Source organism: Trachurus japonicus, chromosome 11 (assembly GCF_045865225.1).
Source record: "Trachurus japonicus isolate A0001 chromosome 11, Traja_1.0".
Taxonomy (NCBI): domain Eukaryota; kingdom Metazoa; phylum Chordata; class Actinopteri; order Carangiformes; family Carangidae; genus Trachurus; species Trachurus japonicus.
The window spans coordinates 15,109,703-15,237,989 of NC_140917.1; the positions used below are offsets into that span (position 1 = coordinate 15,109,703).

At 41.5% G+C, this 128,287-nt stretch overlaps 6 protein-coding genes across 9 annotated transcripts; 4 read left to right on the forward strand and 2 right to left on the reverse strand.

The window, feature by feature from the left end:
* The first annotated feature begins 1,403 nt into the window (after window positions 1-1,403).
* Window positions 1,404-6,181, forward strand: anxa14 (annexin A14). Of its 2 annotated transcripts, XM_085791216.1 has the most exons (13): window positions 1,404-1,442; window positions 1,715-1,754; window positions 2,490-2,586; window positions 2,751-2,839; window positions 3,564-3,677; window positions 3,789-3,879; window positions 3,989-4,068; window positions 4,222-4,260; window positions 4,834-4,924; window positions 5,023-5,118; window positions 5,210-5,265; window positions 5,755-5,862; window positions 5,974-6,181. In XM_085791216.1, the coding sequence occupies exons 2-13, from the start codon at window positions 1,728-1,730 to the stop codon at window positions 6,031-6,033; spliced, it is 948 nt and encodes a 315-aa protein (XP_085647342.1). In that variant the 5' UTR covers window positions 1,404-1,442; window positions 1,715-1,727; the 3' UTR covers window positions 6,034-6,181. The 2 variants fall into 2 exon arrangements, with proteins under 2 accessions (XP_085647342.1, XP_085647341.1); XM_085791215.1 differs by lacking the exon at window positions 5,974-6,181 and having other exon boundaries at window positions 5,755-5,937.
* Window positions 6,182-10,481: 4,300 nt separating this feature from the next.
* Window positions 10,482-15,558, reverse strand: LOC146978493 (uncharacterized). The gene is made up of 3 exons (XM_085790224.1): window positions 15,365-15,558; window positions 12,954-13,445; window positions 10,482-11,190 (listed from the first exon to the last, which is right to left on the reverse strand). The coding sequence occupies exons 1-3, from the start codon at window positions 15,428-15,430 to the stop codon at window positions 10,882-10,884; spliced, it is 867 nt and encodes a 288-aa protein (XP_085646350.1). The 5' UTR covers window positions 15,431-15,558; the 3' UTR covers window positions 10,482-10,881.
* Window positions 15,559-21,476: 5,918 nt separating this feature from the next.
* Window positions 21,477-25,912, forward strand: LOC146978494 (mediator of RNA polymerase II transcription subunit 30). The gene is made up of 5 exons (XM_085791217.1): window positions 21,477-21,658; window positions 22,301-22,537; window positions 23,886-24,044; window positions 24,158-24,247; window positions 24,895-25,912. The coding sequence occupies exons 2-5, from the start codon at window positions 22,310-22,312 to the stop codon at window positions 24,988-24,990; spliced, it is 573 nt and encodes a 190-aa protein (XP_085647343.1). The 5' UTR covers window positions 21,477-21,658; window positions 22,301-22,309; the 3' UTR covers window positions 24,991-25,912.
* Window positions 25,913-26,978: 1,066 nt separating this feature from the next.
* On the reverse strand, window positions 26,979-110,167 carry ext1c (exostoses (multiple) 1c). 2 transcript variants are annotated; one of them, XM_085791219.1, is made up of 12 exons: window positions 108,887-110,167; window positions 98,020-99,456; window positions 42,204-42,297; window positions 38,727-38,834; window positions 36,662-36,781; window positions 32,683-32,815; window positions 32,100-32,218; window positions 30,545-30,640; window positions 30,066-30,152; window positions 29,791-29,951; window positions 27,778-27,949; window positions 26,979-27,667 (listed from the first exon to the last, which is right to left on the reverse strand). In XM_085791219.1, exons 2-12 carry the CDS (start codon window positions 98,964-98,966, stop codon window positions 27,482-27,484), a joined length of 2,223 nt encoding a protein of 740 aa, XP_085647345.1. In that variant the 5' UTR covers window positions 98,967-99,456; window positions 108,887-110,167; the 3' UTR covers window positions 26,979-27,481. The 2 variants fall into 2 exon arrangements, with proteins under 2 accessions (XP_085647345.1, XP_085647344.1); XM_085791218.1 differs by having other exon boundaries at window positions 109,941-110,148.
* Window positions 110,168-113,771: 3,604 nt separating this feature from the next.
* On the forward strand, window positions 113,772-115,473 carry LOC146978496 (putative thiopurine S-methyltransferase). The gene is made up of 8 exons (XM_085791222.1): window positions 113,772-113,890; window positions 114,069-114,161; window positions 114,255-114,387; window positions 114,537-114,589; window positions 114,667-114,741; window positions 114,861-114,946; window positions 115,119-115,163; window positions 115,334-115,473. The coding sequence occupies exons 1-8, from the start codon at window positions 113,793-113,795 to the stop codon at window positions 115,471-115,473; spliced, it is 723 nt and encodes a 240-aa protein (XP_085647348.1). The 5' UTR covers window positions 113,772-113,792.
* A 1,437-nt stretch (window positions 115,474-116,910) lies between these two features.
* LOC146978497 (putative thiopurine S-methyltransferase) lies at window positions 116,911-119,770 on the forward strand. 2 transcript variants are annotated; one of them, XM_085791221.1, is made up of 9 exons: window positions 116,911-117,109; window positions 117,887-118,012; window positions 118,238-118,330; window positions 118,424-118,556; window positions 118,707-118,759; window positions 118,842-118,916; window positions 119,029-119,114; window positions 119,211-119,255; window positions 119,426-119,770. In XM_085791221.1, exons 2-9 carry the CDS (start codon window positions 117,915-117,917, stop codon window positions 119,542-119,544), a joined length of 702 nt encoding a protein of 233 aa, XP_085647347.1. In that variant the 5' UTR covers window positions 116,911-117,109; window positions 117,887-117,914; the 3' UTR covers window positions 119,545-119,770. The 2 variants fall into 2 exon arrangements, with proteins under 2 accessions (XP_085647347.1, XP_085647346.1); XM_085791220.1 differs by having other exon boundaries at window positions 116,924-117,195.
* Window positions 119,771-128,287: the final 8,517 nt, after the last annotated feature.

Below are 128,287 nucleotides of genomic sequence, written 5' to 3' on the forward strand. Positions count from 1 at the left end.
TATCCTTTCAGTATTTGTCAGATTCTCATGTCCATGTGTACTGTGCTGCTGTATTTGGATGTTCAGGCTCAGAGTGGGCGACACCATCACTCACTGAAATTCATCTGCCTCATTAACTTCCACTCCCGATGAAATCACAGCTGCTTTCATCACTTACACTTTTATTTTAGGCACTTTCACCTCTGACATTATCAGCTGACACTTGACTTTTATTCCTCTTTTATTTTGTCACCACCACACTCTGGACTTCCCATCATCCCATGCTTCTCTTAGTTAAAGAATATTTAAATCATCTTAACTGTTTTTTCTGCAGTCTTTGCTGCTTCACAACTTCATTTCTCACTCTACACTGATGCTTACCTGACACCACACACCACTTCCTCTTTTTATCCTCATTCATTTAAAGCTACACTTTTAGCACTTTTACGGCTGCTTGCTTATTTTTGCATTTGTGATTTGGCTGCAACACGCATGTTGTTTCCTTTTCTGGTTAAAAATGATTTTGTTGAGCCCACCTTTGGTTAATATGACCATGAGCTAAAAGCCGCAGATCAACTTTGTTTGTATTAACAACACAAGTGTCATATTTCTCTGAGCTCTGCAGGTGAATGGCAGGTAGCAGCTGAGCAGGAACGTATTTGTTCAGTGGTTTTGTCATGCTCAGTTAGTTCTGTCTTTTCTGTCCAAAATCATTTTATAAACAGATGTTTTGCGCTGCGTAGACTTTTCTCTCCTCTCTGTCTATGCTTTTAAGAGTATCAGTCGCAAATTTTCAAGCTGACAAGGGCCTTTTGTTCACGCAGACAGAAACTTGTCGGGGCCTAAAGACCATCAGGTTATACAGGAGCACACAACAAGATGCTTCAGTGGCATCCCCAAAACCAAAATCTCCGCCCTCCCTTAGTGACAAAGGTGGCTGGCATGTTGCCTGGTGGGTTTGTTTATCAGATATCTGCCCCATGCTGATGTAAAGCTGTGAAATGACAAAGCTGTAACATAAGAACCTCAGCACTGAGCAATCCTAATGATTAGAGGATACATTTTCAGACCTCAGACCTGAGAGAGCAGCAACTCCCCACACATCTTTTATTCCTTTGACTAAATCAGCCTCTGAATCTGCAGCCTGTGGTCACTTCACAGCAAAGGTCACCTGTAAACAAACCCGACTGTCTGGATTCCTGCTCTGTGAGGAATGTCAGTATTTTACAAGTGGGCTGTTGTAGATGGGACATAGACCAATGGCTGTGAGGAGGCCGGCCACTGATTGGTCAGGAGTTTGACAGACAGTCAGGTGTGTGTAGTGGGAGCAGGTGTGGCGCATTGTGGGTGGGACTGAGATACAGTGTTGATTATAGGAAGTTGTAAAAGAGAAGGAAAAACTCTACACTACACTACCTGTACAGTGCACACCTTACTACAGCTGCCACAGCTTTCTGTTACAGGTAAGAAAAAGAAGCATTCATTTAAAAAGAAAGTAAGGAAATGTTTCACTGTCATGTCATTTTGTCATGTGTTTTCTTTGTGTTACAACATGAAACCAGCAGATATCATATTATAACTGCTGGTTTCATGTCATTGAATGATTCATTGAACAGAAATCCAAGTTGACTTCTTTTTTTCATACTGTCTACACCACCTAATTCACAATACATCTGTGCTAATAGAAATGAATAGTACAAACCATTTTTCTGTGTTTCTTCATTCTTTATTGCAGGTAAAACAAAACCATGGACCCTGATTACTTCACCTCTTATGTGAGTAGACCTCCTCCACCCTGTCCTCCCTCTGCCGTTCTGTTATTGCTCTGTTTACTAAGACTCCATGTTTGAAGATAACAAAAACAGATATCCTGCACTGTGATTATCTGAATGCCTCCTAACCTTTATCTGTAAACCTGAAGCCTTCAGACCTGCACTGTGATGCCATGCTTTCTTTATGAGTTTAATGCAATCAACTAAACACTCCTCAGTCCTGTTCTGCCTGATGGTTCAGTTCAATTTTATTTGTATAGCACCAATAATTGGTTTTGGGGAGCAGAAACCTCAGGGTGGGGCGGGGGTGGTGGTGGGGGGCAGCTGAATATACTATTGACTGTTACAATGAGAAGAATTACAGTAATACCCAGTGGTGTAATGGTTATTTAACAATAATAACATCAGTAATGATTACGTTTCTCCTCCTGGTGAAAATATTCCGTCCTTTTCTTTCTCAACCTGCATTCCCAACTAACCTCACCCACCACCTCCCATCTTGTCTGTGCAGAAGTAGGGGATATTTCACATTCTTTAAATTCAAGCATGGTGAAAACTGACTTGTATCTTTGCTCATCTTCTGTTGTCACATTCGTGGTATGTCTGTTGGTGCATTATCAAGTCTCTTTTTCCCCTGTTACACATTCCACTTGTTTCTTGCTACTCATTTATCATACTTTTGATACAATCAGACAGGACCTGAGTTTGCCTTTGTTTTATTTATTGGTTTGTCTGTAGGACATGTGCTGGGGTACACTCGGGACAGTGCGACCCTTCTCTAATTTCCACCCTGACAGAGACGCAATGGAGATCCAGGCAGCACTGGATAAGAAAGGTACCTAACCTGCTGCATGTTTAGTAAAGCTGGTTTGGAGTGTTTGACATCAGACAAATGTGTTGAATGTGTGCACAGTTTCACATCTTACCTTTCCTGGCCCCATCCTCAAGTGCTCTGCATTATGTCATAATTGAAATGCAAACATTGTGTCCCCGGTTCAGATACTGTGACCCTGGTGACAATCCTGACCAATCGCAGCAACGATCAGAGACAAGTGATCGCCAGCACCTTTGAAGAGCTAACACACAAGGTAAAGAAACAGGAGTAATTTGAAGAATTTATAAAGATACGCAAAGTTATGCAATACAACAAAAATGCAGAGTTGACATCTGTCTGTTTGCTCATACAGACCTTCCAAGTGTTTACTGATCAAATATGTAAAAAGGGTTTGAACACACCTTTGTGTAGAGAGGGAGTCTAACACTTTTATAACGCAACAGCGACTCAGTTAAATTGGCCACGCCCACTGAGTTTTTCTCACACATTGTTTTAGATATTGTTTCATTGAAATCAATTCCATTTCAATACAATGCCTTTGTAGCGACTTAGCAGATGTTTAAATAGCCATTGTTGATGTGGATGTTTACAAAGCTTAAGTGTTTAATATGAATATTGTGAATCTCCCCAAGGGGGATAAATAAAGTGTCTATGATGACAAAGTAAAAAAAAAAAAGAAAAAAGTGATTAAACCCAAACTACGGGCAAATGACACAACTCCAAAAGTCTATATAGCTTGAATGTTATTGTTGACATTAGTTAGCACGTAGCATCTGTACTGTAATGTTACCTGCAGGTTTAGCACTGATTCACAGTAGTACTGTGTTTGAGTTGTCTTCTATCCTGGTTGATAGAGACATATTGTTGATGCATGAAGTAGCTACAGTATGTTTTAAATCAGACAGAGGTTTTTGTCTGAAGCTGCTTTATCTGTGTAAAGACACAATATCAAAACCTCTGACTGTGTGTTATCCCAGGACCTGGCAGGTTCTTTGAAGAAAGCTCTGTCTGGAGATCTGGAGGCTCTGCTGCTGGATCTGCTGATGCCTCCTGTGCAGTATGAGGCTCAACGCCTGCAGCAGGCCATGGCAGTGAGTGACTGTTTGTGTGTTTGTTTACATTACCCCACCTGTCAATCACATCCCATGACACAGTATGTACTGTATGTGTGTGTGTGTGCTTGTGTGTTTGTGTGTGTGCAGGGTTTAGGCACTGATGAAGAAACTCTACTGGAGATCCTGTGCACACGAGCCGGAAAGCAGCTTCAAGAAATCTGTGCTGCATATAAACAATGTAAATCACAGAGCTTTATTTGACTCTCCTCAAACTGATTACGTAATCATGTAGACATTTTAAATCAATTATCTCTTGTGTCCTGAAATTTGTGTTTGTACCTTTACAGTGTACAAGAAGGACCTGGAGAAGGAAATGAAAGGAGAAACCAGTGGAGACTTTGCTAAGCTTGTTGTGGCATTGCTAAATGTAACTGGAGTATTTCCTTCCTCTATCCATTATACTTTACCTTTGATATGTTTCGTGACCCTTGTAACACAGACTGAATAATTTTTCATGCTTTGTGTTGATATGACCTTGAAATATGCAGTGATGTTTATTTTCTCTCTTCTCTCCAAACAGAAAGAAAATGTAACTAGCGGGGTTCAAAGAGATATTGAGGTATTACCTTCTGCTTTATAGATGTATGGACTTCAATCACTATTGCAAAGCAATACAATCACTGTGTGCTAACAAGGCATTATGGATACAATCACTTGTTGGAGAAGCAATGTAACTTTGAAAAAAACATTATTTCCAATTATTCATTTATTCATTCATTCATTCATTCATTCTTTCATTCATTCATTCATTCATTCATTACCATGTCCCATTTATTATGCATTGTCAATATCAGAATGATAAATGTGGGATATAATATGGGGATCTGTTTTCTAAAATTTAGAATATAAGGGCACTGTAGGAAAAAAAAAGTGGGAACGCTGCTATTACATTTCTAAAGAGGATATACTGTAATTTGCGTCACATTAGCTCTTTGCTCTCTGTGATTATTGTGTGATTCCCAAAATTGGACTCTTCCCAAGGAAACCTCTTTGTACAAATTTGTCCTACGGAGGGAGAAATTTGGCAGAATAGACATGCAGCCTTTGCTTGGAGCATGTGCAGCAGGTGTGATGCAGAGCTGAATGAAATTGAACCCCTGCATGACTGTGTTTTCTTGTTTTGCTCTTCTAGAGTCTCTTGGTGTCACTAAAAGGGAAAAAAGCCGAAGCAGGACCATGGATCGATATACTGACCTCCAGAGACTCAAACCATCTCGACAAAGGTTGGGCTGAATATACTATATATTTTTCTTGCATAGTTATTTCGTATGCTTAAATCTGACTAAACCCATGCTCCTCTGGTCTTACATGTCACTGACAGTGCTGATGGGAGTGGAGCTGGAGAGCGGACAGATGGTGGAAGAGATTGTGGAGGAGAGATTCTCAGGAGACATCCGACTGGGTTTGAAAGTCTTAGGTAAATGATGTTATAGTATTGATAGAGCGAACACAGTGATGAGCACACACACTATAAACGTTGACGTTTGTTCATGTGTATGCCCCGACAGTGCAGTGCATTCAAAGCCCGGATGTTTACCTTGCTAAAAGAATAGCTACCATGAAGGTAAGATGCTGTCATCATCAGTTGTGTTTTTTTATCTGTTGATTGATCATTAAAGTATGACACGGTCATGAATGGATCAATTTATTGATTGACATTCTTTTCTTTCTTTTAGTTTATACATCATCTATGCAGGTTAACAAACAATGAGTGACAATTATGGTGCAATAGAAGAGTCAGATATGAAATACAAAAATGTAAAAATGAAAAACAAAATGTATGAAAAATAAATATGAAGTAAGTAAGTAGGGTAATCTGAATAAAATATAACAGTATATAATAGTTTGTTTCCAATAATAATAATGATAATAATAATGGTAAATAATAGTTTTAACAAATCATCTTTGTCTCTGGGTGCTACAATTTTGTCTTTACAATGTACAGTATCATGTGTCATTTAAGAACTGGCAGAAGGCAGCTCCCACTGGGACCTTCTCATCTCAGAGCTTGTTTAATGAATCACTGTTCACACACAACATTTCACCCTTACAGACACCATTAGTGCAGGGGATTATGGTGTCTCACTCTGAAGAAGATCTGCTGTGTATCCGAGCTGCCTTCATTAAGTTAACAGGCACTTCTCTCTACACTACTCTACAGGTGGGTCAACCGCATAATGCTGTCATAACTACAACATCCACATATTGTTTTCATTCTTTCAAAGGAAAAGCATAGACACTCTCCCATGTAAACCTAATCTTTTTCCAACAGAAACACTTCAAAGGAGATCATTTACAGGCTCTGCTGGCTGTCTGTCGATCTGAAGATTAAACACGACAGATTTACATCGTCAAAAATAAACTCTATTGCTACGTTTCATATTTTGTGGAATCTCATTTAATTGCTCTGTTTATGCGTTTTAAAGACTTGTACAAATACATGCAACTGAATTTAACAAAAGTAGTTATTTAGGATATTTTATGAGTGCAATTTATGTATCTCTTGGTTTATTAATTTTAATATTTACAGACAATATTTCTCCATCCTGATGTTATATATAATGGTGCATTTATACTGAAAACAATAGTGCCCCTTCTGTTAATAATTTTACGTTAAATTATATTACAATATCAATAGTCCTTTTCATTTATGTTTTAAGTCAAAATATAATGTTTATACAAAGACTATTACAACTACAATTAAAAAATGTACATTTTAGTCTGAGCTGACTCAGGCTAGCTTAAATCACACTTTTCCAATTATTTCTAATGCCACATTTAAGACCCATCAGATTACACAGTAATGTGTTTCTTTCTACCTGAAGATTTTTACAAAGATTTATGTTTATCACAAAGACTTATCATTGATTAGATGTATTATTTGTGTTTTATACTTACAGCTCAGCAGCAGAGCTTGTAGAACAACAGTGGCACTAAAGAAAACTGCAGCGAAGCACTGACCCCTGAGCCTCTGTTGTGCGTGGTGCTTGTGGTGATTGTAGTGATTGGAGCTACGGTTGTTGTAGTGGTTGGAGTCACAGTTGTAGTAGTGGTTCCCTCAGTAGTGGTTGTTGTGGTTGGAGTCACAGTTGTTGTTGTGGTTGGAGTCACAGTTGTTGTTGTGGTTGGAGTCACAGTTATTGTTGTGGTTGGAATCACAGTTGTAGTAGTTCCCTCAACGGTTGTTGTTGTGGTTGGAGTCACAGTTATTGTTGTGGTTGGAATCACAGTTGTAGTAGTTCCCTCAACGGTTGTTGTTGTGGTTGGAGTCACAGTTGTAATGGATGGAGTCACCGTATTGGTTGAATTCACAGTTGTAGTGGATGGAGTCACCGTTGTTGTATTTGTTGAACTCACAGTTGTAGTGGATGGAGTCACCGTTGTTGTATTGGTTGAACTCACAGTTGTAGTGGATGGAGTCACCGTTGTTGTATTGGTTGGAGTCACAGTTGTTGTATTGGTTGAAGTCACCGTTGTTGTATTGGTTGGAGTCACAGTTGTTGTATTGGTTGGAGTCACAGTTGTTGTATTGGTTGAAGTCACCGTTGTTGTATTGGTTGGAGTCACAGTTGTTGTATTGGTTGGAGTCACAGGTGTCCTGATGGTTGTTGCATCAGGTGTTGGAGTAGATGTATTTGTTGTCACATTGGTGGTCGTACCAGTTGTCGTGGAGCTTGGGGCAGTGGTTGTTGCTATAGTGGCATTACTTTCTGTAGTAGTTGCTCCATGTATCTGCTTAGGAATAGTGAAAATCATTCCAGTCAGTGCACAAAGTAGTACAAAATGTCCCTGTGGACATTTTCATGTATCAGAATTTAGAACATCAGAGCACAAAATACAAAATGATGAAATTCAACATTTTTCAGTAGGTATTTGGCATCACACTCAACACTATGCACTTATAAATGGCAAAACCAAACATCGAATGGTGTGACCAAAAAATGTTGTTACATACATGTACATCACAGAGACCATGTTTAAAAACCAAGCCTTTGTTGTTATTTATTCATTTGCTGAAAAACTTTAACAATGTATGCAAAAGTTGCAATAAACATGTTTTCTATTGATCCATTACAACAGAATTATAGTCAGCAGGCTAACTCAACCACAGTGACATTGCCGTCTACAGTATGGTCATTTAAAAGGTGACAAGTGGGCTAGTTACCTGCGCTAATGTCAGCAGAGCCAGTGTGCAAAACCCTAGAGCCAGAATCTTCATGGTGGGCGGTTTGGAGGAGGCAGAGATGTTACTGAAAATGTCCTGGACAGAAGCACAGCTGATGTGGAAATCCCACTGTTATAGTCCAGTCCACTTTCCTGTATGTGTGAATGAGCAGGAACAGTTTTTCTTTTATATGAAACTATAAGCACAGGGGGAGGGGGAGGTGTTCATTTATGACATGATAAAAAACAATGGATGTATGAAGGCATCTTGCTATCTGACGTTTTCCAAAACTTTCACCTTTGTACTTGCAATTGCTCACGCTTCACACTTCCTGTTCCTGAAATAGATAATTAAAGTTAACAAATACACAAGTACCTTCAAAGTGTCTATGTCACTGGTGAGTCATGAGTGCAAGAAAAAATCATTCTTAAATCATAACAACTGAACTCTCTCCTTAACAAACCCCTCAGTGACTGCTCACCTTTCACAAAGTACCTCTTGTGCATTTCAGAACACCTTCAATTACAAAAAAAAAAAAGAAAAAAAATCACATTTTTACAGCTGAAACAATAATGGAAAATATATTCTGCCTAACCATGGTGTTGAGGTTTAATTAATTTTTAACCTCAATAAATGTATTTGGCCTTGTCTCAAACTTCCTGGAGCTAAATTAAAAAATGAGTGATCTATTAGTGAGGGACAACTGCCAATAGTACAGTTATGAACTGAGGCAGTTAGATTAATCATATGGAGAAACTTATATTTAACCTTGTTCCTCCAGTTTGATAATTAAACTGGAAAAAGAGAAAAAATCCGCACACCATGAGCTCCCTTCAGAAAAATTTAATAGCAGTTTGAAAAAGAGCATTGTTTTGCTCGAAACGTCACGCTATTAAATTTTTGCATTCACTCCTCGTTGATCCAGCACCCATCCCAATTGGGCCTACGATGTGCGTGTCTTTCTCTCTTTAATTTGATAATTAAACTGGTACAGAAATAAGATGTTATTTCCTCATAAGGTTATTTTAAACTCAACTGATAATTCACTGGCTCACTATTACCTGTTATTAATCTGATAAAGCCAATAAAATCTAATCAACACCCCACAGTGGGTGAATGTTCAAAAGTTCAAAGGAAGAATGACCTTGGTTTGTCTCATTGGCTTCCTCATGACCGTCTTTGTTTTGGACCATGTGAGGCTCCAGAGGGCAGCGGTGACAAGGAAGTGACAGATGTCGGGGTTTTCTTCTTGATTGTTTTTCTTAATGTTCAACTCAAAGGTCATTTTGTTTATCATTTTCCTTCCACTTCCTTTTTTGTCACCTAATTAGTCCCCTGACATTTGTTTTAGAAACTTAGAGTCAATGTCAAATGAAAAAACTGTGTTCACTTTGCATAACATAGATTTCCAACAAAAGTTTTGGTTAACAAATATTATAACAAAACCTAACTAACAAAACCTAACTACAATACTTAAATCAATAGATATTCAATATTTTATTTTAAAAATAACATTCTGTACATAGTTAAGCTCATTTGAGTTGTTGCTCTGCAGTGTTATGAAATGGGTAAAAAAATATCTACTCAGTTTAATGTTTATTTGATCATTATCCCTGTGTTGATCAATGAAATTTAAAAAATGTGTTAATTTTACAAACAAAAGCATAAACTTAACAAAATTAAGTTAAAAAAGAAAATAAAACTGTTACAACTATTTCTAAGTGTGCAGTAACACTGGACTTTCTCATTCATCTTTTTTCTTTCCTTCCAACTACTGTTTTCCCATTGTGAGCATCGTTTTTGTAATAATCAAACAGAAAACTGACCCAGTTGATTATCAACCTCCCGTACTTCAATTCTTTCTTTCTTTTTAAAAATTCAAGCAGCATAGTGTTACGTCAGCTTACCGTCAGCTTGTGCAGAATTCTGCTATCTGTTCAAGAAATTACATTTTCTAGTTTATGTAATGTTTTAAAAAAAAAAAAAAAAAATTTAAATCTCCACATCATCCTATCACATGAAGGGCACTTTTTAGAGTTAGTCATATTATCTGTCTCACTGCACCTGCTGACTCACTGAAAGGTCATTGTGCTTGTTTACTTTTTTTTTTATCCTTGTTCTATTGTGGTCATTCTACCGTGCAGTGTGTGGTTATGCTATTTAAATCTGTTATATGAGCTGATAATGAAATTTTTCATGTCATGAGCTGAAGAATATGAGTCAAAGTTCACATTTTAAAGGAAGTATGAGAAAAGTTGTCATGTTAAAGATATAGTCCACCATTTGGGTGTTGGCTCAGTATTAATGTCAAATCTACCTCATACTGAGGCACAACAAAAGCTTCCCTCTTGAATAAGCACTATCTCTCTGCCCTCGTTCTTCAACCATTATTTCACCACACAATACCACACTGTGACTAAGCCCTGTCCGTAGTGTGTCGTGCCAATAAATGAAACCTGTGTGAGCATATCCGTCATTCTTATTGTCTGTTTGAGCTAATCTCTATTTTGGATTGTGTCTCCTCAGCGTAGTTTTTCATTTTGATGGATAGATATGGTCAAAAACAAATATTATGTTTTGATAATAGAGAAAAGATTATATATATATTATATATTATATACCAATATAAAGCAGATACATGTTTTTATGAAACAGATTATCATACTAACACACATACACACAAAAAGATTTATTGCATCAAAAGTCAACATAACTACTATACAGTGCACCACTTCTAAAGATAAAAAGCAGTCTGTTCATAAAATATTTGATTAAATAAATAATTCCTCATTAGAAAATTAACAGGCTCAGTGTCTGAACAGAGTGTTGATAAAGTGTAGGACATGTCATCCTCAACTAAACTCATTATGATTCATTTCATAAACTCACAGTTTTGTTTAACAGGAAACTGGGAATATATTTTTTCTACAGCAAACGCTCTACAGTGACATCAGATTTGCATAGCAGGGCAGTGTAGTGACAGACTCACTCCAGCTCTGAGCCTCCAGAGGGCACTCACTGCCACAGTGCTAGAAGAACAAGAGAACCCAGCAGTAGGCTGACAGAGGTGAATATGTGGCCCTGTCCGCCCTTCGATGCCTCCGGCTTCAGGCCGCCCGTCATCACTGTGGGTTTGGGCCCAAGCGTGGTGTTGGTCATGTTGGTGTTGACTGCTGGGCTGGAACTAGGGGAGTCGCTGTTGGCATTGCCATTGCCATTGCCATTGCCATTGCCACTGTTGCTGTCTTCGGTCTCCCTGGTGGTCCTGGTCTTGGTCCTGGGATTATCAACGGCAGCAGTGGTCGAGGACTCCTCTGAGACATTCTGTGAGATAGGGATGCAGAGGAAGAGTGAGAGGAGACAGAAAAATACATTGACTACATGATATAACTTGATGATTCAGAGAGCGTAAGATCTCAGAATACAATTTAGAAAATACTGTTAAGTCAACATCACTGATGAATAATATAAGTGCAAAAATATTAAAATATGTTTAAATACATTTTACTGTGATTAATGTGTTTTGAGTAATTTTATACATTCATTTAAGATATCAGAACAAGTTTAAAGGTTCCTATTTTGCCTCATTGGCCTTTACACCACAGTATGACTATAAATAATCCTAACCGTAAAATCAGACATAGACAAAGATCTTTTAGTGCTCTGACTTTATGGTTATGACTCCCTCTATAACTACAGAGCATGAGCTTTACCTGTGCGCAGACAAATCCCAGCAGAGCCAGTGAAAACAGCCCCAGGACACTGGATTTCATATTAGATGAAAAATGATTTCCTCTTCAGGAAAAAACAGAGAGCAAGAGATTATTTTTTGGAGCTTGTTAAAATCTCTTTAAGGCTCAGGATGGTGACATACACCTGTGAGTCCCAGTTTTGCAAAATATGTGTTTTTTTCCACAGGCTGGCCTTTTATAAGGTACTGAGATTATTCACCCGATACCTGTTTTCTTTCAGGAAGTCTTGCCTCAGTCTCCACCCCAGTGATGAATCACAAATGCAAAACCCTTAACTAAGCCAAGTGAAATCAATCCAGCAATGAGATGTAAGAGATACCCCGTCCCTGCAGTCTTTCAGCAAAGGCTCCTCCAACTGCTTACTGTAACTGCAGCTATTTTTATCATTTCATGAAAGTAAGATTAAGATCATTCCTCAATACCTCATCTTATTGAGTGAGGTGTGCTAAAAACAAACAAACAACAGTATTCCTTGGCTTTTCTTGAAGCAGCCTCGTCTTCGATTTCAGGATTACTCAGTTAAATCAGATGGAAATACAGTCAAATGTGGGTCCTGAAACTGTGCTCTGATTTATCCTTCTGTCTCTAACCACACCTTTCTACTTCCAGCACTGCGATTCCCCTGTTGTTTGAAATCCAATAATTCCAAATTCCAATCGTATAACTAACACAACCAGCTGAAAACCACATTTTTACCTAAACAATTTCCTTATTCTAGTTATAACCCACATACAGTACAAGTAATACAAATATATTTAAGTCAGGTGTGAAATGCCCCCGAGGCAACAGAGCCATAAAAGAAACTCAAACCAAACTTCAGAAAAACACACTGCTAGATGCTCCAGGACATGAAATAAAAAAAAAACAAAATGCAAATGAGGGGGCAGCTTTGATTCAACCATTTACCATCAGTTTTAGTAAAGTTTCGGATGAATCCAGTTCTATTGATATTCTCAGTCAGTATGTTTTTTTAAGTTGAAGAATATTAGACTCCAATACCAGTTAAATTACCATTTTATTTCCCACAAAAAATGTTCACATTCAGCATTTAATGAAATATAGTTAACATACAACTTTTATTTATAGGACCATGTAGAAAAGAATGAGGGGGGAAGCTCAGTGCAAACAAAAGCACTTCATAACACTAGTATACTAAATGGGTGACAGTCATAGCATGAGCCGTTAGATAAGAGGCTCCAAGAGTCAAAAATCAAACATTTATATTGAGGAGAGGTGAATCTGTGACCTTTTCCTTTAACATATAAGATGATTTATGGGTTTAATATAAAGGAGAAAAGTCCCTCAGGTGGAGGTTGTACACTCTCAGCCCTCTACACTGTAGACCAGGATGGAGATGGCAGGCACCAGCAGATGAATGTAGCACACGGACAGAGCAGCAGACCCAGCTGCTGTTCCAGCTGTTGTTGCAGTGCCACTGCTCCCAGCCGACCCAGTCCCAGTGTGCTGTGTGGTGGCTGCTGGGGTTGTGGTGCCTTGTCCAGGTGACGTTGCGGCCTGCGTTGATTCCACAGTGGAGGCTGGGGAGTTGGAGGTGACGGCTGAGGTGGTAGTGCTGGAGGAGGCGGAGGCAGAGGAGGAGGAGGAGGCGGGGTGGGTGGTGGATAAGGAGGTGGTGGTGGTGGTGGAGGTGGAGCTGGGGTGAGAGGTGGTGGTGGAGCTGGAGGTGGTGGTGGGAGGGGCCGCAGTAGTACCGCTGGAGGTCACCGAAGCAGTGGTGGTGCTGTCGGACGTTGTGGAAGATTGGGTGGTAGCTGTTGTCGTGGCTGTGGTAGTGGTTGATGGTGGTGGTACAGTTGTGGTCTGTCCCTGCATTGAAGATGAGATGTGATAGAAGTTCATAACCACAAAACATACAAACAGATAATGGTTTTAATACCGGTCCCTCTCTCAGCAAGAGAAAAACATGTATAAGAATATAGATACAACAACATGTTTTTTCAGCTGCAATATCTCAATATCCAGCTCCTCTGGGTGATCCAAGCAGAAACCAGTTCCAACTCACTGTATGTTAAAGGACAACTAGATATTTCAGCTTGTAGATTGAAGGCTGGGGTGAAACAGCCACATTCTGTCTCCAAAGTTTGTAACAAGCGAAACCTTCTCATGCATGATTTTTTTCCAAATAGCATGAACGAAAATGTGAAAAGATAGGTTTTTATGATTTCAAAGATGGTTACAGTACACGATAGAGCTATTTCTTCATGAATAACAAGTTGCCACACCTGTCAATGTTCACCTGTCTAGCATGCCGTTTACTTTACACCCTCTGTCTACGGATGAGTTAAATAAACAGGACATAATGTGTGTGTGGGCTATTTTAATCTAGCTATTATCCTGGTTTTCAGTCTTTGGATAACATGTAGTTTCATCCTCACAAGGCAAGTGGATCCTATGTAAAACTATTCCTTTAACTATAGGTTTCTTGATATGAGCTCACAAAATGAGGGCAGCATAAATCACAGATATATACTTCACCCAGAATTATGTTGTGGACCCTTTAAAAGACAAAAATAAAGTAGTAAATGATGTAAAAGTCTAAGAAACAGGTGATCACTAACTATACTAATATCATAACAGTAAAAAGAAGATACAATTGCACTCAAAACAGACTACAATTATATTTTTCTGTAATACTTATCACATTGCTCTGTTCTCTCCCTCACTCAACACCTGCTTATACTGTCCGCATTTCCTCCCTGTATCACACTTTCAATCTATGCCACCGATAAAGCCTTCCTGCAGCACAGTGTGTCTCTGACTAATCATGCAAAGGTCAGGTGCTGAATACAAGGCTTATGAGGTCATTAACCCAAATTTGCATATTGGTGTTTTTGATAGAGGCCTGCTTTACCTGTTTGCCACTGACAATCTGTGCTGCAATTAGAAATAGAATTGACCTCCTGCACAGTGTCCGCATCTGTGTCTTTGCTGTATTTCATCTGGCCGGTCAGTCTAAGCCTGAGAAGGGAACGGTTCCATGGCCGACACAGTGCGGCTCCCACTGGCATAAGAAACTATTAGTGACAGCTAACGAAATAAAGTAGGTCTAATATAATCACATTCACTGGATTGTGGCAGTGCGGGAACTATAAATAAATTTCCTGATCATTGAAATGTGCATATGAGACAGCACAAAAAATAATGATCGTTAATGATTGACAAGTTCAGAGAAAATGGTCCAAAATGGTCCAAAATGAAAACTAATGACTGATTACTTTAACATGTTTAAATTACTTGCAGTGAACCAATTTCTATATTTAATTTGTCATTACTGAAGTCGAGAGTGAAAGGAAAGATGATGAGATATAAAATCAAGTGGACCTTGTGGTCACTATACTGTTTTTAAAAGAACAACTTCATTAATAACATAATTTTGTGCTCCTTCATGATTTAACTCTTAGGAACTCTTCACAACAGCTAGAGCAAGCTCAGTCCAAATGTAAAAAAAAAAAAAAAAAATTGCATTTGCCTACACTTGGAGAAGTATTTAAATGCTGTGTTTACCTGTGTGGATAATTTGAATGCAACCAACATTTAAAAGTGAAAAACAAATGGCAGCCGAGATTTGTGTTCAAAATCGTGTAGCTTTCCACCGAGCTCAGAGAGGATGAACTGTTTTGGCCGTCAGTGTCCCATCACAGTCCTCTGAATGTGGACACAAACTCGGGTCTTTTGTCCTATAGCCTCCTCTGTTTTCCCACCAGGTTTCTAAAAGTGTCTCTTACCTCAATGCTGCCCGGTAACATGAAGGCCAAACACACACAGAGGGCAAACATCCCTGTTTTCTTCATCTTGGTTTTCAGTTATTCCCCTCGAGCTTTATGGCTGCCCCCACCTCTCTGCTGGTGCTTTTATACCTGCTGGCTCGCCATAACACTGATGCTGATAATGATGTGAGTCGTCACACAGAGCTGGAAAAAAAAAACATACCACACACTGTCCTGTGGATCACATCCAAAAAGACCTGTGTTTACAATGCTGAAAGACAATATTTAAAATACAAGTGTACTTATGTCAAACTGAATGTCTGAGCTAATCCTAAAAACTTTGTTTTTCTTATCATGATAAACGAGCATATATATGCTCAAGGATTTTGACATTCTTGACCAGATCCAAATCCTGTTTCTCACAGAGTGGTGAGTGGTGTCATATTACAGGATACAGGTTGTTATATTACCACACCTATTTTATTTATCCCTGATTGTTTGAGTTCACATTAACAGGGTTATAATTCTATGGAAAATAAGAGACTTAGTTAAAACAAGATCAAACCCAACATTTATTAAAAACAAGGCAGCAACAACTTCATTATCAATACATACATACATACATACATACATCATCCCTTCAAACAGGGCTGGGTGAAGGCAAATGTTTTTAAATTAACTTAAACAGGTAGCTATGCTATCCCTAACGTAAAGTAAAGGTACTGAGTCCTCTGATCAGGGATCTGTCCAGATTCTGCTGAATGTAGGCTACAGTAAACTCGAAACACAGTAGCCTAATCTTAAAAGGTTAATCTAGCACTCCAGTCCTGGGACAAGATAACATATACCCTTCTTGTGTACATAATCAGCACTTGGTAACACTTTATTTTAAGGGGTCCTTGTTCCTGTGTATCTACCTAATTAATTACAGTGTAATTACCTATGTAACCGTATGTAATAACATGTACTTACATTGTAAATACATAGTGTATTTTGGTGTACTTACAGGTCCTTGTTACACTTGTAATAGAAGGCTTGTGCAAAGAGAGAGGCCACTTTGGCATTTCTTATTACAAGTGTAACAAGGACCTGTAAGTACACCAAAATACACTATGTATTTACAATGTAAGTACATGTTATTACATACGGTTACATATGTAATTACACTGTAATTAATTAGGTAGATACACAGGAACAAGGACCCCTTAAAATAAAGTGTTACCCAGCACGTTTTCTGCAGTGCTCTACCCACATGTTTGAAGTTGAATATAGCAGGTTTAGCAAACAGGATAACAAGAACAGAATACATAATTTGCATGAAAGTGAAAGTTCTACTGATAAGTTAAAATTTGCAACTTACCTAACTGTGATTCTCACAAAATGCAGGATTCAGATGGATAATCCTCAAAAAGAAAGTCCACTTCAGCATCAACAGCCTCACCGCCCTTTATTCAAACATCACTCCCAGAATGCAATGCTGTTGACAGCATATTGCAGTATTTTATTGGAAACAGCAAAGATTATGTTGCCTTTTTATATTGCCCAGAATGCATTGTCTTCTACAGTATAGTATTATGTTACTGTCAGAATCTGGCTATTTTTCTTACAGCATTTTGTTACAATGAAATACAATGCAACTTTGACTAAAAATATGTAACCTGACCTGAACATTATGCTAAAATATTGTTGCTCATACAATGAATCACTGACTAGGGGTGTATGAACCCATAGAGAATTATCACGGAGCTGCTTCTCCACATGATATAACATCTCAGTGAGTCTAATTGGTTTGTTTTCCAGCAGTGACTTTTCTTTTTTTTTCATTGACCGTTAAACTGCCTTGTTGTCTTTTTTGTTCTTATACATTTTTGCCTTACACTAAATGCCCACATTCCACCAAACATCAGGGGCAATGTAAGCGACTAACATTAGTGAAGCATTTACTTGCATTTACTTATTTGCCAGATGTTTTTCTCCACCAAAACAGGACTAGGAGGAGACTGAATATTGCATTTTCATTTTCCAGGAAACATGACTCGAAATAACTTTTTATGTTGCTTAGGCCTTGCTGAATGTGTAAACAGGCAAATAGGCAAATATTTAATTACAGCCTTGCCATATCACCTGAAAAGATGATGATATGCCAGTGGTGTTCGCAGCTTAGTTCCAGTGCACTGTGATTTGACCTCTATTAGTCAAACTTGAGCCATGGTGTGTGATTATAACTGCCTCTAACCTACAGTATTAGAATCTGGCAGTTAATTATCACCATTATTATCATTTTTCAATATTGCTCATTTAAATTTCCCTGATCTAACAACTTGAAATCCGTATTTTTTCCAAAGTATCCGTGCTGATGTTTGCCCACAGCATTTTAATGGAAACAGGAAGTTAATTTGTATCTTCTTTATATTCAGCTTTTCACTTTCGACCGAGCGCAGATATAGAAGTAGGAAACACAGCAGAGAGTCAGCTGAAGGAAAACTGATGTGACTTGATAATAAAATTTGCCGAAAAATGGAACGTAACCACAGGAACACATCATTAGAGACTTCCAGGGGTTATTTTGATAACACAAGAATCCTGCTGTATTTACTTTCATATTTTTCCAACTCAGATGAGGATTAACTGTGGTGAACATTTTGGTGAATGAGCCACATTTGATTTCAGCTTGTCTGTTGACTTGCAGCCGTTAGTGCAACTGAGGCAAGCAGAAAGGAATGTGCACTTTTGATATTTAACTTTTGATACCAAGTTTAAATACCAGAATCTTATCACTTTCTATGAAAATGTCACCTTTCTGGTGCCGCCATAAATAAATACTTTTGGATAAGTGTACAAGACATTTCTTGTGTTTTCTAGTTTTAAACCTGGCAGTGTTTCACTTTTGAAAGAAATATATTGCAGCTTGTACCTTTATTAGGTTCAGTTCATTTCCACATAAAACTCTAACTTGTGTGTTTTTAAGTAACAGTAAACAGACTCTCCTCATTTTCATTTTATTAGCTTGAAGACGACGGAGGGAAGGGTGTGTCAGGACGCCTTAAGTGAAACGTTGCACAACTCTGACCACACCACAGAGTTAAAACTGATATTGCAGTTGACAAATGCAACCCATAAAATACACAGTAAGAAGTGTGTATTTTTTAGATGAAATGATTCAGTTACATTACACATTACACAGATGCGTTCAGTTTACTCTCATCATCATCAGCCAAGCTCAAGGACAGAGAGGGAAGCAAACTTGTTCCTGTTCCTTTAACAGGTTGCACAGGTTGCTGCAAGATCACAGCCAGTCCTTTGTGGTGCTTTATCAGCAGTGTTATCACAGAGCTGAATATTTCCTGGTATCTGGCATTTTAATGTCTCTTTTAGATAACCCAGCCAGCGCTCTGTGTCATCAGTGCTACTGTATTAGATGCAGGCTTACTGTGCCCGTTGATTAATACCTGAAAGTCAATAATTAAAGCTTAAACATGTTGCTCTCTTCCTTGTGTTGTGGTGCCTTTTTGTTTGACATATTTCACCCGATGGGACTCACTGATTGCATTAAGTAATGTTTTACGGCCTTGGGCAGATGCGTGTAAATTCATCTATAAAGACGAGAGAATGCTGTAAGAAGAGGGAGGGAGGAGCTTATAAACATTTCATTTGATGCTCAGAAGATAATCATGGTCCAAAATTAGTTAACTTTGGAGTCAATGATTACAACACTGAGCACACAATGACGCATGAAAGATGTAAATTAAAGCATAAAATACTCAAGTCATGAGCGATTTACCATTGTGTGTGTGCTGCTTATGAGAACAAGTTTTTTTTATTCTGCAGTATAAAACATAACAGGACTAAATAGTCTTTTAGTATTGGCAGGTTGTGTGTAATACTAACAATGAAAGTGTTTAGCATATAGTCCCCATCTTCACAACCATAGTTAGCTCTGGCATAGGTTGATGGGGATGTCATTGGTTGCATAGGAACATGGTCAAAAATCAAATTCATATTTTGCCCGGATAAAGGTGTGCATTGTTAAGGTCGACAAAGAGCCTTTTAAACGCTAAAGCACACCACATAAAAAAACAAAACAAAAAACGATCTTATGTAAACGACAGACAAAGCCAACTACATTGATTTAACAAATAAAAAAAAGCAGCTGAACACATAACTGACGAATCATTTTCCATCAGCAGATCTAATTGGTCTGGCTTGGCCGAAAGTCAAACAAGTCTCACTCATTCTTACTCATACAACCCTCATTTAACTCCAAGAGCTCTATTATATCAGTTCGGAAGCTCTGTGTGAAATGCCACAATAGAGCAGTTGTTTTTGAACTGTTTGCTTAATGCAAATCTGCACTGTCTGCTTGTGTGTCACAGGCTTGCACCGACCCAATACACTGAACAAACAGAATTACATCACTCTCATGACCAATTGTTGCCATGTTCAATGTTGCTTGTACATTATAATACTGACATTAACTTAAACTTTAGTGGCACATCTTGATTGCTGAGAATATTAGTCTACAGGTATTGTTGCCCCTTAATCCCAAATTTTTCCCAGACATGAAAATACCCAAATCATGTGCCATTAGCAATCCTTTGAAATAATCAATCATTATTATTTTTTTAAATTTTATGGAAAAATAGGTGAAAAAGTGTGTTTTATAGTCGGCCACAATTGTGACCGGTGGGATAAGGCCTATAGGCTATACTAATTTTACTCATCCATTATAGCTATCAAATTTCTTATATTCCAGCCCAATTTTAACTGGGCTGCAATACAGAACCTTTTTTTTAAAAATTTTTTTACTGTTACCAATGCACTGTCTGCTTGTGTGTCACAGTCTTGCACCCAATACACTGAACAAACAGAATTACATCACTCTCATGACCAATTGTTGCCATGTTCAGTGTTGCTTTGTATGTACACTATAATACTGACATTAATTTAAACTTTAGGGGCACATCTTGATTGCTGAGAATATTAGTCTACAGGTATTGTTGCCCCTTAATCCCAAATTTTTCCCAGACATGAAAATATTCAAATCATGTGCCATTAGCAATCCTTTGAAATAATCAATCTTTTTTTTTTTAAATTTTATGGAAAAATAGGTGAAAAAGTGTGTTTTATAGTCAGCCACAATTGTGACCGGTGGGATAATATGTATAGGCTTTACTAATTCTACTTATAATTTTTTATATTCCAGCCCAATTTTAACTGGGCTGCAATACAGAACTTTTTATTTTTATTTTTTACTGTTACCAGTGCCAGCATACACAAAAGATAGTTGTGTGCTTGATCACATAAGTAAAATAGTCACACGTTAGTGTGACTATTTTACATAGGCTATCAAACATGTAGAACAAAGCAAAGCAAAAACAAAAAGACGCCTATCAACATTTGACCTTTAAGACATGTATATTGTAAGTTTGTTGTTGGATTTGCATTTTAGTGCAATATTGCTTTAGTGTACTTTTCATTTGTAAATGTAAATTTTTAGTGCAATATTGACTTAGTTTGCTAAACTTAGGGGTTACTCAAGGTAACCTGCATAACCTCAGTCTTTTGTTCAGGTTCAAATGTAATTTCAAAAGACATAAAACCAACATGACTACAAAATGTACATTTTATTAACAAATTTGATGCAAGCTTTTAAAACATTTTTTAAAGAAAATTCATGAATTGCTCATCTTGCCAACCCCTTTGTCATTGAGCCATGTAGCCTATGTATGAGACTTCCTTCCTACAACATGATGGCTGCTTATGAGTGCATTGTTCAGGGACCATAAGATGCCCCCCCCCCACCACTTCTTGGACCTGATTGAGATATGGTACTTTGAAACCTGAAAATTGTTTGAATGTTTAGATTTAATTTTTGACCACCTGTAACTTGTTCCTTGGCTTATCTGTCTGGACTCTCTGGTGGAGGCATGGGAAAACTCTTCCACAAACGGTTGGGTGGCTGCAGGTTTTTGTTCCAATATGTAATATTTAGCTACACCTTAGGTTCATGGGTAATATTAATAAAACAATCTTGAAATATCCTATATTTAAGTACACTATATTGAACATTGAATCTATGAGTCACAAAAACACTGTCATCTCCCCCTGGTGGTGAGAAATGGGACTCTAGCCAGGAAGTGACGTCATGACGACAACAATGGCGCGCGCGGTGCTCAATGAAACACATTAGTTGAAAAGATCCTATTATGTCTAATTTAAAATAATAGATAAGGAAACGTTATTCATCCCCACCATTCAAACACACCGGAGACATCAGGAGAGTATCCAGTCGAAGGACGTTGCTAAAATTAGGTAAGCGGTTTTCGGCGCTCGTCGTCGCCACTGAGTTAGTTAGCTAGTGGCTAACTAGCTAGCTTGCGTCCCCATTGTTTACGCTAGCCTGGTTAGCTTCGAGGATTAGCTCCCGTCTCTCAGTCATTCAAAGGGCTGTACCTAAAGTTTAGTGTGTGCAGCCGTGCACGAATGAAAGTTTTGGACTTATTCGGATTGTTTACAGGTACAGTTTTAATGACGTATATATATGTGAAAGGGTATATGTTATGGCTTGTAACTTGAGTGGCTATCAGTTGCTGAATGTACGTTAACGTTAAGTTACTTCATGTATCCCACCACATTTCAGAGAGAAACATTTTGAACCCACTACAGTTTGACTCATTTGTTACAATATACCCAGTTTCTTGAATTTGAATATTTTCCCTAAAATGTATCAAAATTAAATAGATTTCTTTTTTCGTAGCGCTGATTGTAAAGATGCCACTTTGGGAGAAGTGATGGGGAATTTAATGGGATGCGAATCGATCTATTTATTAGAAAATACTGTATCTTAGAAGTTGCTGTCTTGTACGTTTGTATTTTCTTTAGTGTTGTTAAGTTAACAGATTGTCTGTGTCTCTATCAACATGTCACATACTCATTCACATCCCTCTCCCACAGATTTGAGTAATGATGGCAGCCTCCTTGCCTCAGAAGCCGGGTATGGCAGGGATGCCTCCACAGCAGCAGATTCACCTGCCCCCCGGCGCTGCTTCAGCCCAGGGTCAGCAGCCCATGCCCCCCCAGGGAGCCCTGAGAGAGATCTCGCCGGTGTTCCTCTGTAGGATTGGACAGGAGACCGTCCAGGACATTGTTACTCGCACCATGGAGATCTTCCAGATCACACGAGCCACGCAAGTAATGGACATTGCCATCTATCTTCCATTGTCAGATACCTGTAGATACTTAATGTGCTGGTCTGAAGCTTTCTCTCTGTAACATGATACTCACTGATCACTGAGTTCACTTGGAAATATTCATGTTCAAACAACTTTTTTCTAGATTGAAGTTTTTTTTTTTTGTTTTAATTGTATTCTATTTAATTGCATCTAAGTTGCAAGAGAAACTGGAGCCTTATTTGACTGACTAGTTTACACTCGTTTTGTCCATGTCTTTCTACTCAGATGAGCAGGCAAGAGTATAAAGATTTCATACAAGTTCTTCACCCTCATGATGGATCAGTTTTTGTTTACAAAATGTCTGAATTTGTTTTCTGACATCTCGTCTCTTGTCGGGTGTGTGTGTGGACATGAACTGAATAGCTGATGCTTTTAGAGCTTATAGGGCTCCTCTACCCTGCATTTGTCTTTCCTTCCTGTATCTGCTTGGCACACTCGCCAGTCTTACTCATCCTTCCACTTTCACCTGACTCGTGTCTCTAATTGTCTCATATTGTGTTTCTCAGTTCATCACTGACCTCCTCCAGCTCGTCCTTGTCCATAGTTTTTTTTTCCTGAGTTAAAAACTCAGAGAAATGAGCTGCATCAGGACTGTGGTCTTGTTGAATGACCTTTTACTCATTATGGATAGGCATCATCACCTACATGCTTAAATCTAAAATGCTGCAAAAAAACAAGAAGTGAATCCTAGACAGTGTTTAGTATCAATTTTTTTTACACTAGAGTGTACATGAGAGGAAACATGTGCAGTGTGTTTTTGGATTTTCTGTTCATATGAGGGCAAACCAACACAATGAGAGACATAACTAAGTTGTATAGATGCTCATTTGTGCATACAATTTTGAGTCTTCTCATTAGGTGTGGCTAACTGTAGCTTTCAGTTTGCATTCATCTAGTTTCCGTCTTTTAACCAAAAGATGTATCTCCAAACTGCATTTTTAAAGAACTGCTCTGAGTGGTGAAGTGGAAGTCTCTCTCTCTCTCTGCGGTGAACTCTGTCATCCTCACCAGACGGTTGATCAATTATTCGCTTGTTTCAGCTTGACCTACATTTCATTTTCAATCAATGAAAGTGACGTTGTGTGACTCCTTTGGCACGTGATTGTGCTGCCCCCACATCCGGCATGTTTTTTCTACATTACACATGTTGAATTTAATTAAAACTACTCAGTGACAGAATTAATCTTATCTTCATATTAAGAATATTTCACTAACAACTTCTCTGCTTTATTGCACAACCATCTGAACCAAAAATGTAATCTACGCTTTAACTGATGAGAGGCATCGTGTGTGTGTCTTCGGTGTAGCTTCCTAACGGCGTGACTCAGAGCCAGGCCATGTACCAGGACCGCTTCGGGAAACTCCAGGAACACCTACGGCAGCTCGCCCTGCTCTTCCGAAAGCTTCGGCTCCTGTACGAACGCTGTGTGGAGATGACCTCAGACCTACAGGAAGGGCCTGCAGAGGTAGGGACGAAGCTCTGAACTCCTGCTGAGAAACCTGCTGCATTCTTGCAAAGGGAGAAGAGAGTAGCCTTTTAAAACCTCTGTGTGTCCTCTCTCTCTCTCTCTCCCTCTAGATTGTGCCATACGTAGGAGAGGAGCTGGTTTCTGTCAGAGTGGAGCCCTGCAGCTCTGCTGTCGTCCAGGAGAGAAAAGAGGTTCTGGAGGTGAGTTTCTATTTGCTTTCTGTCTGAAGTTACAATTGGAGGCAGAGGAACACTTATTTGCGCTTGTCAGATTAATTTAGATTAAGACCAGGTTTTTTTTAGCTGTTTTGATATTACATTGTAAAATGAGTTTTGCGGAAAAAAACAAGACTGAAAATGGATAAGGGAGCAGTGATAGTAAACAGAACTGATGAGCAAGAAAAACAATCTCCTGCAGAGGCCTCTAGGTGGCAGTACTGAGATAGGAATGAGTGGCTGCTCTGTGTTGTGAGAGAAATACAAACATCCTACTTTATTTGCAGGTTAAGTAAATTTTCCAGAGCAGGATGTCGTTCGCTTGCTTTTCTCCTTTTGTCTGTGTAAACATCAGACTCAGTATTCTGCAAGGACCAAGGTTTCAGGCAAGTTTGGAAGGTGTTAGAAGGCACCTTCAACCTGAGGCGTGTTTGTTTTACCAACATCATCAGAAAGTCAAGCAGACATAATACTTATATTGAGTAGGTCAGGAAAAACTTTGTTCCCAGTGAGTAAAGTAGATTCTGTCCTGACTGATTATGATTGCATTGATGGTAAATTGGTAAAACTACGGCTCTGCGTTCTGGAGAGTTTGACTAATCAGAGTCTCCCGTCTTGTGGTTCTCCTACAGAAGGTGCGTCAGAAGAACCAGGAGATGAAGGTTCTGATGGATCAGATGAGGAACCTGCTGTGGGACGTCAACGCCATGCTGACGCTCAGGAAATGACCACATCATTGGATTCACTGCACTTGTTTTTTTTTTTTTAAAGAGACAAATCCCTCCACAGGCCTGCAGACTGCATAACAGCAACCACCAAGTGAAATAAGGGAATATTTTTTGTTGGATTTTCAATGTGGGACTTTCCACTTTGGAGCAACCCTCCGTCACTGAAACTTGACACATCACTCACAACTTGATCCAGCATCTTCTTTGGCTGATCTTCTGTTCCACTGAAGCTGTTGAAGGGGAAACTATTCATGAGATAGGGCGAGGCTTAAATGAATGCTACAAAATTGATCGGCTTGTTGCAACGTGTTATAAACTCCCAACATTTCTTTTTTTTTGTTATTGAACAAGGCAGCTAACAGCAGATTTGTGATTTCCAAGTGCTCCGTAACTGTTAGTTTGTCATGTCGTGTCTATTGTAATAATTTATGGACCTTTGTTTTCATACTTTTTTAAATAATGAGCTGAAACCTGTATCGCCTCAGGTAAAAACAACAAAAAAAAAGTTCCCTTAAAACACTACATTTGATGGTGTTTCGCCCCCGGGTGCTAACTCGACACCAGACAGACTTGAATTCACTGCAGGTAATTCTCACAGAAAGCACAGAAGCTGATCTGACAACTGTGTTTACAATAGGAACAATTGCCCCTATTATACTCTGCCAGTTGTAAAGACACTATGGTTCAGAATTCAAATTAGCCTCTTGGCAGCTATTGTATCTCAGGTGCTTTGTACATAAGTGTGTGTATGTGTGTGCGCGCGCATGTGCTTAATGAGATTAGCTTCTTGAGTGTGAGACAGCACACCTGTTTACCCCGAGGGTGTTGAGGCTTGCTTGCCTGTGAATTTATTTTTGTAAACTGTGGGACAAGAGGGAGGCCTACCGGGTCCGTGTTGTTTTGTATAAAATAAACTTTTTTTATGCTACATTTCTGAATATACAGTGTATATAAATATATACTATATGTACTTTAAAAACTCCTGCTTCTAGATGCAGGGCTGTCATACAGGATGTGCTTCATTGTGGTAATTCCAACCCTGAGGGCTGATGTGGGAATGCATGTTCTCCCTCACAATTGAGATGATGCATAAGTACATCAAGGCGTATCCACCTACACATAATGATGCATATTCTGACCCTGACCCTTTGTATTCATCTTTCTTTTCACACCAGCAGCTTATCTGTGTAGTGCTCCTACACTACAACAAAGCATCAAAAACCGAGAGAATCCCAGAGTCACAAAAACACAGCTTACATGTAATCGAGCACTTTGGATCGCTGTAATTATAGTTAGTATATTCATTCTGCCCAGGAAGGTTTCTGCATTTAAATTGCTGCTGGGGAAAAAAAAAGAGTATTTTAAAATAAGTGCAAGTAAGGTTAGGCTCCATGGTTCAAATTATCAGTGTACCCATCGGATAGGAAAATGTGCTTGTCTCAGCTGCATGTGTTACTGTTTACACTATATGAACCGGGCTCGGGTTAATTGCTGATGAACTGTGGAAATATGAAGCAGTAGAGCACTCGGCTGAGTAAAATTGAAACTATTATTCTTGTTGTTTAAGTCAGTTTTTGAACAAATTGCTTAAAAATCCAGAATTGAGAAACCAGACTTGTTTCTCAGATGTGACTTTTGGTGGTTTGCTGTGGTGGTGGTGATGGCCATTTTTCACCATTTGCTGACATGTCATAGAATAATAATTGATTGAATAATGAGGATGGAAATTAATTGAGCTGTAGTACTATTCTTTTTTTCTTCATCTCATTCTGAGCAGTGTAACCAGGATGACGTGCTCCTCTCATAGGAACAGGTTTGAGACTATTCCCTGCTGCCTTCCTTTTATATGTGGTGTTTACAAATATGGCTAATAACTGTTGGCCTCACTGGTGTGTTTACCTTGTTTCCCCCGTGTCTGCTGATATTTCTGCTGTTATGTGCCAAGTAAAGGGGGGACAACTTAAATGGTGTGCAGCAACATGCCAGAGTTTGCATTTACAAATCATTTTATTGGTTTTACAGTTAGCATTTTGATGTGAAATGATCTGTTTCCTTGGCAACAGTCCCTGCGCGTTGACACATATTGTCAGCCCGGAGTGCATGGCACTGATACCAGTCCCTTGGGTGCTTCTGGCATGAAATGGCTATTCTCGTCTTTTTCCCACGACAATAGCACTGACATCAGAGGTGTTCACACGCGCCCCTTTGTTTGCTGTCCCACAGAGATTGTCCTTCCTCGGTGCGAGGCCCAACTGCAGGGACTCGTTCAAGGCCCCTGAATTTCCTCCTCCGTTGTCCTGCCAGACTTGTGGAGGTGGGAGAATCATTTAAAGCTCCCTTTAAACTTTTCTCTCCATATTTATATGTATATTGTCCAGAACAGTCCACCAGGGTCTGTCTGATGATTGTACTTTGTCCATAAAGCAAACTGACTTTGTCCAGCAGTGATTGGTCCAGTTGTCTGTCCAAAAAGGCCACTAGACCTTCAAGTTCACGCCCTCTCCAGGTCTTTGTACTTCTTGCGGAGGACGGACACTTGATCTTTGAAGAGCACCGGGTCCAAGCGGAACTGAGAGTGAACCAGAGGCATGTAGCCAAACCAGCTGGTGAAGGTGTTGACGCACTCCTGCCGCTGGTTGAAGTGCTCGGGGTTGGCCCAGGGGACGCTCTTCGTGCCCTGGGAGTGGGAAAACAAAGACGCCTTAATTAAACATCCGGTCGTGTCCTCACCTCTCTGTAAACAGCTCCCACACGGGCTGAAGTGAAGAAGACAAACAAGCGTCCTACCTGTGGACTGGGCAGCTCTTTGTACTGCTTCCTCTGAGCCACTTTGATTGGCGGCAGGTGGGTTACGGCGGAGACCAGGAAGTTCATCAGGATGTCCTCGCAGTTGGAGGTGCGGTCCACCAGAGTCCGCAGAGACTGGGGCAGGTAGTGTGAGAACAGGTAGTGGTAGTACCTGTTGGATGAAACAAAAAACGAGATGACAGGTTCAGTTCCCACAGTGCTGATGTCAAAGGCAACAGTGAAATTATAGGTAAAATTGAAAGTTTGCCGCCGGCCTGATGAATGCTTATTATACACAACAAACAGACTTTTCTGTTGAATGGAGGTTCATTGATTTTTTTGCAGCAGACATTTACCAACCTTTTAATACATTTTCCTGTGCAACGGCAGGAGAAGAAAAACCAACCGATAAAAGAAAATCCAAGCACTTACTATGAAGGTTTGCCAGTGACATCAAGACCCTGAAACTTTCAGCTTTCTCAGACACAAAAGATGCTTTTTAAAACCATGTCGACTGTCAAAGGTTAAACTGTTGTCCATTATATACCCGTGCTCTAGCCCCCTTTAAAGCTGATACACTTTTTAAAAAAGGTGGCACACTGGCATCTAAAATCAATACATGTTATCAGTCACATTTAATTTAGAAAAGGTTTCTTGGCACCGATTTAAAAATCAATGACCCACAGCGTCACAGGAGAGTTCAGCCAACAATCCTCTGTCTTATCAGCCCATCCTTATGTCAATATTAAACAGAGTGATAACTAAAAATGTGTAAAACAAAAAAACAGCCTTGATAAATTCATAAGCTGCTGTTTTCTCACCTTGCCGCCCATTTTCTCCCCATGACACATGATGCTATTATTTCTTTTGCAGGATTATTTTGTCACATCTGCCGCGTGTGAGCAAAACCCGATGTTCTGTCTGACTATTATTAGAGTTTAATTGCAAATTAAGGTTCGTGCACTTGTGCTGACAGTAAAATAAATCACTTCAGACAAGCACATCTGTTATAACACCTAAAAATAAAAACACCTCTCATGGAGAATAAAGGGACCTGGACATAATTCATCACAGGTGGAGGTCAGGTACCCAGCACCTTCATGGCAACAGGCATGCTAACGTCTCCAGGAAGTAGAGTAGATGGTGTGATGTATGTTGATGATATGTATCTGGGACATTTTAACCATTTCACTGCCAGTGGGATTTGGTATTTATAGTGCAGAGGAAATCAGACCTCTGTGGTACGATGCATAGGTTTCTATTCTGTCAGTTTTTTAAGACTTGGAGGTTTTAGTGCAGTGCTTTCTATTAAGCTGGTGATTTTGTAATATTTTCTCCTGCAAAGTAGCCCCACTGGGGAAAAAAGCCATTTGGTGAGCTGTCACATGACATTGTTAATTTTGCGTGGAAAGGACCAAATTGAGGTTCCTGCAATGAGCGAGGTCCATTTTAATTCGCTCGACTGCTCATTGTTATTTCTCGGCTTAAGTGGTGAAAATGGGCATTTGAGGTAATGCAGAATGAGTCCTAAAAAAATATATGATTGGGCCTGACCAATGAGCTGTGCAGATTCAAATTAGCATGGAAGAAATGTGTTTTGGTTCAAAGTGCTGAACAGAAAATGACCACATTGTCTTGAAATGCCACAGCTTTTAAAGCGCCCTGTCTGCGTAACTAAAGTTATTCACCACCTGCTTTTCTCTCTCATATAATTATCATCAAACCTATTTATTTCTGATTCCTTATTGCTCCTCAGGTTGATATCCATGTCATTACGCGCCCCGCAAAGCTCTCTGAAAGCCAATCTGTTTTGATCTGAGGTGTTTAATCAGCGGAGAACCCCTGCGTCTAAATTTAGGCGCACAGTACAGTGTATGCATGCGCTTGTTAGAAGTAAATAATCAAAGTGTATGAGAGGCAGAATATGAAACCATACAGTCCACTGTTTGTTAAGTGTGAACATTTGTGAAAGATCTTAAAAGGGTGGAAATGACTTCATGGGTGTTGGTGTACCTGTGGTAGAAGGCAGCTCCAGTCAGGACGATGGAGTAGTCGTTGGTCCATTTAGAGGTGTAGCCCCAGGCTCGCTTCAGGGGATCCCAGAAGTGGCTCCTGGGAGGGTAGCCCACGATCCGCTCAGGGAAGCTCCTCCACACCAAGAAGGCAAAGTTCACCTACGAGCACAAGACGTCAAACACTTGGAGTATTGATCTTTCTTACGCATGTCTGTGTGTGAGAGAGAGAGCAGGTCTGCTGTATTTTTACTACTTAAAAACGGTGACGCATACCTCGCTGGTCAGCAGGACCGTATCCTCGTCCAGACTCAGCACTGCTTCTGTCTCTATGGCAACGTGAGGTAGGAACCGACTGGTCGTCTGGAGAGAGAGAAACAGGGCGATGGATCTTATTTCTTGTGTGTTGTTGCCATGTTTTGTGAAATGATGAGAATGAGTGAGGGATGATCATATGACGGTAAATCACACTGAGGGACTGAGATGAGTGACGATCAGGACAGATTTCTTTTTAGGGGTGGAGGGGTCACTGATAGTTAAAGGATGTAAAGAAACGGTAAGAAGTCACATTTATCAAATGGAAGGGGTGGACATGTCTGATACGGGTGCAGGAGGAGGAGACGGAAAGAAACAGACAACAAGGAGAGGGAGCAGTGAAAGGCTAACAGAGATATGGAGGGAAAGGGAGAGACATAAACAACATGAAGCTCTGACAGTTTGCCATGCTGTCACTCAGACGTCAGCGGCAGCCTCACCTTCCTCCTGCCGTCTGTCACAGTGAGGGGGACGGGCATGGGAGGCCATTTGCTCCGACTGGGTGGCGGTTTCTCGCTGTTCCAGAGAATGATGATCTGCAGCCACGGGGAGGAGGAGGAGAGAGTTTTACATAACACACACACACAAAGATAGACACGTTCGATCGATCAGAAAATAACCGCTGACATCAATCAGCCAGACAGGGCTGGCAGAGGTCTGCTTCATCAAAACACCATGTCGAGCTCATTGCTACAGTAAGGCTTCCATGTTGACGGTGCTGAAACCGTTTATAACACGCTGCTCCGCCTGTGGATGGCTTTGGCCTTGGTGGTCAGACGTCAGCTGGGGGTTTCATCTTTACTGGACTCAGTTCTTGTTCAAATTATACACTTTTTTATAAAGTCTCCCAATTCTAGTTCAAAAGGGCCTTGTTTTTTTTTATATGGTAACAATATTTTTTATTATAATATCATCAATTAAAGCAGAAGTAAGTGGTCCGGTCGTTTTCACTAATGCTGCGTTCCAGGCAGGCTTTTGAAATCGTAAATTACAGCTTCAAGTCACAACTTACGACTTTGTAGCGTTTCAGGCAACCCACTCGTGTTTTTCCGACCTGTTTTACCGGTGAAAGTCACTATAACGGCCACTCGTAACTTCCGACCGGTGAACTCGTACCAGATCGAACTGGTACCACTTCACGGTCGGAAAAATACGAGTTTCCTTGAACGCACCATAACAGTTCTCGTCCCTACGTCGCCACATTCACGGCGTTCCTTGGCTGCACACACAGCTCTGCATGCCGTTCTCTCTCCTCATTGGATAAAAACTGTAGGATACGATAAATGTTTTCTCTTCGGCTCAGAGCAGAGCAGAGGGACTGACAGACCCGTGTTTCAGACCAAACACTCTATGTAAGTGATTGCTGTCGGAAGATATAACTATTTAAGACTTATATTAACACAAATATATCACTTACTTCTGCTTTAATGTTATATTTACCCACGGTTTTTGTTTTTTTAAGTGACAGAAAGAAAAAAGACAACAAATAGAGATGATAAATAAATAAATACATTTAAAAAAAGTGGTCAGTGAGGTAGTTCACCAATAACCTGCATAGTGTTTTAAAAAAAAAAGATATACAGTATATATTCTAATATAACAACATTACATGATGATATTTAAATGTACATCAGATGTATGTGTGCCACTCCCTTTTAATAAACATGGTTTACAAGGGCCTTATGTTGTAACTCTTTTATCAGAGTTCCCTGTCAAAAGAGGTAAGCGTAAACAAAAAGGTACATTGTCTATGGATATTCTCTTTCATCCAGGTCATCGTTATCTCTGGGCAGCAAATTGAATCAAAGGCAACTGGACTTGTATTTGTTTAGGAAGATGTTTCGCATCTTATCCAAGGGGCTTCAACAAATACAAGTCCAGTTTCCTTGTTGCCCAGAGAAAAATGTACATTATTTTCAGGATTGTTGGAAAAAATGTTAACCACAGTTACCCTGTGTTGTTATGTTATATTTTGTAATGTAATAAACTCTTTACCTGTGAGCAGTACTTGGACTTGGAGACCACCTGAAGCAGCTTCATAATGGGTTGAGACTGGGAAACCAACGGGGAGACTGCTTGTATGACAGCGGTGAACTCCTGACCTGGACTGACCCCTGAGTGAGGTCACAGAGGAAATGTATTTTGTTAAACAATCAAGGATGGTCAGTACAAGTTAAACCAACTAGGTGTAAATTTGTATTTCTGGCTCCCTCTGGTGCTGGTGTGAAAAAAAGACACAGTGGTAGAGAGCAAGATATTGACTGCAGCACATCTTATCAGCATTGTCCCAATTTCCTAAAAACATCTATCCCATCACAATATGACAGGGGATGTTACTTTATATAATCTAAAATCCACACACAGTGGCTTTTGATAGTTAGAAATAATAAAACAAACCCTATTTTGTACTGCACCACATTACGCAATTAAATTCAAGGACTTGAGATAAATACTTGATTATGATTTGTTGATTATGTCGGCCGCAACAGCTCCGACATAAGAGTCTCATCACTGTTCTAAATGTGCAATCAAAGATTTGCATGCTGAGCAGACTCATTTAAATCAAGTGTCTGTTTACCTAAACCCAGGTAGTAGAAAGGGAAATGTGCGAGGTGGGTGGAGTACTCCGGCAGCACCAGCAGACCTCCTGGCAGCGAGTTCCACATGTACTTGTTCCTCGATATGTGAGAAAACACACGATCCTTAATGATCTGAGAAGAGACGGGAAGCAGGAACAGATAGATGAGTTTGGAGGTTGGTTTCAATGTGAGAAGCAGAGATGAAGACGGTAAAGAAGCTGTTGTGTAAGCCTGCACTACACACTACACACACACACACACACACACACACACACACACACACACACACACACACACACACACACACACACACACACACACACACACACACACCACACACACACACACACACACACACACACACACACACACACACACACACACACACACACACACACACACACACACACACCCTGCCTCTAAGCCGGTGGATGAGTCTCAGAGCTTAATGTAAACGCCACTGCAATTCAAGTCCAGACACACTTGTGTTTGCACATTACAACAATCCCTAATGATATCCTCAGTGCACTTCCCATCTTACACCAACAGGAGGTGTCCATGCAGCAGCAGCAGCGACGCCGGCCTCCACTCTGAAGCCCTGCGCCTCGCTGACCTCAGGCTGACTGCACAGCTGGCTCCCGTGGGGAGAGGTTCCCCTCTACATGCTGTATGTATATAAGCAGCTTATCACCAACCTCCAGAACCTCTTCTTTATTATCTCTAGCACAAATCCCCAACAGCAAATACACTAGGGGCTGCCAGACTTGCATTTATAAACATCAGAGTGCAAAGCCTACCACTCGCTGTGTGATTTCTTCAGATTGCACTGGGGTTAAATCTGTTGTTTCCTCACATTTTTCTCCATGCGCTAAAACTGACATTGGCAGCTTGCGCAAAAATTGCTCTCATAAGGAGGTTATTTTCTTTTTATGCGCCGTCTAACCCTTGGGCTAACCTTCAAATGACTTTCTATTAACTGGAGAAGATAACTTTGGAGTGCATTTCTCTCCAGCAAAGAAAAGAAATGAAAGGTAAAACAAAAGATGAGCAGAGGAGCAGATGGGATGTGCTAAACTAATGGAAAATCAATCCAAGCGCTTCTGTTTCTCCTGTATATTGCAACAAACGAAAGATGAAAGTTGACCTGTAACGTTGGAAAAGAAACATTTTCTCACAGCCTGATAACAGTGAGCAGCAGTGAGGCAGAAACTGGCAGGTCCAGGCTTATGTTCTCAACGTAATGATAGATCATTTCTATACATCAGGGGATTTCTCCTGAGACTTGAGGCAGATCGGATGTAGACTGCTTTTGAAAATGTTCACTAGACCTACAGTGCAGCACACAGCAGCGGCAGTAAAAGAGTAGAAAGGTAGAGCGCAGGCGAGGATCCAACCCCATAATCATAATGATAGGAGGTTGGTTTGACTCAAATGTGAAATCGCTGCTGGAGAGACTTTGTGAAAAGGGGGACTGATGATAGCACACGGGGAGGTAAACTGCAGAGAGGTAGCAACTACGGCTGTGTGCTCGACACAAAACCTGTGTTTACAGCAGAGGCTTCTTTTCATTGGAGAGGGGAGGCTGCTGTACATTCCTCTACAGATTGTACAGTAGCAGAAAGGCCGAGGATCCAGTGTTATAAAACATTTCAATCACCGAAAGCAAGCATTACCTCTAAGTGCTGCGGTGGCACGAAGAGGTCAAAAGAAATCAAATTCATTCATTCAATTAATTTTTTTTTCCTCCATTGAATTCAGCTTCTATGAACAACCAAATCTTTGACCAATAGCAAGCCGCCATTAAAGGTTCTGACCTTGGTGGGAACGTAGAGCCAGAAGGTCTGAAATGAAAGAAGCTATTGTAGTGCGTCGACTATCCCTGCTATTGTCAGAGCACAAACTGCTCCACAACAGAGGAATGGTATTTTAGACCATTATGAGACAGGACCCAATGGTACAAATACGTCTTTTGAGCTTTTGAGCAGACTGTGAATATCTGAACTGTACAGTTACTTCAGGCTCGGAGCTTCAGCAGATTAAATTTGAAATAAAGTTGCAGAATGAAAATAAAGTACGGAGTGTCTGCTTTAATTTGAGCAGGGTTACATCAATATTAAAAGAATCGTGTGGAAGATAAAGTAATTTGAGCTCAAAGCGGTCAGGGCTTCAAAAGTAATTGGACAGATACACATGAAGTCAAACAAAATCAACGGATTTAATGATTTTGTAGAAAATCCTTCACTCCCTAAGACTCGGTGTTGTGCATTCTCTTGTACAGTAAGGGTAGGATGTCCCAAGGGGAAGTGCTTTTCAACCCTTAAAACCGCCCCTTAAATCGGAGAGAGGCCAGGTGCAGAACATAGTGCAAGATGAAAGGCGACAAAGGCGTCTTCTGTTTTCTTTGAAGAAAGATCATCAAAGCTCACGCAACAGGTAACGCAACAATCCTCGGCTACGCTAAGTGGTGTCCCATTTCATCAGGTAAGATCTCTACTTCTAACACTTCTCACTTCCTAGCAAGGGGTATCTCCCTTTGGAGGCCACTTGAAACCAAGTGAAAATGGAAATGGGCCTTAGACATAAGGAGAAGTTTTCTATCTTCTCTGGTGAGGCAGCGAGTTTTGGATATTTATCCTCCTCACCCTTTGATTGCTTTGTTTGGACATATGTTTTAGATGATTGCTCTACTCAATGGCAGAACACTGTTCAGTTTTGATGCATTGAAGTGAATCTGAAAACACTAAATGCTACTGTGAACCTCTGCATTCATCTTAAATGTACCAGATCCACTGGAGCCGTATACGTCCAAGCCATGTTTGACATATAGGGTGGTGGCTTTGGCTCTTCCTTCATTCCTCCACACTTGAATGATTTTCGTTTCATCAGTCCATAGAAATTTGTTCCAGAGCACCACTGTTTTTTTTGGTGTGTCTTTTTGTGAACTCCAGCCTGACGTCTATGTCTTTCGAGTCGTACCAGGAGTTTGCATCTTGTGGTGGATCCTCTGAGGTCATGGTCAGGAAGTCTACTGATTGTTGACAAGGAAACATGTCCGCCTACATCCTGGAGAGCATTCTTCACTTGCTGAGCAATCATAAAGAGTTTTTTTTTTATCTTCACCATCATTTTCTGCTCATCCACAAGACTCATGACCTCATCTGTCTAGCAGCTCGTAGATTTTGATTTTGGCAAACCAACCACCATTAGTCTCTCTGATAGATTCATCCTCATAATCTTTACTCACAGAGTCAACTCTGAATCACATAGGAGCTCTTCACACAGAACTGCCAAATAGCATTTAGCAGCAGGTGTGTGTTTACTTTTACATCAAAGATAATTTGAGCACTTTATAGTAAAAGGAGCATATCTTCCAAACAGTTCTTTGAATACTGATGTAAATCAACTCAAATTAAAGCTGAGATTTGTATCTTTATCATAGCATCATTTCAAATTCAATGTGCGGAAGCTGAGAGATTGGAGAACAGATAAAATGTGTATCCGTCTTTATACCTATGACCCTGACTGTTAGCAACTGAGCTAACAAATGCCTTTAACTTCTTTTTCAATGTTCAATAAATCTTTATTGAACAACAGGCTGTCCACTGCCAAGATGAAAATGAGAGTGGAGTTTGGAGAGCTGCTGCCACTACATGACTGCACTACCATGTCCCCATGTTAGCATCTTGATGGCCTAGTTGGATTTCAAACAACTAAAGTATCCTCAGTTAGAGACAGAAGGAGAGCAAGTGAAAACAGATACAAAGACAAAATCCTTTTAAAAGAACTAAACAAACTGTATCATTAAGATTTTAACTTATATAACTGTCAGAAATGGATTTTCAGAGTTACAAAGTCTTCATTAGAGTCTAAACTGCTGTATATGAACACACACACGCTGGTGGGATCTGTGCAGCAAATGAATTTCATGCCGTGTCACTCCCTGGTGTCTTTATTCCTAGCGTGCTGAAGCTGACTGACCTCCAGCGTGGTGAGGACTATCTTGTCCACAGAGGAAAAGTAGGCTTCCCACAACATCTGGGTCCTTTGCCGGAGGGCCAGGACTCTCTCATTCCCCACCGCTCTCACTGTGGACGGCACCTGAGGAGGTTCAAACAGTGAAATGTGAGAGAAGACGAAAAGGACGGACACAGCATAAAAGGAAAAACAGAAAGCCTTTTACTTTTTCCACTTGGGTTGTTTTTTAACCGAATTTTGTCTCTTAAAATAGACAAGAAAAGAGTGAGAGAGGAGGAAATGGAGTTGAAGTGATCAAAACTGTGTAAATCATATTGAGTGGTTGCTTAATCTGGCCCCTAAAAGAAAAGCTGTTTGATACAGAGCTGATTGGAGGCCTGTTGTTCAGATAATTAGACATTAATTAGAAAGGACTAAATTGGGGGGTTTGAGTGAATCACCAAGATTGATTTAATCACTTAGAGAGTTAAGCTCGGCGGCTCCATCAAAGTGGAAGAAAGCCATGTTGAACGGAGAGAAGCAGGAGCAGTTGACTCCTTTTAGCTGTTTAGTCTTCAAACACAGCTTACACTTTCTTTAAATCTCTCTCTCTCTCAGTTGTTTTGGGTCTTGTGTAAATTGCCTTGTTCTTTCAACCTCTCACTTTCTCTTCACAGACACTTTGCTTCCTCCTCTACATTTCACTACCTCGACCACCTCTCTCGCTTTGCCCGTCCTGCCTCTTTTCTCCTCTTTTCTTTTCTTCAGCCTACATCTGAAGGACGGCTTCACTATGAAGTCGCCCTTAGTTTGTCTCAAGTGTCTGCCCACCCTTTGCCTTTTCTCTCACTCCTTCACATGAATATTTGTGTGTGTGTGTGAGAGAGAGTTTTTGCAGGTATGCTGATGAGGCCAGTTTACTCAATCCAATTCTGGCCTAATTTGAAAATGTCTCCCCGAGCCTGAGCTCACTAGGCTTGTCCCTGTTCATTAGCCGAATGCCAATTCATGTCCTCTATTGATCGAGATCGAAGCGCATTGATGCCGGAACGAGACATGATGTAATTTGTGCGCGGGTGAGAAAGAGAAAGAGAGAGAGAGAGAGCAAACTGCTGTAGCTCAGAGTGAGCCGGCTTTGCTTGCTCATTGTGTTTATTTGTGTGAATGTGTACATCTGTGCGAGGAGAGAGACAGACACAGAGGATGAGTGCTTTTCAACTCAAGCTGGATTAAGGCCTCTCAACAGGGGCTTAATCTCAAAGTGCCCCAACCTGTAACCACACTGTTTGATACAGGTAATGCCTTCTTTATAGCCCTGCATGGTCAAGTGATCTCTTGATATAAAGAGGATATTATCAGCCTTGGTGCTGCATAAAATAACACTGTTAAGTGCAGGTCATTATTTTTGTTTGTCTATAGAAGCAATTCATCTGTGTCTTCTTCAAAAATTAAGAGATAAATCAAGATCAGATTTTTAAGATAGAGAGATAATACATTTTAACTGCAGCATCCAGTGTGGGACCTTTGTTGCATGTCATACCTGTGTCTCTCTCCCCATGCGCCCTCTCTGCAGCTCTACTGTATCACTGTCACAGCTAAAATAATAAATAAAGCTTCAGTCTCTCCTTCTGTTCCTGAGTTACAGCGTCACACAGAACTTGACCTTTGACCAAAAACAACCAAATCATTTTGTCCTATTTGACATTTGTATTAAATTGCACATTCATTTTTAAGTTATGACCAAAAATGTGCTCTGTGAATTTACAGTGACCTTTGACCACTATCAGCTCATCCCTAGAATCCAAGAGTTTAGAAAATTTGAAGAAACGGGACAGACGTAAATGAGGGGCCACATTTTTAAACTTTGTCCAGTGGAGGAAGAACCTAAACTGGAGAACGGGTTCTTCTCACAACAGTCTTGTCAGGAGATACTGAGTCGTCCAGGTCGAGTCGTATATATTGATCAGAAGTGAGGAAATCTTTTGAATGAGTCCAGCTGCCTATAGTTTAATCCTTATAGATAAATCTCAGGTTTCCAGGTTGTTTAAATTGATTTGTGTAAGTGCATGAATGAGTGTGTTTGTGTTACCTGCAGCAGCAATCTCTCGTCTCCCTCGATGACCGCCTGGTTCCACTGTATGATGTCAGAAAACGGCAGCTCCCATCCGTTACTCAGCAGCACAGGAATACACGCTGCCTGGATACACACACACACACACACAAATGCAAACATACACATAGGAATTTAGAGAGATAGTGACAGTGATGTTGTGTAGAACTTATAAAATCCCATATGCAAAAATGAAGCTGTGACCAGCTGCGGCCTGGCTTCTCCTTCCGCTCCTCTTTGGCAGTAAACTACATAACATGACATACTACAGCTGCAAGAATATAATACAAGCTGTATGAGTTCAGCCCCAGATGCTTGGCACTGTGATATCACCAGCTGAGCAGATAATGTGATCAATGCTCCTGTGTGTAAATGTATGTGCAGCTGAGTGTGTATGTGTGTTTGTGTGCACGTGAAAGATCCCTATAGGCTTGTTGGAATGAGTAGAAACTCCTATCTCCTGTTTCCCAGGAAGCCCTGGAGGTTCGTGGAAGACAGTAACTCATATACATGCAAACACAGAAGTGTCTGACAGGGGCTGAGTGTGTGTATTAATTAGGTACAACAACTGAGGGACGGGAGCAGGGAAGCAGGTAAAGTGGAGGAAAAGAGAGAGGGATGCAGGGATGGGAGGAGAATGAGAAGGAACCGGTTGATATGTGGAGACATCATGCTTTATTGAAGTTGATTTTTGATGTTGCCTTATCCCCTCATTCACTGACAGGTTTTTTGATGTTGTTCCACTTTTTTGCTCTCCGAGCCCTCCTTTAGTCTCCCCCCTCCTCTCCTCGCGCGTCTATCGGTTTCCCTCTCTGTACTCCTTTTTCCACCTCTCTCCGCTGCATTCTCATCCCTTCCCGCTCTCTTCCTCCTCTCTCTCTCTCTGTCTACTCAGTGTGGTCTTGAGAGTTGATGGGTCTGGGTGTTATCTTTTTTTTCCTCCACTTTTTTTTTTCTAATTAAACCACCAGAGAACAGCAGCAGCAGCAGCCAAAATGGTGGAGATCAAACGTTCTCCCCGGCCCACGGGGGGCTTCCACGCTCCTGCATTTCATCTGAGAACAGACCTGCTGAAGGACACTCCAGCAAATAGGAGGACTTGTGTGTGTGTGTGTGTGTGTGTGTGTGTGTGTGTGTGCCTGTTCGACTTAGCCACAGGTTACAACGAGGTCACACCAAGAGTCCCAGAGTGATAATCCAAGGCCTCTATATTTGAAATGCAGCCCAGGGCCTGCCTGAGTCTCCTTCCCGAGAGATGAGGAGCTGTGAGGGCGAGTTTCAAACATTTCGAGCGCCTCACTGCCTGGAGGAAGGGTAACATGAAAGCCCATGTGCTGTATAGTTGTTTTTAGTTTGTTTGCATTGGGAGGTGAAGAGGGGAGGTTTGGGGCGAGCGTGTATGTGGAGCAGAGAGCAAATGTGCGTCTGTGTGTATACTGGAAAGCTGGCAGTAAGTTTGCCACCACACTGGTAATTGCCAGTTCTTTTGTGGGCTCGGCTGGCAGAGGAGAAAAAAAAAAGAAGATAAAAACCCAAAACATACACAACCAAAAAAAATAAAAAAAAATCAACTTGAATGGAAAAGAGTGAGGGTGAAAGCAGTGGAGGGAAAGAGTGAGGGAGGAAAAGAAAGGACAAAGAGAGAAGACAGGAGGAGAAAGGGACCATGACTGCTGTCTGCTGCCAAGCCAAGTGGGTTGTGTGTGGATTTGTCCATTCAGCAGACATCAGCGGTGGGGCAGGCTGCCACTCCTATGGATGCTTCCGGACCATTCATGCACACGCATACATACGACTTGAAAACACACAGTTACACACAGTTACACACACACACACACACACACACACGTAGCCCCAGAGAGCAGTGTGGCCAGGGAAGACTGTAGCAGCCAGAGAGTTCAGTGTTCGGCAAATCTAAAAACAGCCACTACAGCTTCCTGCACTGGTGTGAGACTGTCGACTTGGGTGGCAGAGAGAGAGAGAGAGAGAGAGAGAGAGAGAGAGAGAGAGAGAGAGAGAGAGAGAGAGAGGTAGAGCTGCAGCAGACTGACTGGTTTAAACGGTTCTCTCTCTCCTCTGCCTGTGGTTTTTCTCCATTGTTTGTGTACTCGCACATCTCACTGATGGGCTCAAATGAACGATTCCAGAGTTTGACTTTTAGTGTGTGTGTGTGGCTCCCCGTGTGTTAATGGACCCATTTTACTTTAAAAGGCAGAGCAAATAGCAAATTAAGCCTTTATGGTTAGATTTGCACTCGACACAAAACAATGGTCGAGGGAAAACACTCGCAGATGTGACCATTAAGGTGTCAATAAGCAAAAGACTACATAAACCAACGGCTCTGGAACATAAACATTCTGCATCCTGTGCACTTCCATGTTGACTTAACTGTATATGAGCTGGATCTGGTTCAACCAGGGCCGTTTCCTGGAGGAGTGTAATTTGGCCGCTCTAAGTGTTGCTGTAGAGGGAAATGCTGCAGCTAATGTCTTAATGATTGTCGTGTTGGCATGGTGCACCTTGAGCTTAGCTGTTTGTTACGTTGTCCTGAAGTACTCAGGCAGGACAAACACAGGATGTACAATATACAGTATAAGAGCTGTATTTACTGTACTGAATGTGTATGAGTAAGGGAATCATTTAAACCTACAATTAGTGATAATGTACAACACGCTGTAGATTATATGATGGGTTGGTTTGTGTTGTCCGCCTTCAAACCATACAGAATATACTTTTTAAGGTAAATGGTAACATTAGCATTAGTTAAGCTAATACTTTATTCATCATTTATTGAGTATTCTTGCTACACTGTTACGAATTAGTGTGTAATTTACAAACATTGCCTGATGGGTTGAAATTATATATATGTGTGCATAGATTTTCATACACAATGTGGCGACAGAGAAACATGCAAAACATATGAGAGTTTCCTCACAGGAACAACAACAAGCCGGAGGGCGACGGACGATCACCTTGAACCGCAGGAAGACTGCAAATGTTGGCAGGTACACTGAAAACTTAAAGTTAGCTTCACTATTTAATATTAATGTCTAAATGAGAAATGGTTCAGTTTTTAAAAAAGAAAAAAACCTAATATCAAGAGTTTATATGTGTGCGTGCGTGGTTTGATCAGACTTGACTGACATGGCTTGAATCGGACTTGCTAAATCCTAATTGGTGCTTCAAAGCTGACTGTGCTCCACCCACTTTGAATCAGTGTGACGAGAAACAGACAAAAACACAATTAAATCAACGTCTCAAGTGAGAATATACTATTTTGTATTCGTGTTGGAGCCCCACCACTCATAATAAGACCTTGATTGGGAAAATAGGGTTTCAGGGCCTTTTAATATTGCGGAATGCAGTCGTAAGGAATGTTAATATGGCTAATTATATGATGATGATGATGATGAATATTGTAGATGGTGCGCAGTCTACAGAATAATATAGATTTACCTGTAGTGACTCTAGGAAGCGGAAGGAGCCCAGCCGTCGACCTCGAGGCACCAAGCAGAAGGTTGAGTTGTGAAGCAGCTCCTGGTAATCAAACCTAACAAAGAGAAGAGCAAGTACAACACATTAATAAACTGAACATGTTTGTGTGTTCTGTGTTATTTTATGTTCACTTCATTCTACAGAGAGGCAGCAAAGCACTTGAAAAATGATGTAAACAGACTCCCGCGGGCTGATGTGACAGTCTGGATGTTGAAATGATCTGTTAATTATTACAATTTTGATTTTGAAGAGGGAAACATTTTCATAAATCTTTTTTTTTTTCCTGCTCTGGTTAATGACCCAGTTCTGCAGAGTGACGATGGGAGAAAGTTATATGATGAGTTCAAACGAATATTTCAAATTCTAAAGTCTCACGCTTGGTTGAATAAGTGCCGTGGAGGTACGAGACTGAATTAGGGTGTGTTTATAAAGTATAAGTGCATGAAGATACTCGAGTCCAGGATGTAACCTGAACAGACTGTAAATATACCGTTTGTTTGTTTTTTCTACTCGGCCCTGAAAATGATGAAATATGAAAAATGCCTAGAGAAAATTGGAGCTCTTATTGACTGAAATAACCAAATGATAGCAAAGAAATCTAATAATCAGCCCGCCAGTGCGACAGCACACGCTCCCTCTGATATATGATATTTAACATCTGTCACACATAAAACAAGATTTTTGTGGCTTTTCATTTCTGATGTTCAGTCATAATGGCTTTAGATTACGTGAAGTCATAAATCTAGTTTTTTTTCCTCCTCTCCCTCCATAGACACCTTGGCACCACAACAGATAGCTACTGTATGTTGGAAAGTATATCCATCACCGAGTTCATAAATAAATATGCCTTAATCTCTGTTCTCTATTGATTTGTGTTGTGGACAAGATGGCCTGAACTTGTGCCAGAGTAAGAAATTTTGAGTGCTACTCCCACTGCCTCCTGCTCTACATCAACCGGGTGAGCTCCTCCACTTTATGCTCATATTTCATACTTGTGCCTTGTAAAAAAAAAAAAGAAAAAAAAGAAAGCTGAAGCCTAATGGAAACCTCTGCATCAATGCTCTCCTTCATCCGCTGAGTGGAACAGCAACGGACGAGTGGTGTAACGGCCTCGTGGTAAAGAACCGCACAGATTAGGAAACAAACGGGCTCTTCTGAGGGAGTTCAACTTTTTCCCCCCGCTCTGTTCATACTCCTCTCATCTCTCCTCCCCACCTCTTCCTGGAGGTCTAACCCCACACTCTTCTCTCCATCCAACCGCCCCCTCCCTCCTCCTCTTGGTTCCTGCATCCAGTTTTCTGCTTGTTTATTTGCCAGTGTGAAATATGGCTGCTATTAATCTTCCCCAACGGTCGCCTGAGTCATTTATTTAACCCTCCGCGAGTGACGAGACGCAGGCCTCCTGGGTGAGAAAACTGGAATTTCACTGCTGACGTTGGCATCAATTAACAACACTGCTGCAGCGGGTCCAGATACGTGGAGTGGATGTCACTGTGAGAGCTGCGCTGTGTATTCAAAGACCAATGTGTCAAAACACACGCACGCACACACACACACACACACAAATACTGGCATCAGCTTACTGAAAGGCAGCCTTGTTTGGCGTCAGTGATGAGTTCTGCTCTGATAGCCCCCACCCACCCCCACCTGTTGATAGAGCTTTGCCATTGCCACTGCTTTGCATGTACATGCGTGTGTGTATGCGTGTTCGTGCGTGGGCGTTGCGATGGATCTTTGTGCATCTGTGGCGGTGTAAATCTCTGGCGTGGATCAGGCTGATGTACATTTGGAGATGAATCTCTCCAGGCATCACAACGGTTTAAAGAGATTTACACAATGTATTTTCTGATTCACATCTCATCCCGAGCCACGGATTTAGGTACAGTAAACACATGTGTTGAGCGATGCAATGAGTAAATGAATCTGTTGATAGCGTGTGTGCAGACGTGGAACTCCTCTGTGTGGCGGTGTGTTCAAAAGGCAGTCAATGAATGTGGGAGTGACTGTGTGTGCGAGTGTGTTGCTTCTAAAGTAAATATATTTGCTTTTCTGAGAGTAAATAAATTATGCTCTGAAATACCAGAGTGAGAATACATTAATATGTTCCTGGTTTTGTGTGTGTGTGTGTGTGTGTGTGTGTGTGTGGGGGGGGGCTCCATATGCTTATGTGTATATCTGCATGTGAAACAGTAGGGCTCCTTGTATGTTGCAAATGTGGTGAGACTGAGCTGTCTGGTCTGACCCACTTCTTTCTGTGGGCCTGCTGTTTGTGTGTGTGTTTGATAAAGCATAACTGCAAGTCAACTTGTGCATGAAGTTGTGTGAGTTGTGTGTATGTGTATGTGTGTGTGTGTGTGTCTTCATGCAAGAGAGTCTAAGAACCCAGCAGTCTGGCTGTCCAGTCTGCCGGCTGCTGCTCTTTAATGAGGGAATGTACTTAAATGCAGGGAACAAGTAAATCATTTAACAGCACTTTGTTTCCAACAACAAACGACTGGGACCGCTGTGTCTCTCTTCTTCCTCTTCTTCTTCTTCTTCTTCATCCTTTCTCCTAATCTGCCCTTTGTCTCATCCTTTTTGCTTTGAGCATGCAGGTTTTTGTTTGTTTGCTATGCTGTCCAGTCCAGAATCCAAAGGAAAACAAAGCTGCAGTGTAGGTTTGTGTACGTACATAGATATGACAGATTATTACACTTTGGACAACAGACTAATCATTGGATGTGTCTGTGTGTCTGTGTGTGTGTGTAAAATGTTGGTTCACCAATTCATAGTGCTAAAAACATTTCTCATTTAATTTATTCCAAAGAAATCGATGGACAAACTATTTTGGTAATTGATTAATTTTTCAAAATTACCTAAGGGTACAGTGGCTCTGAGAGGTCAACACACTGCAACTTAAAGGTGTACAGAAAAGAAAATTGAATTTGAGCCCACTCTGGATCATAAAATTAATGTAATAACTCATATTTCAGACGATGTAGGCCAAACTTTGTGCAAAATTCTATTTTTGAGTAAATCCGGGATGAAAGTGTGTATTTTCTTTTTCGCATTGGATAATGCAGGCGCACGGATTATACGTCAGCCTGTACACGATTCATCAGCCACTGATATTGGATCTGTCATCCGTCATTCAAATGAGACACACACACACACACACGGAGCTCGGGCTCGCCCCTAGCTTTGAATATCCCGCCCGCTCGATAACGACCAATCAAATTCGTTTTCCTTACTCGGGTAAACTCGTGTTGCAGCTCGTGACAACTCGGCGGGACAAACAGGACAAACGGCCATTTCTGTACACCTTTAAGAAGACACATACAAATACACCCTCATGAATTTGACTGTGTCCAACAAATTCACTCAGCACAACGGACATGTTTCTAGGGGACAATAAAAAGTGATGCACCTGCTGGGACTTGTTGTTTAATGTCCAACTGTGTCCTTTAAGTTAAAATATTAAATAACATGTTGATCCTGTCAGGTTCATCCCTTTCATTTACATTTTTAGTGTAAGAGCGACGCAGGAAACTAAGGAAGAAAGAGGAAACACTCCTGTCGTGTTCATCTGTATGTGTTGTCAAACTAATGAACATGTTTTATGAATTTGCGGTGCGTTTGTGTACATGCATGTGGTTTCTTGAGTTGAGCTTTCGAGGCCAACGTCGTGCACACAATGCTGGTTCAGTTTGTCAAAGTTTTGAGGCGTCTTTTTTTCTGCTTTTATTTGTGGTGGTGCTCACAGCTTTCCAGAGCAGTTTTACAGACCCAGCTGCGAACAGCTGGCTTCAGGGAAATCTCACCCAAAGTGGCATCCAACCCGAGCCACAGGAGATCAGAGAGAGAGAGAGGACACTGAGGAAAAAGTTGCCACGCACTGAAGTAAAGCAGCAGGAAAAAAAGACCAGAAATTACCCCACTGATGAAAAACCATATAAAAATCTGCATTTCTGCTCATTTACTTGTGACTAACATGAGCCTCATACAACCGCAGATATTACAGAACGTCATCTTCATCCTGTCACTCAAATCTTTTTGTTCAGTCAATACAGTAAAGCAGCCTTTTAAATAGCTCTTCTGCAGCATTTGCATGTGCATGACCAATGTAACCAATAACTGAGTCAGTGTGGTGTGTGTGTGTGTGTCTGGGATTGGGGGGTGGTGGTGGTGGTGGTGTCGGCTGGTAGGTAGACCACGCTAAATAACAATGACTCACTGTGTATTCATGTGTGTGTGTGAATGCATGCATGTCATTTGATATTGTGCGTGGCAAGTATTGTACCGCTAAGCCGCCTGCATTGTTAATGTGGGTAAGCATGCATACAGTATGTGCAACGTACACGTATGGACCTGCACTGGCACTGTGATACAAAGGGGATTCAAACGACTGCTGTGTGTGCAGGGTGGCAGTTTGTGTGATTGTTATCGTGAAGCCCTCATTTGTGAACGGGCTCTGATCTGTGTGTGCATGTGGATTACATTAGATTACATTACAAAGTTGATATAGCGCTAGATTATAGTTTTGTCAGTGTGCTATGTATCTGCACGAATATCTTAGATTTATGGGCTCAACATACAACTAAGAGTGATACACAATGTATATAGGGATAAAACTAACAACTATTCCCTATTGTTCTCTTTGATATTATTTGTGGTGATGTGAAAAACCATCATCAGTTTTCACAGAGCTAAAAACACTGTCTTTGAAATGGTTACAGTTAAAGCTGCAATACTCTTTTATATTCATATAGGCAAAGACCCAATGGTAATGTAATAAGAAAGAAGGACTGTGGCCGAATTGCTTTGGTTTTGGGGCCTTAAAGTTTATAAGTTAATGTTACAGCCATGATAAACCCACTATATCGCAATTTTAACAACCTGGTGAACACAATGGAACATTTAGCAGCTAAGGAGAAAAGATATAGAGCAAAACAGAGCTGTTCAATATACTGTGTAAACACAGAGACCCGGCTTGGCATTTTCTTTTTTCAAGTGGTAAATTCTATTACTTAAGTCTGCTATTAATCAACTAATTGTTTAGGCACTGTTGTTGTCATGTTTGTGCGTGTGTACAGTCTGCAGAAACACTGTGTACTTAACATTTTGACACAAGGTGTTGTCTGAATACATTTTCATCTCATTTGTATGCTGCTGATTGCACATTGTGTGTTTGAGTTTTCTGATGAAAGAATCTGATTGTGTGTACACTTGTGTCTGAGGAGCTGAGCACTTCCCTGTATGTATGTGTGTGTGTCTGTCTGTGTGTCTGTGTGTATTCATACATACGCATTGCTTCCTCCCACCTTTTTTCCAAATCTCCCAGTCTCCCAGGAGAACAGGTATAGTTAAATATTAAACATCCAATATGGAGCCAATCTATGTAAGAGGATAAGAGAAGACGTTTGTCACAGCGCACACACACACACACACACATTCTCTCTCAGACACACACACACACTTACACAGATTCAGGCCTGATGTCTTCATACTGCTATCACTTTTCGTATTTTTGTCTCAGATAACCACAGTCTCATACAGAGACATAAATAGAGACACGGGCCAAAGTCTTTCTCACACCCACCCAGGGTCTCCAACACACACACACGCACGCACGCACGCACGCACGCACGCACACACGCGCACACGCGCACACGCGCACACGCGCACACACACGCACACACACGCACACACACGCACACACACGCACACACACACACACACACACACACACACACACACACACACACACACACACACACACACACACACACACACACACACACACACACACACACACACACACACACACACACACACACACACACACACACACACACACACACACACACACACACACAATGCGCAGCGGGCTGTCTCTCCTCATGTCAAGGCATTGGACTCAGTGTGATACCACTATCATCAAAGCTGTGTTTTCTAAGATGGCACCACTCTGTGTCGCTGACAATATGTGCATGTGTGTTGGTGTGAGTGAGAGTGTGTGTATGTGTGTGTGTTTTGCCTTGTCTGATAAGCAAATCTGCTTTTCCTCAGCATCCTCCCCTGCTCCATCTCTCTCTCTTGCTCACACACCCAGCAGCTTCGCCCTCCCTGACTCGTTTCTCTCTCCTCTCTCACCCTCCATTTTGTCTAATGCTGATTTTCTGTTTTACTACAATAAACACAACGGTCGCTCCCTCTTTCCCTCTGCGCCTCATCCCTCATGTGTACTAAACATCGACTATTTAATGAATATTGACCGAGTGAAAGCGGAGAGGTGAGGGAGGGATGGAGGGGAAATAAGGAGGAGGAGGGGAGGGGTCGAGGCGACTTGATTGACAGCAGCTTCTGGTCAGTTGATCTCCGCTCCGCTTCCTGTAAAGGTCAGGTGTCAATAGAGCACGAGTGTGTTCCAGTATCTGTGTGTATGAGTGTGCGTCGTCTCCGTGCACCAACACCAGAGTGTGGTTGACCGAGGTTATGGATTAGCCGCCGCAGCGCTAACAGGCCATTGTCAATACTATTCATCCTCATGCACACCTCAGTGAGCGCAATACGACCTGAATGACAGAAGTGGCTGTCTTGATAATGTCAACACACACACACAAACACACACACACACATACCAGACATTACTGCCAAAGGAAAAAAACCTAAAGACCAACACACTGCTGCTCCGTGCTTTCATTTCTTTCATATCTGATAAAAGAGAAGAAGAAGGGAGTGAAGCAGTTTGCATTAGCTGATGGTAATCAGCTGCTTCATTCATGCTTCACAGTGGTGGGTCATTCATTTGCTGTTTGCCTACTGTGCATTACCTCACCTTCAAATCTGCTGACTCTAGTGTTAAGTATTGTTGTTTTAACTAAGATTTAATATTCATGAGTGGTTATTATGGAGAGATAAGTGAAGACTTTCTTGTGTATGTTTGTTTGCTGTTAAAGTATATAAAAGTATAAACGTTGCTGATTGGAATATCATACAGTGAAAAATAAAGCACCAGAAAATAAACATAAACATTTTACATGTCGATATTGCAGATGAGCTGGAGTTATTGGGAGTCCATATTTAGCACTTCTCTGATGATTTATTCAAAGTGTTGATCCATGAGAGGAACCTTAAACCATCTCAATGTTTGACAGGTTGGGGTCAGCCAATCAGAGGGGAGGAGGCTCTGACTCTCTCTTCTGATTGGCTGCCTGTTGAGACAGAGTGATTGCACGGATATATCAGATTTCAGGTAAACCAAATCTTGCCAGGTTGGATGTTAGGTCCGGTTCGATTGGGTTTGGGTAATTACTGAGAGTGGTGGCTGCTTTGTTGTGACATCACAAAGTTACTTAAGTTGTGATGCCTCGTTTTAAGGCTCAGTATCTGAATACAGTTTGTGTGCATTTCACCGAGGACTGAGCACTTCGATACTTTCACTGGATAAACATAGTCCTGCTTCATCATCAAGGAAAATATAAAAAATCTCACTTTATACAACATGGGTCCTTTAAAGAAAATACAGGCTCCTCACGTCATCTCTCCATTGGCCATTTTTTCAGAAAGGGCAAAAATGCTCTTAAAATATACAGTAACAGAACAACTTATCCAGAGCCAGTACTTCCACACTGAAGTATAGTGAGGTATAGTCTAGGGAGAAGAATAAAATCTTTATACTTCCCCCTGAGCTGTACAATAAAATAACCGCACTGTGCTGTGAATGTACACAATGTGTCACTGGACAAACAGTGGGAGGGAGTCATGGTACGTGACAGAGTGAGATATTTCCCAGCAGAAAACGTTGAGGTGGCTGAAAGATGGAGGGAGAAGAATAATGTGAAAAAAAGGGAGGGAAGAGAAACACATACAGTAGATGAGGAAAAGATGTGTATGCAGCCAGCTGCTCTCTAGCCTCTGGGACTCAGGAGGAGAGAAAGTCACAAAACTACAGCTCTGTCTGCAGGCAGTGGGTCAGGGGCTGGGCAACAACCTACATAAATATGCCACCAGACAGGCGCAGGAGCAGAGGCAGAGGCAGAGGGCTAATAGAAAGAAATGGATGCTGTAATGTGTAATTATTTTTTTTATTCATTTGGCAACAATGAAAAAATATTATTCGACATGGACTTTAGAGGAATGTCAACGATGAATGGGGGAGAAAAGATGCTGGGAGATGAGAAGGGAAGAACGACAGACTGAATAGCAGGAGGCTGAAGACAGTTCAGATTTCAGTGTGCAGAGGAGTGAGCTCTTCACGTATCCACTTACATTAAACACAGACCATGTCGGTGCTCATCTTTGTGTGGAAGAGGTTTGGTTTGGAGATGTCTTACAGGAGCAAAGCAGAGCCTATAATCTTCACATTTTCTCGTCTTTTTTTTCGTCCCCTCATCTTTTTTTTACCCCCACATATCAGAGTCAAATAAAGTATTAACTTAACATAATCTCCACTGCGAGGAGGGGAAAAAATGGACTAGTGTTTGCGTGTGAGACAAGTCAGCAGGAGAAAGCAAAGGGAGAAGGTGAATTCGGATGTTAAATCCTATCCTGCAGCTGTTGTATGCACACGTTAGGGACTGTCTGTCCCTCACACACACACACACACAGACACAGTTACCCCCCAGCCGGTAGTGGCAGCAGATGGACAGATAAGCCATCTCTTCTTCAATCACTCCGTCTTATCTATCTCCTATTCTCTAACTCTCTCTCACTCTGCCTCCACTTCCTCCATCACCTTGATGGAGAGTTATCGCAAAAAATGAAATTTAACTGCCCTTCAAATTTACTGTGAAACTCTGTTCTCTTTCCACGCAGCTAAAATGACACCTAAACATGGTGCAACACACTTTGTTGGCGACAAATTCTTAATAAACTTAAAGAGGGAGAAATGCAGAGCGAGCTGCAGTCTGGCTTTTGCAGCAGCCGGCATGAAATTCGGAAAACGCTCAGCCGGCTCGCCACATCTTGAATTGAATCTAGTGCACCTAAACTGGCAAATGGGGTTTATATTTAGAAAAGGCACATGGAGCTATGCTGCTTTACAGATGCAGCAGAGATTTGAAAGAGCGTATCACAGGAAAACCTCAGCTGGATTGTCCACAGTGCGTTGACATGGTACCAAACGTCGAACTGTGTCCGTCCTCACGCACGGATTGACGCATGAATCTCGCCGTCAGTCGTCCTACGAGTCCTCATGAGAAGGTTGCAACCCCTTCTTTGTGTGTTGCTATGGAGATGTGAGCAACCTGCGCTCCTCGGGTTTGGTTGCGTCCCGCTCTACTCAAGTAAAAACAGAGGTTATACAGATGTCACGGTTGCTCCTGACTGGTGTTGCCTGTGTGGTTTATTGACTCCGATGTAAATACTGATATCTCTGACTTTTGCAGGTGGAACATATTGCAACATGTTTATATATCAATCAAAATTCTTGATCATGGGGCACATTAGTTACTCAGAGGTCAAAATTTACTATTATACAAGCTATAGGCCTACTAAAAAAATACATAATCAGCACTTAAAAGCTGTCCTTACATCTGCTTACAACAACATTAAAGTGTGATGAAACCCTCAAAACTTAAAAATGTTTTCCTAACTTTGATTATTGCTTATTTACTCATTCATATTTTATCTTACATCTACCGAATGCATTAAATGCCTCTTAACATTATTTATTTAAGTAAAAATCATTGACAGCCAATGATGACATCGGATGTCTCCACATATTTGGATAGCCCTGCTTATCTTATGAATAAGATGCAACATGTTTATATTTGAACCTACAAGCTGCTTTTACATGGTGGTTCCACTTAAGTGGTGCAAATATTTCTGGCCAGAAACTGATGCTTGCCAGGATTATTATTTTTTTTTTAGCAGTCAAGGCTCTGGTGTTTGTGACAGGCGGCTCTGCTGAAATCCCCAATTTCTATTCAGCTGTGTGTCTTCGCCCTCTTCTTCCCTCTGTCCCTCGGCCCCCCTCCCTCGTCCTGCCTTGACCCGCACACCCGCACACACACACCTTTTGGCTCCACAGCAGTGTTTCAGATATTAGTCATCCACCAGGGTTCAGACACACGGGCTAACTTCTGCCAGCCTTCTCAGGCTCTCTCAGAAAAAAAAAAAAAAAAGACAAGGCAGTTATTTCTGATGCCTCCGGTGCAGCCGGCCTCGCTGTATCAAAAGGCACCATTCCTCCGTGTTGCTTCACTATCAAGCAGCAGACTCGCTAATGGATTTTCTGCCACGCAGCTTTGTCTTCTTCAGTTACCAAGAGTCATTACTGTTGAAGGCTCGAGTGCTGGGCTAAAAAGGAGTGACTTTTTTTCCTCTGTTTGCATTCGGGTGAAATTGTTTTTTCCGTGTGACAGTGCACTGAGAGAGAGCCATTGTTTACTCAGGAGCGACAATCAAACTCCCATGTTACGTTGAGAAATCTGTTTATATTTGCTTTTGCTTTTCATAACCTGCTTTGAAATACGACATCCAGACTCACAAAGTTGCTTGACCTATTTATCCTTAACTCATGTTAAAACACTAATGTACATGTCTATTAATGAGGGAACCGTACATTATTCATTATGCGAAGAACACGCAATTTGCTCATCACACGTGGCTTTTAACAAGCAGATGGAGTGACATAAATGCAGCCGAGCTCCTGCGGCCGCCTGGTGTAGTATTAAGCAGCAGACAGTGTCATTCACGCCGCAATCAACTCACATTTTCACCTTTTAAATTAACACTAATTACATTAACAGTCTGACAGACGGCACAAACAACACTAGAATCATCCGATCTGCACCTGTTACCAGAGGAGAGGCTCATCCTTTGTCACAGTAAACTTGAATTATTTTTCTCACAGTTTATACCAGTCAAATCGACATGCTGTGTTAATCATCTAAAATACAGTAGCAGACTCACAGGGGTGGGGTGGGTGGGATAAATCTCAGGGTGGGGGGGCAAACATTTGAGCTGCACAAACTGAGGTTTAAATCTTTGCTTTTTTGTTTTGACTCAGGTAGTTAGTCTTTGCTCTGTAACTTTCTGCTCTATATTCTATTTTATTTTCCTCTTTTAAATTCTAATAATTGTGTCTTTTCATGAGGTTTCGTGTTCATTTATCTTGTCTTTCATGCCTTTTATGCCTCATGCACGTTGGTGGTGTTATACGGATAAACCTGGCTTTTTTGTTGCTCCATTTAATTCTTGTTGCAACATCATATCATTTTATCTTGTTACATCATGATTTTCTTTTTTCCTTACTACACAAAACCAGCATATTTCATAAGAGCCGGAGACATGTTAAGACAGTTAAAATGTGTGATAATGTCATGATGTAATGCTGCAGTAATGTGTTAAGATCAGGAAAAAAACCTGAATATTCATAAAATTACAGTATATTTTTAAGTGTAGCTGTGGTATCCATATTAAAGTCAGCGGGGTTTTTTTTTGTGAGGTTTTGAACACAAGACTGTGGTACGCAGCTCAGAGGCCTGAAGACTGGGCGCCACTGATCTAAAAGAACAGCTGCTACTGAATTAACTGGACCTGTCATCTTAAAACCATCGACTCTACGGAAATGTTACAAACGCGTGTGTTTGCGTACATGCAGATCTCTGTTTTTGCTGCATTTAAGGCTTCATACCACTGCATTCCTGCCATATCCTCGAGTTATTATCCCTGTTGACATTACAGAGGTCCTGAACTCTGGTAGACGAACCACATATCCACACCAACCCTCTTATATCCGATCTGCTGTTGGTTCTGGACTTGCTGCTCCGCTGCGTGTACACTCGTCATGTACACAAATACACTGACCATCGGGCACCCTGTCATTACTCACAATCCCTCCTGTGCTGAGTGTGTTCCTGTGTGTATGCTGCTTTCTTTTAAAACCACTCTCCGCTTTGCCTCTTTGTCTTTATCTCCTTCTTCCCCCCCATCTCTTGTTAATTACACAAAGACGGGAGGAGTAAGCTCTCTAATCTGCACGGACATGACCCCACCACCGGCTGATCCCTTAACACTGTTACTTATACCTCAATCCTGCACTCTCACATATACACACATGCACGGACATGCAAGTTCACACACATACAGTACTGAGCTACAGACGTATGCATGTAAACATTAAAAATAAATAAAAGGAGCATTTGTATAGTGGCAGAGAGAGTGAAGGTGCCATAGCAGGGTTCAGATTGTGTGTTTCTTAACTTTCAAGGCCTGCTGTATACACTGAACTCAAGGATGCTGTAAAGTGGTTCAGAGAAGAAAGAACTATGTCACCATTTTCTGCTGTTTTTTTCCTTGAACAATCTGCTGAAACTAAACTGCTGAGGCAGAAAAAGCTTTTTATTTTTACCTCAAATTTGTCCCGCATTCATTTAATAACAGAATTGTGGTTTTATGCAGATTAAGGCTACATTAAATACTGTATTTAAGTAGTTCCAGCTAGGGCTTATCAAAAGTGCTTTTCACTAAATCTATTTAAGGTAGCTTTAATTTTACATAAATCCACGTTTTTCATGTTTAGCTGAAAACGATTAAATAAAAAGCAGCAGCAAAAAAAAAAAAAATGCAGGTTTGTAGCAAAAAGCCTGAGTACAAAAAGACCACAGATTAAAATGTGGGTATTTAGGCCTTATCGCAAAACACACACACATACACACACACACATGCACACATGCAGTTTCCAAAATACAGTTTTCCTTGGGTATTAACATGGTGGTCAGCAGCATGTTGTAACCAGAGATAGGGTGTGACAAACTTCATCATATGGGGTTGTTGGTTATATATAGACATGGAAGCACAGCTGTCTGTCCATTAGGCTAAAAGCACAGCAGCACAGGAACATTAGTGTGAAGTCAGTGGCCGACTTGCCTCTGTATGACTAAGGAGACGGGGAGGAGAAAGAGAGATCTCAACTCTGGGAGAAATTCAGACATGGGAGAGAGGGAGGGAGGGAGGGAGGATAGAGGAAAGATGCAATTTGAGGACAGCGGACTGAAACGGGTTTGATTTCAAGGATTGTGGGCATCTGTGTAACACGGTAAAGATTAGACAGAACGTAAAGGATCAAAGCAGAAGTAGAACAAAAGAGCGAAATACAAGTTGAATCTTCATCAAGTGTTGTTGGCAAAGCTGGTAAACGATCTTCTCATGTGTGCGAACACGGTGCTGTGAAACTAACTCGAGCTGATGCTCTGCAAAAACCCTCTGTCTCATCGACAGGACTGAATTAACACTCCGGCAAAGTGGAGACAACGGAGTTCACTGCTTGTTGCTAATTTGATTCAACTGCTAATTTCTGGGAGAAACTGCACTGTTAAAGTAGAATATCTGCAGGGAACAGTGCTGCATCATGATTTAATCCTGTTTTTTAGAGGAGCACTTGTTTTAAATCTAGTTTTAAAAGCAGCAATTTGGGAAATAGCCTACACTTATTTGTTTTCTTGATGAAAGTTAGATGAGAAAACCAATGCTGCCCCATTGATTCCACCAGTGCAGTAGCTGTACAGTCAGCAGCAGGTTAGCTTAGCTTAGTTCAGCGCTTACTCTGTTTATGGAGCCAACTTGCTGCATCCCGTCTTTGTGCTAAACTACGCTAACAAACTATCGGCTCTAGCAAAACTGAAAGGGAATAAGCATATTACCCAAAATGTGAAAGGATTCTTTGAGGACTTTTATTACTTCATCTGGTTAGCAGCTAACCCAGCCCAACTGGGCCTCCGTGACAGGACGAGCCACCCATACTTATGGAGAGATTTATTTCTATTCGATAAAACTCTGTTGGTGCAGCAACTTTTTAAAAACAAATAGAAATCTGTGTTTCAAGAATTGTAAAGGGGTGAGTGTCAGTGTCTTGAAAAATGACAGGATAAAGAAAAAGTCTGAGGAAGAAAAACGGCAGCAGAAATTTCTTGAAAAGAGTTGTTTTTTCGTTAAATTTTAAGATTTTTTCCCCCTCTTATTTAAAGAATATAAGGCTTAGAACTTAAAATAACTGACTAGGAGATTTGTGCAGTGTGGGGAGAGTGTACTGATGAGGAACATGAGAAGAGAAGGAGGCATGTAAGGACAGAAACAGGGAGAAAAAAGGCAAAGATATACAAGGACAGAAAATAAAACAGCATGCGCTCCTTGCGAGAGTGGATGGAAAGAAAGAAAGAACCAGAAAAAGCTCACTGTCTGTCTGCCTTCCCACCTCCCCCGGCATGTAGAAGGTGTCTGCTGCAAGTCTAGCGTGACTGATCTGAAATCAGGTTTTCTGCCTATAAATATAGACCCGAGCAAGCCGAGGACGCTTCCACTTTCCCTGTTTTTTCACACTGCGCGAGTGCGTAGGCCACAACCCTGCTTTCATTTCCCATTACGGCCCGGATACTTTATCCAATGTGCCCGTCGCAGAGCAAGTGAGGAGAGGAGGGGAGGGAGGGAGGACGGATGACGGAGGGTCTCGGAAAACACTGGAAATGAGAGTCTTTCATTACTTCATAAGTAATGATGTTGGGAGTGATGGATACAGGAGGGAGGGAAAGAGAGATAGGCGTTAGCTAGAAGCAGGAGCCATTGAACATGCGTCAAGACGGGTCTTTTGGGCGAGACGAGAGAGGAATTATTTATAGTGAATTTACACATCAATGACAGTTTTTTCCCCCTTGTGATTTCCCTGCTGCATGCTGAAAAGAAAATGTGTTGGGGAGCTCGTAGGAATGGTAAGAAATGCTGCGCTTGAGCTTGCACATGTGTATGTATGAGAGAGAGAGAGAGAGAGAGAGAGAAGAGAGAGAGGGGAAGAGACAAACCGTTTGTGTGTTGATGTGTCATTGTGTGTCTTTAATTGTTTAACTGCAGAAAAGTGCCAACAAATGTTCTGTTTGTTTCCAGCCTGCCGGCGAATTACCAGACTTTGGTTCCTATTGACGAGACAAACCAACTGCCGGCTCACCGGGTTGTCTATTCACAAGAAAACACAACACACAGACACACACATACACACAACACAAATGCATGTATATAGACACACAGAGAAGCAGACAAATCCCATCAGCTGCACTACCTATGGTCCTTTAAGCCAAACAGACAACAACAGACATTACATCAGGGGGGACAATAGCTGCTTTTGGAAAACACGGTGTCAAATACAGTCATTAAAGCTATTTTAGCTCTGAGCAAATACTGCCACATATAGACGAGCAGCTGTACCAATAGCTATGGCTGAAACGCCCATATACACAGGTGGAGCTACAATAGGTATGGCTGTCATGTGGTGGCTCCCTTTGAAGTCAAATGAGAGGGAAAGTGCATGTGCAGCGACTGTGTGTTGATGTGTGTGTGCGTGCGTGCAGTCATCAGTCACATATATAAACCCACTTTTCAAGCCCGCACAAAGCCCCAAATAACTCGTCTGTTCACATAAATGAAAGGCCATGACACACATGTTCTCTGACTTATAGTACATGTACATGTATAATGTTAAAACGCAACCCGACCACACAAGTTTCCAGACTCAGGTTAAACACTGATCCCACTTTTTTCTACCTGAATGGACATTATGCCACAAGAGATTAACTGTCGCCCTGTAAAAATGGAGAACGAATCTCATTTTGGACTTCAAATGGCACTGACTTCAGGTTTTATGACGAAACATAAAACAGAGGGCGGCTGCTTGGTTTATGGAGCCATCTCTAAATAGAGCCTCTATTCATAAAGTCTGTCCATTTATCATAAAACTTCATGGTCAAATAAGTGGGATTGACTCTCAGCTGGCATGGCTAAACTTGATGATTGAGTGTCTCTCTGCTGGTAGGTGTCCGGCAAAGAAGTTTTTGTTTTCCAGTTAAAAACTTTTCTCCTACAAACTAAAGATGTTAAAGGATTATTTGGCCACTGGATTCTAAATCCAGCCCCCAAAAATAGTTTAAAGCTGCACCAATCAATATTCCTGTTATGTGAAAAGAGGGTGGGTTTAAATGCTTAGCTCATATAGAGTTCTTCCAGCTCTCTGGTTTCCCACAGTTAGATGGATCTTTAAGTTCATTGTTTTGGTTTTACGGCCCACAGCTGCACACTGCACTATTGACATGTCACTTTTTTTCCCAGCTTCACGTTTATTGGGCGAGATTAAACAAGCACACATTCCATTACATTTGTCCTTTTAAACTGTATCTGTAAATCTACTTTTCTCTCATTTCCTCATCGAATAATCCACTCAATCCTTTCAACACCTATTATATTGACAAGTTGCCTTTACTTCATCTCATGCTTATTCAAACACGCACCCCAACACACACACATCTGCATCTCTACCCTCATACATATATTGTCACCTTGATACAAGGAACTCATGAGCACACAGTTGCCAAGTTGCAAATTAACCCAGTGCCAAGCAGCATGAATTAATGTGCTGAAAGTCTTAGTACACTGTGAATAACACCTTTTACATCCAAGTACTTATAATCCAATTTTATTATAAAAATACTGATTAGTCTACTATTTTTGTTCACTGTTGAATAGTTTTTCCATGTATTTATTTCACATTAAAACTTAAAAAACATAATGTTTTGGATTTGGTTGTACGTAGTAGCTAACATGGATGAGTACCTTTGCTGCACATCTTTTAAATATTCATCCTCAGTGATCCTCTAATTCCAAAACACCAAAATGAAACATATGCACTGTAATTGCATGATATTAACCCAGATTGTTGTTGGGGGGAGGGGGTTGTTATGCATTGTTGAGTGTGACTGCTAAAGATCGTTGAGGAAAATTCTCTGCTGAGACTCCCTGGTGTGAACATAATCTGTCTCCATGATATTTCATCTTCTATTAATAGTCGCAGGGTTTAGGGGGGTTTTGCATATTTCAGCGAGCTGCATCCTGTACCCAATAACATAAAAAAAAAAAAAAAAACTGAGTCATGATCAGGCCTGGCTTAACACCGATCTGTTATTTATATGCAATCTGGCTGACTAATGCATAAGTGTGAAGTTTGGATAAAAAAAAGTGTGAAATAACAACACAATGAAGAAATCCGTGACAGTGAAAACTTTAAATGACCTCCCCCCGAGCAAGAAACATTTCACTGTCGAAAATTCACGTTATCCTTCACTTGTAAGTCGCTGTGGACAAAAGCATCCGCCAAATGAGGAAGCGTAACGTCAATGTAAATGATACAGCACACACTAACCTGACTGTTTTCTGCTCGGCAGTTTTTCATCTGTGAAAGAAATTGGCGAGATACACACAAAGCCCCTATTTTAGAAAGGGTTTAAAGGATATTGGAGCTGCTGGTGACCCTTTCTCCTGTGAAGGATATTGAATGGACAAAAGACAAGAGTGAGGTGGGGTCGCTGCAGACGTGTGCAGACAAGTGGAGCAGAGACAAGACGACTCACAACAGTGACACAGACAGTGAGGGCTGGGCAGGGAACAGATGTGTTCCTTCGTAAGGGTCATAAACATGAGTCATTCAACTTTGGATATGGCTGAAGGGCACGGGGAATCGTATATATATAGAGAGAGGTATGGGGGGGGGAGTGGGGGGCAAATGCAAAAGACAAATAAAATGCACTGCAATAGTAGGAGAAGGAGAGGAAGAAGGTAGAAGTGGGAGAATTAAGAGAGCAGGAAGGGAAGAAGAAAAGAGCGGTAGGGAGACTAAATGGTCTGTTTTCAGCAGCAAATGTGCCAGCGGAGAAATCCATCACAGGAGGTACGGCTGGCAGCTCATCTACACTGCAGCCTTTGTTTTATGGCGTTGACACCGGCACCGCTGCTGTGTTTTCATCAGTCAGGGCCCTGACACCACCCTGGGGAGTCACACATGAACAGGCATATGTGTGGGCGAGGAGATCTGCATATGTGTGTGTGTGTGTGTGTGTGTGAGCTCCCACTTGTTTGTCTCCACCTGTATATCCCGGCGTAGTGAGTGATGCAGTGTGTGTCGAGATCATACAGATTAGTGCGCTAGACACTACTGTGAAGAAAAAAGCGAGACACCGGAGCATTGTCGGCCCCTGATTAAATCCTTAAAGTACTCAAGTAATCTACATAAGAACCTCAATGTGAGGCAACTCTGGGTCTTTTTTTTTTTTTTTTTTCCTTCTCCAGTGTGGCAGATTATATTTTTCTTTGTGCTGCACGCCTTGCAGGCTCCTGGCAGTTTGTATTTCAAACGCTAATTCTTCATGCTCGAAGGACAGCAGCAATATTCCCCAAAGAAAACTCCCATGGGTGTTTATTTAGGCCGCAAATACAAGTGGTAGGATCAGCAGTTACAAAACTGTGGAGCTAGAGTTTAGAAGAAAACGCCTCTCTAACATGCATCCAAAGACCAAATACAACTTTTAATTGTTTGTAACAGCAGTGGTGATAAATCCTGCAGCAGCCACAAAACAATCTGTCATGTTTTTCATTTTGTTTTTTCGTTTCGTTTACTATCAGAAGACTGTCACGCTTTCTCCCTATCTTATGCATTCCAGATACTTTGCAGCATGAAGGAGAAACATCATGAAATATAGATCTAAAAATGGCCTCCTCTATAAGTTGTGGTACATGTGCTCTAAATCCATAGAAACAACCACACAACAGATTCAATTTATATGAAGGCCACTGTCACGGTCTATATTCAGCCTCTGACTACATCTTTCAGCTTTATGAAACTCTCCAGATCAGTACATACATTATGTATCATCTGGTATATATAGGCTACTATTTATCCAGTTACTACAGTATATCTATAAAATCTCCTCACATCACAGTTTGTCATCGAAGGAAATGATATGTTTCTTAGCAGTGATGCCAATTAAAGTGAAATGTTTTAAACAGCAGTAAGACTCTTTTCCTATGTTCGCACACATCCACAATTTATTCAAGCATTTCACACCTTACTGTTGCTCCTTCATTACTTGGTGCATTGTGAGATGGTGACATACATCAGCCACACACTTGTCACATAAGAGGGATGGTTGGATGCCGCTGTGCTGTTGGAAACCTGTGCATACGATATATAGCTCTACCACTGTGTGTGTTATATTGTTATGCTTAATGACAGTAAATGTGTTGCATTTGTTTGTTTTTCAGGCATTTTGTGTTACTAAGCACCAAGCACTCTCATAAAACCCCTGAGTGAACGCAAATTATAAGTCAGAAACTGGTAATTATGAAAGCTCTGATTTGACACCTGTGTACTGGAGTGTGTACCTGCAGTTTTCCTACTCTCACTGGCCAGTGTTGCCATAGTGTTCACCTGCGTCCCTGTTCTCACCCCGTGGAATTACCCTCCTAATTCTGCCCCCACCATTAACCTCAGATTCCAGTAAATTAAAGCCTATACGTGAACCTGCTCTCCCCAGATATCCTCCGCTTGGATCTTGTTGCCCTTCACTATGTGCCTAATTTGTCTCTTCTTCTTCTTTGCTTCCAATCCAATTATGTTTAGTGTATTTGACACTCATGCAACGGTAAGCAGAGTTGCACAAAACTACATAATTCAAGAGCTCAAGTGTGCGTGATCACTGGTCCGTGTGTGAATGTGTGTGCCCCACTGGGTGCGTGTGCTTTCAGACGCAAACAGCAGGTTGTGAGGTGATTACATGTGGTCTTCAGGGGATGAGAGAGGCCACGGCCTCTAAAGGAGCGGCTCAGTGTGAGGTGAAGAGGGCTCGCTGACCAGCAGGATTTTCAATAACTCCGACTGGTACTGTGGACCCTGTGTGTGTGTGTGTGTGTGTGTGTGTGTGTATGGGGGGGGTTATAAGCCTGTGGTTCGCACAGTTTTGAAGCCATGCAACGATGCGCACCACTCTGGCATTGCATGCATTTTTCGATAAAATAGATTTTCCGCAAAAAATTACAGCATTCATCTGAAAATCTATGTACATATATTTTGCAGCATTATATTTTACTGCATTCCTATCCTAGTATGAGTGTGACCCTGTTGGTTTATCTTGTGACCCCTGCTGGGGGTCTGGACCACAGGCTGCAAACCACTCAACTATTTGATTATCAGTAAGAGCAGTGATGCAGTTCATCTGGAAATGCAGCAGTTTATCTTCAGGCGCATTTGTCTCTATGAAATGTGGGCGTTGTCGGGGAGCGGGTGAGAAGAGCTGAAGTCCTTAAAGGGATAGTTCAACATTTTGGCAAATTGGCCCATTGCCATAATTGCTATAGTCATAGCAGTAGGTTCGTTACCTTTAATTGTCGGTGTAAGCTGTTTTTAGAACGGAGGTGCGGAGCGGCAGGCTGCTCAGAGCTACGCTATGGAGGCTAATGGAATTTCTTGGTTTTCCTCATCAAACTCATCAAATACACAACCCAACAACTCCAAAAGGCTGTCGTGGACAAGTTGTGACCTGCACAATCACCACGCTATGAGATAATAATGGAACGTTACGAGATGGAGCTGTTTTAGAGGTAAATTCATGCAAAACCGCTGATGCGCGTTGCGTTCAGGGACAGTTTTTCAGCAAGCAGACTCTGTATTTACCTCGAAAACGGCTCTGTTTCGTAACGTTACATTATTATCTCATAGTGTGGTGATTGTGCAGGTCACAACTTGTCCACGAAAGTGTTTTGGAGTTTTGGGATTGTGTATTTGATGAGTTTGATGAGGGAAACCAAGAAATTCCCTTAGCCTCCATAGCATAGCTCCGAGCAGCCTGACGCTCCGCTCCTCCGTTCTAAAAATAGCTTACACTGACAAATAAAGGTAACGAACCTACTGCTATGACTATAGCGATTATGGCAGTGGGCCAATTTGCCAAAATGTTGAACTATCCCTTTAAGCGTGTGTGTGTGTGTGTTTGTAAGAGAGAGTTTATATGTCTGTGTGTACCATGTGTATATGAGCATGTGGCGTCTCTGTGAGTATGTGTGCGACACCTGCATAAACACAGATTCCTGTGATGAATAGCAGACACAAAAGGTCATGTCAACGGAGCCGGTTGCATTTTGTGTGTGTGTGGGTGTGCGTGTTTGTGTTTGTGTGTTGCTTGAGGGGAACAGTGACAGGTATGTGCATGTGTCTACTGGCACTCAGACTGCTTTACTGCTTCCAGGCACAAAAACCACCAACTACTGACTCTTACGGCGTCACCAGCTTATCTACACCACAACAAAACACACAAACTAACACACACACGCACACACATACACATACACATCATGAAGTTAACTGCGAAGCATATGACCTCAATTGAGCTAGACACACAGTCCGACTCAGTGACCTTACTTGTTTTGAAATGACCCAACAATACATCACCAACCTCACACACACGCAAACATGTCCCCACCCACCCACACACACACACACACACACACACACACACACACCTCGGTGGGAGGCATTTAGGGAATGCTGGGCATTTTTGCCTGCAGTCTGCATTCCTCTGGAATTCCCATCAAATCTCTGTGAATGTGTGTGTGTGACACTAATAATTGATCGATTGATCGATTGATTGATTTATAAAAAAATATTTTGAACACGAGAAGATACAATTAAATAAAACAACACAACAGAAAAGCAATAACCAAAAAAAGAAAGAAAAAGAAAAAAAAAAGCTCAACACATGTTCAAAAAGGTGTAGGAAGAAGTCTAAGCATATCTAGCCCCACCCCTTCTCCCTGTACAATAACTTAAACAGTTCCCTGAATTGACTACTTTTAGTAACTACATTCATATACTACTACTACTAATAATGATAGTAGTAGTATACAACTGCATTTATAGAAAGGAAAATGACAATCTAACTAAACCAAAGGATTATATAAACAGAAAAGGACACAGTGACACTGAACATAAAAAGATGAAGAAAAAAAAGAACACTTGTTATGGGAGTTAGATGAGACGATCGATATCACCCATACATACTACGATATATTTGATTTTAGAGCCTGGAGCTTGTCGGCTTATCTTAATTTAGCTTAAATAAAGAGGACCCCCTGTTGCCAAAAGGATTCACAAGACCGATGTGATACAAGAGCAGTACCACCTCTGCCTCCACCCATCTCCACTAATAATTTCCATGCAGCCTCTAATCTGTCCACACATATAACACAAGGACATTCCTGATGTTTCTGCTCTTTCCAGTCACATCTCTTTCAGCTTCAGGCCACCTTCTGCCACCTGACTGAACCTCCTCTCCACAGGGTCCATCTACAACCTCCTGTGTGACCACGCACAGACAGAAATCTCCCCTGCACGCCCGCGAAAACGAGCCATCTGTGATCACAGGACTAATGCAAATTTGTTTTTTTTGACGATTGGGCTCCAGAACCAGCGTCAGCTTTGGTGAGAAACATGCGACAAAGGTTACAGCTTGTGTCGACTCCCTGGTGCCACACAATCGCTCTGTCTTTGAAGTGTCGTACGAGCATGTTGTCTCCTCGAGGAGAGCAGAAGGTCAGCTCCCTGGACATAGTGCGAGCCTGGTGGCAGCACAACCATATGCTCTCGTTTTAACCTAAGGACCTCTGAGGACAAGCAGCATTGGTTCCTATTACACTTGCTACCTTCGGAAATGATTTACACAGTCTGTCGCACACAAAAATCAGTACTACCATTTTTATTCTCCCGTGTGACAGTCGTACAGTCTGTGCTCCCGGACAGCAGGCCGCTGCTTCCACCTGCACTCAGAGTTTGTCTTCATACAGAACATCTGCAGGCTTTGCAGTCAGGTTGCCAAACACAGTCTCTCTACACATCTAGTTACCTCGAACAAGTATTTTCTCATTACACATTTTGGCACGTGCAGCCAGACAGAAGCGACATTACCCAAACAGCTGTGTCATCATTCCAATGGTTTAAATATAATGTGTTGGCACGGTTAAGTGTGGGCATGTACATAAATTACAAAAATGGATCGTCGAGCCTTGAAATCTAATTTAAAACTGATTCATTTCCTCATATCTCTCTTAAATCACAGTTCTGTGACTCTATAGAGGTTCAGTACAGCTTCAAGGGGCCACTTTCCTGCATTGACGAATTTCACTTTTGATACTTTAAGTACGTTTTCCTTCTTCCAACTCGACGAGCAACTTCAATGCAAGTGCTTTTACAGTGGAGCCTTTACTACACGCTGGCAAGGTAGCACACACACAGTCTTACAGTATGACCAGTGGTTTTTATAAGAGCAACAGTTAAGCAAGCATGGACACTTCAGGGGTCCTACACACACACACATGCACTGTCTCTCCCTCTCAGGCTTCCTTATTGGCCGTGCCATCCACAGCTTGAGTAGCTCTCGGTGCAGCGAGATGGGAGACAGTGGGCGCAGTGTGGAGGAACTGGCCCCGCTCCAGAGACTCTCCAGAACATTCCATTGAGAGACTGCTGGCTCGCAGGCTGGATGGTTGCTGGTAAACAAGCTAAACAACAAACAACAACACCGGCTCTATGTAATTCCTACAGAGAGGGAGAAAAAAAATCCATTCTGAAAGCGGATTAACCCATGTCATATTATTCCTGTGATCTCTGACAATTCTGCATCAATTTGCAAATACAAAAAAAAAAAAAAGAGGCTCGATTATACTGTAAGTGGCTCTGCTGATTCTATTACAGTGTTTGGGATCATTTTATAGGCCTCAATGCTTTTTTTTTTTTACAGTCCCCCAAAGAAAAAAAATGCATTGTAATGAATGTTATGCTTGTTTTGATACTGAAACTCTATCTTGTGGTAGATTGTCAGTGTGGCGGCGCAATGTTTGGAAATGCAGAACTTGTCCGACAGCTGTATTCCTGTCAGAAAAAGGGTGTTAAACGCAGCCACCAACAAAATAAATTATCAGTGTTTCCTGCAGCCGCCAGCTGTCGACCAGTCAGCATCTGATTTCTCTCCAGTCGGTTTCATCCTTGATAGAACGTTTTTTTTTTTTTTTCTTTTAACACAAGCAATTTTATTCTTTTTTGATAACTTGATGACACAGCAGCAGGGGTTAAATGAGAAATGAGGGTCTGACTACAGGGCTCATAGGAGTCTGTGACTGTGGCGGCAGTGACAGCTTTGGAGACAAATGCAGATTCACGCAGCATTAAGAAGATCTAATGAGCACAACAGCGCACGAAGACAATTCATTTTCTTCAAGATATGACTTGCCTGGAGTAATTAATGGGCCGTTATTTGCTGTGTAGTCAGCAGATTTGCTCAAATCCTCAACAGATTAAAACTAATCAGTAAACCAAACCCTAACAGGCCGAGACTCGCCCCTTTCATCTCTGGTTTAGCTGACCTCCGCACGGCTGACAGCGCCTGACTGACGGGAGCTGCACAACAACTGCTGCTGGTCCACACACATCAATCACATCATTATGTGCTGAAGGAGCACAGAGTGGGTGGAGAGTTGCTGACTCTCATTTCAACCTGAGAAAAGTAATGTGGCTAAAGATCTGTGTAGTTTAGTAATAAGCGTGAGAGAGACGGAAAATCAAGTGGTATGTGTTAACTTGTGGTATATAGCGGCCATATGGAGACACCGTATGGGAAGACACGGTTGTGTAAGACTGATTTAGTGATTTAATTAAAAGAAATTTCAGGACATTCACTCGATTTCTTTAGCTGCTTCCTCCTGGTTCCCGGTCTTTGTGATAAGATAAGATAAGCTAATCTCTTTACTCTTTACTTTACTTAGTTGGCATTCAGACCTGGGACTGGTATCAATCAACTCTCAACGAATGTGCAAATAAGTTAATTTTGCAATATTATTTAACACTTCTCGCAAGTTTATTTGGGGTTTTGAAGACCACCCAAGAATATATGTATGTTGTTTTAAGTACCAAAACACTTGTGTAGTTTTAAATCTTTCTCTTGACCTTTAGCAAGCAACTGCACCTCTGAGCCTCTCTTCTGATTGGCTGACTGTTTTCTGATTGATTGAATACAAATAGCAGAATTCAGGCGAATAAAAATCCTGCGTGGGCTGGGCCTGGGGCGTGGTTGTGACATCACATACAGAAGTTAAAGAAGGCCTCACTGCTGGTTTTAAGGCTCAGCTTCTGAATACAGGCTGTGAGCATTTCTCTATGGTCTGAGGCTTTGATACTTCCACAATATTAATATAGTACTTAGACCTGCTTTGTTATCAAAAAAAGACATGAAAATTCTACTTAATACAATATAGGACCTTTAAGCAAATAAAGGACATATTGTCATCATTTTTGCAGAATCAATTTATCTATGTAAAGCATTTGTTGTTTTCAGAAATGTATCTAATCCCACTAAAACTGCTGTGTATTAATCACCATAATACAGAAAAAATGTGTAGGTGGACAAGCATACACGCAGCTATAATTGACTGTGTCTTAATGTATTATTTCCGTGGCGGCGTGACGTCAGCGTACAGCCAGTGTGTTGGGCACAGCTGCCGCAGCAACAGACATCTACTGCAGAAAACACGGAGAGATTAAACATCGACTGAAAGTTAAGAGCAACTGAATCTTACTTTTATTGATTCCCCAGCCCTTCAGCAAGAGGAGGAGGAGTGCGGTGCATGTGAATGTGCAGTTCTCTGGGTGTGAGTCCACGGGTTTGTCAATATGTGCTTATATCTGTTAGTGTTTTTTCTTTTTTAGATATGTGGGTTTTTAAAGCTTGTGTGTGTGTATATGTAGTGCATAAGTCCAAGTATCTTTAAGTCTGAGCTAAGTGACTATACTTGTTTTTATTTCTCTGTTTGTCTTTATGAATGCAAATGTGAGACTGTGTTTATCTATGCTTATCCTCCTCTGTGTTTTTTTTGCTTGTGTGTCCATGTGTGTGTGCGCATGCTATGAGGAGGGGTAGTATCTGTATTCCCCAGCGTTGTGTTGTGTTGTGTTATATAGACACATGGTTTGAGCTGAATTCATAATGGACACGTGATTAATGAGTAAATAGAGCGGTGACAACAGGAGGCCGTTCAGAATGACTGAGCCCCACTGAGTTAGCTGTTGGTAATGTATGGCACCTGTGTGTGTATCTCAGTAAGTAATACTGTGGAGATAATCCCACTCAGTGTGATCCTGCCATCCACGCATACTAACAGACACACACACTCACTCTAATTAACACATTAACACTGCCTTTTTGTTACTGCAGTTGCCACCAAAACATCTGTTGCTGTCTGATGCTGGACGGTTTAGCTGTAATTCTTCATGCACATTTGACATACACACACACACGCACACGCTCAGAGTCAGGCGTGTCTTGTTTTTGTAGTTTATCCACTGACTGACTCGACTGTACTCAGTAAATTAGTCAGGAAACATGAGCAGTTGTTACGATCAGACAGGTTTAGCCAGATAATCTACACCGATTACCGATCAGATTTGTCATCATAGCATAAAAGGTGGCTAATCTGAAGGTTTATTTAACATCCATTTGGTAGGTCTTGGTCCGTCTGACTTTATTTGGACAGTCACGCACGCCGCTATAATAGAGTTAACAGTTGCAAACACACAGCCTTCATCTGGAACTCACAGTATTCTTCTTCAGTGAGTGAAACTGGCTCTGGTGTCATTGCAGTCATTCAATTCCCCCCCCAGAGGAGTTATTGATTGTACATGAGTGAAAGAGTAACAACAACGAAAAAAAAAGCACAAGGCACATGAACAGACTATTAAAAATAAAAAGTGGGGTCCACACAGGACCGTAACCTTTTCAACCGGGCTCAGACTCATCTCTGAGTCACTCCTCCTGACAATCAGAGGAGAAATCTGGTCTAGCGCCTTGCTCAGTAATGATGTTCAAGCTGTGTGATGGGTTCACAGATCCAGTCTTAAAGCTCCTAAATTGCTTGCAAACTCATAAGATCAAAGTTAACACCCACATGATTAATGATCAGTACTTATGTTCGTAAAAAAGTAAACATTTCAGCCTCTGTGGCTAACATTAGCTGGCATATTACTGTGGACTGATGGTTAAAATCTCACCTTAAGCTCTCTCCTAATAATATCCTCTAGAGTGTGACGTGCCATTATTTTCAAATCTTGCAGTGTGTGTGTGTGTTTGAGATTAGAGATAAGAACATCTGTGAAGTCTTTTTCTTATGAGCATGATGCAACTCAATTTCAAAACGGGCTGGGACCTCAAATCTCCTATAGTCTGAGAGCGGCTTTAAAGTGATGACTTCTGGGCAGGTTCAATTCACTGAAGATGGCCGGGGGGATGCGGTTGAAAGCTTAGACAGTTTAAAATATTTTACCACAGATAGGAGTTCCCGAAGTCGAGAGTGAATCTGCGCTCTCAGCAGCCGACAGTCACAAGACACAGGAAGGCCTCTAAAGCCTCTAACTGGCTCCACTCAGCAGCACGGGAACAATGGCGCCCTTCACTTCCATGCATCTTCAGTTGATGAAATTGTTATCGTTAGCCTCAGTCCTTTGGCATGATGTCATGTATGTAAGCAGTGTATTAAAGAGGAACTATGCAAGTCTGGTTGCTTTTCCGTTGTTTTGCTAACCCTCCTCCTGGCCATGTGCATTTGTTTACAACAAAGCCGCAAGAAATCAATCAATAGAGTGATAGATAATATTATATAATCACATATTACAATGTTACAATGTGTATATTTATGTAGTTTAATCTGTCATGAACAAGAGATTAGGGGTTATGGGGTGCGTTTGTGTCACGGTGCGCAGAGATGAGAGCTAGGACACCGGGGCGGCGGCCCTGATCTTACAAGGTTGGTTTTCAGCCCAGAGACGCAATAAGTGACATGCACGTGGAAGCCTTCATTGTCTCTCTTAACAAGTTAAGCCATTTATTAAACCATCACAATTACTCCAAAGCTGTTTAATTGAGGAAAAAATGTAGCATAGTTAAGCTACAAATCCTGCCTAGTTCCTCATTAAGACTATTTCCCTGCTGAGATAAATCAGCAGGAAGTTGTAGGCAGGATTTGCAACCAACTCATGTAACACAAGCATAAACATGAACTTATATCAAGTAGCTGTGACTGATAAAAAATACCAGTGCTAGCCATCACTTCAGCTGACAAAATCCACCTTGAAATCTTTTTTAAAAGTTAGTAAAAATGTTGAGGAATAAAAAACTGCCACCCTCATGCATATGCGACGTGGGAGAAGGGAATGGTTGACATGCGTTGCCGCAGTCACTAAAGGGGGTTTCATCGGTGCGACGTTATTACTACTGCTACTAAAACGAGACCCAACCGGATGTATCCTTTAGCAAACGGTACACGCATCTGTGAAGCCAAGGAAAAGAGATACACACTCACGCAGAGAGTGACAACAGCTGTCGCCGCTGACTCTCTGCACCGTCACTTTGAGATTCACATCGGCATCCCACCAAAATAACAACTCCTCAATTCCCCTCTCTCCCTCTCTGAACCCAGAGGATCACACAGTCGTCACAGCTCTCTTGCTCCTTTTTTTCCCCCCTTCCCGCCGAATCCTCCGCCTCCCACCTTCTGCGGCAACACCAGGCCAATATTTCAGTCTTCTCTTTAAATATTTCACATTCATTTTAAATAATTCGCTCTCATTTTTAGCGTTGGCAAAAGTCACAATGCGCAGCCGAGCCCACACGCGCGCACGACACAAACACACACAAAAATGAGCCGTAAAGTTAATTAGACACGGAGCTGAGAGAGAGAGTGTCTTCCTGCTGTGACACAATCATCTACACTGCACCTCAAGGCGAGAGAGGGGCTGGAGTGTATATGTGTTTCTACATTAATATACACACACATACGCCCACACTCGGGCTTATATGCATCTAAACACACACATAAATGCATGCAGAAGCAGGAAGTATAAATCAGTATACACTCAGACAGATAGACAAACACAAACAGAGCAAACAACGAGCCACTGCTGGGGAAACTACCTAAATTACAGCGACACACAGAGTCGCATCATTATGTGACTTCATAAACCGCTCTCAGACGATACACAATACAGTGTGGATAATGCCTTTTTTTTTTTTTAGTCTTGGTAAAGTGGCAACAAAATCAGCACTATCCAACAAATTCCTGCTTCTATCCACGCATGAGGACAAACAGCTCCACAGAAATGTTGGCTATAGTCATCTTCCTCTGTTTACCCGGCTCTCTGCTGCTGGGCGCTGGCTCAGCTCAGCCATGCCTTGAATTCATAGCATCGTCTTTACCTCCACATATCCCACAAGCCCTTTGTAAGTTCATATATGTTTGTCTACTGTATATTCTCACAGTCAAAGAGAGAGGCAGAGAGACGGCGGCTTAAGGTTCTTCTCAGAGATTTTTGCCTCCGCCCACAATAAGATGGAGATGAATGGACTTTCATGCAAAGCACTGAAAAATTACATTTTAAAAATTCAACAGCAATATATCTTAGTATAAACAATGTTTCTGTACTCAGAATAACCTAAAGTCGTCAACGCAATTGGTTTTCATTGGAAATACTTTTGTATAGTCCCTGAGCAGTGCTTTAGTTCTTTAAAAAAATAATAATAATGAAAGATAAGACACTTTTTTCATAAAGCACTCATGCAAAGAAGAGTGACAAAGTGGTTCACAAGGACACACAAAGCCAAGACATGTAAAGCAGGCTAAGGTTAAAAAAAACTATTTATCACAGCCTTAGGAACACAGTTTGCATTTCACTACAGCTATTACTTATGTATGTGACTTACACATACACTCACAGGCTGCTGTAAACACTCAGTGAATTAATCCACAACTGAAAACAGTCCCCAACAAATATACTACTTATTCTTCTTTGACTAACACAGTGCACAGCTGTTTTAACAAATTGCTTAGCCCTTTTTTTTTTTAAAGTGAAATTATACATTTCTGACCTATTTTTTCTTCAGTGAGGGTGAAAAGGCTTCAGGCTGAATTACCACAGACAGGCTGGGGAGGTTAAATGCTGAGCAACGGACTTGACAAACGCATGGTTGGTTTTGGTCTTTTTTTCTTTTTCTTTGTGGGATTTGCTGACAATAAGAAAAATGTAGAATAACACCAGCCTCATAGTTTACAATTTATAGAAGTCTGGCAGTAAAGTGGCATACATTAGAATGATGCATTTCTACAAAAGTAAGCAAAAAAAACTCACTTGTACTTCACATACGTATACACTTGTTAGAGTTTCCTCACTGAAGACAACAGATGTTTTTTTTATATTTTATATATATAACTGCAATGTATAAAATATTTCAGACAAATCATAAAAGAAGAAAAAAACAACTTCAAACACATCGGTTGCCATCTGCTTCTGAGACAAAGTTACTGCTGATGAATCCCTCTCTCCCCCTTTAATCTCTCCATCTCCTGCTCACCCCTCCTTCCTCGAGCTCTCCACCTATGTTATTTTGTCCTTTTTAACTACATTTATTTCTTTACTTATCATCTTACGTTCAGACGGCGAGGGTCACCGAGAACATTGATTTTAATGGAGGGAGGCAGCAGCGCCTGTGTCGTCCTCGTGCGAAAAGAACAAGGGAGAGTATAAAGCAGCAAGGAGGAGGGGGCACAGGAGGGAGATGTCCAAATGTTTGTTTATGCCTAATTGGGCCACAGATGAGCCAGTGGCCATGTCAGAAAGCAGGCTGTCCGGGAGGAAGGAGGAGGAAGGCATAAAGGAAGGGGAGGAGATAGGGGATGGAGGATACCGCAGAGGAGAAACGAGGAGCGGCGGTGGGGTTTAAAAGGAGAATAGAGAGAGGATGCAAAGACAGGAGGAAGCAAATGAGGGTGTTTGGCTGTGAGGAGAGAATATCAAGGACAGGACAGAGGAAGAGGGGTGAAAGAAGCAGTGTGAGGAATTAAAGGAGCGGCAGTGGAAAGCTCAGGGGAAGTGATATCCAGTAATTAAACAACAAGACTTGCACAGCGTGTGTGGCCGTATTACAAAAGTCCTTATACTGCTCCCCGCTGTGCACATTCAAAACTACACATTGCATCTAATTAGAACAACATATTGGAGCTACCATTCTCCCTGAACCTGCCCAGAGGGCTCATAGAGGTGTAGAAGTAATGTACAAGCATACATAAAAGGGCATATCCAACAAATATGCAAATATGTTTTAGTGCAATGCTGGTGAATCGCCTGCAGCAAGAAAGACTGAATGCTAAGATCAAAGTTGGTGATGAAATGGACAAAAAAAAAAAAAGCCGACTGAGGAATTTTAAAAAGGAAGCAGCAGCATGAAATGAATGCATTTATACCCACCCACTGCAGATAAAGACTGTAATGGAAACACAAAGAGTCAGCGGCGACTGCTGTATACAGTAAATAAAAGTTATGGGAATTGATTTTTCACCTTTAATGTGACCTCTGAGTGAATCTGTCCCAGTGACATCTCACTTTGAACCAGGTCATATAGGCAAATTATTAGTTTCTAAGACTTTTCTTCAACTTTTCTATCATGTGAGAATGGAGCGATAAAATAAAACTATTTTCCTCCGGGCATAATAATTGAAATATTTCTGATTCTGACAAAGCAATTAGCTTGTTGGAGCATTTAGCTGCTAAGTGATATTTCCCTCAGTTAGAGTTAGTGGAGACTGAAACAGAGCTAAAAGGGAGAGTGGATGTTGGAGGTATAACCCCCACATCAGATTTCTTTTAAAAGCAGTTAATTTCTCCATTTAGGGTCAATCTGCAGGCTCATTTTTGCTTAACTCAATATCAATAAGTCGTACTGCAGCACCATCATTTAGCTATGAAAAACAAACTCCATCTTCCAGTAAGTGGGGAAAAAACTCAAAAAGAAACAGAAACTAACTTTTTATGGGAAAAGAAACGCATCAATTACACTTATCTAGTGCAAGAGTTTTGGAAAGCAGCACAAAGTGGAGAGACAGGAAAGTCAAGTGGGTGTCAGGTGACTTGTAGACTAACTTTCCTCTGTAACCTTAAGTAGAGGGTAAAGAGAGACTGGGTCAGGAGTTTATAAAGACACAACCGCTGACATCAGTTTCCCTCCTCCTCATTCTATCGGAGAGAAATTCATTACATTCCTCCCCGGCTGTCCGTCAACCACTCCCTTCTGGCAGGGGTGACTTGTCTTGCTTTTTTCTTTCTTTTTTTTTTTTTACACGTTAGCGAAAATTTTTCAATTTCCTGTGGGCGGTTCGCGTCTGCTGGCTGTCGAAGCAGGATGACGCTGGGTATTTGATGTCGGCATTGTCTGGTTCGAGTGGGGCGGACGGGGACCCTACAGCTCTTGGGGGGAAAAAAATAAAACACAGAGAAGAAGCGGGAGATTGAAGTCACTCCAGCTCCCGCCTCAGAAGCTGACAGCTGAGAGATTAGTGGTTAATTAAGTCAGACGAGTTGACTGGCGTGCGGGGAACAGCCCCCGAGCCAATCAAAGTTTCTTTTGGTTGGAAAACAAGAGCAGAACTACCGCAGCCTCTGGGGAGAGCTCACTGGAAGAAACTAGACTGGAGCAAAAAGCAGCGTGAATACTTCCTTACTCCCTAGTTTCTCATCCCTCTCACACATCTGGAGAGGCTAGATAAGGAACATGTAATGAAAACAAAATGGTGATTGACACCTAGCTCGCTATGTGCATATTTAAAGGCATGCAATTTTACATTTTCAGGTGCAAGAGGATGCAAAAAAAAAGAAAAAAGAAAGAAAGAAAAAAGAAGATGAGGAGAGAGGGGAGGAAAGGGAGATACAGTATGTGACACTAAAGAATCCTGAATGACAGAGGAGACCAAAGACAGACAGAGAGGAAAAGAGATTTGCATGGAGCATTTTTAAAATGTCACGCCTCAGTAGGACCATAAACACCATTCTCTGACCTTGCCACCCAGCCACACACACACACACACACAGACATACACATGCACAACCACAGTGTAGGGGACGAAAGAAAAGAGAATAAAAAGAAGAGGTCCAACCAACCACTTCACATAAACACTACGGCTTTTCCCTTTGATAGCTCCTTCAAAGAGAACGTTCTGCTTTTGAAAGATGTAAATAGCTCTTTAATAACATCAAACAGGTCATGGAAATCACATCAAAAGCGTGAGCAGGTTGAAGGTTCAGCTAAAGCAAGGTCATGACTGTGAAATTATTTTTTTTCCAATTGTTCCATTTGGTCTTTTCATGTTTTACTTCAAATATACTAATATTCATAGTAATATGTGCTTTTCTTTCCAAGGGTTAGATGAGAAGACTGATACCACTTTAATGTCTGTGCATTAGCTAAGTCGAGCAATCATTTAGCTTAGCTTAGCATGAAGACTGGAAGTAGCTATCGGGAAGCAGCTGGTGAGGCGCTATCTGAAGGCAGGAAAAATCTGCTTTTACACCTCAGAGTTTGTACAGACTGAACAAAGCGGTTATAATCTGTTGACCCGTGAGCCTCAGAGGTGCTAGCAAGGCAGATTTTCTGCGCTAACCGGGTATGCTGTTCCCTCCTGGTTCCTGTCTTTGTGCTACGCTAACCAGCTGCTGGCTGCAACACAGATATGAAGAGTGGAATCAATGTTCATGTCCGTCTCTCGGCGAGAGAGTCCAAGCGTGTTCCTCAAACTATTCCCTTCATATCTTCCTTGAAAGGCAGTTTCACTTCCAAGGCTTTCACAAAATGGTTGGTTTTATCGAGCCAAGGGCAGCAGCAGAAGAAAAAATTTGAAATATTCAAGAGAGTGATGCACACAAGATAGCTCATGTGCATAAAAAAATCCAGTTTTTGTTTTTTTTCCTGGTAGACAAAATTTTAAGTTGGTTTGTCATTACAAATAATGTATTCCTTCATAGAGTCACAGGGGGTCTGGAGCCAGCTGACCCCGACACTGAGTGGGGGTACGCCCTGATCACGGTGCCAGTCTATCACAGGGCTGATATATCGACATAAACAACAATTTACACTCACCATCAAATATGTGCCATTCAGAGTCACTTATTAACCTAAACCTGCATGTTTTTGCTTTGGACTGGAGATTTGGGATTTGACACTGTGGAACAGAGGTTAACACGGCTGCCTCGCAGCAACAACGTTCAAGGTTCTCCTTTATATTAGATTTTATGTAAAAAAAAAAAGAAAAAGAAAAAAACAAGACAGAAAAAAATACTAAGCATTCAAATACAAGTTCCCTCACTGTGCCCTTGGCAGAGTTACCACAGGTGCAATTCTAATGGGTTTAGTTTAATTGTAGCCTCAGCTTCAGAGGTTGCCCCCACCTGGCAGTGAGATGATGAATGAGGAGCGAAATGAGCATCCTTATGTTGCAGTGAGGGAGCAAAGGACAGCAGACATCTGAGAGGATGACAGAGCTTCGCGGCCTTAGGTCTGTGTGTGTGTGTGTGTGTGTGTGTGTGTGTGTGTGTGTGTGTGAGTTATAGTGTGAGAGACAGAGATAAAGAAAACCCTTTCCACAAAACTGCATACACATTCAAACCAGAAAGCTAATATTTGACTTCAAAATAAAGGTTTTTTCCCCCATGGATATTCATTATATCCTTTCTTTTATCTTTGCAGTATATTATTTTTCATTGTTACAGTTCCTCTCACCCTACTTATTGTTTAGTTGGCTGTTTTTCCATTTCATTGCAACTGCACTGGTGCCAAATTTACTTGGCAATAATAAGGCACTCTCTGCTTCTGTACATTTTCATGATTTGCTGCATCAATCACAGCTTTGTTGCAGCTGAAGGATTCTAATCAAGAGCTACCTATGACTTAATGAGCAGCTTCATGATTGAACCCAGACCTCATTTGATATTTATACGCTTATACAGAATGGTTTCCTGGATGAAAGACTCTGAGAGGGAGGACGGGGGTACAAAAAAAAAAGAGAGAGATGAATTTCAGAGTCATCGTTAAATTTAATTTGTCTGTAGTTTATCATTTCTGAAAGTTCTACTCTTTCTCTACAACTTTGGCAAATGCACACACACTGCTGAGAGCGCTACTGATCAAATCATCACTTTCACCAACTCGGTTCACTTGGCACTTGTACTCTTGGCGCTGTCATCATTAGTGCCACTTGCTTGCAGAGCACTAGTCTGCCTCGCCATTAGCCGCCGGGCCAGCCCGCAGCGCTGGGAAGACTGAAGGGTTAAAGCACGGCCAGTTTGGGACAACGGTCGGAGCCGAGGGAAGCCGAGAGAAAGCTCAGAGAGAAAAGGGGGAACATTAGGGATGAACTCGAGCAATCAGCCCACGGCGGAACAGAGGCTGAGCAGGGTTCAGTGAATTAGCAGTATCTTTTCCCAGCATAGATCAATGAAGCATTACCGTTAGAAAGAAAGGGCAGATGATGAGAAAGGAGGATGGTGGAAGAAAGGGAAGGGGGAAAAAGGGACAGAGTAAGGGAGACAGTAACAAACCAATAATCTGCCTCTGCCTTGAGCGAGATTTCTTTCTGTGTGGGTTCTCTGCTTTTGAATCCCACCAGGGATGTCGCCAGTCAAACAGGGGGATCACATATCCTGGATGGCAGCCTTCCAGCCAATAATCAGGGAGCAAAACCATTTCAATACAAATGAAGGCCTGATTATAAGCTTAATGAATTAAGAGGCTATACCGGTGGCTATTAACAGTATTGTACCCACAGTTAAATTGCTCCCCACACATACACACACAGAGCAGCCCACAGCACACAAGGAAGCAAATGGATTTGGATTTCCAATGAAATCCACATATTGATAGGGCCAGAAGCTGCTGAGAATGTGTTTGCTGTTTTTTCAGCTGAGCTTCAGGCGCTTTGCTGCACTGGCACGCACGATAAAAAAAAGTGCTATGGTGCAATATTTTGAGTTTACCAAACACCATCTATCTTCAGGTTGGTGCCAATCGTTCACTTACAGTTTCCAGTTAGTCTGCAAATGGTGTAATCAACCAGTGGGTTTTCACCTTCGCCACCCTTTCAGAATAAGAGGCCCATTTCCGCCCAGAAACTAAAATTGACCAAGGCGGATAATCCAATACACAAGGTGTTCATTTGGTTTTTTTATTATAACCTCTTATAATTGTTATTCCACTGCACCTAGGATGAGAGGTTTCATATCAATGTGTGAATGTCATTACAGCCATTACTCACTGTCAGTCACTTCACAAACCAGACGGGGGAAATGAAACCTCACCGAGAAATAATACCTCAAGAGTGATTACAACCTCGCAACCTGTCAATGGGTGACAAATTAAAGGAATAGCCTGACTAAATTAGTGGAGAAGCAGAACAACTAGTGCAGACACTTGAATACTGCAAATATTCAAGAGGAAGAGATCTGAAAGTGCAACTTTAAGGTTTGTTGAGAAATTATATGAAAACTTGGCCTAGGACTTTTGACTCCACCAAAAACCCCATCTGTGTTGCACAATTATGATTTCATTTTTGGCGTTCGTATACAGGAACACTGCATGAAAAACAAAAACAAACACCTCTTCAAATCACAATCCACAACCACAGCAACTAAATAGAGGCTTTCTCAAGAAATGACCACAGAGACTAGAATTCAGCCTGGACGGCACAGCGGTGAATCAAACACCAGACATAGTTGAATTACAGTTGATTTTTCCTCCGCTGGATAATAAAACTCTGGTGGTCATACTGGAGTCACTGGGAGCTGTGATGATCTCCAGTCTACAAAGTAAGTGCTGCTAGATGCACAACGGTTCAATTTCTTTTTCCTGGATTTTAACTTTTTCTTTTCTCTCTGTTTCAGCCAGACTTTTTCTTTCAGCTTTGCTCCTCATGTAAGCGAGTCGGTGTCAGTCCAGCTGCCTCGGTTTAAACAGTGATAAAGACACACAACACATAAACGGAAAGCATGCGGGCGGAGTCACGGAGTCGCGGTGCCGCACAGAACGTGGCGAATAAAACGATGGCCTCAAAGAAGCAGAGCGGGCCGTGCAGCCTGCTCTACTGAGCCCATCACCACGGCACAGCCATGTCTATCTCCCTCTTGCTCGCTCCCTCATCTCTCACTTTGTCTGTGTCCCTCTGATGTTTTATTTTTCTCACTGAGCCACTGGCCCAATTTGTGCAGCAGCCCACTGGGAAAAGTCCCAGTTCTCCCAATGGCCACTTCTGCACTGATGAAGGACATTTATGGGGATTTCCCAGTAGGGTTTAGAGACTTGTAGAAACTATGTTTGATGCTCTTCGGGAGTCTTGTGGTTGCCTTTACCCTTACTGCACTTGGTGTTGCATTTGCTCTAATGCTGGGAAATCTTTGCTAGCCAATACACCAACTGTTGTTGTTGTTGTTGTGTTTTGAGACACATTTATATGCTTTTGAATTAAAATATATTAGCAGGAATAGCTTCAGATGGACTTCCCGTGTCTCCTTCAGAAGATTTAGACAAAACGACGTCCCCTGAAGGGCACTATCACAGCTCCTTTGGTGCCTTTGATCATATCACATTGCAGTCATCAACAAAAAGAGTTCCCTCAGTTCTCATGGAATGTTAGATGTTAACGTTTCCATTTCAAATCAGCTCTTTAAGAGCTTCCTTTCTGTGTTGTCTTAAGAGCTGAGATTCAAAGTTTGTTCTTAACCTTGGCAGCAGCTGTTGACAAAACAAAACAGATACTGGGTGGACCTTGAAGTGGAAATCTGGTCTCCAAGGTCAAGAATGGACTTTGAAATCCAACCAATAACAGCAAAAAATAACACTGTTCGCCAGTTTCTAAACTTGAAGCTGCAGTTTCATAAATCAGGAAGAAGAGCGAGTGCTGGGTGGCATGGTGGATCACTGCTGCCCCCCTTCTGAAGTGTCAATGAGTGAGAAACTGAATCTCCCGTCCTGTAGCTCCTCCCAAACAAAAATAGATGTTTTTTTTGTTTTCTGTCTGGATCAATAAGGAACCACATGTTTAATCATCATTGCATTAACCTAAGAGGTGACGTGGCAGTGAGGGCACTCTCATGGGAAGTTGAATTTTATGGGACACTAACATTGTTGTCTGGCTCATCTGCTGCAGTAGCTCTGTAGTAAACCGACAGCGGGCTCATTACCTGATCCATTCTCTCTTTTTCTCTCTGTGACTCTATCGCTTTCACTTAGTGGCTCTCTAACACACACACACACACACACGCATAACATCAGAAAACCTGCTAATGCACGCTGAAACGGATCAGACTTCCACTAAACCGCTGGACCTTGTTCTCCATCGGACAGACAAATAAGAAAATGACCACGTTCAGACACAGAAACCAGTTCGTGCCCCATGGAGTATGGATTGCATTCCGGGGAGGATGCCTCAATAGATCACACCATGTTTATTGGCTCCATGGATTCCCCTGAGTTCATTAGGCTCCAGAGGAGGAGGACGGAGTGCAGAGACTGAATATAGATTCACTCTACCACTGTCTGCTGAGCAGGCCTGGCTGCTCCATCAGCCTCTACCCTATTAGAGGCCATGATGGAGTGTGACAGAGTGTGTGTAAGTGCATGTGCATAGTAAGTGGGCAGAGGCTGGGTGGGTGGGTTGGTGGGTGCGGGTAAAGGAAGGCGTAATGCACTGGGAATGTACAAAATATCAGACACAGCATCTTGCAGCACCTGCTTTTGTGGAAGAAGGGTTGAAATTCCTTTACTTCATCTCCTCTCTTAGTGGCTGGAAATCAATATGAAATAAAGTTGATTAGAGTAAATTTAAACAAGAAGTTCAAGGGGAACGTTGCACGTTTGGTTCCACCACATTGATCGGACAGGTGTAGATACCAGTTGCTAAGAATTACCATGTGATAAGCTTACAAAATGTTATGTATTCTAACCGTACTGACTACAACGATAAAAGTATATTCATTTTTTAGCAACGCCACAGAATCTGTGATATTTACATCATAAATCATCATAAATTACTGTAAATTAGAAATCTTTATTTTCAAAGTTGAAGTGCATTTTGTACTTTTGCCTTTCTTTTGAATGCAGAACCTTTACTCATAATAAAGTACTTTTAAATTGTAATATTAATACTTTCATTTAAGCACAGCATCTGATTTATTTTTCCATGGGCGCACCCATCATTCCTATAGTAAAGGAAGGATTGAGGAGGGGAGAAGAGAGGAAATGACATGAGGAAAAGAGAAAAATAAAAGGGGGGAAGGAGAGGAGCAAATAGAGGACACAGACATAATCCACTTTTTGAAGTGAATCTAACTTGGATGGTTCTCACACACACACACACACACACACACACACACACACACACACACACACTGCACTGCACCTGATCACATTACGTCTTTATGGGCAAGAAGGCGAGGGGTGCTGGGGAAGCAGCAGAATGACAGACAACAGTGGAGCAAAAGAATAAATTCCAGAAATAAAAGTCAAGCAGCAACAGTAAATCCCTCTTCCTAAAGGATATGAAGCAGATGTATAGAGAGTGGTAGGTGAGAGTGAGACAACAAAAGAGAAGGAAGGAAGGGAAGCATGCAAAGACTCATCTTACAGTAAAGAGGAGGAAGGTCACTACACAGGGAAAAGGGACAGAGACGGAGCGCTCTGGTTACTGGCAGCCAGCGGACACAGAGACAGAGAGAGTGATAACCGGGGGACAGCTGGACACATAGAGACAGGGCAGGGCGTGCAGGACACAGTGCCGGCTGGGCTCACAGGGAGAAACATGAGCCGGGGGCGTGTGTGTGTGTGTGTGTGTGTGAGACTCCATGCACCGTGTGTTGAGAGGCCGATCAAGTGAAAGAAACGACAGCAGCAGTAAAGACAGGAAAGACAGAATGAGTGTGCAAGGGCATACAAGGGGTATGAATGTGTGTAATCTGGTGCTTGGCATTGGGTGAAAGGTTGGGAGTGACACCGAATGCTACTACCGGACTGTTAGAGGTCATTATAGTAGATGCCAACAGCGAGCTAATAGTAGGAATGATATAAACATATCACAGCAGGAAATGAACACACCGGGCTTTAGATGACCGACGAGAGTGGGCAATAGGACTGAAGGAGGAAGGATACGCATTCAATATTCAGTCAATTTCCTTTTCATGCTTCAGGTGTGGTGTGTTCACCTCGTAAGTCCAGGCTGAAATATCCCCATAACTATTGTCTATATTGTTATGAAATTCAACACACACTAGGACATGAAACAAAGGTTGAAACATGTCCTGAATTGAGCCCTGGACATTGTGCTTATATTAAATTACATGTTGTCTGCCTGTCTGTCTCAACCAACCAACCAACCAACCGGCCTAATTAGTGCTGAGAACATGCTAACAAGTGATGGGAATAACAGCGTTACTAACGGCGCTACTTTTTTCAGTAACGAGTAATCAAAAAAGTTACTGTTTCCCCCGTTACAACGCAGTTACCGTTACTGACAATAAGATGCGCTGTTATCAGTGTTACTTGACTCAAGAAGTACCATCAGAAAATAATACACCCATTGCGAGGAACTATGCCTAAGTCTGGTTGCTTTTCCTCTGTGTTGCTAACCCTCTGCCTGGCCATGTGCATTTGTTTACAACGAAGCCAGCAAAAAATGAATACATGGTAGCCTACGTTTGTGTCACAGTGCCACAGAGACGAGAGCTGGGACATCAGGGCGGAGGCCAAGTACTATGACAGTGAAAATATACACTCTGAAACTGTAGGGGGAGCTCTGTAGAGAAAAAAGAAGCAACCAAAACAGCGAAAAAGCGACCGACTTGCATAGTTCCCCTTTAACTCATGTCAAACTTTAGACATCCCTTCATATGACAAAGCAGTTTCCCACCTCTAACCTGTCTTGAAGCACCTGCTCGCTGAGCAATGGCAGCAGACACAGATGGCTATGTCATTAAAAGCATGGGACAGCGCGGTGGCTGGCTTTGAACTTAATATGCTTAATGGTGTGTATAATGTAAAGGAAATGAGGACTGAAATGAGCGGTGGATTGGAATGAGTCAGGGCCTGCTGTAGTGTGAAGGGGCTCAGTGTGCCGAGGTTTTAATCTACAGGAGAGACTTTTAGGTTGAGCAGGCAGAAGCAACATAAAGCTCATTTTTCACCCGACACGCAGAACCTGACAAAGTCTGTGTGTGTGTGTGTATTCGGTGCACTGCCATTTGGAGGAAGGCTGCGTTGTGTGGTGTGCTGTAGGTGAGTGTTCAGTGTAGTAGGCCATCTGACAAGGAAGTGCAGCAGGCCATACATCACACGCTCTGGTGTGCAACTGTGGCTTGTAGAGTTTGTGTCTATGGTGCAGTTTCTGAGAGACTACAAGTACAAGAGACATTTTGAGAGCAACTGAGGGGAAGTTTTGACTCTCTCTCTCTCTCAACTTGTTTCTCATTCATCATAGGTGATGAGGAGAGAGACGGGCGAGAGGTACAGAGCAGTCCCAGCACAGCTATCATTAAATAAGAGTACAACACAAGAACTCATGAGTAATTCATGATCTTATACACATTCTTCATTTGCTAGGTAGCAGAATAAAAAGCACTTATCTGGGGCACACACACTGTATTGTTTCCTGCTGGGCTTGGCAACAGTAACACGCACAAACACACACACCCAGCTCAGTCTATTACATTGCATGAAAAAAACAGGTGAGGCACCTGAAAAGCTTAATTATTATTCTTTCTCTACCATGCACTCAAGTAGAACTCCTAGAGAGAGTAGCACAATAAGGATTTTATCATTTGTGATCATGATTTTTAAAAGTTCAGATAATGGTAGCAGCTTTTCTCAATGCAACAGTGTTAAACAAGTTGGTGTTTGCTAAACGGCACAACAGCCGGGCTTTCAAAAGCTCCATAACACTGAAGAGGTCAAAAAGTTAAAAGAAAGTGTGTGACCTTGCACTTTCTGCAAAGATAAAAGATGCCCTCTCCATGCTACCCACTTGTTAATTAAGTACCATGTGTACTTCTTTAATGCTAGTATAAGAAGTACAATAAGTACTGTTAAGATAATGGCAAGAGGCAGGTCAAGTTCCAGCAAAGTCTTTGAACAGTCTGTTAATGCCATCTCAAACACCTACAATGAAGTGGAACTGAACTATTTGCTGAAGTGCACAGTGTGAGTGAGAAAGCAGAGGAGTCTGTGAGCTGTCAATCCAAATAGACTCTAAAGAAGTACACTGTGAACCGAGAAGGAACACAAGCATGCCACTTAATGGGAGAAGAGAGGACTTTATCTCTTGCTTATTGTGAGTTGGAGAAGAGAAAACAGGTTCTGCTGTGCCGGTTAGACAGACAACGCTGCCCACATAAACCTTTTCAAAGAGCTTAAGGAATAGTTAAGAAGCACATCTTGTGCTGAGAAATTACTGTAAGTAAGAAGAGGCATAGAAACCCTTTCACGTATTCCGAGATAACAGTATATAAAAAAAGGAAAAACAGCGAGCTGTGTTGCATTCACTGCCCACACGCAATGATTACCTGTGTGCGTTGCTGAAAACCAGTGTAAAAACTAACTAGGGAAAGTTTTTCAGTGAGTATTTCAAGTTTAGTTCTCCCTTCTTGATACAGGAGTCAATTGCCAGCACTCTTTAACAGTAACAGTATGAGGGTCTTGTCTGGATCTTATTTCCCATAATACTAATTCTAGTTAATGGTTCTAGCTCGGGGGATTTTGGCTTTGTAATAGTGGAATACAGCCATCCCTTTCTGCTGATAGCAACAGTTACTCAGCTCGCTGAAGAATCTCATGCTACCGGGTTATTAGCTTAGATAAGTGTGTGTATTCAGACTATGTGTCACTTAAGACTTATCTCCAGCTGGGTTTCAATAGTTTCAATAGTGGTGATATGGCTAAGAGAGATAGCTTTGTTAGCCTGTGAAGTCGAAGCAGCACTTTTAGCCTTTTCTGCCTGTATACATATTTGCATGTATAATGGGGTCAAATCTAATTGTGTCTATACTAAAGAAGTAGCAGCAAGTCCTTACTATCTTTCCCACACATGTACACTGTAGCCTGGACACTAACAAAATCTGATTTTCATTCTTGTAAAACATTTGCACATCTGTCATACATTTTGTTTTAAAGAATTGGTATCAGCTAAAATAAAGCTGTGAAATGTTCTCTCAAGTCAATGTGGAGTCAGGACCAAAAATTGAAGATGATAATTTCAATGGCTTTTTAAACAAGGACCTTGGGTGTTTAAATGAAGTAGCTTGTGAAAAATAAAGTGGGCCAACCCTAGAAGACAGCTAGTATCTCGGTGGTACAGATACATATTTTATCAATATTGCATATCTAATGCTATGTAAATATTAGTGCCGGAATGGACTCATTAATGGCAGATACACTACATTAAGGGCTCTGATTAGAATTGGGGTGAAAAAAAAAAAGAAAAAAGGGAGATGCCTAATAGAAAAATAGATAAAAGTCATTGCCACACAGATTAAAAACACACATTTATCTTAAAAAAAAAGAAGCAGTGCTGACGTGTGAATGAAATAATTAAGCAACATACATTGACGGTGACTGAGGTGGCCCCTCATCCAAATCCCAGTTTAACCCCAATATCCCACCGTGTTATTAAAAAACGGGGTACATAGATCATTTTAATGCTGATAGTGCAGCATATATTAGTGAGTCCTTTGAACCCTCCAGTGGTTGGGATTATCACTATGTATCAGTCATTCATCTCAAAACCGACCAATCGGAGCGCTCCACTCTACATCAAAGAGAGAGAGAGAGGGAGAGAGAGAAAGAGAGAAGTTGCCATTAAAAAGCCTTTTCATCTTATTGCAAACTTACACTACACAATATTTTCTGACCTAATTTTACACCAGACATCTCAGGCAATTTAGTAGTTTTGCAAAGAAGTGCTAGAAAGAAAGAAAAAAACCTCAGAATGTGTTTGGGACAGTCTAATTGCGTCAAAATCTGGGGTGTGTATGCAATGATTTAGCTGCTGGCTTCTTTTTTCACATCTGATGGTGAGGTTGAGTGGTTTTTGAAAAACACATTTTAAATGGTAATTTCCCATAAATAAATGTGACGTCCTCTTTCCCCCTCTAATTTCATTATCTGTTCTCCCTTGATACCACTGAGTTCCTCAAACATCAAGAAATTATGAAGAACAGAGAGATACTGCTAATCTCCCATTTTCCCCGGCTCCACAGCGACTAAACCGTAGAGACTCTTACAGCATGGCGGTGGTGAGGTCAAAGGTCGATAGATGCGATTATTTAAAAAAAAAACGAAAACAAGTGAAATCCAGGGCACTCAGAAGAGGCTCTACTCTTTAACTGCATAACCAATGAGAAATGTCTTCCTCTATGTCTCTCTCTCTTTTTTCTCTCCCAACTGCATTGTCATTGTCAAAGCTCTTACGCTCCAGTTGGCCTGGACAAAAGCGAGCAAGGTTGCCAGAGGCTTTTCCTGCTATGATCTCTGTGGTGTTAGCTGGGGTTGATAAAGGGCCCCGATTAGGGAACTGAATGGACACCCATTAAGAGGACATCCACACTAGTGAGGGAGCCTCAGGCCAAACGGTCTCCCTTAAAGAAAAGTGATAGGCACCTGACCGACTGGAGAGGTGAAATATTCTGGGGGTTTTAAAGGGCAAACAAAGCATGAGATGCAGACATCTGAGAAATAATGAGCTGATGGTGAAAAGGCTGCATATTTCACTTATTGTGAATATGAAACTTTTGTCTACCAGTGGCGGCACCAGAAAAACAATCCCTAGTTTGGTTATTTCCATGCAAGTCTGCAAATAGTACAATGCAACCTTATCCAAACCACAGACACCAAAACAAGCAGACAGAATAACTGAACAGTTGTTCATACTGTCAGGCCTGTAAAATGATGAACAAAATGTTGCTGGTGTATATAGGTCTTTTGAGGATCACTTATAAATTACTGCATGGGGCTGAAATTTCAGTCAGGACAGAAGCAGTAGAGTGAAACTGAATCTCTTATCCCACAATATCCGCATGGAAATGTACTCAAATATGCCTGGGTCACAATAGATATTATTTTGGGAATTTGTTTCTTCACAGTATTATAAAACCCTTACGACTTCTGCATGAGACACAAAACACTACATGTCAAGTGAACACAGCCAAGTCCTCTCTAGAGAAGAGAGGGGTCATACGAACTCATGTTAAAGCACACACACTGTTTCCAGAGAGACACATATTTCAGTCTTCAAGCTATTATAAATGCCTCTTGTCTCTTTGGACATCCACTCTGAACCATTTCTGGTTGATAAATATATTTAAAAAAAAATAAAAACGAAGATATTCCCAAATACTGTCAAAATAATGTCATAACTTGGAGCCAACTCCCATATTATCAGTGAGACACAGAGCCCCTACTGTAAAACCGCGCAGCAGCACTCATCCAGTCTACATGGATTAAACTTGGAAATCCTTGAAATCCCTAAAAAATAAATTGAGGCTAGGATTTCTCAGTAGTTACGGTCTGTACCTGTGTGTGACTTTCAAGTTACTACGGCTTCCAAATTCCCCAAGCCCATCGGGCAAAAACAGATGTATATTTAAGTGATGACTGTTTTCACATGTGTCTGTAATAAGTGAACACAGCAAGGTCAACGAACAGACAGAGGATATTACAGGTGAGCTGATTTCCTCCGAAGCAGCTGGACTGTGTTAGCTGCACAATATGACTAGAATTTATTATGATTTTCAAGATACAGAAGCAGATCTGTTGTCTCTACCTCTACTCTATAAAATAAAACACAACACATTCTTCAAAATTAACAAGTATTTGTTTTAGAAGATGTTGAGTATAATTTTAGCCCTTTAGATTTAGATTTCTTGTTTGATTTTATGCATGCCCAATAATAAGGCACACTAACATAGACAGAATAAGACCTTTATTAAAGGTTACTAAAACTTTTACAAATGCTTTATTCATTTTGGTTGAATGGAGTAATTAAGTGTTGGTAAATCATTTAAAAAAGGATTGTGAAACCATCTTCCAGGTGGTATCTGGTCCATTTATCCAATCATAATATATTCAGATATTCAGATCATTTAAGATTTAGCAAATTATGTGTAACATTAATGAACTCTATGTTTTTGGCAGGTGGGCCACAGAAAAAGAACTTTTAAATAATTAAGTGAATTTGTTAGGTGTTTACATCAAACAAGTATACAGAGCAAATCATTCTAAGTTATGTTAATGTAAAATAAAATCTATTCTCTTTGCTCTGTTTTTGGTCTCCACCAACTCCAGGGGGAAATACCTGAAAGGAACTATAACTATCTATAGAACCAAGGGGTGTGGTTTGTGGATAGAATAGAATAGAACTTTATTAATCCCCCAAGGGGGAAATTCACTGTGTGTTTATCACTGCATTCAAACCCTTTATTGTTACAATCAAGGATACAATATGCAACTGAATTGAAAGTGCAGGTGATTAGTATGACCTGCCTATAGAGGCCAGCATGCTTAAGCACAGACTCCTAAATTTGTCATTCTATTGAAGTGGATTAAGCCTCGTCTAACACTGAGGCTCATACTGTAAACCATATTGTATCTTCTCCCTGCTCCCTTCCAACCAATAAATAAGAAATGTGATTTGCCATGATATTGTCAAATTGTGAAATTGCCTTGGCTGGAATAAATAAAAAGAAAGAAAGATATAGACCTTTCTTCCCTTAACCTTTCACATGCTCATCAAGACACATGACACAGGAGTGGGTGGGGGAGTAGGGTTAGTTTGGTGTCAGTGAAGGAATGCACAGAATAGCAGGTAAGACCAAACACTCTTAGTCAGTGTTGGTGGGCATACAAGTCTGCACCTATGTGCATGTAGCTAACACAATGGCGTGCAAGACGATTGTGTGCAACGCCGCTAACACAGCTGTGCTGTCAAAAAAAGTTTGGCCTTCATGGAGAAGCAGAGTCTGCTGATAAATCATGCATACCGGATCTCAGAACTACGGTAGGAGGCTTGCAGTCAGCTGGAGGAGGACTCTGTGCAGTACAGCATGATAAAAAAGCAAAGGCGGCAGACAAGATGCTGCGAGAAAAGAAAAGTTAGAAGGTTGTGTAGAGGATAGAGTGTGAGCAAGGTGTGCAGAGTGCAGCCGTATCACATGGTGTCTATCACAGCAATTAGATTTACAGTAGTTTTAATGCAGGGATTAGAGTTAAGACTTGTGAAATGGAAGTGAAGCCTGGGTGTGGGAGATACGCCTACAAGACAGTCTGTCATGCTACATTTTCTGATCTTGTTTGTGTGCAAAAAACAATGTTGAAATCTGCTCAAACTTGCACACCGCAAAACCTTCCAGAGTTTGATTGCCTCACGATGTGGTGTGGCTCCTGTGTCACTGGTTTTGCCGGTGTGTCCTGTAAACATCCAGCTATTGTCGGTTTAAATCCCTCCAGACTAGTTGCATAGATTCTAACCCTACTCCAAACAGACCAGACTGACGGGAAACTGCAGCTCTGAGGAAGTGGGAAGCTACAAATGTGATTTCAAATTTTCAAACAGTGAGTAGCGTTTGAGAGAAACAATGATGGCACGGAGACTGGACCACAAACATGGGAAATGACAAGCAGGTTGTGACTGGCTTGTGTTAGACAATACATTTCATTTTTCTCAAGACTAAGGAATGAAAGCTGTGGTTTTTGTGCCTTTTCAGATAAACAGTGTGGGGAGCTGTAGCAGAGGAATCAGAGAACACAAGTCTCTGCCAACACTTAGAACTCGTCCAAGTTAATGTTACAGCCAAAGTCATCATTCCCATAAGAAGTAGTCAAGTTAAATTGATTTTTGTGACCTTGCAAACATGACTTTTGGACCTGATACCATCTCTCTCATAGTTACGGCTCAAACACAACAATCATCAAGACGATGGAATTTCAGACCAGGTCAGACCCAAGACCTAACAAATTGTTTCAAGACCAAAGATCTATCCCTTCACCGAAATTCATTGACATCAGGTCATCTGTATTCTGTACCGTATGGCATTTCAGAGCTTGGGAAACATTACATCTCATGTAATTCACCTTACTTTTAGCTCTATGTTTGGTCTGAATTCCAACTCTTATATGAATTACTTTATTGACTGATACTAATGGTATGTTTTTCCTGGAGGAAAAAAAAAAGCTGCAAACTGAGCAGAGAAAATGACTTTGTGGTTGCTATGGTTGAGATCAGGCAACCCTAGTTTGAAGCAAATAAAATAATTAATTTTGTTTTGATGACTTTAAAATAATTTTACAACATTATGACTTCACATTTCATTAACATACTGCTGCTCTTACACACCATTGCTGCTGGTTGATTGATTGCATTACCTGATAGCATCATGCTACTGCCTTTTGGTGAGCTCTCTTCCCATTAGCATCTGTTTGAGCTGACTGTATTCTGGATTAGATCTAATTATTCTCGAGCTAATTCAGGTCAGATCTGGTTCTTCTACAGTCTCCTTTGGATCAGGTCTCCCCTTTTTTTGAAAATTAATTAATGCATGTCAGTCTGAGTTTAGTTTTCCTTTGGTTTATTTTGGGCCTGGTCCAACATTTTTGGACCTGCAAAAAAAACCTCTACCTCTAAGTGGCTGATGGGAGAAAGTGGCTGATTGACAAGATACACACACCTTGGTTTTACATACCGGTATTACTGTCTTAAGTGTTTCATTTATATAAATGAGAGAGGTTTCATGACATGAATGAAAGTATTCTTTCTCCTTAAAAGTCTTTCTCTCAGAAACAGATGTTGGAAAGAGAGGGTCATCTTACAATCAGGGTTGTTTTATATTCAGGGCCATGGTATGTGGCTCTAGGTGCTAACATGCATAAGATACTCCCTAATTATGCCTGCCTGTCTTTCAATGCCTTGTAAATAGAAGATAGATGCAGTGGATCAAGGAGCTTCTTGGCTAGAGATTCAGGAGACAAACAACATACCTGTGGCTTTAAAAGTGAAACAATGAGCTGAAAGATGCTAAAATGCAGTAATGAAGACGGTAACTGCAGAATCCAGTGATAACTGTCTGTTCACCCTCTTTTACATTATGCCCTGTCATTTGATCCAATGCTATCATTAAAGTATGAGCAAAAATGATTAGTAATAAGAACAAGAGGGTCCAGCCCATCTGTTTCTGCACTTCATGACATTATAAATATATTTGACCAGACTTGACAAAAGCACAAGAGATGGAGGAAGAGTGATGTGTGTGGGATTAGAAGGACACGAGCTGGAGAGGAGGAAAAAGAACGGAGGATGGAGTGAACAAGTGCCAGAGAATCACAAGGCTGCCTCTCATTTCCAAGTATTCTAAACAGAGACAGCAGACGTGGGCCACAGCAACCACACACACACATACACACACCAAGACCACAGCATCTTCAGAGGTACAATTTCACAGGCCCTAATTACAGTGGGCTGCATCGCTTCTTCTTTGGTTTGCCAAAATCTCAAATCGTACACACACACACACTCGCACACACTGCTTACAGATCCAGACAAACACGCATACGTACACGACGACTTTGTGTGTACACACCCACATATTAATTCAGATTTTGCACGTACTCAAGTTGTAACTACACAGCCACGGGAGGCCTTCTATTTCTAATGTCTGCCTGCAGATAAGAGTGACGCTGTTTTCCTTTCCTCTGCTGATTCATTTTCCACGCAACCACACTGAAATCCTTTGTGGGAATTATTACACTGCATTTACATGCACATGACAGCATAAAACTTCGCAAATTTCCTGTTCAAATTACATATGCATGAGAGCATTTCTAAAGCATTTCCTTCCAACTTTCACCGTGGCGAATATACTATTAAATGGCTGCTCCCGCCGTCCTCCGGTCCTGCCTCGTCTGATTAGTATGCTGCATTCATCCCCAACTGTTAGCCAGGTTTTAAAGTCTGATTGTCCACCCTTTCTCTCGCAACCTTGAGCTGCTTTCAAGGAGGGTCGTGAATAATGACCCATCGGCTTCCAACACCAGCCCCCGCTATATGCGCCGAGGCCATTTAAGGCAAACAGGGAGTTACAGCGTTTTTGACCGTCTCCTGTTCAACCCCGCCATCAATTCTCCTTCACAAACACACACTCACTATGTCCACACTCGGTCCAAAACTGGAACCTGAGCACTCTGTGTTTTCTGTGGTACCTTTTGTATCTCCTAAACATCCCTCTCTTTCTTTCTTCCTGCCCTCTCTCTTTCTCACACTCTTGCTCATTTACATTCACTGTACAATGCACGTTTCTCTTCCCTTTCTTAGAGAATTCTCCTAAGTGAGGGAAACTAGGCCATTAGGCTGCAGCACAGCTTCTCCCTCTCTTCAAGTATCCCCTTCTCTTCCAATTCCCCCCTTTTTCTCTCCGTCTCTGTCATCCTCCCTCTTGCCCTGTCTCATTCTCGCTTTTTCCTCAAGTTGCCTGCGGTATCCTTTCGTCTTTTCCCCCGTTTTTTTTGTAATCTCCCTCACATGACATTCTCCTTTTCTTCCTTCTCTCTTGCTTCTCTTATTGCCCTGGGTACCACTGTGTCCTACCTCTAACTTGCCTCTCTCAGAACTTTGCTCTGTTTTTTCTCCTGCCATCCATAATCCATGCACACAAATACACACTCTGTGTTACACACTAACTGAATAGACCCAAAAAGCATTTCCAGGCACCTTCTGTTTTTCCCTATGGCAGATTTTAATGGGATTTTCAGGTACCATTTAGCAACCATTCAACAGTTTATAAGAATAAAATTATTCTTATAAGAATAATTTTATTCTTCAAATAGCAGGGACAGAGGTATTTTAACTTAATCTGATTTTAAGAACTATTTTGCTAACAACCATGAAAACATTATTTCGTGTTAAGTCAAAAGAATGTGCATTACACATTTATTCTCCAGTCCAACAAAAATATATGGAGCTCTAACTGTGTGTTCACACCAAAAGCTTCCAAAGCTTCAAAAACATCAGAAGTCATTAACTTTCAATGAGAGCCCGGCGACCAAAGCGTCAACTGCTGTCAGCCGCGCTTCCAAAGCGTCACCAGACGAGAAGTTGAGTCACGGTTAACTTTATGGTAATTAGCTATGACGCGGTTCGGAGGCAACCTGTCAGAATAGAGGTGTCCTTCGGCTCCTTTAGATGACCAGCGCGATCGAACTTTGACGTCAGTCTTTGCAAAGGGGTCAATCATTCAGCACGTGTCTGAGCAGAAAGATCAAGAGATACCAAGCAAAGTTGCTTAGGGTCACAGATGGGACTTAAACAGTTACTGTGTTTGGAACAGTTCAGCTATGCAATGTTGTTTCTCAGCGCAGCATCTCTGTTTGCTACCCTCTGTTGCCATGGCCTGATAAAATGCAGACTACAGACCAAGATATCCCAACCCAGAGAAATAAATCTAGAGGAAAAGAGAAATTATGTAATTCGGGTTCAGCTATGGGCTCAAATAAGGGTCAGATTTAGATTATGACCTTGTGAAATGAGGTTATTGTATAGTAGTTGTAGTATAGTGTAGTTGTGTACCACCAGTTGTAATCCTTTGAAAAATCTGCATGAGAAATTCAAGTGCACAATGAAGTACACACACCAATTTTGACAACCTGTGTTTTACATTCTCCTTACGTTCTCAGCAGTTTTTTCAGATGATTTCAAGGACATTCACATGTTGTGTTCTTACTGGTGATATATATACCAATCAGGCATGACATTAAAACCGGTGACTGCTTTTAATCTTGTGACTGATCTGTGTGTGACTGCCTGCAGCCATTAAGTTGGAAGGAAAATAACTGAAGCTACAAATTAACTTTCAAATCAAATTACTAAGGGTTCAGAATTAATATGACACACTACTGATATACAGCAATAAGCCACAGCAATTAAACAGTCACCTGCTTTAAAGTCATGGCTGATCAGTGTGTAATCATTGACATGATACTAAACGTCATTTCTAATACGCCAAATCCCGTTGATCCTTATTTGAGCCCTTATAAACAACGCTTTGAATGGGCACTAAAACATATTGGAATGAACAGTATTAGAAAGGTGATGACCAGACATCGGCCAGCAATAGTCTCCCTTATATCTTTTGAGAAAATTAGAACAAACAAAATCAAGATAGTTTTTCAAGCTTTAGTAATTTGAGTATTTCTTTGTTGGAAAAACTCATTAAAGTTAATGGAAAAAACAATAAAAGCAATTTGAAGCCCAATTAATTTTCTCTTTAGCTTGAAAAGGTTGGATGGTACATTAAGGTTGTTGTAAAGGTGAAAAAATAGAAGATGTTGCGCACGATCATCTATTGATCTCTCTGTCCGAGTTCCCCTCCCCCGCTCCCTACGTCATCCTCCTCCTCCTCCCTCCTCCTCCTGCTCCTCCTCGTGCCCTTTGTCCGTTGGTTGCTGTCTTGTCCAGGTCCCTCAGGGCTAATCTGCTGTTGTACCAGATGCATGCGCTCATTAACCTGGTACCACCTTCTAAGAGCCTCATTGACTGTGACACAGTCTCACACACACACACACAAACAACACCACAAGCTCATGCATACACAGCAGTGACAGCCACGCACACAAAGACGCGTGCTTTCTCAGTGACGGGGACTATTATCATTATTATTAGTACAGGCTCTGGATTATTGACAAAAAGATCTGGAAGAGTGAACAAATAAAAGGAGAATACGGCAGAGTTAGCAGACAGATGGAGAGGTGAGGTTGCGTCTTTACCTGGCATGAGTTTGGTTTTCACACACAGACTTTGCTCACGTGTTTTCTTTTTATAATGTCCTCTTTTTCTATTTCTCATTCATATGAATTCAACAGTCTCCACGGTTCTCATGTTCCACCCTCAGAAATCCCGTTCTTTTCTCCCCAATAAGACATTCAAAAGGGTTGCTAATAGAGAGATGTGATTCCCCCGGCCTCCTTCTCCGCCTGCCACCCCACCCTGAGTTCCTCCTTCACACCTCTCTCTGAGGCTAAAAGCCCCCCCGTGTCCAGATAAAGAGACTTCATACAAAAGGCAAAAGAGGGAGAGGAAAAAAAAAATCATCCAGTGTTTTTTTTTGTGTGTGTTTTTTTCTTACAATCGGCAGCTGTCTCTCACATCGCCTCCCCTATTCACACTCTCACACCCTCAGAGCTTTTTGCCATATCCAAATCTGCCACAAAAATACCTCCAGGGATCCCTCCTCCTCCTCCTCCTCCTCCTCCTCCTCCTCCTCCTTTGCTATCCTCTCCCCTCTTCCTCCTCCAGCCCCCCCCCGCACACCCAGGTGTCTGACTGGTGGGCTGTGTGGAATAAATGAGCTCATTCATACAGAGTCGAGCAGCTCCATCCCTTTGCTGCCCAGCCCAATGTAAACAAGCCTTAGGTAGCCAGTTAGAGGCTGCATGCTAGTAGGTGCGCGCTTGGATCAGGACCACCGCCTCACTTGGTGATCCCAGGGTAAATCGTATTTTAAAATGCTTCATGCTGAGAACACCCGAAAACAGCGTCCAACAGCCACTGGCTCAGAACCAAATTGGGGTTTAGCCCTCAGCTCTCCTTATGCCACAAAGGTTCAGTCAGTCCAGTAGAGGAGAATCATCTCAGCAATTTAGATGTTTTTAAAAAAGCACAATGTAAAATACTGTACAGGTCCTAAATGACAAGTCTAATTATAAGTCAGCTTAACTGTATATCCCCTTATTAAGTTCTTTTGAGTGTGTGAGTGCACTTCTACTGTCGCTAAAACAATTTGTCAATGAATCAATGACTTGATTGACAGAAAGCTATTATTTTGACAGTTCACTGGTAGTTTAAGTCTCTCTGCCTCTTGTGGTATGCGCAGGCCTTTACAGTGCAGCCCACACTGAGTGGGTGAGGGATATAGGTTTCAGAAACACAAAGCTTGTGTTGTGTGATGGAAAACATTTCTGAACAGCTTTAGCTTCCCATAAGTCGACCTCAATCCTTCTGCACTTGAGTTTTTTTCTGCTTCTGTTTGTCAGAGAATGAACCAGACGAGGAAATTAATTCCTGCAAAATTCCTAAACACATGAATTATCTTTGTTTATTTGTAACGTAACAACCTATCATTGTGGAGCAGCGGTACTGTTCATAATTCTGCTGAAGTTATCCTGTGGCCTTATTCTTAATGTCATAGGCTGCTATAGAGTCATGGTTGAACAGACAAACTACTTTTTCTCTTACGCTTTTCAATATTCTGATTCCTACTTTTAGTAGAATCCATCTCCTGCTGTCTGTGAATGTTCTGCACTGTCAGACTATCCTGCTCACGGTTCCTGTCTGTGAATGGACAGGCACAGACTTCATAATGAGGAGCTCTGTCAGCACTTCGGTGTCTAACTTTCATTGCAAAGTGTAAGTTAAGCAAGTTAAGAGTGAAGCACAGGGACGTATTGTTCCTCTGTATCAGCTGTGTAATTACCATGGTATAGAATATAAGAGGATAATGACAGTCGCACAAAACGTCATTGAACTCGACTGGATCACAGTTTGGCTTGTATGATGTGATGTGATGTTCGGTTACGGCTCAGGCAAAATGCTGCAAGTTGGTGCAATGGAATAGAAAAATGTAACAATGAAAAATAATGAGCATTTGCAGCACTTGTCATTACCAAGATGCTATACTTAATCTTTTACAAGGTCTATAACACTGTAATTACCCACTACTTTGTTGCTTTAGGATATGTATTAACTTTTATATCAGTAATTCAAAGTACTTTTACAGCTATAACATCAGCCCTGTTGAGTTCTCTTAGTAACCATCAGTAAACAGGAACTCGTCCCTTAGCGCTCAGAGATCCCACCTATTCTTCAAATTGATAAATCCAACCTTGGAAAGCATGTGTTTGGGTTTACAATGAAGCCCCTCTATAATGGATAATTAATACAGTACTACACTGTGATTACAAATCAAGGTTTTACCAAGAAGATCAATCCCTGGAAGGTACTGATGACACCAGCTAATGATTCAAGTAAGCAAAGAAAATAATTGCTTTTTTTTTTTTGAGTGTATGCTTTTATTTCCATCTGTTTTTAAAATCACTGTCTGCGTTCTAATAAGCCTGTAGAAGGCTCTGAAAAGTACTTGAAAGGATAAGACATGTTTACCAAGTGGCTGCTACATTGTGTATTTGGCAGACGAAGTGTTTCCTAAAGCTTTTCATTATTAACTCAACAATAGTGCTCATATTCTTGAAACGCTTCTCTCTAAAGGAAACAAAAAAGAAGAAAAAAAAGAGCCCATGCAGCTTAGAGGGGTGAAGATTGGATTTTAAAATAATATATGTCTTTGTAGGAATTGTTTTCAAACTATGGCAGAGGTCTCATGCTAAAATTAATTGGTTTTAATAATAAATCGTCACACTCAGCATTGCTGGAATCTCATTTCCCCCAGTGTGTTTTATCCGCCCCGCCCAACATCTAATCTGTAGAAATATCATTGCAAGTAAAGTGGAAATGACAGGGTTATTCCCCATGCAACAACAGACAACAAACAACAAACAACAACAACAAGAAAACCGTTTCAAAAAAGATGTCTGTGTGATTAAAAACATCTCAGGGTCAGAAACTGCATTACATCGCATCCATTGTTTAGTTGTACTTCGAATATTACTAACACAAAGCTGTAGGTATTGACCTGAGTCTACATTTCCAGGGACCAAAGTTAATGTGTAAAATCTTTGATCTGAAAAGCGAACACCGCCAAACATCATAAACTCAACCAGTCTAGAAACCGTGCGGCAATAAAAGAGAGACAAAAATACACAAAAGCTACCACTGACGCTGCTTTGTAGAAATCTGACATCCAAAAGACCAATAAAACGGCATAACAAGCCCAAATAAGAAAGCGAACGGGGCAACACCACTGTGTATATCCCAATAAAAAAATAACACTTGACTCTTGGTTTTCCCTGTATAGTGCCACAATGACTCACAGCTCGTTTCTCCTTTTAACATCACCTCATTACTGCCCTCCCCGCTGGCCATGTGACCTCGGTCTTACCTCTCGTATTCCAGGTTGTCGTGGTCACAGCGGGAGTCTTTGTGCTTCTCCCAGTCCTTCCCGTGACGGCACGTCGTCAGCGACACAATGTCTTTCCCGTTGTGGATGTGATGGAGCGCGTTCCTGGTGTCTGAGCCGATGCCCGTCAGGTATCGCTTCCCTTTGAACATTAGCAGGTACTTCCTGCGCGGCGGGATGGTGTTCCTCACCAGCCAGCCCCGCTCTCCGCCTTTCTGAGGGTGATCCTTGGAGAACAGCGGGATGGAAACGTCAAAGCCTGGCCTGAAATGTTCCGTGTTGAGGCTGGCTTTGGCTAACATGGCCTGGCCGATGTTAAAGCCCAGGTCCTCCGTGTAGTTAGGCCAGGTGCCTGAGTACAGGTTGAAGATCAGGTGGTTCCTCCCGTCATTCCACAACGGGTAACCTCGAATGCGTTCGTCCATGTTGGGCACAAACTGTCCTGATAGCTGGTCGCGATCTAAGGTGTCTATCCCGAGCACGAACAGACATGCTTCCCGGGGGTCCGACGTGTAGTACCGCGACTCGCCTATAGACGTCAGGATCTTCCTGTAGCTCTCGGACACGCGGTCGTTTTTCTCCGACGGATATATGTACACCCTGAACCCTTCCCTTCCTCTGCGGCGGCACCGAGAGAAGTCGAAACAGGTCTCCATGCGGCAGCGGCTGTCCTTATAAATGGCGGACCACGCCTGTCGCCGCTGGCGGGGCGACTCGGACGTCCCGGGGTCCGTCTGGAGCTCGTCCAGGTGGGCATAGCGGGGCAGGAAGGCCCGGTCGGTCCAGTTGGGCCAGGGGCGCACGACCTCCCCCCGCTGGCGTGTCAGCAGGCGGAGCAGACGTAGCTGGACTCCTCCGCCCCAGTAAAAGAGGACCAGCCAGCAGCACGCACACAAGCCCAGCAGAACATACTTCTTACGCGCCTGCATGGGGGCCTGTCACTGTCTCTTTTTTCCGCTCGGCCTCTCTCTCTCTCTCTCTCTCCCTCTCGTCCTCTGTGTTTCTTTTCCTCTGCCCCTCAGCTCTGTCGCCTCACAGGGGTGGGGGACTGACTTGTGACTTCTAACAAGGAGCTTCTAACAGAGGACAATGTGTTAACAAGGACATCACTGCCTCTGAGTGTGGCCTGGGCCACTTTGCCATTTAGAATGATGCAATCCGAGTTACCGACTGCCCTCTCTCAGTCTCTCTCGGCCTTCCCCATTTGCTCTCCACCGCACTCTCAGATGTGTGTATTAGTCTGTCTGTGCTGTGGTGTGTGCTGCTGCTGCTGCTGCTTCTGCTTCTGCTGCTTCTGCTGTGTGCATTTCTTCCGCTGCCCAGCCTGGTTGAGAGTGATGAAGGGTGATTTCTCCGCTCTCTCGGGCCAAGCTCGCTGCCTCATGGTGCCTGGCGCGACTGCTGTCTGCAGGGCCCCTCCTGGACAGAAGTAAACAAACAAGAATACAGATCAGTACACAGACAGGGTTGCCCCTCCACAACTGACATGGAGACGCAGTCCGGGATTGGCTGCGAAACTGCTATTTCAAGAGATGCCATAACTAACACTTATGATCGCCCGGTGGGTATAAGCTTTCATCCGGATAGCTTTTCATTTTGGAAAGACATATGTAATCTGCAACCTCAATCACATTTAATACACAAAAACACACATGTAATCAAATGGCAGTAAAGCTGCAGAGTTGGGTAATGTTTCACATGCAGTAGAGGATTTTTAACTGTCACAATCCCTCTGCAGCTTGAGCTTATGAAGAGGAAAATTGAGAAAGAATTAAAGTCATCACTCGGGCAAAAAGTTATCCAACCCTGATTAGCTGTATCAAAACCATCTCCTCATGAAGTCCACCTTGCCTCTATCTCTGTCCCACCCTGGCATCCAAATTCCTGTGGAAAACAAGATGGATATATAACTGTCGACATGTGCTGTGCCAAGATGTGCGCCGACTTCTGGAGTAGTCTTTTTGCGATAGTATGTTAAACCTGGAGCAGCAGAGGGGACGAGATATTATCATGCTCTTCAAGCTCCAGTTGAACGGAGCCAGATACAGTTGAAGTGCAGTGGAGGAGAAAATAAGAGAGCGTTTAGCATCTGAAATGGAGATTTGGAACGGCGGAGGGAAAACAAAGGCATTTTATGGCTCTGAAACGTCCGTTCACCTTGGAGAGAGACCAGGGTGAAAGCTTTTTCCTGTTTCATTCGCAAAAATTGCAACGGTTTTTCAGCTTCATGTTTTCGCCAAACATCACCCCATGACACCCATACATATACAGTATACACGTGTGTGTGTGTGTGTGTGTGTGTGTGTGTGTGTGTGTGTGTGTGTGTGTGTGTGTGTGTGTGTGTGTGGAGAACACCTCACACTGAAGGGCAGTGTTCTTACTGCCAGCTGCCACACAAAGGCAGCTTTCAGGTCTCACCTGGCCGCGCTCTCTACCTCTCATTCACATTCCTCATTTCTGCCTCTTCTCCAGCCAAGCAGAAGTGATGCCTGCCTCCTCTGCTTTGCAATAAAACAAACAGCACACTGGTGGTGTGGGTAAACAATGCATCCTCTGATTTCTACACCTCCGAAAGGGCACAGGAAAAAAAAAAAACGGTTTGTGTATGAACTGAAGTCCTTTTTACTACGGATTATGAATGTGTGCTATATGTGATGTCGTGAAAACCGCAGCTTTGGAAAAAGTCATTAAAAAACTGTTGATTTTTGCATAGATTAACTACACCAGTGGTTGCTTTTTGTGCTTTTTTTTTTGGGGGGGGGGGCTTTAACTGATAGACAGGAAATGGGGAGGCAGAGAGACGGGGAATGACATGCAGCAAAGGGCACACCTGGCGGATTCGAACTGAGGCCAGCTGCGGCAAGGACGGTAGCCTCTGTATATGGGGCGCCTGCCAGCTAAACAGCAACCCTTCTCAATGCATTTTTAATTGAATGGTCATTCAGCACCGAACTGAAAGCATGGGGGGCTAAATCTTTCTTCTATCTGGGGACGGATCCCCTTTGCCATTAGTTTTTGCCATGGATGCCCTCTTTTAAAGGGAGAACTATACAAGCTAACCCTCCTCCTGGCCATGTGCTTAACGAAGACAGCAAGAAAGCAATCCATGGAGTGTTGGATAACATTAGGTATCATACATGATGTTACAACGTGTATATTTGTGAAGTCTTTTCTGTCATAACCAAGAGATTATGGGTTACAGGGCACGTTTGTGTTGCAGTGCCACAGAGACGAGAGCTGGGACACCGGGTCGGCAGCACTGATCTTGCAAGGTTGGTTTTCGGCAAAGAGATGCTATACGTTGAAGGCAGAGAGCCTCCATTCTCCCTCTAACAAGTTACAAGTCATTTATTAAACCATCACAATTATTCCAAAGCTGTTTAATTGTAGCATAATTAAGCTAAAAATCTTGCATAGTTCCTCTTTAACGTGCAATCAGACTGAGATGGATGGATACAAAAAAAAGGAAAAAATATTTTCAAAACACTGTATGCCACGTCATGCGTTTGGAACCACTGAAGTAGAGTGTTTTTTTCTTCTTTGTTAATGCAACATGGACAAACCAAGTGAGCCAAGCAGTAAAACATCTGAGAGGGGATACAAGAAAAAAAAATATTTCAGACTTGACACCCCAGAGAGAAAAACTGTGGATAAAGTCGCACTGTTAGATGAATGCTGTTTCCAATGAGGCCCCAACTTCACTCAGACCTGATTTTTGTGACTGCACTAGTCCTTGACAGTGTGGCTTTGGCTCAACTGTAGCAGCAGCAGCCTCAGCAGACTGGCGTCTTTATTTAAATGGATTTTAACTGTACGTGTGTGAACACAGCGGCAAGCGTCTACCACACTGCACCAGATAATTCGGGCCGGCTGATCCGCCTGTGGAGACGGTAGAGGGTTTGGTTTTTGGCACTATCCTCGTTTCTCACTTCTCTGGCTACAACTGTGGCCGCCTAAGCAGCAAGCAATCCATGATTGGGGGAAGAAATAGACACCTGGGATCCCATTGCATACTCCTCATCAATAATTCACTCGCTCCTTTAGTTAAGGCATTGATTTTCCTTTCTTTACTTTTTTTCCCCGCCCGTGCTTTATATCCCCTGCCACCAACGCATACAATTACACTTCAATCTTCCTCAGGATACACTCTGCTGAGAGATGTGTACCAGCGCTGTCCTTGTGATTTGTGGTTGTGGGGATAATTGATAGCGATGGCAGGAAAGTGTAATAGAAAAGTGATGGAGGGCATCATTATGATGATGGTAATGTTGATGGGCATGAGGAATTTATTCCATCACCTTATCAAATCTAATGCCAACTCATTTCACATAGGGACGCAATTGCTTTTGTCCATCTTACTGCAGTTGTCGTGCTAAAATAAACGTCTACTTTGGATATTTACATTGATTTAAAAGTGCCGAAGTCTCACTCTATTACAGTTGCATCAACAACAGGAGGAGTTTCCACTTCCATGACTTAAACTGCAATTTCACAATAAGACACTATCATTAAAAGCAACCTTCCTTTGCCACTCTTCATTCCATGACACTTATCCAGTGCTGGCATATTTCTGAGGCAGTGAGGTTTTATAGGTTTAAAGGAGGACAGAGAATTATATGTGAAGATATTATTACAGGACATTAGCACATGAAACTACATTTTTTTTAAATAACAAAGCAGAAATAATCCATTCCTTCATCTTACAACCTGAAAGCTACCAGTGTGTGAAAGCCTCCGCTGTACACTGTTCATCTCTACCATCCTTCTCTTTGTGGGCAAGGACAAACTGTACAAAGGAAGTCTGTGGCCATTAACAAGGAGAAACAATGATGAAGGTAAGCCGGTGAAACTGCAGGGCAAGTCTGGACCTGACCGTGGCTGCAAATCAGCCAGAAGACACACATCTATGGACACACACATACAGGTGAAAAGTGGCTTTAAGTGGGGAGAGTAGTCCCTCTGTCATGGATCAATGATGGATCATTATGGTTGGGTGAGTAGCACTGGGGGAAAAAAAAAAGCCACAAGGCTCATTGAGTCGAGGGGCCTGAAGGTGGCAGACCAGGGTTCAAGGAAAGGTGAGGTCAGGACTCAAGCTTTACAGTTCCACCTCATGTCATTTGTTTCCCAGCTACACCTCAATTTTCTTACTTGTCCCGCCTTCCGTCATTCCTCCCTCCCATTTTCTCCTCTCCCTTTTCTAAGCCAAGTGGAGCTTCCCATTTAAAAACAATACCAGTTTAGTCCTATGTTCCTTTTTCAATTATGCCTGCTTCATCCTCAGAAGGGGGGGTGGGAGGGAGAAGAGGGGCGCAGAACACTTAATCACAGGCGTGAGGAATACACTCTGCAAGGCCAACAATTCTTTGATCATTTGTTCGCCTTGAGTGCAAAGAAACTTCGAGGAGGGTTCACTCAGAGTGTACTGAACAAGCAATTATGTCAACACTTGCGGAGAGAAAATTGTGTCAACACTGCAAAGAGGAGGAAAAAAGTATATGACAACGCATTAAAAAATGCTTTAAAGTCAGTTAATGTAAAGTGGCAGGTGGATCTTGTATCATCAGAGCAAGACAAACGAACTCTTCTACACAATGTTCCTATCAGCAAAGAAAGTATCCCTCACCTCACTTTACCTCTCTGATATTCTACCGTTTCAACGTTACACTCCTACGCCTCATACAAAACAAGACAATGGTCATTTTAAGCATTTTTCTGAAGTAATTCATTTTTAGGTTGTTGTTCTTTTGCGAGGGAGTTATGCAACCAGAGAGAGAGTGTTCAAACAGCTGCAACTTCTCTGCAAGGTAACTAGTGCTCCACTGTTGTGTGGAGAAAAAATATCAGATCACAGTTACAATTGACTGGCTTTATTGAAATAACACCACTTTGTTTTGTCTGGAGCGAAAACAGACACTGGGATTGCTCCTCTGTTGTATTTTCTGACAAAATATTAAAGTATGAAATCACACAACGACAGAGCCAGTAACGCTGGGAGTTGCAAAATCAACCAGGACAGGAATACCATTGTTTGCAAACTTAAAGGGCTAAACCTCTTAGCTGAATATAATATAATTCGGAAGCTGAATACAGGCAGGTCAGGAGGACATGGGAAGTTCAACAGGTCCAGGGCAATCGAAGGTGAGGCAAGGACAAAGAGGCTGATGGGAAAAGAAGGGCAAAGGGGAAGATAGACTTAATGATTGATATTTCATGGGTGACAGCTGTACCCAATCCCTACACTTCCTGCCCTCAAGCTCTTCCTCTCCGAGGGCCTTAAGGGCTTCCCTCAGCTTTTTCTACCTGCTGCGGGTTTTTACACAGAACTACACTATTAAGTCATTCAGAGAAATGGAATTGAAATTTGTCATCCCATCTGGCTCCCTTGAATTGTGTTTACACAGCGGCTTATTCAACTGTGGTTATGCGGGTTTGCCGGGCTTTGATAGAAAATGAAAACTGACATGCTCAGAAATGGATGTCACTGATGATGGCCTTCTGCGGGAAATTCAGCTTTTGTCAGTTTGTGTTTTCCTTCCACCAAATGCTGTTTATAAAGAGATGCATGTCTTTCAGGGACAGATTGACTTTATCCCTTATTTGTTCAATTTTCTGTTTTCTGGCCATACAGTGCCATCGCTGAGCACAAGTGACATGATAAATACTCTAAAAAGGAAACACACTATGGTTACAGTCACTGCCCAGAGAGCTAATGTAAGACAAAAAGCAGCGGCAGTAGCAGCATTATGAAGTCTGAAAATGATTCGGGTAGTGACAGAGAGCAAATTGTAAATTGACACTGGATGGGCCAAATGCCTTGTAAAATGATACTTCTATTTCTTCCCAAATGATATGGTTGTAAAGATAGTCCACCTGAATGATGGAGGCCTGCGATACTCTGACACAAATCCTGGATGATTGCACTGTACTAGTGCCAGTGTGGCAGCAGGCCGCTCAGTGTCTTTTTCTGGCTGCATGGGCCCCGAGTGTGTGCAAGCTTCTGTCTAAACTATACTTAAAGACACATCTGGCATGTGTGTTTTCACTGGCCTAAAGCTGGCGACAAATGAAGTGCACTGAAGAAAACACAAATCTTGTGGTTAGGTGAAAGGTTCAGTTGGGCTAAAATTAAATCTTGGACTCTGTCATTTCAGAGATGTGACAGTGTGAATCGGGACCAGAAGATAGCCCCACTGGGTTGTTTGTGTAATTGCAGTAATTCCCATCTTGCTTCACTTGAGATTGTTAAAATGAAGTTATGTCTACGCCTACCCATCGCATATGTAACTGAACTGCGAGTATTTTGTGTGTAAATAATTTATCCTTAAATGTCTGTGGTTACTGTGGTAACAGCAAGTGTAGTCAGAAATAAACCAGAAGGGTGTATCTATTACAGTGCAGCCAAACAAACTCACTTATTAAAAGAAGTCAGTCAATAATCTGCCTTTCCCGTCAAACCATGAACACAATCTGATTTCATACTGCTCACGGTACAAGTAGTTTTCCATACAGTGTAAAAGGAGCTGGTAAGTGTGGCTGCTGCTTCTCGTTCCAACACTGTAAAAATTAAAACTCATCTGCAGTCAGAAAGTGAGCTGCAGCTGGGAAAAGGCCGTTGTTTTGTAGATGCATTTTTGATGACCCATCACGGTCTGCATCAGAAGCAGTGATAAACACACTGTGGTTTCTGTTTGCGGTTTCTTTACAATAAAAGTCACCCTCTGTTTAATGTGGAGGAGGCAGTAGGAAATGTTGGGTTTGTATTAACATCATACATGTTCACAGCGTAGAGAGTGAATCATATTTAAAAAATGAAATAAAATGATGTTGCACTGTATGTGCATGCATTCTTTCCTGTGTGTGTGTGTGTGTGAAGGCAACTTGATCCAGGGTAGTAATGGCAGACTTCAGCAGTTACAATGAAATCTACTATAGAAATAGTATCAAAATCGGGTTCTGGTTTCATGAAAATGTTAAAAGTATTATATAATTATGTATAATATATATATAATTGGACATAATTAAAGCGCCTGAAGAAAAAAAAAAGATCTACATCATAAGCTTAGAGCAAATATTAGGAGAATATAAGTGGCAGAAGTAACACTAACACGGTGGTTAGTGTAGGTTTCTTTGTTATAATGACTGCAGGGGACAGGACAGCAAGGAATCTGTGTGTGTGCCCATTAAGTCTGTATGTTTTTATTGGCAAGAGTGGTAGATGCCTGCATAATAGCAGGGTTGCATTTCCATCATTTTGGGGCTAACTACAACCTGAGCAGAAGTCAGGCTGAGTGTGTGAGGTTTGTCTGTTTGTGGCAAACCAGAGAAATCCTGCTGTGGTACAAAAAGATGAAGAAGGGGGGAAAAAAATAGCAGCCGTCTCTCCTGACAGACCTGCATTAAAGGCTTACCACTGGGATGTGATCCATGCTCTATTTTCTGTCCTCACCTACTAGTTGCCCTTTGAAACGGAGGCACTCTCGCACTCCCACACATACCATATGCATATGGAAGCTGACACATAACACAGACGCATATGCACAATTTTTTTTGTTAAACAAATACCGTTTTACAGTATAAAAGTAAAAATCTGTCCCGCCGTCTCGATGCAGGTACCAGAGTATTTTTCCATTAGCTCGACCACCTTGGAACCATAATGGCCATAAACTTAAATCAAGTGCTGGTTCTTTTACGAGGCCATTTTCGTAATACGGATAACAGCACGTTCTTCTCCACCTTAATAACACCATAGTTGCCGTGCATGGGCTGAGGGGCTCTGACACGGTTAATAAGGTGTTTACCTCAAGCTGAATGCCCTGCAATGCAACCAGCCTCCCAACCGCGCTCACATTCCAAACCCAGCATAATTACAAGCAGGGGTTGATTAATTATGTCTCAACAATATGCTGCACTCCAACGCCACAAGGGCTAATTAACAGAATGAACAAGATGGGTAGAAACAATTATTAGGGGGTTCAAGCTCGCGCTCTGAATTTGGCAGCACTGTTTACAGTCCTAAGGACAGCAAACGTGCAGATCAGGCTCTGTTGCCCCCGACAGACAGAGATCATAGCCGAGATTGACACACTGCTCTGAGCATATAGAGTGCTATAAGCCTACTGAGGACTCTGATATTGCAATTACACTGCTCTGTGTTTCGGGGTGCCTAGCTGTGCACCTGACAACACACACACAAACACACACACACACTGCAGAATCAGCGTGCAGTAAAATCCATCTGCCTTACTAACTGGTTCTGCTCGCGGTGCACCCAACCTGCAACTCATCTTATCTCTGCAGCTTGGGCCTGGAGGCAGTCCTATCGCAGAACTCAGATCAGATCGGCCTAGGAACGATCTGACCTTGACAACGTGAGGAAGATAAGCCATCTGACCCCGGGATAAGGAAGAAGACGCGGATTCCAGATGAGGTTCAATTAGCAGAGTGTATCTGTCAAATGAGACTTTAAGATATGCCAAATCTTGTGATGAAAATGTTTTTAAAATCTGTTTTCCTCCTCTGTTTTATTACTCATGGCAACAATACTGATTCCAGCACTGTAGTTTTATTTATAATACTCCTCCTTGATTCTCCAACATCTAAACATTTGCAGAAGCAGAGTAAAAACTCCATGAGGACACATGAACACTATAAGCAGTGACCCATCAGGGTTAATAACTTCTAAAGGCTGCACACTGATATCCTCAACCTCTCTAATGAATGCCTTGATTATGGTAATGTCCAGCACCTCTGGAATATGAATATTGTCTGTCTTGGCCGGCGCTTCAATGCAACAAGATTTGTGCTTCTCTTAATCACCAGGGAGGGTATTACAGAACCATCGTGAATGGAAAATCCCATTAAGACGAGGGGGCTGCCATTACAATGCAGTCATTTCATAAATCAGCTGAAATCCATGTACAGCTTGCTGTCAGGATCCACCCTCCCCTGGGAGCCTTTTTAAGGCACGTCCATGATAATGACAGCACTTTATTTGGGATCACTGAAGTCGCCATGTTTCTTTTTTTTTCCACACACAAAAAAAGAAAATAAGAAATAAAGAAAAGACAACTAGAGTCTTGTAATTAATTGCCACAATGAACTTGGGCGGCCTTGTTTGTATCTTTGGGATTCATTAAGACACGGAGCACTCATAGATGGATGTGAAAGCAGGTAATGTTCATCCGCTTCCTGAGTTATTAGCTAATATATATTGAATGCCAGGGCAGCACCCGAGACAAACAGGAGCCAGAGCAAAGTTTGTTTTGTTCTTTATGTGGACCTCATTAATAAGACATATCCTAGTTGTCTATTTGTTTTCCAACTGAGGTGTCATAGATATTTCAAAGTAGCTTTAAAGTAACTGGGAATTCTTAACAGCTCGAGATATAGTTAATCAGAATGACAGAATTAAGAAGAAATCATTCATGTTACACTATGATGCTATTCCCAAATGTCTTCCTCAGCAACCTGTAAAGGTCTAATTAGTAAATGTGCTAATACTTCATATTCAGTGTGCTTTTAGTTTAAAGTGAGTTTAATCCTGCTGGCCACGCTCTGCATACAGAAACAGTGTGACAGCTGAACTTGTGGCAACAGTCTAATATTCTTGGATGGTGGCAGAGTTATATGCAACCCACAGCTCCATCTGTCAAGTGGGAGAAGCAGATCATCTGCCAAAAGATCTCAACGTGTTGTGAAGACTTTCCAAGGCTCAGAGGGCTGCATGGGCTCAGGGCTCCGCCAGGACCCAGAGACAGCAGCAGCAGCGATATCTACAACAGTATCTGCATCAGCATTTGAACGCTACTCAGAAAATAAACATGCCACCACCCTCAGAGCATACTACCTGTCACAGAATCACAGATCCGTTGCAGGTGGCAGTAGCAGGTTCCTGAGCTGGGAGGGTCGGACCGGACTGTCCTGCTACCACAGCCACTACAGTGAGCCGCTGCTGAGCGTCCTGTCACTGCACGATTACACCAGCTGGAGAGGCTGGAGACACCAACTTCTCCTCCTCCTCCTCCTCTTCGCCTGGCGACCCCGGCTCTACGACGCGGTTAAGTCACCACAGGCTGACGCGGATACGGGCACCGTCCGGACGCGTCCATAAAAATAAATGTCAAGGCGGAGGAGTGTCCCGCCGCCCCCTCGCGTCTGTCCTCCAAATTTCCCTGATCTCTCACTCTCTGATATTATGTCGCCTTCTCCGTTATTATCCAGTCAGCACATCACCATCCTCACCAGCACCAGCAGCACCAGCACCAGTCACCTGGATTTACTGAACTGCATCTGTCACATAAACGGTCTCGTTTCGCTATATGGTAAATCAAAGTGCCCCTGTTGCACTTAATGGTGCATTTGAATTATAGGGATCCTCCGCTACTATTATGTAGGAGCTACAACCGCGACGGAATAACAAAAGCTCCTGTAGTTTCGCTTTTACCGGGTGATTCCCATCTTACAATCTAACCGGTGTGAGCGACAAAGGTGCGCTGAGCATCGCGCAAACAATACACCAGGAACTACAGTCCAAGCTGCCTCCAGGTGGAAAACACACTCAGAAACACACTCCCAGTTTTACAATCGCAACATGTGCCTCTGCCATATGTCAGCGGACAATGAAGTCCCGCTGTATTTGTAACAACACGAGCTTCCAATGGTAATTGATGCCTTTACACCAGATGATCTAAGATCCACATGAGCCGCATGAGAAACACTCTGTCGGCTAAGTCTGGACACTGACTGCGTGATAAATCTCGGCAGAAACATCGGCTCGTCCGTTATTAGCCCCACTCAGATGCATCTACAATGAACGCAGCCTCTAAACATAGACAGGAGAAATCACCCAGTACGATCCCCGCTGCGCTCCTACTTCTCCCCGACACAGAGCTCGCTCTTACCGGGTGGCGAACCACGCTCTTCCCCTTTCTGGTAATTTTCCTTTTCACACCACGGCCGGGCATTTGCGAATCAATTCAGCGTGCAAAAGCGCAGGTCTCCCCGTCGGGACATGAATGATGAGTGTGCGTGTTAAATTGTCCATTTTCCATATCTACAACAGTCCACACACGACCCGCCCCCGGGCGGTGCTGATTGGTCCAGAGGCTCCTCGACGTCTCGGTCGCACAGTAAAGAAAAACACACACATCTGGATGCGACCCCGCGCAACTGGAGCGCTCTGGAAACACCGAATTACGCGCAGGCATTGAACCGACATGGAGGAGCGTCACATCTCTCCAGGCTCCTTTAAATGCACTCTATTGTTTACTGCAGCTGGAGATAATAATCGTGCCACGTCTGTGGAAAGTATGGTTTTCAATTCACCACGCTGGGCCACCATCGTGGTGATGGGTGACACCAGCCCGGGAGGATTTTATTGTTTGAGCGTTATTGTTTTACAAGAGAGCTGTCCACCACTGACCAGTCCCACTGATGTCAATAAGGCAGCCTAAACTATTAAAAGGTGTTATTGCTCTAGAGTAAATAACATAATGTGAATGGATTCTTTATTCTTGCTCCACAGCCTATTAAGGATCTGCAGGGAGGAGGTCCAAAGAGCCAAGGTGTGTTAAAATGGACCAGTAGCAGCACTATTTTTTATTAGGCCTATTATTTGGGCTCTGTGGCTTTTTAACTGCCATACCTCGGTGCATTTAATGTGGTAGGGCATGATATTATCACGGGGAACAGAGCAGAGGTGACACAGCGCCTTTATTCCCACAGTCAAGCTGGTATTTCTGAGACTCTTGCGCCGCCCTGCGTCCGGCACAAGTCACACCCCTCACTCCACCGTTGGAGGGAGATCTTATCTCGGGATCCGTCTCCCATCCGACGCAGCGCAGCGCAGCGTTGAACCGAACCAAGTGTGAAGAGAGGCAGACTGAGCAGGAGAGACTAATCACCGAGCGACAGTGGAGAGGCTTTCTGAGGATTAGTGACAGCTGTCAGTCTGGATGTGGTTTCAGGGAAAACAACAGTGCGTCCAGAATCACCATGTCACGACTGTTTGGAAAGTGCTCCTGTCAAACCCAGACAAAGAAAATTGCATTATGATTATTATGATAATTATTACTAGCAGTAGTAGTATAGTAGCAGTGGGCATTTAAGCAAGTGCAGCCCATAAATGTTTGAAATTAGTTAAATTAAATTTTCTGTGGATTACCTTGTAAATTATTAATTTAAGATTTAAATTGCTTAAACTTCACTACACTGCAGCACTACACTCCAGTAACTAACCATTCTCCATGTCATAATCAAATTCAACATAAGGAGGGCTGAGGTGGAGATGAAAGCAAGAAAATCTAACTGAACCTTCAGAAATTTGTCTAGAGGACTTGTACACATGTAAGAATAACACTTTTCTCAAATCAAATACCAGATTCTTGTTGCAAGTTATATTGTTTTATCAGTGGCCTTTGATTTGGGATTACAACAAAATGGCCGTTATGAAATGCTATATGGGTAACCAGACCTCCATTACATAACCAGGTACATTTGATTAATGCAGCCAAACTGACTGTTTGGTATGACAACAGCTTTATGTAGAAAATATTATACACTGTTCCAATAATTAGGTCTATAATCATGCTTGGGAATCCCTAAGGGCCCCTTCATGGACCTTTGCTGGTCCCCATAAAGAACCACATCAGTAAAGGCCAATGGTCATTTGGCCTCTTTAGCTGAGTATTTCAGCTCTACATCTTTTTTTTTTCTTTTCTTTTTTTGCCTCAAAACCTAAAAGCTGCATTAGACTCCTCCCAAACCAGCCTGACCAATTTAGCCGACAACAACAAACATTATCCCTCTTCTGGAAGGAAAGGTAAGGCTTTTCTGTTATTTTTAAAGAAACAAAAGAAAGGCCAGCAGCACTCGTGTCGCTTAACATGCACAAACCGGTTTCGACAACGTCTCGAAACCAGTTTGTGCTGGCCTTTCTTTTGTTTCTTTAAATTTATCTTTTGGCCGTGCACCTCTTTAGTTTGTTCCTGAGAGTTTTGTTGGTGAGTGCGTGTTTTTCTTTGTTTTTTTCTGTTATTTTTGCCTTTATTAGTTATTAGAGAGAATGGGGTGACCGACACGCAGTAAATGATCATCCCGGTCAGGAGTCAAACCGGTGATCTCCTGAACAAGGGGCTTCGACTTTTCAGTTAGAGATCGTATGGTTGGTTTTGTTCCAGGATGCTGCTCAGCAAGCACGGATCTGAAAATTGTTATCCTTAATTGAACATGATTGCTACTAACAATTAATGCTTACTCTCCTATCTATTATTTTCACCTTTAAAAGTATAACATCTATACAACAGGAAAAACATGACATTATGCAAGGTGTTAGATTTGGTTCCTCCCTGATGTCTGAGTTTTTTTGTCTGTCATTTCAAGATACTGTACTGGATTAGTTTTTCCTGACACGCATAAGCTCAGACGTTACAGTTTTGCACCGTGTTCACACATTAGAAAACCCTGTAGAAATGTAGATGACTTTAGCTTTAACCTCAGTTCTGTGTGTTCTGGCTTCTTCCAGCCCTTCTGTAATTATCAACCCATGGAGTCCTGGGTCAAAGACAGTCGTGTTTTGTAACCCTACAAGCTTGTTAACTCCTCACCAAAGGCTTGTTTAATGCTCTGGTGCAACAACATATGGCTACTTGTCAATCCAGCGGGTTTCGTTGCCCCCCTCATTTCACACATGTATTCACGGTGCAGCTGTTGTACATGTGTTTGTGTACAGGATTGTGTTAAAGTGTGTATCATGTGTTCTCACCGCTCTGCTCCAGACTAGGGTTGCAAAGGGGCGGAAAATTTCCGGTAAATTTCCAGAAACTTTCCGGAAACTTTCCATGGGAAGTTAAGCTGGGGAATTTTGGAAATATTCCCCCAACCCCCCCCCCTCAAAAAAAAAAAATCCCTTTCAAAATGTTAAAGGGACAACGAGGAGTTTTTATTTGGTTATAAAAAAAGTGTCATATTAATGTGGATGAACTACATTACTGTTATTATTATTATTTAGTGGTCGGCTCACCCAGCATTTCCTAGTTTCGGTTTTGCGGATGCTGCCCTGTGGGTCATGGGAATAACGCCGCCGAATCGCGGTTTATGGTCGAAACTACGACGGTATCTGATCGTCTTCCAACCTCCGACTTTCATTCTTGATCAATGAAAACATTTTTGGCAAATGTTTTCGCTGTTTTCATCTTACGCCGGTCCAATTATTTCACAGTGCGCATGGAGGCTCATGGGAAATGTAGTGTGAAAACCCTTCACTTTCAAAAACTTCTCGTTGTCCCTTTAAATTAAAGGAGCCCCCCTCTTGTGCTTTGGGTTCAACAGTGTGGCCTTCAGGGTTCAAGAAATCATCTGTGCATGTGATGGAGGAATGCACAGTGCATGTAGGGGGCGTGGCCTCAATAGCCCTGCAGTAAGAAGTGTGCTGTGTGCATGTGATGGAGGAATAGCATATAGTGCACTTGCATTAAATCTGGTTGTTTTAGCCAAGATTATGCTACAATATATTTTCTCCAACTATATTTAAGTTCCCAACCTTCAATTTTGTAAATTTCTGATTTATTCCTGTTAATTCCCATATATTCCCGTTTATTCCCATATATTCCCGTTAATTCCCATGGAAAGTTTCCAACTTTGAAAATTCCCGGAATTTTGCAACCCTACTCCAGACACACAAATGCTATTCTCTCCATTCTGTTTTTTTGGTTTTCCCCCACCTGTAGTTGTTGAGTCAGGCAAACATAAGCAGCATGCTGGCACCGCAGGCCGATCGTGTCGTGGCACTCGGAGAATGGGGGGAACGCTGGCAGGAAGACAGAATTGGTTTCCATCAGCCTCAAGTACACAAGTAAAAAAACAACACACTCATCCTTGGAAAATGTCAGAAAAGCTACACAAACAAAGCATGTAATTAAAGGCAAATAAGGAATACCATTCAGTTGCTGCACCCTCTCTGATTACATGTGGGATAGTTAATACATTTCAATATTGGTAATTGTGGCTTAAGGGTTTTCTATTTTCAACAGGATGCTGGAGAACAATACTGATAAAGTTCTCGCTGGTCGGACAGGAGTTCGCTTCTTCTTCCCTCTCTGTGGGAAAGCAGTAGATATGAAATGGTATCAATCAGCCTATTATATTCAATATTTATACTCACTGATGGAAACAACCATTTAACTTAGTGTCCCTGTCCTGTCCTGTCTGAATACCAGGCTAGCAGACAAGGGCCACTCAGTGGTCGGGGTGGATATATCTGAAAAGGCTATCAGACAGTTCTTTGTGGAGAACAACTTGACCTACAGTGAGGAGCCTGTCCCTGCCATACCTGGAGCAAAGGTTTACAAGGTAGATGAACTACATTGAATGGGATCATCATGCTTTTCTAACTTATATTTTGCATGAATGTCATAGTTATAACATTTACCAATGAGAAAAAGACAGAGCGGCCAATCAAGAAAAAGAGGTTCTTCACCCACGTTGTCTTTGTTCCACAGAACTCAGAGAAAAATATCTCCTTATATCAATGTGACCTGTACAACTTCTCCAGGTAGGTAACCAGTGTGTGCACCTATGTCCTTTTGAAAAGGTGTGTGTACTTACAATTACTTTTTCTCAATTTCACAGTTCCATCGACGGTCAGTTCGGGGCAATTTGGGACAGCCAATCTCTGGTGGCCATCAACCCAAGAGACAGAGAAAAGTAAGATGAGACTGAACTACTGAGGTTTTAAACACTCAACAGAGATTACCGTACTACATTTAACTCTTTAGATTTATAATTTGACTAATGGTAATCTATTCTCTCTTACAATTCCACAGGTATGCCACTCTCATCATTTCCCTCATGGCCAAAGACTGCAGATACCTTTTGGTCACATGGCTGTACAATCCTGAATTATTTAAAGGTACCGTACTGTCTATATTGTGTGTAAACCATGCAGAGAGTAAAATATTTATCTGGTCTGGAAATATTACATTTATCACACATACATTTATTTTTCACATTAAGAAGTTTGTGTGTTTGTACAAGTCTGGTCGAAGATAAGACATATTTGTGATGTGACTGTTAATTTTTAGATGATCCTTTTTTTGTGCCTGAGGAGCAAGTGCACAGCCTGTTTGGTAAGTGTTGTTAAGAGCAGTCAAGACCCTAATCATGAATCTAAGGCCTATAAAATTAACAAAACATGAAGAGCAGAGGTGATACTTGGAAAAGTGACTTTCTTTTTGCTATTACTGGAAGTGTAAATGATTTTGTGCGATTTTGTGCTTTTTAATGGTGCCTTCCTCAGGGAACAGCTGTGATATTGAGCTGCTGCACTCCGTGGATGCCTTGACAGACAAAGAGCGAGGCTGGGGGCTGGACTCTCTGACTAAAAATCTACACATCATCACTCTAAAAAAGCAGCTAAAAACTATGTTGTACTTTTAAAGAGCATATAAAACTGATCTTTTTTGCAAACACAGGTCCTGGGCATTTTTTTAATGCTCACACATCTTTTTGATGAAGCTCTGTTTTGGGGGGTAAATTAACATGCAGAGAGCAAAAATATCAAGAGAATTTCTACTCACTTTTCACAAAATAAGAAATGTAACAAGACCATTTTGAATGCCAAAATAAAACAAGTTCTGAAACAGGATTTCTGCATCTTAATTGAAAGAAAGTGGATATCAGACAACTGCTGTGTACCGACTCGTAGGCTTTGAGACCAACCTGCACATATTCACCTTTGCGGTCTTCTCATGTTGCCTGGGATCGGTTCATTGAGTCCATAGAGGGCGCCAAAGCATGAGAAGGGCCTGAGTTCTTCTGATCTGATCTGAATACAAACATTTATGTAGAAACAAGGAGACCACTTTACACTGCTGATGTTAAATGCAAGTGTCATTATGTAATAGGTAAGTAGGTTTGATCTGGGTCAGGAAATACTCTAGGCCTCCTGAATGAGCAGTGGCAATGGCTGAAAAAATATGAGTTTGCAATAGGACTCAGGTCAGGTAGTTCCTAAATCTGTATTTGTTGTCATGCACTCCATCACTACAGCATACAGTATGAAGCCTTTGGCAGTCTTCCCAAACTTTTTCTCTGGTGAGCCACTTTTTAGGAGGTTAACACCTTTATGACCCAATCCAAAACAAGCCTCATCTTTCATGAGAGGGGTTAATTGTTCCTGAACACCTTAATGGTGTTTCTGCATCAACTCATATTATTTTGAATGCCAGCCATAGGAGATGAGTGTTTAACAAATGCATCAGAATGTTGTTTTCTGCACATGTTATTGAAAACATATTACGATACTTAATAATGATTAAAAAAATTTGCATTTAACAGATCCTCTGATATATGAAAAGGTTAATTATGGCTGTGGGACAAATCTTACTTCCTGTCAGATTATTTCAAATATCGAGATCAAGTAAAACTAAACGGAGGTTCAGGATGCAAGAAGGTCGGCAAATTTATTAATAAGGAAAAACACAGAAATATCACATTGATATAAATATTCAGACCTTTTACCGGGGACTTCCTTAGTTGAAGCACATTTGGTAGCATTGGTAAAGAGGTTACAACCCAAGATCATTAAGAAGGATGTATGTGGTGTTGTTGAGCTGTATTGTGAGATTTATTTTTTTGTTATTTGGTCTGCCTTGATGATAATCATAAAAGGAGCAGGCAAAATAATAGGAGCATGTTTCAATATATTTAAACGGCTCTGTCATCATACCATTATAACATTTTTCAATGTAGAATTTATTTCAGGAGAGAGTTGTACTAGAGTTGTCGCATTTCCCATATTCTCCATGAACCCTGAATGCAGCAGTAGGCTCCTCCCAAACCGGAAGTAAAACAATTGTAGTCGTAAAGTTTTTTATCCCCGTGTTTAGTCTATCAGGCACGGCTCTCCTATAATACTCTGCTTTTATCGCTACAACTGTAAAACCTAAGGACTGCCTGATAGACTTTGCTGAGGGCAAAAGACAGTGAGAACTTTGATTGAAACGGACGAGGTTGTGTGAAGCCGCTGCCGGTGTGTTGCTGAACAAATATAATCCCTCTTCAGTAAGGAAAGGTACGGTTTTAATTAGACCTGACAAACATGCGAGCTTCAGTTTTTCAGTTGGAGATACTGTGTTTGGTTTTGTTCCAGGCTGCTCGGTAAGCACGGATCTGACTTGGACATTGTAAACAAAAATGAATATGATTGCTTCTAACATTTAATGCTCACTACTGTCCTATCTATTCTTTTTTCCCCACCCTTAAAGCAATAGCCTAACACATCTACTTTATTTACAAATTTTTTTTTTAAAAAGACGTGATGTTATGCAAGGTGTGTGGTTTGGCTCCTCCCTGACCTCAGAGTTTTGTAACTCACGTGATGCTGTCAGTTAAAGACAATAGATTCGTTTTTTTTTTTATTCTTTGTTTGAGTCAGAAGCTCAGACTACACAGTTTTGCAATGTGTTTACACATTTGGATACTCTGTAGAAATGTACATGACCTTTAACCTCAGTTCTGTGTGTTCTGGCTTCTTCTTACAGCCCTTTTGTAATTATCAACCCATAGAGTCTGCACACCCAGGTCAATGACAATCATGTTTTGTAACCCTACAAGCTTGTTAACTCCTCACCAAAGGCTTGTTTAATGCTCTGGTGCAACAACATATGGCTACTTGTCAATCCAGCGGGTTTCGTTGCCCCCCTCATTTCACACAAGTATTCACAGTGCAGCTGTTGTACATGTGTTTGCGTGCAGGATTGTGTGAAAGTGTATGTGTTCTCACCCCTCTGCTCCAGACACACAAATACTATTCTCTCCATTCAGCTCTTTTGTTTTCCCCCACCTGTAGTTGTTGGAGTCAGGGAAACATAAGCAGCATGCTGGCACCGCAGGCTGATCGGGTCATGGCACTCGGAGAATGGGAGGAACGCTGGCAGGAAGACAGAATTGGTTTCCATCAGCCTCAAGTACACAAGTAAAAAAAACAAAACATAAAACACCTTCTTCTACACACTTGGAAAATGTCAGAAAAGCTGCACAAACAAATCACGTATTTACAAGGCAAATAAGGAATATCATTCAGTTGCTGCACCCTCTCTGATTGCATGGTGGAGAGTTAATACATTTAAACAGCTTATTGATGTAACTCTATCTGGCTATTTGCTGTTAATTGTGGTTTGGTGTTTTCTATTTTCAACAGGATGCTGGAGAACAATATTGATAAAGTTCTCGCTGGTCGGACAGGAGTTCGCTTCTTCTTCCCTCTCTGTGGGAAAGCAGTAGATATGAAATGGTATCAATCAGCCTATTATATTCAATATTTATACTCACTGATGGAAACAACCATTTAACTTAATGTCCCTGTCCTGTGCTGTGTGAACACCAGGCTAGCAGACGAGGGCCACTCAGTGGTCGGGGTGGAGATATCTGAAAAGGCTATCAGACAGTTCTTTGAAGAGAACAACTTGACCTACAGTGAGGAGCCTGTCCCTGCCATACCTGGAGCAAAGGTTTACAAGGTAGATGAACTGTGTTGAATGGGATCATCATGCTTTCCTATACTTATACTTTGCATGAATCAATGTCATAGTTATAACATTTACCTATGAGAAAAAGACAGAGCTGCCAGTGACAAAAGGTTATTCACCCACATTGTCTTTGTTCCACAGAGCTCAGAGAAAAATATCTCCTTATATCAGTGTGACCTGTACAACTTCTCCAGGTAGGTAACCAGTGTATGCACCTATGTCCTTTTGAAAAGCTGTGTGTCTCATACTTATAATTACTTTTTCTTAATTTCACAGTTCCATTGATGGTCAGTTCGGGGCAATTTGGGACAGAGGATCTCTGGTGGCCATCAACCCAAGAGACAGAGAAAAGTAAGATGATGCTGAACTCTCTCCAAGCTGAAATTAAATTACAACTACATTTAACTCTCTAGATTTATAATTTTACCTATATGGTAATTTATTTTCTCTTATAATTCCACAGGTATGCAACTCTCATCATTTCCCTCATGGCCAAAGACTGCAGATACCTTTTGGACACATTGCTGTACAATCCTGAATTATATAAAGGTAACTGTCTAAATTGTGTGTAAACCATGCAGAGAGTCAATACAGTATCTGATCTTCTACCAAATGGAAATATCCTGTGACTGTTCTTATTCTTAGGTCCTCCTTTTTTTGTGCCCGACGAGCAAGTGCAGAGCCTGTTTGGTAAGTGTTGTTAAGAGCAGTTAAGGCTGAGTGTTTCACGTACCTAATCTGGAATCTAAGGCCTATAAATTAACAAAACATGAAAAGCAGAGGTGATCCTTAGAAAGGTGGGCACTTGTTTTGCAAACAGTGGACTTTGTGCTTTTTAATGGTGCATTTCCTTTCCTCAGGGAACAGCTGTGATATTGAGCGGCTGCACTCGGCAGATGCCTTGACAGACAGACAACGAGGCTGGGGGCTGGACTACCTGACTGAAAATGTACACCTCATCACTCTAAAAAGCAGCTAAAACTAGCATGTACTTTTAAAGAGCATAGAAAAGCTGATCTTTGTTGTTTTCTTGCAAACACAAGTCCTAGGCAATTTCTTTATGCTTGCACATCTTTTTGATGAAGCTCTGTTTTTGGAGGAATTATGGTGCAGACACCTAAAATATGAAGATAATCTGTTCTTACTTTAATAAAGTAAAGTATGATTATTTTGAATGCAAAAATAAAACATGTTTTGTAACAAGATTTCTGTGTCTTACTTGAGAGAAGGTAGGGATATCAGACAGCTGTTGTGTATTACTGACAATACAAACCACTGCAAACAGGCGCATTTTATAACCTGTTCTTACAAACTAAGAAAACTGAAAACATAACACAGCTGTCATATCAAAACAAAGACATTTTTTATCCAAAAAAAAAAGAAGAACAAGCAAGCACAGTGACGACTTCATGAAAAGTCAGTTTTTCATTCCAAGTCTGACTTGGCTTCAGGGGATAGTTGGCACTTATTGTACTAAATCCATTTCTTTGCACTACAAAGAGATTAACATTGTGTAACTCTTCATTCCTTTCTCTTACATTAAGTATAGTAGCTCACAAGCTATCATTTATTGTTAATTGAGTCCTTACAGTCCCCTTTAACTGTACTGTATGTGGAGAAAAATCTGTTTTCTTTTACTTTTTGTTACTGAAACCAAACGCCAAAATTGGGCTGTTAGTGTAGGCTATACAGTATGTGGCCAACTAGAGAGTCAAATTCCCTTTTCACCAGCATACTGTTATAAAGCTCCAGAGCCAATCACAAATACAGAGCATGAGAAAATCGATTAGCCTAGTATTTAGCCATGTTTTAGAGCCAGGATTTCTGGAGCTGTTTTTCACAGAATGGACACATTGTAGCTAACATTTTATTAGGAAAATTCCACATCCACAAATCTAAGATGTCCAAAACAACCACATTATGTTAATTTAATTTAACTGAAACTGTATATTGAGACTCTTAAATAGGCTATATTGATGATATAATAATAAGACATGTTTATCAGCCTCTTTTACTCAGAATACCTTAATTTACGTTTGTGTGACACTATACAGCTTCTCTTATTGATTTAATTCTATAATTTATTCATTTCATTATCTTTTATTATTCTTTTTCGTCTCTCATTTGTGTTTTGTGATTTGGAAAGTTGTGATTATCTGTATTGTACTTTGTTTATTGTCTAAGATTTAAAAAAGCTAAAAACAACAACAATGTTAGCAAACAACAGCTAGCAAAGATCCTCTGATGCTAGCAAAAAAAAAAGTTGATAAGAAAAAATAGAAAATGACAATAAATTAACATAAATGGGATTATATAAAACAAAGTTTGACTTTTCCATTAAAAAAAATCAACAAAAAAAAACGTCTAGACTACATTTAAACTTTGCCACAACATTTCTACCGCTGTTTTTGCAGAGCTAAGTTACTGATGACACCCCTAGTCGTAACATTTCCACTTCGTCCAGTGGAACAAAAAGAAATTGTTCACAAAATCTGACCCCTCAGTCAGGGAAAAACAAATAAATAAATAAAGTTATTCATACATACTGTAACACGTTGATAAAGGCCTTTGGTTGAAAGGCAGTCGCCTACCTTCATGTGGAATGATGACTCCGTGACAGGTGAGGACAGAAAGCACAAATCAAACACATATTAGCTACACCTGCTCGACATCGTTAAACTTTAATGTGGCAAACCTGTGAACTCTTCTAGCTCTAGCCCAGCAGAGGAGTCGGTGTTGAGGCAAATCTAACTTCAACGAGTTTCAGCAGTGTGCAGGTCAGGGTGGTAGGCCTCAGTCAACAAGCAGGGTTTTTATGTTTTGTTCAAGTCACTACTTGTTTACGTCATTGAATTGTTTATTTATATTTCCAAAAAAAAGAAGAAGAAATGTGGGCCTGTAATTACCTCCTTTTGTAACCGTAATGTAATATTTTGCTCTCAGCTCAGTTTTTGAGACTAACCTGCACATGTTCACTTTCACTGTCTTCCTCATGACGTTGGCTGAGATCTGCTCAATGAACCATAGAGGGCGCCAAAGCATCAGAAAGGTCCTGCTCATCTGATCTGCATACAAACAATTACTCAGTGATAAAGAGACCTGAGTTTGCTATTTATGAGTGTACAGAAGTTCAATATACATTTGTCATTTCTTGTTCCAATATTACAACATATATTGCAGTGTTTCCCAAACTTTTGTTGTCGCGACCCACTTTTTAGGTGGTACAAATCTTTATGACCCAATCTAAAATAAGCCTCATCATCAAAGGGGTTAACCAAATATTCTTATTCTTGAACACACATATATATAATACCAGCCAAAAGGATATATATGTTTCACAAATAAATCAGAACTTTGTTTACTGTGCATGTTATTAAAAACATGTACTACCTGAAGAACCTAGTAGGCCTAAGTGCTCAATGTCCTTTGACCCTGTCCTGACGAGGCTTCTTGTGTGTGAAGCCATTCCTCCCAGTTTGCTACAGGGAGTTATTCAGCTCTTGTACCATTTTGTTTCTTGGCTCTGTTGAAGCAAGGAATACATGATATGAATTACATATAGCCTAGGCTACACTATCTCCCTTGCTGGTACATTGAATAAAAAGGCCTGCCTTGACTGTGTAAGGAGTGAAGATGAAGTCCTCACTGTCCGTCTCTTTTAGCTGTCTCTGGGAAATAAACCTGAGCCTGTAGTGGAGCGAGTATATACAATAGATGCGTGTTATCTATTTTACATTATTGGAGTTTATATTCCAGGGTGTGTTATTCTTTATTACAGAAATGCTCTCTGTCTCTCTTTATCCCCTCATGTCTTCAGTCTGTCTCTGTCTCCCATCCTCTTGGCTGGGAAGAAGTTGGCTATCTCTTACCTCAGTCTGATCATGAACCTGGAGACAGAACAGCATCAGCAAACAGCCCATCACAGGTGAGTATTTGTTCAGGTTTCTCAAACAGCCACTAGGCAGAAGAAGTAGGCTACTAGCTAGGCTACTCTTCCTGCAATATATTCACCAGGATGTATTACCCGTCATACCATTTTTAAAATACCTATTTTTTTGTCGTATAGTGAATTACTTCTCAAGAGTCTCATTGGAAACCAATGAAGTATGCTTTTCTATGCCACTTCATTTTGGCAAAACTTTAATAAGTTAATTTGTATTAATTAGATCAATATTAAGAATTTAGGAGTGGATTACTCCACTCGCTGTGCTTCAAGAGCCAGTCATTGCTTTGATTCCCATCTCCTCCAGTCAATGTGTTAAAGTGTACGTATGTCCCGAACTCCAATTTGTCCCTGATGTACCATCAGAGGGAGAGTTTGAGTGTATGATAGAAAGCACTATATGCACAGAAAATCCACTGCATGAATGTGGCTTGTTGCATAAAGCGTTTTGAGTGGGGGGAAATGACTTGAAAAGTACTATAAGTGCATACCATTTACCGTTTCACCATTCAGCAGTCATTATATCCCATTCCCAACGTAAGATCTGCACACAACCATCTAACACTTACTTTTTTACTTACCAGTAAAATGTATTTTTACTAACTGCATCTTTGCTCTCTTTACTCCAAAGTTATAGTTAGTTTGAATATTGATATTCATATAAAAAGCCCTACAATTTAAGCAGCATTACATCAACATACAGTATTTTCACCACATTACTAAATGGATAGATGCCTTTTTTCTCAAGACAATCTTAATACAGCTTTCAGTTTTTTTGTTTTATGTTGTAAAATAAATGTCCACAGTGGCCACTGAGAGATCTCTTCATAATGCAATTATAATGTACAAGATGGAGGATAAATGCCATGGTCCCTCATATTAGTCTCAGCTACAATTAGGCTTTAGTGGTTGGAGTTCGACAGATCTATCTTCCAAAGTAACTGTGTTTTTGGTATCCATCTCCCTCTGTGTGCTCCTTGTTAAGTTGCAGTCGGGGTCAGTGAGAAAAAGAGGGACTTAAGGATCTATAAGGACCATGATTTTGGTATACCCGCTGGAGTTGGATAACTCAGGCTGATGAAGCTTCAGTTGAATTTGAGAGGTAGGTCATTCAAAACAGATTCAGATATCTTCACTTTCTTTAGACCCTGTATATAATAATGTCACATATCCCCCTTCAATCTACACACAATGACACATAATGACAAATCCAAAACAGAGTATTATAATGTTTTTGCAAATTTATCAATAAGGAAAAAAATAGAACTGACATAAGTATTCAGGCCCCTTACCCAGGACTTACTTAGTTGAAGCACCACTGGGAGCAGTCCCAGCTCCAGTCTCCTTGGGTATGATGTGACAAGCTCTGCACACCTGGATTTGGGGATTTTCTGTCATTCTTCTCTGCAGATCCTCACAAGATCTGTCAGGTTTGGATGGAGACCGTAGAAGATGGACACAAGAGTTTTATGCTGGTTTAAGTCAGGGCTTTGGCCGGGGCCACTCAAGAACTAAAACAAAGTTATCCTTAATATAAGCCACATTTTAAAATTCATTCCACTGCAAAGAAGATGTTGGGCGGGAATATTTTATCAGTATTGGAGATTTGATCAACTGTGGGCATGGTGTCCTAAAGTTATTGCTAAAGTATTGGCACAGATCATGAATTAGTATGTCAGACCTTGTACAAAAATAGTCAAACTTTTCAGGTTCTTGCGTGTTTTTCCTGGGGATACATATCAAACACTACCAAAACACTGCATCATCCACTAGGTGCAATCAGAGCCTTTTGCAACAATATGTATTATTCAGCCTGAATGAATATAGACTGTTTCAACTAATGTGTTCTCAGGGTAATTGACTGACCTGTTATTCTTTCCTTGAAAAAGCAGCTTGCTTAAACACCCAAAGCTGCATTGCCTCATCTGCACACACAAAAAAATTGAGCTTTCAGCTGGTCGAAGTCAAGGCCAGTCCACCATCTGTGAATGTAGATGGCAGGGAGCAGAACAGAACGACATTGAACGCCGGTTGTGCCTGGTGGCCTTAATGAATTAGTCAGTGGAAGGAGATGTTGACATAACACAGGTGCTTTGCTTTGACAGGCTCCCTCTAGTATTTAGCCAGGTGGGTGGACAGGGAGAGAAATATCACGCTAACAGCAGTGGCTTATTGCCCACTCTGTAAGTGACCTTTTTTTTTGGACAGAAATAGCTGTTGTGACCTTTTAAAAACACAGAAGAATAAGTGGCTCCCTGAGTGCCGGGTCAGGAAGTGCAGGTGCTGAATGCTCATGCAGTGAGTTCATGAAAAATATGGGTAAATGTCTCATCAAATGTGAGTGTAGAAGGAATTGATTCCAGGATGAAGTGCTTTTCCAGCTTCTCCTGGCCGGTTGTAGAGCATATTCTTTACTCTGACGCCTTCAAACATGGATGGAAGGGATTCGGGGAAAGACCGCCATTGTGTTTGATGGGTCAGTGAAGACGGGAGAGACTGACCCTAAGGAGACAGGGATGTAAAAGCATGTTCAAACGCAGGTACATGAAAGTGAAGTTAAGGTCATGCTAAGGTGGCTTTAGTACTCACTGTCACTGTAAATGTATATTTTTACAGTACACAGATTTTTGATTGGCCAAAAGTAACTACATTTTTCCCCCCACCCATTCAGTTTTGGGACTATCTCTGTAAACTTATCCGTTACATTTTTGATTACTCTCCCCACGGACCAGACGGACTGCGTCAGCCACAGAACATAATCGCCCGGTGGAGTTTGTAACGTCTAAATTCGTCAGCCAAGGAAGCCGTCACATTTTGTACATGTTTCTATGAATATTTTTCTGCAGATTTAACCATGAGCACCTACACATTCAAAGGTCAAAGGTCATGTTTTGGTGACACTGATCGATTCAATAAAAATAAATAAATCCTGTTGTTCTGTTATCCTGTCATGCTCTTTTACATAACAACCATTTCAATATCTTTCTTAGCAGCACTCCCTGAGGATTTGCTATTTATAAGTGCTTGTGTCTAAGGCATCAAAATATTTAACAAGTTTGCCGCTGATTCAACATATTATACAGTAAATAACTTAATAGCTCAGACACTAGCGTTGGCTGTGGTTGATAGATATGCCAGGACTCTGACAGGAGCATGATTGATGTAGACAGATTCCTAGCTTTGTCCGATAGGAAGCACTGTCTGACAGCCTGTTCCATGTGGCTCTGCTGTGTCTGACACAAGATTGGCACTTGTGTAAGCTGTCAGAGGCCCAGCGCTCTTTTCCTGCTGTCACTCAGGTTGAGACCAAACAATCCAAAGCTGGGCTTGAAGCTCACTCTCCCCCTGAGGGTGGATGTACACAACACTTCCAGCTGTCTTGAGTGCACTGAAATGATTGTGTGTGTGTGTGTGTGTGTGTGTGTGAGGGGGGGGGGGGTTAAGAAAAAAAAAACATTAGAGTATATATTTATTCTTTATTTTTTGTATTTGTGCTGGAATAGCTTGTTGATCTCAAGTTTGGCCTCTCTAAGGGCCTGCCAGTTCTGGATATGTCCAGCTTTTCACTAAATGTTATATACTATGACAAAATGGAATATGTGAGACCTTATCCCTTGTAAATGCTCATACAACTGTAAATTACTAACTACATGTATAGATGGTGCTTCAGTGCGACAGTATTATTTAATCTGAGGTGTAGTAGTAAAATACATCCTTGTTCATTTTTTTCCCTGGGCGTTTAAAGGACATTACCATTTTTGAACCTGCTCTTTGATCTGACATTTTATACCCAGAGGAGGCCGTCTGGTCCACTACAGTTAATCAGCGTTCCCCACTCGTGCAGTCTCTGCTGCCCTCGCCTGCACAACGGTCACCCCATCTGTTCCTCAGCAGTCAGGCCAGGAGGCAGAGACCTGCTGCTGACCGAGCACTGTGACAGCAAAGGGCCTGACGGAGGAGCTCAGCCAGCAGCTGGTCAAAGTCAGGTGGTGTCATCACAGAATGTGTCCTGTTCAACACTTAGGAGGTACAACTACCATACCACGATTAATGATGTCATGTATCTGTTGCACTACCATTCAAGTTATGTATAGACACAGCCATATTGGTTAAAGTTGCATTAGGTGATGTATGACCACTGTGATCCAGGTAGTTGTTTCTTTACCAGCTTTATTCTTGAATCTATGTTGCTTTGTGCTGTACACAATAGCATGCACATGACTTTTTAGAGCTCCATGCCAATGGTTTTAATGTATGCAGTATTTCAACCAAACTACATACATCTATTTAGAGCTGAAGCATCAGACACCAGAAGCTCCATAGACCCCACATTGACCCTAACATGTTAGTGTTAAAGAATATGTGGTGGAGCTTTAAAGCTTTATTTGAATCTTGCTGATAACTTTTATGAAAGCTTCTTTAGCATTAATATCCACTTTACATGACTCTAGTAACAGTCTTTCCAAATAGTCACATAAAAAAACACAGTGGTTTTGAGTAGAGGAAGCATGTAGCTCAAAATGTCACTGGTGGATATCTCATTAAAACTGCATGAGGTAGCTACAATGTGCAGCACTTTCTCTCTCTTGTGTCTGGTTTTAGCTGAATAATATTGTGATTTTCATGTGTCTAACTTTTGAATTTGTTTTAAATAGTTTTTTTTAATGCCATGCCACAGAACTGCAGAAGAATATATTAATGCAACTGACTGACATTTAAATACAGAATTAAATGCAGTGCCCACATGAAATTAAATTATGTTTTCTCGTTCCTAGTTTCTCACATTTAATTAGCCCTGGGGTTCTTGTGAGCGACTGAGACAGTTCAGCCGCTATAACCTGCTGGTTTGTGAAGAGAATGGCGAACAGAAAAATAGCAGCAGCAATGATGATGATGATGATGATGATGATGACGACGACCATGAGCCAGACAGCGATACTAAACTAACACAGTGAGGGGCATATTGACCTTCTATGTTCAAGGAAGCAGGTCATCCTTCATGTCAACAGGTCCTGTCAGATATGGCAACACCATTCACATAAACACTATAGAGACTCAGCAGCTATGACTAAAGCAGTAGTGGCCTCAGATGGTGAATGAGTTGCATGTGCATGTGTAAAAGACACAGATTGTTTTGACTGCCATAACAAGGTATTGCATAGATATATGCAAGTGCTTTGCCTGAGCACAGCCCACAGCATCAAAAACAGACAGACGGCACCTGAGTTTTCATCCCATCTATTAACGTGTGGCTCACTGGATTATCACACACACACACACACACACACACACACACACACACACACACACACATACTGTACATCCACACACATACATAAGCATGCCGTGTTTGTCAGGCTTTGCCTCTGAATTTAAATCAGTGTCTTATTTGCCAGCTGGTGGTGCTGTTGAATAAAATAAACTGATATTCATAACAACTTTTGAAGGTCTTCACTTTCTATAGAGGCTGAGGGATATTCAATTCACATATGAAAATGAAGCAAGCCCAGCACATTGCATGCATAATTCACCTTGCAGATTTTGTAGTTGGAAAATCAAATTACATAGTCTCCACATACAGTTTATGTGTCATCCTTTTATCACTATTCCAGGTTTTTTTTTATTTAGATCACCGAGGGTTTCCCTTCAGAGAACGACGTTTTTCTGTGTCCTTGTGCTTCCTCACGACAGGCTGACGGTTACATGGAGTGGTAACACACACACAAACACACATACTTAAACACACACTCACGCTCCACTCTCTCCACGCACCAGGCAT

Bases quoted from the DNA above. Each gene is read 5' to 3' on its own strand.
- anxa14 (XM_085791215.1), top strand. From the start codon at position 1,728: ATGGACCCTGATTACTTCACCTCTTAT. The intron at 2,840-3,563 runs GTAAAGAAACAG...GTGTTATCCCAG, and splicing joins TTGAAGAGCTAACACACAAG to GACCTGGCAGGTTCTTTGAA. The intron at 3,678-3,788 runs GTGAGTGACTGT...GTGTGTGTGCAG, and splicing joins GCCTGCAGCAGGCCATGGCA to GGTTTAGGCACTGATGAAGA.
- LOC146978493 (XM_085790224.1), bottom strand. From the start codon at position 15,430: ATGAAGAAAACAGGGATGTTTGCCCTCTGTGTGTGTTTGGCCTTCATG. The intron at 13,446-15,364 runs GTAAGAGACACT...TCTTCAATGCAG, and splicing joins TGTTACCGGGCAGCATTGAG to GGACAGACCACAACTGTACC. The intron at 11,191-12,953 runs GTAGAGGGCTGA...CCTATCTCACAG, and splicing joins TCTCCATCCTGGTCTACAGT to AATGTCTCAGAGGAGTCCTC.
- LOC146978494 (XM_085791217.1), top strand. From the start codon at position 22,310: ATGATGGCAGCCTCCTTGCCTCAGAAGCCGGGTATGGCAGGGATGCCT. The intron at 22,538-23,885 runs GTAATGGACATT...TCTTCGGTGTAG, and splicing joins AGATCACACGAGCCACGCAA to CTTCCTAACGGCGTGACTCA. The intron at 24,045-24,157 runs GTAGGGACGAAG...CTCTCCCTCTAG, and splicing joins TACAGGAAGGGCCTGCAGAG to ATTGTGCCATACGTAGGAGA.
- ext1c (XM_085791219.1), bottom strand. From the start codon at position 98,966: ATGCAGGCGCGTAAGAAGTATGTTCTGCTGGGCTTGTGTGCGTGCTGC. The intron at 30,641-32,099 runs GTAAAGAGTTTA...CCGTGGCTGCAG, and splicing joins AGTCCAAGTACTGCTCACAG to ATCATCATTCTCTGGAACAG. The intron at 27,668-27,777 runs GTAGGACGCTTG...TCCCACTCCCAG, and splicing joins AAGAGCTGCCCAGTCCACAG to GGCACGAAGAGCGTCCCCTG.
- LOC146978496 (XM_085791222.1), top strand. From the start codon at position 113,793: ATGCTGGCACCGCAGGCCGATCGTGTCGTGGCACTCGGAGAATGGGGG. The intron at 114,742-114,860 runs GTAAGATGAGAC...ACAATTCCACAG, and splicing joins AACCCAAGAGACAGAGAAAA to GTATGCCACTCTCATCATTT. The intron at 115,164-115,333 runs GTAAGTGTTGTT...TGCCTTCCTCAG, and splicing joins GCAAGTGCACAGCCTGTTTG to GGAACAGCTGTGATATTGAG.
- LOC146978497 (XM_085791220.1), top strand. From the start codon at position 117,137: ATGCGAGCTTCAGTTTTTCAGTTGGAGATACTGTGTTTGGTTTTGTTC. The intron at 117,196-117,886 runs GTAAGCACGGAT...CCCCACCTGTAG, and splicing joins GTTTTGTTCCAGGCTGCTCG to TTGTTGGAGTCAGGGAAACA. The intron at 118,013-118,237 runs GTAAAAAAAACA...TATTTTCAACAG, and splicing joins CATCAGCCTCAAGTACACAA to GATGCTGGAGAACAATATTG.